This window comes from Sminthopsis crassicaudata, chromosome 2, assembly GCF_048593235.1.
Source record: "Sminthopsis crassicaudata isolate SCR6 chromosome 2, ASM4859323v1, whole genome shotgun sequence".
Lineage (NCBI taxonomy): Eukaryota > Metazoa > Chordata > Mammalia > Dasyuromorphia > Dasyuridae > Sminthopsis > Sminthopsis crassicaudata.
The window spans coordinates 513,017,995-513,156,979 of record NC_133618.1 but is presented as its reverse complement, the minus strand read 5'-3'; the positions used below and the strand labels follow the sequence as shown (position 1 = coordinate 513,156,979).

The following is a 138,985-nucleotide window of genomic DNA, read 5'->3' as shown; positions in this document are numbered from 1 at the left end:
TGACTCTGCCTCAGAGAGAGTGGGCTTTGGGCTTCTGTGGGCTTGTGGGAGCTCCTTCTTAAATATGCTCTCTTAATGTGAATTCTAATAAATACTAAGTACATAATCGTTGTCTCTATCAATTCTAGTGACTTAGCACCTTGTTTCACATTCTGGCCCAAATCTCTCTCTCTCTCTCTCTCTCTCTCTCTCTCTCTCTCTCTCTCTCTCTCTCTCTTATAGAATCAATAAAGAGATAAACAATACATAATAAGAGACTTTTTTCAGGATTGAACACAATCAGTTTCTTCTGAATTCAGGATATCTCCCAACCACCAAGTTGGTTTGAATCCAGTTGTAGGTAAAATATAATTCAGCTTGTTTAATCTTCCACAATCAATATTTCTTAGAGCAAGAAAAAGAGTATGGGAAAGACATTACATTATTAATGGATGTTCAATTTATGCATCTAGTAGGGCCAATCACTAGAGCAAGGACTAAGCAAATTTGGATTTGAATCTTAACTCCTTACAGTATGGTATGCACTTGTACAGTATGAACTTGGGAGAAGCCAAAGACTCTGGGCCCAGTGCTTGTCTTTTAATATTTTATTGTTGGCAGGGAACACTGATTGCTTAGCTGAACTAACTAATACTGTGATAGTAGATTGCTGGAATATACATAAGAGTAAGCAAGACTTTGGGGGCAGCTAGGTGATACAGTGAATAGAGACTGGATCTAAAGTCAGGCAGTCTTCTTTTCCTGAGCTCAATTCTGGCTTTAAACATTTACTGCCTGTATAACCCTGCACAGGTCACTTAATCCTCTTTGCCTTAGTTTCCTCATCTGGAATGAGTTGGAGAAGGAAATGGCGAACCACCCCAGGATCACTGCCAAGAAAACCCCAAATGAGTTCACAGAGTTGGACATGACTGAATTGACTGAACAACAACAAAGTCAGTCATTGAGAGAAACTATCCATGTTGTTCCACTATCTTGCTTTCTCTATCTCTTTTATGTTTTTGACCATGAGAAATTCAATTCAAGTTATGATGGCTTGGAAGTATGTCACATATCATCTATCCCTTTGTTCTCTTTGTCTTTTTGGCTTTATGGTAAAGGCTGACCCAAGGCACTGTCCTATCACAGGTGAACACGGTTTTCAAGATTTTCCAAATTGAGGTCAGAATGCATTATAGAGTAAGTCATTGCATAGATTTAGTCAAGGAATCATCTGGAATCTTATGTTAATGGTAAGGTCACTTCACAACTATCCCTCATTTAACAGTAAACTGATAAATAGAATAGAGATTAAAATTTTGACAAAACTAGTTTATGTGATGACATCCTTCCTCCCTTCCCAAAACATTATTTTTGCCTTCTACCTCCCTCTGTTTCTTGGTGTGCTGGTATCTCATGACTAATGTACTTGAATACTGCCTGATGACAATGAACACTTTGACAAGCTTCACCAATACTATTACAAACTTATAACAGCTCCTACTGACTATTCCAGTTACCATGTATTATGGGCCAGAACTTGAAACAAGGTGCTAAGTGATTATGTACTTAGAGTACTTATTAGTGTTCACACCTTTAAGAGAACATATATAGGGAGGAGATTCACAAGTAGAGCAGAAATACAAGCAAGAAGCTCTCAGGGCCAGAGCCACAAGCCCACAGAACCCCACAAGTCCACTCTCTCTGGGAGGAGGAGTCAAGTGTCATTCCAACTTCCACCTTTGTGCTGGCTGGAGACATTTGAAGGGAGCTCTTGGAACCAAGGAGAGAAATAGACCTCTAAGAAAGCTAACAGGGCCCCAGGAAAAGATTCAAAACTTTGAAGGAGAAAGTAAAGGATTTGGACTTTAACTCCTGGCTGCATTTGGGATTATTACACTGAATTGAAACTAAGGCTAGCTCCAGAAGCTCCCCAATAAATCTGCTCCCAGAGAACATTATATCTTTAGAGAATGTCACAACCATGTTTTTTTTTAATCTATTAGCCTCTAACTAAAACATCAAAAATGTATATAATATACTCCATAATGAAAGGTGAATTACTTCAGAAAAGAAATATATTTAAATGCTTTTCTTTTATGAAAAATAGTCTTTTCATCCTTCATTCTAAAAAGGTTTCTAGTCTCTCATGTCTCAAATCTGAGCAAAATATTCTTCTGGAATATTTCTCTGTAAAAAACTATTTTACTTTTAAATTTACATGAATGAGAAGAGGTCAGAAATTTGCATGATAAAAAGGGTAAAGCTGAGAATTCCTGTCTCTATATATACTTAGCTGGCATTGACAGATTTATATTCTCTAGTTGGCTTACAGTTTATAAGCTATTCAGAATATAGCATCGCTCCTAGTCTAACCCCCTGTGTATAACAGCTCTGACATAGCTTTGACATAGGCTACTCCCATCTTCCTGTAAGCCATTTTTTTTTTTGCTAAGTACTATCACAGATAAAGACTAAATCATATCTGGAACAAATTGAAAAGTTTAATTCTAACTTGTAGTAAGAGCCAAAGGGCTTTTGGAATAGTTAAGGTCTTCTTATCAGTTTTATGACTCCTGATAGAGTTCAGCTCTATCAGAACAGAGAGCTAGGGGAAACTGTGGCTCAATCTTAATAGTTCTATACTTCTTTATTTCTAAAAAATGAAATAGCAGCTAAAATACTGGGGAACTGGTATCTGTTCCAAAGCAAGGCAATTTTACTCCACAAATATATCATATATCTCTATAGGCATATTGTTGAAGACCATTTACCGATAGGCCCTTCGGGCTAATCAGAGGATGAGCAAAATGAACTTCTAGCAGCCAAAGTCATTGCATTGTCCAGGAGGGAAGGGAGGATGGTTTACTCCGGGAAATAAAATGCTCTTGGCCTCTGTGTCCATTTCATAGTATAAGAAAGGTCTGGAGTTGGAAAGAAATATCTAATCCAGGTTCATCATTTAACAGGATATAATTAAATGATTTGCTCACTCACAAAAATAATAAGTAACAGAATAAAGATTAGAATACAGGTTCTTAGATTCTATATTCATCATTCATTCACTTTCTTTTTTAAATATAAATCTTTTTATTTTCAAAACACATACATAAATAATTTTTAACATTCATCCTTCTAAAACCTTGTGTTCCAATTTTTTTTCTTCCTCCCTTTCCTCACCTCCTCCCCTAGACACTAAATAATCCAATATATGTTAAACATGTGTAATTCTTCTATATAATATATTAAACATGTACAATTCTTCCATATATATTTCCACAATTATCATGCTGTATAATAAAAATCAGATCAAAAAATTGAGAAAAATAACAAAATGTAAGTAAATTACAACAACAAAAAGTGAAAAAACTATGTTCTGATTTACACTCAATCCCCACAGTCCTCTTTGGATGCAGATGGCTCTCTCCATCACAAGACTACTGGAATTGGCCTGAATCACCTCACTGTTGAAAAGAGCCACGTCCATCAGAATTGTTCATCATTCTTTCTATTGAAAATTCTACCCTTTCAACATATATCCTAGCATAGCCAGGACATATTTTCCAGTTCATAGATAGGATTTGTATCAGAATATAATGCAATATAGAATTTAAGGGACAGGAAGATGCTCCAAGCTTAGTCAGCCCAATGACAGGAAGGTTTCTGTTTCTAAGCAGATCTGGGGTGTGTGTCAGTTGTAATTCATCAGAAAAGCTATATTATGGAAACAGGGTTGCTGAGAAATGTGAATGATTTAGTGATAGAAATCTACATGTGGTCCTTCATAAAAACAAAAAGGACACAATTTGACCTGCCCAGGAGTTGTAGATCACATCACATATTTAAAGAGCCAGATGTTTCCGGTAGCCCTGTGAATGGTATTTTCAATCTCATCCCAGAGAGCAATTGGGGATCTGCCCAGTAGGCAGTAGATAATTTGTACCTTATGTATTGTTGATGTGTATAAGAGTAGCAATGTAGTAGGTACTCTTGAAAGCTGCTTAATTGCTGAGCATCTTTTTTTTTGTTTTGTTTTTGTATCCATTCATTATAACTCTCCATACTCTACTCCTGTGTCTCATATTTCACATAATGGACACTCAAATGATGTTTGAGTAATAGACATCATGATGAACATTCATGTAGTGCTTACAGTTTACAAATTACTTTTAGACCTTTTTAATTCATTATTCTGTGAGTAAATTTTCATTCATTATCTTTTGAAAAAGATTGGGCAAATGTTAATATCTTCCATTTTACAGAAGAAGAAACTGAGATCAGTGAGGTTATGTGACTTTTGTCCAAAATGCCAGAGTGGAGAGCAGACTGTTTCCTTATTCTGCTCTCTCAGAGGGAATACAGGAGCCTTTGACTCTGGGCTAATCTCTTTTTAGAACAGCCAGAACAGTCTCCCCTTAGGACAGGAAATAAAGAATACTTGAAATTTGCAAAATTCCTTCAGCTACATATAAGAAATGATAAATAGCAAGAACATAAAGAAATATGGAAAAATTTATATGATGCCCTTTAGAATTGAGAAAATAAAATTCTTAATTCGAGACCAAGTAATTCAATCTTTTCATATTAAAAATGAAGTAACTAAGACCTAAAGAAGTTAGTTGACTGGCCCATGATCATAAAGATGATGAGTGTCAGAGCCAAGATTTTTAAACCTACTCTCTCCAAATCCAAATCTAGTGTTCTTTCCACTGTTGTTGCTGAATTATTTTCAATTGTCTGTGACCTCATTTGGAATTTTCTTGGCAAAGATACTAAAGTAACTTGCCAATTTCTTCTTCAGCTCATTTTATAGATGAGGAAACTGAGGCAAACAGGGTTAAGTCACTTGCTCAGGGTCACACAGCTAATAATTGTTTGAAACAGAATTTGAACTCAGGTCTTCTTGACACCAGGTTTAGCACTCTATCCACTCTTCTATCTAGTCTATTAGATGGGGAATTATTTAATATATGCCCATATGTTCATATGTGTGTGAGTGTGTATAGGTATATATGTATATGTATGTATGTCAAAGCCCATTTGTATGGGACTCTCTTGATTACTAGAGATTTTTTTACTCAATGCTTCATACCTACATGAGGGATAGTTAGTGAGAATTTGGAATAGAAAGATTCTGTTCTTTTGGCTTTCAGTTTTGAGAAAGAAGGCATCTGGCTCCAGATTCTCTTTAGGTCTCTGAAGGGAAAGAAAGACTCTGGGAAGAAGTTGCTATGTAAAAGAATTGGGACTTTGATCATGTTCATATCCCTAGTTTACCACACTAGAAACTTTTGGGAATTTCCCCTTGGGTGAGATCTGGGAGTTTTTCTTATGGTTGAGCTAAGATATAAAATGAAAGCTTAAGATATAAAATGAAAGATTGTATGTTATCTTGTTTATTCTCTTCTACCTGTTCTTATTTCTGTTTGCTATTATTTTGGATAAATAGGTTTATATTCAATTCATTATGAGTGATGTTTGTGCTTTTGGTGGAAAGGGAGGGAATTACCTTTGTATCACCAATGTCTTAAATAGTGCCTTCATAGAATGGAATAGAATAGATATTTAACAATTATTTGCTGAAGGAAGGGAGGAATCATTGAATGAGTGAATGAACAAATTGATGAACTATATACTTACATAGACATTACTGCTAAGAAGATTGATGTAGTTGTAACCTTTAAGCCTTGGGTAATAGAGTATGACAAGATTCAATAAAATGAATTGTTTCTCTGGAAGTCACTGACTCTGGTCCAGTTTTTGGTAAACAGGCACATTTATTCCAAGGGCTAGTATGGCATACAGATCTTTCAGATGTTGTTTTGGATTATAGGCAATGTAGATACGACTAATATTACATGTGGTCTCTGGGGATGTGTGTGGGATGTAGGGGTAAGAATGGAGGGAAGCATTCAGAGCCCCAGTTCCATCATATACAACCTAATACTGAGTTTATGAAAGAGTGGGAGGGAGATGGAAGAGAATTAGCAGCATTTTGTGGTGAATGTATTTATGTCATGCCTGTGATGATTTACTATGCTCATTTTGTAGATGTTAAAAATAAGGATCAGAAAAAATAAGTCCCTTGTCAAAATTTCTATGGAGGCCATATAGCAAAGTTATAATTTGAACTTTAAATTCTTAAATTTCTGTCTAATCTTTGAGCACATTAAAGATGTTTTCCTGCCAATCACCATGTACTAATCATTTATTTAACATTCAGGGTCCAGCATTATATATTCTGTAGTAGTCTGCTAAAAAAAAGTACAAGACATAATCCAAGTCTTCTAAGAGTTAAAAATAATTCCATATATGTATATATATATATATATATGTATATGTATATGTATATATACATATATATATATATATTTACAACCAAAATATATAAGATCACATTACAAAATAATTGGAAAATTAAACTTTCACTCATATCAGTGGAGAATGAGTAAAGAAGTCTTAATTAACCAAGAGAGAAAGGTCATCCTGAAAGTTTAAAACCACTTTCAACTATATAAGATTAAAAAGCTAATCCCCTTATTCTTTTTTCCTTTAAAAAAAGATTTTTTCAGTATCTAGTTGGTACAGTACTAAAGTCAAGAGGATCTGAGTTCAAATGTGACTTTAGACACTTAACACTTCCTACCTGTGTGATCCTGGGCAAGTCATTTAACCCCAATTGCCTCAGCAAAAAAACAAAAAACAAACAAACAAACAAACAAACAAACAAAACAGAAAAAAAAGAAAGAAAGAAAAAAGAAAAGCTTTCAAGTACCCAAAGAAACAGAAAGTTATACATGAAATTTTAAAAAATGTATATCAGTTTAACAAAAATATTTAATTTTAGCAAAATAATAAATAAATTTATCCTATTTGTTTATGCCTTCCCTTTTCTCTGCATTTGTTCTTCTTGTTCTGTCATGTCTGACTCTCTGTGACTCCATTTGGCATTTTCTTGGGAATGATATGGAATATTTTGTGATTTTTTTTACCTTACAGCTAAGGATATTGAGGCAAACAGGTTAAATGATGTCATACAGCTAGTAAAAATTTGAGGTCAGATTTGAACTTAGAATGTGAGTCTTCCTGACTCCAGGCCCAGACTCTCTATCTGTAATGCCACTAAGAGATATACATATATATTCTTTCTCTCTCTGAGAGAATATATATATGCATACACAACATACATACATACATATGATAATGTACAACAAATCATGATGAAGTTCATAAAGTCACAAAGTTGTCCGGAATGAATTTACAGACTCAACCCATCTCCAGGTCTAGGGACAAAGCTTTATTATAATACCATAAGGCAGGTGGAAGTTCCTAATGATTTCCATTTTATAAGGGGAGAGGTGGGACCTTGTATGAAAAAAGACCCCAAAGAAGATATGATAACTATGCTAATTGCATTAGTCAGTAAATCAACTGGTGTTTGTGGCCATCCTGTTTCTGTAAAATAGGTCTGTCTGTTAACATCTGTAGCTTAACCTCCAGAAAGTATACGGTGACAGTGGGCATTAGTACAGGATAGTTCTCTCTATAAAAGATAATTCAAGATAATTCCATGGAGTCAGCTTGCTCCTCAACTTGGTTTCACTCAGATACTTGTTTGTTGTCAGGAACATGGTGACATGGTCTATTCATCCATTGTGTGTGTGTGTGTGTGTGTGTGTGTGTGTGTGTGTGTGTGTTTATCTGTATGTATAAGCCTTGAAATGTATATGTGTATGTACTCATTATAGAGTACATTGTAGACGTACAAAGCATTGTAGCAAATGAGGTGGGAATACCAACATGCCTAAAATAGTTTTTGTATTTTACCTGCTTAAATAGCTTACAATCTTGTTTGGGAGCTAAGACATTTAAAAAGTAGGCTTAATACAAGAATAAATGGCAGAGACAACAAATTCTATGTTTCGAGGTAGTTTAATAAATTTATTTATTCAACTACATGTATATAGCCTTGAAAAGAAGCCCAATAAAAATTAAACATTTCTGGACCTCAAGGAGCTCACATTTTATTGTGTACAATTGGGAAGAGGAGGATTGATGCATAAATGCATGAATTAACTAAGAGCAAGAAGACACTGTGATCCTGGGCACATCGTTTTTACCTCTGTTGCCTCAATTTCCTCAGCTGTAAAATGGGGATAATAATAGCACTCATCTTTATAGGATTGTTTTGAGGATCAAATGACATAATAATTGTAAAGTACTTAGCACAGAGGCTGGCACATATTAAATGCTACATAAATGCTTGCTATTATTATTATTATCAATTGGGGAAATAGGATAAGTTTTATATAGGAGGTGTCACTTGAACTAAACCTTAAAAGATGACCTAAGTTTGATGAAGCCCTTGGAGGGCATTCCAGGCATGGAGGATTCTACATGGAGTGTAGAAGCTACAAGATGAGAAATGGAATGTTCTGTAATGGGAATAAGTCACCCATGTTGACTGGATTTTAGTGTATGGGAAGGAAAGTTATGTGCAGTAAGTTGGGACAGAAATCTGGAGCCAGTCTGTGATGTTTATTTATTTATTTTTATTATAGCTTTTTATTTACAAAATATATGCATGGATAATTTTTCAGCATTGACCTTTGCAAAACCCTCTTTTTCAACTTTTCCCCTTCTTCCCCCCAGCCCTTCCCCTAGATGGCAGGCAGACCCATACATGTTAAATATGTTAAAGTATATGTTAAATACAATATATGTATACATAGCCAGTTATTTTACTGCACAAGAAAAACCGAACTTAGACATAAGGTAAAAATAACATGAGAAGGAAATCAAAAATGCAAGAGGACAAAAACAGAGGGAGTGTTGTGGTTCATATTTATTTCCTTTTGCTTTTGCTGGGTGTAGCTGGTTCACTTCATTGTTGAACAAATGGAACTGATTTGGTTCATCTCATTGTTGAAGAGAGCCATGTCCATCACAATTGATCATGTGATGTTCTTTAAATACCAAGCAAATTAGTTTATATTTTTTCCTAGAAGCAATTGGGAGCCACTGGAGTGTCTCAAGGAAGGAAATGTCTGGTGAGAGCTGTTGATTAAGAGCAGAAATATTAATTAACTTGACAGGTATATGGAGAATGGATTGGAGAGGGGAGAGGTTGCAAATCAGGATACCAATTAGAAGACAATTTCAATAATTCAGAACTAAGATGGTTGTAGTATGAGAAGAGAGAAGATTATGGCTGCAAATCTCTTTAAGGCTTTAAGCTGAATAGGAAGAGATAGTGAAAAAATTTCTATGTATGCTAAATCAAATTCCATAGGGAGTAGACTTCAGCACACACACAAAAAGATTGATTAGTAATTCATCAGATACAAAATCCTAGAAGGCAATAAAAATAAACAAAACAAACAAAATCCCAGTGTCTCAAATATTTATTCATACAAATTCTGTGTAACCAACAGGGAGATTTACAGTCTTACTTGTTAAAGAAAAAAGTAGTATTAATATTATGTTTTGTGATTTAGCTTTGAGTCTAACAGAAGCAATATGATTTAATTTAATATTAATCTATAACTAAGTTGTTTCTAGTTCAAAGAAAAAATGTCCACACTTTCCATATTTTCCTATGCAATTTTAGGAATTTTGGACAATACATTTGGAAAATACATTCCAGAAAGTTTTTGTATAAACAAAAGCTATTCTCCAATTGATAAATGGTCAAAGGATATGAACAGACAATTCTCAGATGAAGAAATTGAAACTATTTCTAGCTATATGAAAAGATGCTCCAAGTCATTATTAATCAGAAAAATGCAAATTAAGACAACTCTGAGATACCACTACACACTTGTCAGTTTGGCTAGAATGACAGGGAAAGATAATGCAGAATGTTGGCGGGGATATGGGAAAATTGGGACACCATTGTTGGTGGAACTGTGAATACATCCAGCCATTCTGGAGAGCAATTTGGAACCATGCTCAAAAAGTTATCAAACTGTGCATGCCCTTTGATCCAAAAGTGTTACTACTGGGCTTATATCCCAAAGAGAATTTTAAAGAAGGACAAGGGACCTGTATTGCAAGAATGTTTGTGGCAGCCCTCTTTGTAGTGTCCAGAAACTGGAAACTGAGTGGATGCCCATCAATTGGAGAATGGCTGAATAAATTGTGGTATATGAATGTTACAGAATATTATTGTTCTGTAAGAAATGACTAGCAGGATGATTTCAGAAAGGATTCTGAGTGAAATGAGCAGGACCAAGAGATCATTATATACTTCAACAACAATACTATATGAAGATCAATTCTGATGGACATGGCCATCTTCAACAATGAGATGAACCAAATCAGTTCCAATAGAGCAGTAATGAACTGAATCAGTTACACTGAGCGAAAGAACTCTGGGAGTTGACTATGAACCACTACATAGAATTCCCAATCCCTCTATTTTTGTCTGCCTACATTTTTTATTTCCTTCACAGGCTAATTGTACACTATTTCAAAGTCTGATTCTTTTTATACAGCAAAATAACTGTTTGGACATGTATACATATATTGTATTTAACTTATACTTTAACATATTTAACAGGTATTGGTCCACCTGCCATCTGGGGGAAGGGGTGGGGGGAAAGAGGGGAAAAGTTGGAACAAAATTACCTATGCATAAAATTTTTGTAAAATTTTTTTAAAAAATTAACTAATTAAAAAACATCCCAGAATTAAGCATCCAAGTCATTATTCATTGCTAATCTCAATTCTTACTCTTTGAAAAAGGTAGGAAGAAATCCTTCCTGGGGATAAATTAGTAGGAGAACTTTTTACATGGAGTCAGTAACCTAATCTTCCAAGGCTGGGAAGTAAATAATAATAGAGTTAAATTTAGGATTGTCACCCTTATTTCATCACTCTGAGATACCACTACATACCTGTCAGATTGGCTAAGATGACAGGAAAAGATAATGATGAATGTTGGAGGGGATGTGGGAAAACTGGGACACTGATACATTGTTGGTGGAGTTGTGAAAGAATCCAGCCATTCTGGAGAGCAATTTGGAACTATGGCCAAAAAGTTATCAAACTGTGCATACCCTTTGATCCAGCAGTGCTACTACCGGGCTTATATCCCAAAGAAATACTAAAGATGGGAAAGGGGCCTGTATGTGCCAAAATATTTGTGGCAGCTCTTTTTGTAGTGGCTAGAAACTGGAAAATGAATGGATGCCCATCAATTGGAGAATGGTTGGGTAAATTATGGTATATGAATGTTATGGAATATTATTGCTCTGTAAGAAATGATCAGCAGGATGAATACAGAGAGGCTTGAAGAGACCTACATCAACTGATGCTGAGTGAAATGAGCAGAACCAGGAGATCACTATACACTTCAATAATGATACTGTATGAAGATATATTCTGATTGAAGTGGATATCTTCAACATAAAGAAGATCTAATTCAGTTCCAGCTGATCAGTGATGGACAGAAACAGCTATACCCAGAGAAGGAACACTGGGAAAGGTGTGTAAAATGTTTGCACTATTGTCTTTCTACCCAGGTTATTTATACCTTCGGAATCTAATTCTTACTGTGTAACAAGAAATTTGGTTTTACATACATATATTATATGTAACACATTTAATATATATGGGATTGCCTGTCATCTAGGGGAGGGAGGGGAAAATTTGGAAAAGTGAATACAAGGGATAATGTTGTAAAAAAATTACCCATGCATATGTATTGTCAAAAAAATTATAATTATAAAATTAATAAATTATAAAAAAAACAAATAAGATAAATAAAATAGAAAAGTTTGTCTCTATAGGAAGCCTTTCTGATCCCTCTTAATTCTATTGCCTTTTCTTGGTTGATTATTTCCAATTTATCTTGTAAATAACTTGTTTATATATGGTTCTTTTCATGCTGTCTTCCTCATTAGACTTTGAGCTTTTAAAGAAGAAAGTCTGGGCTAGGGCCTGGTACTTGATATGTTTCTTGATTGACTTTTGTTCTGTCTTTTCCAGGGTCTGGAAACCTCTAGAGCTTGGAGACTTCTAGAGAAAAATATTATTCCTAACTTTAATATTTTTAGAGAAATTAAAAAGGAGGGTTTTAATACATGGTGTGGAATAGACCCTGGTTTCTTGATGCTGGAGTTAATGGAGCATAAGCTCTGGAAAGTACCATCATACTTAAAAAAAAAAAGCCTCAAGCTTGGTCCCAACAGTATATTATATCTACTTTCTGAGGACCAACTATGAATATTCATCAGTAATGGGCTGATCACTTGGCAACAAATTTTTTGATCATAGTAATTAATGAAAAAAATGTTTCCATTTGACCACCTTCCACAACCTGAAGTAGGCTGGTTTATGGTATGAGAAGAGAGAATATTATGGCTGCAAATCTCATTTGGTTTTAAGGTGAAAAGGGAAGAACAGTGAGAAAACTTGTATATATGTTAAACCTATCAATGAGAGGAGCAGCTATAGCACAAATAGCAAGAAGAGCCAGGAATTCATTGGAGACCAAATCCTAGAAGCCAATAAAAAAGCAAAATAAATAAAACTTCAATATCTCTGACATTATGTAGCATTGGAGGAAGAGTAGCAGGAAAGGCGACAGAAGATATGGATCACAGTTTTAAACTGTCAACATTAGCTTTCATTAGTTTTCATTACAAAAAGTATAAGATCTTTATCTGTTGATCAATGAGTATACATGTTACAACAAGAAATGAATTGTGTCAATCTTGACATTTCTTGTTATAAAGAGACAAGACTGAAGGAATTTGTAACTAAATTGAAGTGTTGCTCACAAGTTTTCTTTAGAGAGGAAAAGAAAGAAATTTGCAGATTTGGTCTTGTCTTGTGCCCAAAGGTATCAGGAAGCATTATTTCATCCAAAACTTGGTCAACTTGTATTTCAGTACTTATGATGAGGATATGCAAAACCAAAACCAAACCCTGATGCAAGTAACAGGTTTGTTGTTTTGTTGATCAGTCATGTCCAACTCTTCATGACGCCGTTTGGGATTTTCTTGGCAAAGATATTGAAATGGTTTGCCATTTTCTTCTCCAGTTCATTTTACAGATGAGAAAACTGAGGCAAATAGGGATAAGTGATTTATCTAGAATCCAACAGCTAGTAAGCATTTGAGATCAAATTTGAATTCAGGAAGATGAACCTTATTGACTCTAGGCTTCATGTTCTATCCTGTGTGCCACATAGCTGCCCTCAATGAAAAAGGTAGAAAAATCCTTTGATAAGACTATCCATATTATATTAACATGTATACTGGTACTTGGTAACTTCAATATAAAGGTGAAAATAGATAAAGATGGTAAGAAATAGATTGGAAAATATAGTTCAGGAGTAAGGAATGGGAGAGATCAAAGACTTGTAGATTGCACAGAAGCCTCTTATCTAAGCATTATGAATACAAAAGAATCAAAAGGCATTAAACATGTTGAATAACACTTTTTTTAAAATGAAATTATATGTATTTAAAGGGACAGGAAGCAATTGAATATTGATCTGACAGTCATTCTGAATTAGCTATCTGTTTATATTCAGACGACTTACTTTTTAAAGCAAAGGCAAAAATTAATATAAAGCTATAAGAAATAATAATTTTTAAAATGCAGACATATTTTAAAAAGAAAGCAGATATATGACAGGAAAAGACAATAATAAATGTTGAAAGGAATAAGGGAAAACTGGGACACTAATGCATTGCTGCTGGAGTTTTGAAATAATCCAACCATTCTGGAAAGCAATTTGGAACTATGCCCTTTGGGCATATCCCTTGATCCAGCAGTATCACTACTGGGTCATAAAGAAGGAAATCATAAGGAGGGGAAAAGACCCACATGTGCAAAAATGTTTATAGCAGCTCTTATTGTGGTGGCAAAGAATTGAAAAATGAGTAGATGCCCATCAATTTGGGAATGGCTGAATAAGTTGTGGTATGTGAATGTAATAGAATATTATTGTTCAATAAAATTGTTCTATAAAAGCTGATATTAGAAGGCCTGGAGAGATTTACTCGAACTGATGCTGAGCGAAACAAGCAGAACCAGGAATACATTATACTCAGTAATAGCAAGATTGTCCAATGATCAACTTGAAAGACTTGGTTCTTCTTGGTGGTTCGGTGGTTCAGTGATCCAAAGCAATTCCAATAAACTTTGGATGGAAAATGCCATCCGCATCCAGAGAGAGAACTATGGAGAATGAGTGTAAACCAGCATGTACTATGTTCGCTCCTCCATGCCCCTTTCTTGTTTTTTCTTTTCTTATGTTTTTCCTTTTTGTTCTGATTTTTATCTCCCAACATGATTCATAAGGAAATGTTTTTTTAAAAAGAATGTACATGTAAAACCAGAAAAAAAAATAAATTAAAAAAAAGGAAAAGAAAAAAGAAAAAAGAAAGAAAGAAAGAAAGAAAGAAAGAAAGAAAGAAAGAAAGAAAGAAAGAAAGAAAGAAAGAAAGAAAGAAAGAAAGAAAGAAAGAAAGAAAGAAAGAAAGAAAGAAAGAAAGAAAGAAAGAAAGAAAGAAAGAAAGAAAGAAAGAAAGAAAGAAAGAAAGAAAGGAAGAAAGAAAGAAAGAAAGGAAGGAAGAAAGAAAGAAAAAAAGAAAGAAAGAAAGAAAGAAAGAAAGAAAGAAAGAAAGAAAGAAAGAAAGAAAGAAAGAAAGAAAGAAAGAAAGAAAGAAAGAAAGAAAGAAAGCTGAACATGGAATCAAGAAGGACTGAGTTAAAATCTATAGTTGCTTGTTATGTGACCTGGGCAAGTCACTTAACATTTGTCTGTTTCAGTTTACTTGTCTGTATAATAACAGCATCTACTTCCCAGAGTAGTTGTGAGAATAAAATGAGACAATATTTATGAATATCTTTGTAAATGTTAAAGATCTATATAAATGCTAACCATTTATTAAGTGCTTACCATGTGCCAGCAAGAATGCTATGTGTTGGGGATACAAAGCAAAGCAAAAACATAGTCCTCATTCTTAAGTGGCTAACATTCTAATGACAGAATTAATTTTACATAGGAGTTTATACAAATCAGTGACTATAATGAAGAAACCCAAAGAGTTTAGCAAAACCTCCTTGGCCAGTAAACATTTTACTTACTTCAAAAGTAAATATGGCAGTCACTGACAACACTGGTTTAGAATATATACTTATTTTTAAAATGTTGAGTTGAGAGGGAATATTATGAACAGAATCATCTCATCATCTCATAAAACAGAAAGAAGTAATAGAGGGACAAGGAAAAAAAGTTTGTTAAGAGGCTCAGCTAAGCAAAAATCACCCTGACAGTATCAAAAGATGAAAATGAAACAAAGACAACTAAAAAAAAAAAGATGGTAAAGTTCCTAAAATATTCTTTGAAAAAAATATTTTCATTATTACAAACTGTTGAACCACCACATTTAGGTTTTAATGTTATCTCAGATGTGTATATTGCTTTTTCCTTTTTTTCATCCGTATCAATTTTTATTTATTTTGGGTTTTTTTCCAGATATGTCTCTAAAGAAGGTACAAATAGTCCTGAAGAGAACAAAAATCAGCAAAGCAGGTAGAGAGGTCCAAGGGGAAACAGAGGAGATCCATGTTGGAGGTTCTGAATGTGTTTGATTTTCAAGGAGTAAAAATAGCAAAGGTGAAAAGAAAATAGCCCCAATTATTATCCCAAAAAAAGACAACTCAGGGAAGCTTAATAATTATAGAATCATATCTATTCTTTCATCTACCTAAAACTTTTATGAGGACAATCTGCACATGCATCAAGAGTATCCTTAGCAAGGTATTAGGTGGAAATAGAAGTGACATTCCACAGCAGGTTATATCTTTACCAAGAGACAATTAATGAAAAGATGTAGATAATATCTCATTATGCTTTGTGGACTATTTAAAAAGCATTTGATTCAATAGAACAAAATACCACTTAAAATGCTTTTCTTCAAGAAGGTTGAGGTATATATCAAAAATAGTAAAATTCCTTGAAAAATGTATAACAGAAATAACCTTGTTTCATGAACATCATGTTCATAATTGACTTCTTGCAGACTTGGTTTCCTCATCTATCAAATGGGGATGATAATAGCATCTACCTCACAAGTTGTTGTGAGTATTAAATAAGATAATATATGTAAAGCACTTTGCAAGCCTTTAAGTGCTATATGAATGATAGCAATTATCAATGATACTTATGGATGAGACCCTGATTATTAATATCTGTTTGCTGAGGTGTAAAATAGAAACAAAATTAAATGGTATAATATCTGTAAAGCGCAGTGCCTGGCACACAGTAGGCACTATGTAAACAATTATTTCCTTCCCTCCCAAATTATTTGCCATTGTCAACAAGGAGAATCTAACATAGACTCCAAGTTAAAGAAGAATTTCCTATAGATTACAATATCTTCCAGATGCTTCTTTTTTTGTAGATGAAATTGTGCTATTTGAGGAAAGGAATGGAAAGGAAGAAAAAAGAAGAGAAAGGCAGGGAATAAGCATTTATATAGCTCTCACTATGTGCCAAGCATTGATTAGTTCTTTATAGACACATTCTCATTTGAATCTACAGAAAATCCTAGAACATTCCTACCTGCCTAGATGTTATCTATAATAACCTAAAAGCTTGTTCTAATTATCCATGTAGAAAAAACCAAGAGGATGAAGAATTACTATTATGCAGAATATAAGGCAGAAAAGTAGGACCGTAGATTATGTGTATGTGTGTGTATCTTAGAAAAGAATTGTAAAAGGATGATTATTTGAATAAAGAGAAGTTAAGTAGGCTAGATTGCCTTTTGGAAAGTTCTTTTAGTGTCCTCAAGCTTCTTTTTAAAACAATGGCCTATCTTCTTAATGCCACTATAATGCCATTGTAATTGCATGTCTGTGAGATGAAACTACCCTACAATCTCTGAAAAATTAAAATTGAGGAATGGATGAATGAAAAAGCCTTTTTAAAAGAGTTTATAGGATAGAGCACTAGCCCTGAAGTCAGGAGAACCTGAGTTCAAATCTGGCCTCAGACCAGCACTTCCTAGCTGTGTGACCCCAGGTAAGTCACTTAACCCCAATTGCCTTAGCAAATAAATAAGTAAATATTTAGATAGATAGACAGATAAATAAAAGAGCTTATAATGTGCCACACACTGAAACTGAGGATCCCCAAAAGAGCAAAAGACAGGACTGTGGTGGATATGATCAGGCTGTGATAACAACAAGAAGTAAAAAGGAAGTAAAAAAATACAGGGGAAAAAAGATGGGTTGATCATTGCTAAGAAGCAAGGGACAACCACTGGACAATCTATGTGTGCCATTTATATTCCTGTAACATTAAGAGAAAGCAAAAAAGTCAAAGACCCCTAGCATGTTAGGTGAGGACTTTCTGGGTTCAAGTTATGTCAAAACATCAACGAAAATTGCACCAGATAGATGGGAAATATAAAATGTGATATTATCTAAAGATAGAACATTCCCACTTCAATGAGATCATAAGTTCATTTGAATCAATGGGATAAATGAGAAACTACAAAGCAAGAAAAAATATTTATCTCATAGGTGATATTGATATTATGGGATTCTCACTTTGAATGAGGGTAGAGAAGAATATATCCCAAAGGAAAAGAATAGTTGAAAGTGGGGAAAGAAAAAGGAGCTGTATCTAATTGTATATTAGGAACATATTCTTGTGTGAAGTCCCCACTGAAATTCTACTAGGATATCTTATCATGATACAGAAGTGATGCTATTCTCTCAAAGACAATACCCACAGAACACAGACTCTTGCAGGTTGCACCAAGATGGAATTGTTTCAAGTATGAGGTCAGTGACAGACTGTATCTATGTCTTTTGTCTAAGAACTAATTTTGCTACATAATCTCAAAGTATTGAAATATAAGTTCTTAAATACTAAAGAGGGGAAAGGGACCTGCATGTGCCAAAATGTTTGTGGCAGCTCTTTTTGTAGTGGCTAGAAACTGGAAAATGAATGGATGTCCATCAATTGGAGAATGGTTGGGTAAATTATGGTATATGAATGTTATGGAATATTATTGCTCTGTAAGAAATGACCAGCAGGATGAATACGGAGAGGTTTGGAGAGACTTACATGAACTGATACTGAGTGAAATGAGCAGAACCAGAAGATCGCTGTACACTTCAACAACAATACTGTATGAAGATGTATTCTGATGGAAGTAGATATCTTCAACATAAAGAAGATCCAACTCACTTCCAGTTGATCAATGATGGACAGAAACAACTACATCCAGAGAAGGAACACTGGGAAGCGAATGTAAACTGTTAGCACTACTGTCTTTCTACCCAGCTTACTTATACCTTTGGAATCCAATTCTTAATGTGCAGCAAGAAAATTGGATTTACACACATATATTGTATCTAGATTATACTGTAACACATGTAAAATGTATGGGATTGCCTGTCATCTAGGGGAGGGAGTAGAGGGAGGAAGGGGAAAATTTGGAAAAATGAATACAAGGGATGTTATAAAAAAATTACTCATGCATATGTACTGTCAAAAAAATTTCATAATTATAAATTAATAAAAAAATAAATAAAAGAAATATAAGTTCTTAGAAGAAAAAGCTCAGGACCTGCAGGAGACAAATATGATAGAAAATATTTAGATGAAGTTCAACTAAGAGTGCAGAAGCAGATAGATGCAGGAGTGTCTTGGAACCATCTTGTACTGCCTTACAAGAGCTAATAGTTAAATTTTCATTGCGAGCATTTGGAAATTGGCAGATGCTATAAATCAGGGCTTTATTTATTATTTTTTGATTGTCTCTAGACTTTGAAAAGTGATGTAAAATGTTAATAATGCATGTCAAATTTTAAAGTATGCTGGAAATATATTTTTCTTTTCCAGAGAACTGATTGTTGAACATTTATAAGTACAATAATAAGAAGTGATACTGTTATGCAAGTTCTGTTTTAGTGGTTCACTTTGATAGAAAGGGGAAAAGATGAATAATAAAGGAAACACAAGGTAATAAGAAAGTGATCTTGGTCTACATATTGTTTTCTCATTTATTTGAATTATTATTACTTTTCCTAGAACCATGGAGATGCTGATGATTAAAGAAAGATACAGGTAATATGTATCTAATATTTGACTTTCCCACAATTAATAGTAAGCATGAAATTGAAGTGGGCTGGAAGCTTTATGATCGGATAGAAGAGATGAACTAAACCAAGATTTGAACAAGAGGAGTAAGAAAGTATGCTATATTGAAGTTGTGCAACAATATTTTCATGGTGATGTTTTATGATAGGAGTTAAGTGTTCCTTCTGATTATGTCCTATTGATGATATATATAGCTTGTTTAAACATAGTTATTTTCCTGTAACAGGAAAACCTTCCCTTTGATTGTGAGTTCCTATAGAACAAGGACTATATTTTGCCAATTTGCTTTTTGTATCCCCAGTGCCTAGCATAGTGCCTGATATATAGCAGATGCTTAGTAAGTGCTTATTGCCTTACTTACTGACTGGGATGCTGGTATCCAATGTAAGGTGCCTATGTCTTTCTTCTCTTATCCTTTTTAGTAACCAAAGATCGATGACTTGGAGTTGTACTAGTTGATTGTCATATACCTCATTGGCAGATGACTTTGATATTCCAACCATGAAGGCCATGAAAGGCGAGAAGTCATAGCCAAAGGTCATCTAAAATTCTCTGAGGTGATGGGGTAGTCCTGATCCATTGCTCTTTTTGGAGACTTGTATTGCAAAGATGATCCAGATTGATCCTCAGTTTCAAGACTTGACTCCTTGTGGGAAATACAGCTTCGCTTGCAAATCTTTTTTGGTTTCCCTTGGTATGGGTTGTGATCTGGAGTTGAACTTCCAAACAAATGTCTCTACTTTATTTCTCTTTTATGATATGAAAGGGCATATTTTAGTAGTTTCTCAGCCACATGTGAAGAACTATGTAAGCAGGAGGAAACTTAGGAATTTGCTGAACATGTATGGCTCTGTGGAGGAGAATTTAATTTTTCTGTCCATCTTCCCTATGTTAAATAAATTATGAAACTTAGTAAGTAAAGTACCTAAGATCTGTGAATGTGTGCAAAAGTGACTCTGGAGTTGAAAGTATAGATTGGGAATGGGTTGCTAGGATAGTATATATTTTTCATGTTCCAAGTAATATTCTATTGCATTCTTTGAGATATGTTAGATATGGATTTTAGAAGAGAAGGAATTACTATGTTTCAAGCATAGGAGATGCTTTGAGTGAATACAAGGAGGAATCATTGGGAATTAGGACAGTTTGGGTAATAATTATCAATTTTTTTTTTGCTGAAGCAATTGGGGTTAAATGACTTGCCTAGGGTCACACAGATAGTATCAAGTGTCTGAGGCTGGATTTGAACTCAGGTCCTCCTGACTTTAGAGCCAGCACTCTATCCACTGCACCATCTAGCTGCCCTCTAATACTCTTTTTTTATACTAATCTTAAAAATAAATGAACCTTTCTATTGAAAAATTTTCTAACTATAACTGAGAGTATGAATCCAACCTAACTAAAGTTCTACCCCATGAAATATAGTTCCCTCTTGATCCTAATTTATCCGGATAAATTATTTATATAGAAAAGTTGTTCAATATTTGTTCATTTTTCCCATTTGACCTTTGCATGTTAACATAAGGTCAGTTTTGTATATCTTAAATCATAAACTCACAGAAGGCAAAAGCAATTTAATTTGCTTTAGATGAGACTTTTGAGACAAAAATAATAACAATGCTTTAGATAATGATATATGTCAGTTTCAAAAGTTTCAAATCCAGTTTTAATGAATCATGAAAAAAAGCATGTAATCAAGTTACAGGCATGTGTAAGGCCACCAGGAAAAACCAGACACAATAATAGTGTTGACTTTGTTGTGCTTACCTACATTAATGTAAGAATCACTAGGTTCCAAGAAGGTGAGAAGTACAGAAAACGTATGGGGTTTGGTATCTATGAGAAGTGTTGCAGGCATTGCTTTGAAAATAGTTCAGTATGGCAACTAGTGCTGATGAAGAGAAGAAAGCCAAAGTGTCTGGATGAAAAGCCAAGATGACTTCAAAAGTCATCATTTCAGGGAACTGCAAGAAGTTTTACCTCTTGTGAGGAATTTTCCCTGATGTTCAGCTCCAGTTCAGGCCTGAGAAATCCATTTACTCACTTTTTCCCTAATCACCAGTTTTACCTGTTTGTTCCTCAGAGTATAGATGAAAGGGTTGAACATGGGGGTCACCACAGTATTAAGAATGGCCACTACCTTGTTCAGGTTCTCTCCTTCACTGCCTTTACCTGCCCTGACATACATAAAGATGCAACTGCCATAAAAAAGGGATACCACAATGATGTGGGAGGAACAAGTGGAAAAGGCTTTCTGCCTCTCCTTGGCTGACGGGATACGTAGGATTGTGTAGAGGATATGTCCATAACAGGAGGCAGTGACAGATAAGGTACCCAGCAGACTTACATTGGCTATGACAAAGCCTATCAGTTCCACCAGGCTTGTATCTGCACAGACCAGTTCTAACAATGGGAAATTGTCACAGAAAAAGTGATTGATGATATTGGGGCCACAGAAAGGCTGCTGGAATGTGATACTGCTTGGGACAATGATGAGAAGGAAACCTCCCACCCATGAGGACAGCACCAGCTGCACACAGACCTTTCTGCTCATGATGGTAGCATAACGCAAGGGGTTACAGATTGCCACATACCGATCAAAGGACATCACAGCTAGGAGGAGGAATTCTGTGGTCCCTAGGAAGAAGTAGAAGAAAAACTGCAGGAAGCATCCCAGTAAAGAGATGGTCTTGTTCCCTGTTAGGATGTTGTTCAGCATCTTGGGAAAGATGACAGAAGTGAACCAGATCTCCAGAACAGCAAAGTTTCTGAGGAAGTAGTACATGGGGGTGTGAAGGCGATGATCCATCAGGGTGACAACAATGATGAGGAGGTTCCCTAGCAGTGTGGTAAGGTAGGTCAGGAGGAGTCCCATGAAGATCAGCATCTGGAATTCACAGGCATCTGTGAGTCCCAGAAGAATGATCTCAGTTATAGTGGTGCTGTTCCCCATGCTCCATGTTGGGGTCAGAGAGACATGGCATTAAGAGGATTGGCTATGAGGCTCTGGGTTTATATTTGATCTAGAACTGAAGGGAACAGGAGAAGAATGAAGCTTTTTAAGTTGAAGGATTTCATTATTTTTATATGTAGCAACACCCTCCATCTCAACTTTCACCTTACCCATCTTCTAGGCCTCTTGTTCAAGTTTGTGATTTATATGGACATTTTTCCTGGATTGTGGATCTTGTTAGAATTTCAACATTGGCTGGGATTGTTAAAAGGAGTAACATTAAGATTAATAACAATAATTTGACTGATGAATGAAATTTTTATAGAAAATCCCTGTCCTTACCAATCCCCTCATTTAGAAAATCTGACATTCCTAAGCAAAATGATTTTTTTCTTTTTTTTTGTTCCTTTTATAAGAAGTGTATTCTCACAAATTTTTTTTGCTTTTTATTTTTCTCAAGATGTTTGATGATCTTTACTTATAGTTTTCATTGTTCTAGGACTCCTCTTTTTATGCCAATAATACTATCTCTCTCCAAATCTGATATGTCATAGGACATTCATGAAAAACTTGGGAAGAGATGCCCTCTCTAGCTTATCTGTCTAATAATTATTGATACTTGTGACTCTTTAATATAATGATGATGATATAAAAATTTTAAATGTGAAAAACACAATTCTATGTAAATTACTATAAAACTGAAGGAAGATAAAATTTGGGCAAATAAGAATGATATTTTCTTTTCATTGATTTTCAAAGTTGTGCTGTATATTTGACATAAAGTTTATTGGGTTATCATCTCCAATACTAATAAGTATAAAAATAGCGTGTAAAAAAAGAACAGTAATTATACTAGGGGAAATAATAGTTAAATGATTAAAGTATTGAATAGTCCCGGGAAAACTACAATTTAAGTTAAGTTCAGATTGTTAATCATAAAGGATTTATTAAAGCAAAAATATTGGTTAATGACTTCATAAATGGTCCAGTTGGTAAAGTTTATGTCTAATCAAGTTAAGTTTCAGGTCAATCTGCTCAATAGAGCATTTAGTTTTTTTGATAAGAGTAAAATTCATTGTCAGTAGAGTATATTAGAGAAGTGGTCAGATTAATTAAGAAAAATAATATGCTACATAAGATATTTTAGAAGAGACAAAAGTACATATTTAAAATATTGAGAATCTAGGTTGTTTTGGTTATGGCTGGAAACAGACCTTAGGTTCATAGAGAAACATAAATTAAATGCTCCTCCTTATCCTACAGTAAGTGTTCAATTGATGCTTTTTCATTCTTCCAATCACAATAACAACGATCATAATGATGAGTAGTAAATGATGAGTAGTAAATGAGGAGGTGTAAATTGTGGTCTAAACAAAGATGGGTCAGTTCCTTTCTCTCTCTCCTTCCTTCCCCAAAGTAACCAATGGCGGGTTCGGCAGCAAAGGAATTTGCTACTTAATGCTGTATGGAAACATAGTCTTTATTGATTAGAATGGAAACACCGGAGAGCCGGTGGGCAAAATGGCTGCATGGTACAAGGCCATTTGCAAAGAGAAGATTCCCGTTCTCTCTTTTATGCAGTGATGTAAGGAGGTTCCTGAGAGTGATGTAAATTAAGATAAGGATTCTCTTGTTATCTTTTGAGTAGAGACAGAAGTCTCTTCCCAAAAAGGAATTTCCTGATGCCATTTGGTCTACCTGAGTAGATTTAGAATGGGAGCTGTAAAACCCTGGCCACCTCAGATAGCCCAAACTAGTTTGACCAGATCTTGTATCAAAGGTACAAGTCCCAAAGGAAGTTGGAGATCAAACAAAGAATACCAAAGGGCTACCGCCCTCAACAATAACATCTCAGCACTTTATATTTTTCTAGCATACATGCTGAATGCCAGTTTATAAACTGTTTAGTTCTTCCCACCTCATTCAGAAATCATGAATAAACAGCTTTGCAAGAGCTCATTTGATTGTGAAGAAGAGATTCACCATCCCTGGACACCTTAGTATTCTTCCCTTTTTCCAGGGCTCTGACTAATAGGAGTAGAGAAATTTCAGCAGGTGCAGGGTGGAGGGTGTTCTGGATGCTCAATCAGCTGTTAATAAGAGAGGGAACCCTTCTCTTCTCACAGTCTAAAAGTGAGATTTTGGCTCCATGTAAAGCTGAGTGAGAGTGGATTGTTCAGGCTGTGGAGGTCCTTTTGAGATGTCCTGCCTGGTGGCCTTGCCCTGTCATGCCTTAAGGAATATTTCATTCTGGTTTGTGTGGTTTAATTATTTCTAGAGGGGCTATGATTTTCCTTCTCTGTGTAAGAATATTCAAAGATTTTACTCAAATCTGCCGTCAGAATCTTTGGGTTATTTAATTATAACTATGAAATGGTGCACAGATGAGGTTGGAAACAACCTTAATATAGCATTCCATGAAGATTCCCTGGATAATCAATAAGTTTGCTAGAATATCCAGTATAATAATAATACCTAAAAATAACAGGTAAAGTTTATCTAGCACTTTAAGATTTTTAAGGTACTTTACAAATATTTCATTTTATTGTCATAATTACCCTGGGAGATAAGTAATTCTTGCAAATACTTGCAAGCAATGTACTCAAGAGAATTGGAGAGGACATCTCATTCTCATTGCCAATTCCAGGAACTAATATGTGATGTATACAATTTTAAAAAAAATCAACTTGTATCTTTTTTCCCTCCTTGCATCTAGTTTTTATATCTTTCAGTTGCTTTAATTTCTAACAACTCCATCCTCAGCTTCATATATGGCTAGTTAATTAAAATCATATGCTATAAATAACTTCATAGCAAAGAAAATACATTCTCTGACTCCCTCCTGCCAGCCAGGCCCATAATAGCATCATCCCCTGATCCCTTCCTCTAAATACCTTCTTGTGCTTCTAGAGAAGAAACTTGGTGTAGAAATGGGTAGGAAGAGCAAGCATTATTGGGAACAAATCCTTCTTTCCCTCTGGGTCACAAGGTGACTTTGGCTGTTGGAGACTCATTTAGTTTATCCCCAGATGGGCCCCTGGGGGCTTCTTGAAAAATGGCTCTTGTACATGTAGGGATGAGGTATGCACAAAAGGCAAGAGATGTGTGTGAGATATTTGTGGAATAGACAGTCTCTCTGTGGAACAAGTAACAACAGTTCTGTAGTATTTGGGATGCTATTTTGTTTCTATGGAAACATTGAAGTACATAAGCAAATGTTGACCTTGCCAGGGTTCTCTTCCCCATTCTTGATTAGTAGGGCTGGTCTCTCCTGAGATTCATTATAACTTGATGATAACAAGGACCCAATCTTATCCCAAACCTCTTGGCTGTTACTTTTTCTAACTTTGGGACTAAAAGTTTTTTCTCCTTGTTTTGATTAAGACGTACAATTAGTTTTGAGAAAGTTCAATTGTATAGTATTATAGCTGGTAATGAATTGAGAGATTTGAGAAGGAAGATGACAGGCAAGATTATGCCCAGAATCTGGGCAGTGTGGCCATCACAGAGGCTTGTTGTAATCAGAGGATGGGAGTACAGTGCATGAGAATAATAATCCCAAATAATTTCTACCAGTTATAGAAGGTGGAGAATTTTACCTTTCCCCTCTTTCTGTATTTTGTTCTGTATAGCTATTACAATGTGACTAGAATTTCCATAATTTATTTTCCCAGTTTGAAATCTGGCATATAGTAGACAAGTTGTCTCAAAAATCATGTAATTTTAAACTATTAAATCCTAAAAGTACACTTGGACCTTTGGAACAATTTGCCTAAGTTTTTGTTTTTCTTTTCTTTTCTTTGCTGAGACAATTGGGGTTAAGTGAAGTCACTAAGGACCTCGGGTCACACAGCTAGGAAGTGTTAAGTGTCTGAGTTTAGATTTGAACTCAATCCTTCTGACTTCAGGGCTGGTGTTCTATCCACTGCACCACCTAGCTGCCTCCCCCCTAAGTTTTTCTTAAAGCAGGATAAATTTGCATTCTTGCCCAGGCATATTCCTAGACTCCTAGACTCAGACAATGAAAAGTGAAAGTGATCTTGGTGAGCTAATAATTTAGTTGCTTGTCCTAATACATTGCTCCTGTTCCTGAAGGCATTTCTTTCTGTTCAAAGAGAAAGCACCTGGACTCTGAAAATTGGAGGAGATGGGAATGATCACTTGTCCTTCACCAATTTTAGCTTTTCTTCTTGGCCATATGACCCTGAGAAAGTAATTTCTAGTTCTGTGGGTCTTGTTCTTTTCACATATAAAATTATGGACTCTACGATTCATGATCACTGAGTCACAGAATTTTAAAGTAGGAAATAACTTCAATCCTCTTCCTTCCCCTCCCTCAATTTTCCCTATAATACACCCAGTATGTTGATCTACACATTCTGTTGGAAGACCTCCAGTGATGAGCAATCCTCTATTTCCCAGGCAGACTTTTCAATTGTAGGATAACTCTATTCATTAAGAATTTGTTCCTGAAATGAAGCCTTAATTTACCTTTTTTGACACTTTGCATTATTCCTGGTTTTACTTCTTGAGACTAAACAGAATCAATCTAATACCTTTTCCTCATGGCAGTCATTTGCTGTTTAATCATTTATGACTCTTTGTGATCCCTTTGGGGATTTTCTTGGCAAAGATATTGGAATAGTTTGCCATTTTGCAGATGAAGAAACAGAGGCAAACCAAGTTAAGTGTCTTGCCTAGCTAGTTAAGTGTCTGAGACCAGATTTGAGCTAAGGAAGATGAGCCTTCCTAATTTCAAGCCCAGTGCTCTATCCACTAGATGTCTTGCTACCTGGCTGGGGCATACTTGATGTATTAAGTCAGATGAAACATTCAATTATCAGATAGACCATCAAGATCACTGGGATATCTCTCCAGAGCTTCAGAGTTTATGCTCTGGTCTGGGTGTCAAAGTGTCTGAAAAGAAGTTGTGGAAGGTGGAAGTGAAGCATGGCTGGGATCTGACTAAAATAGTAGAAAAGTAGAAGCATTCACCAGTATCATCAAGAGATATTAACCCAGAGCTTTAGGGTTTTCCCTCTATTTGCATATCTCACTAGGTCCTCACAATTATCCAGTGAGCAAGTGTTTATCACTCTCTTTATTTTAGAGATGAGGAAATAAAAGCTTAGAGGAAGTTATGTGACTTATCTTGTGTAACAAACCTACTAAGCATCTCAGGTGGGATCTAACCTTAGATTGAAAAAAGTTTTACTTTTCAGTATTTTATTAATACTTTTTTTTACATTAGTAATTTTCTAATTATTTCACATCCATCCCTCCCCCAATAAAATCTCCTTTTGTAAGAAAAAAAAATAGTATAAAACCAAGTTAAAACAAATGAGCACATTATATGGCTCATTCTGTGCCTAGTCTACCATCTCTGTGCCAAGAAGCTGCTTTGGTGTTAATCCTCTGAAGACACCATTTATTACTGCATCAACTAGCTTGTTGTTTTCTTTTACATTATTATGGTTATCATGTAAATAGCTCTCCTGTAACTACTGGTTACTTCAAGCCCAGTGTTATATTCATCATGTGGTATCTCCTCCAACACTAATTCTTAGATCTAAATTTCTGGAAAAAGAGGGAGGAGTTCTTGATTCCAGCCTCTTGAAAGAGAGGAAGCAGAGTTTCTATCCCAAGACGTATCATCAATTTGTAGATAGTGTAAAGCTGGAAGAGATAATTAATGTACATTAGGATTAAGTCAAGATCAAAAAATAAAGCCTGACAGACTAGAACATTGGGTCAAATCTAAGAAGGTGAAATTTAATAGAATAGCTCTAAAATCCTAGGTATTGATGTAGTTTGAATGCTCTCAGTTCCCCTCCTTCAATATGAGCTCAAAATATCAACTTCAAATACTGCATAAATAGTAATTTATCTGAAAAAAATCTGAAGTCATTGGTGGACTACAATGTGGTCTTAGTCATTAATCAATGATTAATGTTATTCAATCAGTAAATTAGTATTTATTAAACTTCTAATATTTGCCAGGTACACTGTTCTAAGCAATAGAAATACAGTATTTTCTGTCTCTCTATTTCTATCTCTCTGCTTCTCTTTTTATTTCTCTTTCTCTCCACAAAATGTGAACATACAAACATACATACATACATAATACAGTATGTATATGTATTTAAGTATGCGGTAATATATATTCATGGAATTCTTTTGTGTGTATATATACATATATGTGTGAGAGTTTATTTGTGTTTGTATGTAAGGGGCTAGAAGAAATCCTGTGAAATTGTTGCATATATTAGAGTTTGCACTTTTTGAAGCTATATTTGTGAAAAATATGGTTATTACTTCTTGCTTAATACCAACATGAAGTTCCTTATCTGAACATTATCTAGCTGTATATGTCCCTCTCTGGTCACTCTGCCCTACCCCATACAACTCACACATACATAGATAAATATGCACATATTAGTGTTCTAATAAAATGTTTAACAACTCTGTATGTGAGACATACTTTTAAGTTTAATATGTGTTATTGACATTTTCTCCTTTACTTTCTTAAGTCTAAACAAACAATAAAACAATAAATCAAATCCTGATTTGTAGCATTTGCTGATTTCTGAAGGATAAATACTCACTCTGAAAATTTAACAACCAGCCCTTGAAAACCAGTACATCTTTCTTAAATATAAATATAATATAGTATATATATATATGTATGTGTATATCTATATATGTATATATATATATATATATATTTAAAACACATGAATGACATATCACTATGCTATAGGAAATGATGAATGATGAATGTAATAAGTACAGAGAAGTGTGGAAATATCTGCATGACTGATACAGAAGTAAGCATAGCCAAAAAAAAAATACATGATTATAATTTAAATGGAAAGAACAACCACAAAAATTCAAAAGTGAATTTTAAAAATTATAAACAATAAGCATACATTTAAAGAGATATGAGAAGATACCTCCTATGCAGAGGTGAGAGACTCAGTTTTTTACATTGCATGTATTTTCAGATTCTTTTAAATGTACTTATCAGTTATAATTTAAATATATATAATACATATATGTAACTATATATATATATCAGTTGTAACTGATACATATATTGATTTTTTTCCTTTTTTCTTTTTCTATTTCTCTGTGTATCTCTGTATCTCTCTGTTTCCCTCCCCTTGTCTTTATTTGTACTGTGGACTGACTCTCTAGAGGAGCAGGGGGAGAGATATTGTGGAAAATTGTGATTATATAAAAACAAAGCCATCAATAAAAACTTCTTTCAAAAAAGAAAATCATTGCAAACTTGTACAACATGATATCCAGATGCTACTAAATAATGAAAGTGACAAAAATAACACCATTATGAAAAGGAGATGTGTATTCTTAAAGTGACAAGTTCAAAAGACTTTTTAGATTTTGATGGATCAAATCCAACTATTAGGCTAATTGTGTCAGGATAAAATAATTTATGAAAGCTACTATCTTTATAAATGCCATGAATGACTACATTTTCCAAAATATTTAATAGATAATATAAAAATAATTCAGGATAATATAAAAATAATACTAGTATGTGCTATATCTACTAATGTGACAAAGCTCATAGGAAAAAAGGTGAGATACCTAGAAATCCTTCTAAAAACAGTTCTTAAAACCAGCATGGCAAAAGGAACTTGAGAAAACTATAGAATACCTATGGAAAACACTTGAAGATTATATCAGCACTTAGCACTGTGCAGAGCAGAAAATGTCAGTTAAAGAAGCATTCAGAATGGAAAACAAAAGAGAAAAATATATCAGAAATTCTTGATCCCCTTATTTAACAATTACAATGAAAGTCTAAAGGTTGGACAAGGACAAGCAGTGCAAATAACAAAATAATTCAATGTTAGTCAGAAACTACATCAAAGAGATTAGGAAGAAAAAAAAAGGAAGAGAAAATAAAAAAAATAGAGGAGCAAGAGATGCCCTAAAGAAGACAAATGTGGAAAATTTTTGCTTATCTATATGATCACAATGAAGACCAACACAATAAAAGGGCAAGTTGGATCAAACGTGAAACAGAAAAGTTTCATGTGGATGAATATAATAGATGACTCAGCATGTTTACAGCAAAAAAAGATGACTAAAATTCTAGCTTTTCTATAAAACTGGAAAGTGGCAATGGGTGGGAGGATAAGATCCATGATTATTGGCTTAAAGGAATCTCAGTGACATATGAATTACTAGGAAAGTGCTTTATCAGCTTCATCACCAAAAAAGGCATGATCCTATCTTAACAGAAAGCATAACCTATGTATTACCAAAATATGAGAATATCAGTAACTTCAAATATAGGCCTTTCTCACTTGCTTCTGTACTCATATAAGCATCCATGGCTTGTATTATTATTATTATTTTTTTAAATCTCTAAACACTTAACAATTAAACAATATATTGACCTCGAAGCCAAAAGGGTGGTCAAAAAGTCCCAGATGAATAAAGAACAATTTCACTGGTTATTAAACAAGCCACATGAAAGCATCTTTATATTTTGTTTTAGAATAGAAACTCTATGAAACTATGGACCATCTTGTTTGCTTATTGTATCCCCAGCAGAAAGAAATGATTCTTTCTCACTCATATTAATAACCAATCATTAAATTAAAATTAAGGTTTTTCCTTCCTATTTCCTAATTAACTAGTCTCTTAGGTTATTCACTATCTGACATTGCTTATAGATGAGATTATTGCTCAAGTTCTCAGGATATGTACTTTTCTATTTTGGGTGATAGATGAATGAAAAGAGAGTAGATAGATGGAAAGAGACAGACAAAACCAGAGATAGACAGAAAAAATACATTTATTAAACATTTAAATTCCAGGCACTGTGCTAAGTGCTGTGTAACAAATAAAAGTCCAAGAGACATAATTTCTGGGTAATTAATTATCAATTTATTAGGGCTACAAAATAATATATTGTAGTCAATGACCTTCTCATGTAAACCAAAACATCCCACATAGTACATTAAATGTTTAAAAAGCCTTTGGAAAATGGCCTGTAGCTGAGGGTAAAAATCAGCCATCTATCAACCCTATCCTCTCATTTATTATCTATCTCTATCTTTCTATCTATCTATCTATCTATCTATCTATCTATCTATCTATCTATCTATCTGTCTGTCTATATATCCTCCTTTCTCTAGAAGCCCATATTTTCTTATGTGGAGCTTCTCTGGAAGCCTCTCTTGCTTCATTTGCACACACTTCATAGATCTACATCATTATATAAAAGAACTACATGGTTTCTTTTGTAGTACCTCTGATTGAATGCAAGAAGGTGGCAAATATAATAATTAGAGGAGATCTCCACTTCTAGAAGAATTGGAACAGACTTTTTAGAAGAGATCTCCTCTAATCACTATATTTATTCCCCCCTTCTGTATTCTTAAGGTCACAAACTTTTAATAATTCCCTGATAATTTCCTGCTTGGGCACTGAAAAAGTGATTTTCTACTCCTATATAACCTAAGTTGGTTTCTTCAACTTCCCATGACCGTTCAGTGTTCATTTCTCAGTAATATAGTACAGTGGAAAAAATGCTCAATCTGAAGTCAGAGAATCTGAATTAGAATCCAGTAGTTTCTGAAAAACCTTGTATGATCTTGGGCAAATCATGTAACTTCTTTGAATCCCAAGTTCTTAATCTATAAAAAGAAATTGGACTTAATCATCAAAAGGGATGGTCTCAAAGGTCTCTTCATGGTTTGAATGTTCAACCCCATGATCCTTTGAGAATCTTATAAAAGAATATAAAAATCTATTGAACAACAACAACAAAAACTTCATTTCCCAATTTAAAAAAAGTTTAAAATAGTGAGTCTGCTTCAAAAATCTTGATTGAACATTTTCTGATGATTTCATTGTCATCTTGGTTTATTTCCCAGTTCATCATCTCCACCACATGACAAATATTCTCAAAGATGCTCCAGCTTGCAACTATGCTTAAGTCATCTCCTATGAGAAAGAAACTAGCAATCATATTCTTCAATTCAAAAGACACTTACTATTCCCTCTTACTTAGGGTACAAAATTAAAAAGAAAAATGACCTGATCTCAAGAAATTTGCTTAATGGGAATGATGTCACCTTTTCTTTGGTAAAACAGATAAAAGTTAATCTGAGGAGGAAAAAAGAACTAATATCTGGAGGAGGGGATAGATTTGTGTGATACAGGTAACACCTGAGTTGAGAGCTGAGACATTACCAATTTTAAACAGTGAATTTAAGGAGAAAAGGAATTACTGTATTCTAAGTATGGAGGAGATACCTTTGCAGGGAGGCAAAAGATGGAATTTTTGGGAGAACCATTACTAATAGCATTTATTTATATCACTCTTAAAAATCATTGAACCACTTCAAATGAGATTATTCTTAATGTAACTGAGAGTGATTCCAACTTAATTAACCTTCTACTCCATGAAATATACTTTCCTCCCTCTTGATTTTAATTTATGCAGATACATTATTTAAAGAGATAATTTGTTCAATGTATGTTTATTTTACCCAATTGATCATATCAATTTTGTACATTTTAAATAATAAACTCACAGAAGGTAAAAACAATTTGTATTACTTTAGATGAGATTTTTAAGACATATACAACAAAAGTACTTTTGATGATGATACAGTCAAAAGTTTCAAATGCAACAGTAATAACTGGATTTTTTTTAAAGAATTATAAGGAAGGAAATCATACTTAGGATGCAGGAATATAGGAAATGGACAACAACATGAAGAAAGCACAATTGTAGTGTTGACTTTACTGTGTTCTATGCCTCCTGACTTATATGGATCTAAAAAATCATCAGGGTGAGAAGGATAGGAGACTTTTGGGGTTTAGTATGTGTGAGAAAGGTTGAGGGCATTACATTCAGAATAGCTCAATCTGGCAGTTGGTCCAAGTGAAGAGAATAAAAAAAAATCTAGGTTAGGAGAGGAGGAGATACCTAGAACAGTGATTTTAAGGAAACACAAGAGTTTGTGGCACTTCTGGCAAATTTTCTTAGCTTGCAACTCCATCTCAGACCTGGGAAATCCACTTGCTCACCTTTTCCCTAATCACTAGTTTAACCTGTTTATTCCTCAGGGTGTAAATGAAAGGGTTGAGCATTGGAGTCACTACAGTGATGAGGAGGGCCACCACTTTATTCAGGTTTTCGCCTTCACTGCCCTTACCTGTCCTGACATACATAAAGATGCAACTGCCATAAAAAAGGGATACCACAATGATGTGGGAGGAACAAGTGGAAAAGGCTTTCTGCCTCTCCTTGGCTGATGGTATACGCAAGATTGTGTAGATGATATGGCCATAACAGGGGGCAGTGACAGATAAGGTACCCAGAAGACTGATATTGGCCACAACAAAGCCCATCAGTTCCACCAGGCTTGTATCTGCACAGACCAGTTCTAACAATGGGAAATTGTCACAGAAAAAGTGATTGATGACATTGGGACCACAGAAAGGCTGCTGGAATGTGATACTGCTTGGAATAATGATGAGAAGGAAACCTCCCACCCATGAGGACAGCACTAGCTGCACACAGACCCTTTTGCTCATGATGGTAGTATAACGCAAGGGGTTACAGATTGCCACATACCGATCAAAGGACATAACAGCTAGGAGGAGGAATTCTGTGGTTCCTAGGAAGAAGTAAAGGAAACCCTGCAGAAAGCATCCCGGTAAGGAGATGGTTTTGTTCCCTGTTAGGATGTTGTTCAGCATCTTGGGAAAGATGACAGAAGTGAACCAGATCTCCAGAACAGCAAAGTTTCTGAGGAAGTAGTACATGGGGGTATAAAGGCGATGATCCATCAGGGTGACAACAATGATGAGGAAGTTCCCTAGCAGTGTGGTAAGGTAGGTCAGGAGGAGTACTACGAAGATTGGCATCTGGAATTCACAGGCATCTGTGAGTCCCAGAAGAATGATCTCAGTTATAGTGGTGCTGTTCCCCATGCTCCATGTTGGGGTCAGAGAGACATGGCATTAAGAGGAGAGGCTATGAGGCTCTGGGATCATATTTGGTCTAGAATTGAAGAGAACAGAAGAATGAAGCTTTTTAAATTGAAGGATTCCATTATTTTTATATGTAGCAACATCCTCTATCTCACCTTTCACTTCACCCATCTTATAGACTTCTTGTTCAAGTTTGTGCTTTATGTGGGTATTTTCTTATATTGGTACCCACATGGACCTTATTGTCAGAGTATTGGTGTTGAATTGAGTAGTCAAGTGCAGTGATATTAAGCTTAGTAATAACAATTGGGCTGATGAGTGAAAAAATTTTAGATGAAACCCTTATCACTCCCCTTAGTTACAAGAGCCTAACTTTCTAATGAAAACACATTTTGGGGGGATATTTTGTTGTTATTCTTGTTATTTATTAAAAAAAGAGTATTCTTAACTTTTTCCTTCTTTCTTTTCTCTCAACTTGCTGGATCATTTTCCCCTTGTTCCCTCATGCTACAGGAATATTTTATTAATTCCAAGACATTCTCTCTCCAAATCTGATATGTCAAAGGACATTTATGAAAGACTTGGGAAGGAATGCCTCACTAACTTTTCTATTAATTGTTATTGCCTGCTATATCTGTTAACACAATAATGATGAAATTAAAATTTTAAATGTGAAATGCATAATGCTATACAAATTATAAATAAAACCAAAGGAAGAAAAAATTGGGCAAAAATCCATTAATGGGAGAGAAAGATGTGAAGAGGTTATAGGCAGGATAAATTTGAAATAATTAATAGAAGGAAAATACTAGAGTTAATGCAGATTGGGAAAGGTGTCCCGTAGAAAGCTAAATTTTTGCTGAGACTTGAAAGAATCCAGAAAAGTTAGTAGGTTGAGATGAGAAGGGAGACATTTTTAACATGGCTGACATGAAAATATTCAAAGTCAGGAGATAGAGTATCTTGTTTAAGGAAGAGCAAAAAGGTCAATGACAGTGGTCATAATATGTATGGTGGTATGTAGTATAAAACATGAGAAATCTGGGAAAGTGGAGAAGGAAGTTAGATATATAGGGTTTTGGATGTCAAATAGAGGATTTTATTCTTTATTCTTAAGGGAAATTTTGAGGTATATTCAGAAGGAAGGAGACATGATCAGAGAGACTTCAAAAATCACTGACAAACTAAATAGAGGTTGGTCAGAGTAGGAAAAGAAAGAACTGTGGTAGACAGACCAACTATCAGGCTACTGAAAAATATTTTGTTTGATGCATATTTGTTTGACATATGATACACTTAGAGATTATTTGATCTCTAATCTCTAAAAATCCAAGAGCATTATGTACATATTGAACAATAATTACTCACAGAAATAATAATAAAATTATTGAAGTATTAAATAGTTTCAGGGGAATAACAGTAAAATAATTTTTTCAATGTCTGTTTCAGAGAAAATATGGTTAAATGTCATTTCATTATTCTAGAAATGATATTTGTCAATGAATTTAAAAGTAATGGTAGATCAGATGGTAGATCTGACATCTTTAATCATCAAGTTTGAGATTGAGGTTAACCTAGTCAGAAGGATTTCTAGATTTCCAATAGGAGTAAAATTTAATGTCATTAGAATAAACTAGAGACGTAGTCAGATTAATTTTAAAAGATTGCATACTCTAGGAGACATTTCAGAGGAGACAAAAGTATACTTAGATGATGAGAATCTGGGTTGGATTTAATTATGGCTAGAAACAGACCTTAGATTCATAGAGAAACATAGACCAAATGCAAGTCTTCATCCTAGAGTTCTAGGAAAAGAGCACTTAAGAGAACGATCTGAAAGTACAATAAGTGTTCAATAGATGCTTTTTCATTCTTTCATTCACAATAACAACAATGATGATATGATGGCACAATGGTTCAGCAGATATGCTGAATGCGTTAATAAACTGATTAGTTCTTCCCATCTCACTGAGAAATCATGAATAAACAGTTTTTTGAGAGCTCACCTGACTGTGAGGGAGTCACCATTCCTGGAATCCTCTGTATTCTTCCCTTTTTCCAGGATTCTGACTGACAAGATGAGAGTGTCCAGCAGGTACAGTGGGTTCTAGATATCAATGGGCTGTTGATGAGAAAGAGAACCCTTCTCTTCTCTCAGTCTAAAAATGCAGCTTTGGCTCTATATAGAGCTGAGTGAAAGTGGATTATTCAATGGAGTACCTTCTGAGATATCCTTCCTGGGTGGTCTTGCCCTGTCATACCTCAAGGCACATTTCATTTTGGGTGTCTATGGGAGCGGCTATTGTTTTCCTTCTCTGTGTAAGGATACTCAAGGATTTTAATCTTTGGGTTAATTAATTGTGACTGTAACATGGTACGTAGAAAGGGCTGAACAATTTTGGCAGAGCAATTCATACAAATTCCCTTGATGATTAACAAATTTGCTAGAGTTTCCTCTGTAATAACAACAGATAGTTAACATTTAGGTACTGTTTTAAAGTTTGCAAAATTAAATTATGATTATTGTTATATTTTACCCTTACAACAATATTGAAGGGAATGCATAAATATCCTTATTTGACAGAGAGAGGTTAAGAAGCTTGCTCAGGGACACAGAGAGTAAGTATATGAGGAAGGATTTGAACACAAATTTTCTTGACTCATAGATTAGGTTGTATAGCTTGTTAGACTCCAAACTACAAGACAGATTTTCTAAGGTTACCAGGCAACCTCTGTGTTGTTCCCTATTCACCTTAAAATGGGCATTGAGTTTAAATTATCTGTCACTGGACAATGCTCATATCACTTTTGGGATCCTACTACTACTTCTGGTAGTAAGCACTGTACTCAGAGAGTTGGAGGTCGGGACATCCGATTCTCATCGCCAACTCCAGGAGCTAATATGTTTTACGTAGAATCTAAACAAAATCAGATCATGGATTTTCATATCTCTCAGACTTGTTTTCTAGCAACTCTATCCTCAGCTTCATATGTGACTAGTTAACTAAAATCACATCACATAAGTAACTTCATAGCAAAGAAAATACAGCCTCTGGATCTCTCCTGTCAGCCAGGCCCATCATAGCATCATTCCCTAGTTCCTTCTTCTAAATGCCTTCTTGTGCTTCCACAGAAGAAACTTGGTGTAGAAATGGACAGGAAGAGTAAACATATTCATTTTGACAACAAATCCTTCTTTCTTTCCTCTTGGGTTACAGGTTGACTTTGGCTGATGGAAGCTCATTTAGTTTATCCCCAGGTGCTTGGGATGCTTGTTGATAAATGACTCTTGTACATGTAGGGATGTATGGTGCACAAAGGGTGGGAAATGTGTATGAGACATTTATGAAATAGGCAGTCTCTCTGTGGAGCAAGTACCAGTTCTGTTGTATTTGGGATGCTACTTTGTTTCCATGGAAACATTGAAGTATACAAGTCAAATGTTGACCCTCCCGGAGTTCTTTTCCCCATTCTTGATTGGTAGGACTGGGCTCTCCTGAGATTCATTATAATTTAATCATAACAAGGACCCAATCTCACCCCAAACCTCTTGACTGTTACTTTTTCCAACATTGGGACTAAAAGTTTTCTTTCCTTATTTTGGCCAAAACATAACATTAATTTTGAGAAAGTTTAATTGTATAGGAGTTACATTCAATAATGATTTCAGAGATTTGGGGGAAGAAGATAGGCAAACAAGATTATGCAGAGTTTCTGGGCAGTGTGGCCATTGGAGCTCAGTGTATGAGGAAAGTTAGACCTGTACTCTTTCTAAACAAAATATAATATGAGAATTTTACCTTTTTTCCCTTTCCAGGTAACATATCTGTATAACTATCCTAATGTGACCAATAACTCCCAAATGGATTTATTTTATAAGTTTGCAATTTGATGTATTATATAGGATGTCCCAAAAGTCTTATGCAATTCTATTTTTTTTTTTACCAAAACTTACCTGTTTTTCTTAAAGTAGAATCACTTTGCATTTGATTCACAAGCAATTTCCTAGATTCCTACACTCAGACTATGAGAATTGAAAATGATCTTCATTATCCAATAATTTAGGTGTTTAATACATTGACCTTGTTCTTGTGGGCATTTCTTCCTTTTCAAAGAGAAGGTATCCAGACTCTAATAGTTGAGGGGAAATAGGAATGATCACCCTCCCTCCACCAATCCTGGCTCTTGTTGTTGTTGTTCATAAGATCTTGGGAAAGTGACTTCCATTTCTGTGAATCTGTTCTTTTCACCTGTAAAATTATGGACTCCATGATTTATGATTACCAAGTCACAGAATTTTAAAGTGGAAAGTGACTTCTAGTCTTATTCCCTTTTCCCTCTTAATTCCCTCTAAAATATCCCCAATATGTGGTCATACAATTTCTATTGGAAGACCTCCAGTGATGGGCAACCCCCTATCTCCCAGGCAGCTTGTTCAACTGTGGGATAGCTTTTTAGGAATTTGCTTCTGACATTGTCTCAATTTGTCTTTTTGACACTTCTCCCTACTGCTCCTGGTTCTATTTCCTGAGACCAGATAGAATAAATCTAATTTCTGTTTCTCATGGCAGCCTGTAAGATATCTTGCTCTTCTTAAGTCTTCAAGTTCTTTTAAGTGGTCCTAATGTGATTTAAATAAAATACTGTTTTATCATACTGATTGTCTTTTCCAGAATGTCCTCTGTTATCCCTTCCTAACCTGGGACATTCCAAACTGCACATAACCCTCCAGATGTAGTCTAACCAAGACGGGGCCCAGAGGTTATATCACCTAATTCCTGGACATTGCACTTCTCCCTAGCTTCCTTCAAGTTTCAGCCAATGTGCTTCTGCATGAACCCTTTCCTGGTCCTCTTAATCTTAGTGCCTTCCCTCTGACTATTCCCAATTTATATTGTCTTTGTCTTTGTGCATCGATGTTATTTCTCCAGTTAACATGAGTCCTTGAGAGTGGTACTTAGAGTACTTGGAACAAGTTGTTATTGTACAGACTCCTCCTTGTGGTCCCATTTCTTGACAAAGATACTGAAATGGCTTGACATTTTCTTTTTTAGCTCATTTTATAGATGAGGAAGCTGAGGGAAACAGGGTTAGGTGACTTGCCCAGGGTTACACAGCTAGGAAGTGTCTGAGACTGGATTTGAATTTTAGAAAGATGAGTCTTCCTAACTTTAGGCTTGGCATTTTGTCACCACACCACCTACCTGCCTAGGTACTACCAGACTCTTAATAAATGTTTACTGATCAACTGTTGATTAATCAATTTGTTGAGTAGGAATTGTTTGTTTTTTTTTTGCCTTTCTTTATATTCCAATTACTTAGCACAGAGCTTGAGAAATAGTAGGTACTTAATAAATGTTTGTTAGTTAACTGATTGATTAATGTAGCCCAAGACCATATTGTAGTCCACTCAGACCCTTAGATATTTTTCTAGAAGTAAAGCCAAGATGACTGAAGCATATTCAGTATATTAAGTCAGATGAGACCCTCTTTTATCACATAGACAGACCATCAAGATCACAGGGAGTTCCTTCCAGAACTATAGAACCTTGTATCTATTTAGGGTGGCAAAGTGACAAAAAGTTGGAGAAGGGGGAAAACGAAGCATGGCTGGGATCTGCCTGAAACAGTGGCGTATGAGAGGCATTTACCAGTGTTATCAACAGACATTCAAACAGAGCTTTAAAGTTTTCTCTATACTTACATATTTCATTGGATCCTCCTAGTTACTCTATTAGCTGGGTTATTACTATAACTTTTTTCTAGATGAACAAACAAGCTCAGAGGAATTAAATGACTTGCTCGGTGTTACAAACCTACTAAGCCTCAAAGGCAGAATCTAAACCCTAATCTTCTTTTATAAAAAAAAATTAATTTTATTGATGCTCCTTTTTATATTATAACTTCCTAATGGTTTTATACCACCAAATAAAATCCTCCTATGTAACAAAAATCATTATAATCAAGCAAAACAAATCAACATATTGTATGGCTCATTCTGTGTTTACACTCCACCACCTCTATGCAAAGAAGCAAGAGACCACTTCAGTGTTAATCTTCTGTAGTCACCATTTTACAATGCATTGATCAGAGTTCTGAAGTCATTCACTGTTGTTTTCTTTTTATATTAAAGTGGTCATCATATCCATAGCTCTCCTGTGAATTCAGGTTTCTCTGACTTTGTGTCCAGTGCTATATCCCCTATGCCATAATGTTCCTTAATATTAATGTTTTCAGATCTAGACTTCTGGAAGAAGCGGGGGGGGGGGGGGTTCTTGATTTAATCTGTGGGAACGAGAAAGTATAGTTCCTGTACTAAGGTGAAGCATAATCAATTTGTAGGTGATGTAAAATTAGGAGACATAACTAACACACTCTGTGACTGAATCTAGAACCATAAAAATCTTAACAGGCTAGATTATTGAGCTGAATCTAAAGAAAAGAAAAGAAAAATTTAATAGAATAACTGTCAAGTCTTACACTTGAATTCAAAATCTCAACTTTAGGTGTTGAAGAAGGAATGAGTATATTTAGTAGTTTTCCTAAAAAAGATCATGCTCTTTGAAATTATAATTATGTAAAAAATGGTTATTGCTTCCAATCCAATGAAAGGAGACATATAATGTGAATTTGGGTACATGTGACTACTTCATAGGAGTCATTATTTATACTAATTGGGATCTAGTACACACATACACACAAACACACATATATTATACATGTATACATATAATGTTGTATTGCTAGATTCTTAACAACTGGCTCTCTGAAAAATGCATTCATACATTGTTAAGTTTGATTTGCATTATTCATATTTTATATATTGCTTTCTTAAGTTTAGAAATAAACAAAATAAAATAATCTCTGATCCTTAATATTGGTTAAATTCTTTTAAAATTATTTCTACATTTTAGTTTATGTAATAAAAAAGTAATTTTTAATAAAAGATGATTGCACATGAAACTGCAAATCTGTTATGTGCAACTTGTTATTTCTTTTAAATAAAATATTCATCATGTAAGTTTTTCCTCTCCCCCATCCCCATCCTAAAGATGGCTACTATTACACACACACAAAATCATTCTATTAACACTTCAACTTTCAGTTCTTTCTCTGGATTCAAATAACTTGTTCCTTCATATGTCCTTTGCAGTTAATTTTGGTTAAATATTGCTTGATTTCTGAGCTATCAATGTTTTCATAAAAAAAAATTTAACAATTGATTTAAAATTTTTTGATTGATTTAAATTTTATTTCCTCAGTAGGAATAAAGTGTTCAAAATCCTAGTTAAAAATCATTTGATAACTATACATCCTATATAAAACTCTGCATAACCTTTGATCCAGCAATACCATTGCTAGACTCAAATTTTAGAGATCCAAGAAAAAGGAAAAGGATTTTTATGTACACACATTTATACACCAGCCCTGAAATCAAGAGGACTTGAATTCAAATGTGATTTCAGACACTTAACACTTCTTAACTTTGTGATCCTGGGCAAGTCACTTAAACCTAATTGTCTCAGGGGGAAAAACATTTATAGCAATTCTTTTTATTGTGGCAAAGAATTGGAAATTGAAGAGATGCCTTTCAATTGGGGAATGACTGAACAAGTTGTGATATATGATTGTGATGGAGTACTGTTGTGCTATAAGAAATGATGAGGGGAATGGATTCAGAAAAACCTGGGAAGACATATGAACTGATGCAAAGGGAAGTTAACAGAGCCAGAATATTGTACACAGACACAGCAGCAATGCAATGATGATCAACTGTAAAAGACTTAGATATTCTGATTAGTATTATGATCCAAAACAATTCTGCAGATACCCTGATGAAAAATGCTTCCCCCCTCCAGAACCAATGAATTCTGATTGCAGATTGAAGCATTTTTTCACTGACTTTAATTTTCTTGCTTTTTTGTTTTGTAACATAATTAATGTGGAAATATGTTTTGCATGTATTCACATGTTAAACTGATACCATATTGTTGGCCTTCTCATCATGCATTTTTTGCTTGCCTTCTCAATGAGTAGGAGGAGAGAGAAAGAACTGAGAACTTAGTTTTTAAAAAGAAATGCTTAAAGTATAATTTTTAAAAATTAGACATCCTACTTAAATTTAGTAGTTGAGTGTGGTTGGATTGGATCATCCAAAGTAGGATGAACCAATCCAATCACATGACCTACTTATGGTTTCCTACATACAACAACCCATCTTTCTTCTTTATGCTTTTGTACTAGCTGTTCCCTACATCTGGAATACTTTCCCTCCTTACTTCTAATCTTTATTTTATTTAAGATTCATTTCAAGCATTAAGTCCTCCAGAAAACCTTTCCTGGTTTGCTCCTCCCCACCTTCCCTCAGCTGCTGGTTCTATCCCCTTTAAGTTTGCATTTCATCTACTCTGCATTTATCTTATTTGTTTTTTATTTCAAGATGTCATTTCCCTCATTGAAATGAAAGCTTCTTTCAGTCAGATAATGTTTTTGCATTCTTTATATCCTTAATACTCCATGTAGTTCATGGTACATATTAAGTGTTAAATGAATTTGTTGATGGATTATTCTTAAGAGGAAGAAAAGAATTTTGCTTAAAATAGGACTTTTTAACTTGAAATTTATGAAGTTGCTAAAATTTTTTTGATAACTTTATTTCATTATAGTTGGTTTCCTTAATAATCTAGTATAATTTTTGCATTTAAAATCATTATTCTGAAAAAGGGTGCAGATTACCAAGGAAGTCTATGTCACACACACAAAAGGTTAAGAGCCTGTACGGAATTATTTTATTATATTTCTTAGAAAACCTTATTTATAAATATTGCTGTACCTAATTTTATATGGCTAGAAAATTATGTAACCCAAAAGACTAGTGTAGATTGACCCCAGAGATACTCCAGGGAAGCCAGATAGTTAAAAGGAATGCTTAGGTCCCACCCAGTGTTTGTTTTTGTTACACTCAAAGCTTGTATTTTGTATTTCCCAAATTAGATCCATTTACCTGCTGATACATATTTTAATCTGTCCTCCTGGAGACTAACTATTGCCTATAAGAGGTCAATCAGGCAAATGTCCTTGTCTGGATTCTATATACTATAACCTCCAAAAACTTGTGGAAGGAATTATGCACACCTTCTTTCCATCTCTCTTCTTACTAAATAATCTAATAAAGTTATTTCAAAAGTATTTGAGATTTGGGGGTTTATTCTGATGACTAGCAAACCCCTTTTCTAAGGGTATCTATGTGAATACCCAGAAAATTTATTGATTAACTAAGAAATATTTTTAAAAGACTACTTATAGGGGCGGCTAGGTGGTGCAGTGAATAGAGCACCAGCCCTGAATTCAGGAGGACCCGAGTTCAAATCTGGTCTCAGATACTTAACACTTCCTAGCTGTGTGACCCTGGGCAAGTCACTTAACCCCAGCCTCAGGGGGGAAAAAAAGACTACTTATAGAAGATGGAAGCAAGAACAGATAACTGAAATGAAACACATATTTATATGTGTGTGTATGTAATTCAGTGCTCAAGCCCATTTGTATAAAACTCTTCTTGTGGGTAGAAAAGGTCTACTTTGCCTCCTGCTTTGTGTACAAGCTCTCAGGCCTATACTTGGCTTTTGCCCAGATCTCATTCCTACTGATAGACAAAAATAGGCCAGGCAAGTTCCCTTAGTGTTGACTCACTCAATCAGCAGCTTTTGTAAAGTAGTCAACATAAACCATTTTAAACTGTTTGAGTAGATGCCAAAAATTGATGGAATACTATCATACAGTATTTCCAGGAGTTACTAGGCCATTGTTGCTTTCCATGCTAACTCTCTGTTACACCCTCCAACCCCCAAAAGTACATAAGGTTCAGGTTATTGTATGGATCACTGAAAATTTTCTCTAAAGTAGCCCCATTCTTGTTGCTTCTCAGAAAAATAGTAACAACAACAATAGTAATCTCTACTAAGCCCAATTCATTGTCCACATATTGGAGGAAGAATGGGACACAATGGCCAAGGAAGAGAATTCCAGTTTGGGTGGTATATATGACAAAGATACTGAGTGTCCTGTTATAAAGCCTATGAAAACCTGCTAGGGAGCCCAAAACACCAATCATTTGGTCTCTGGTAATATCACTCTTTGGATCAGCACCTTGGTCAGCGACACATAGTATCTCCTAGGAATCTAACAAACAAATGGGGTAGGATAGGGTTGTTTGACTGGTCCTACTAAACTCTTGTGATAATCAACTTTTCATATAGGACATTGGGATGAGTGGTATTCCTTTGTGCTACTGTAGGGCAAGAAGACAAGAGACATCAGAGCAAAAACAAAACAAAACAAAAACAATTAATGCTGTAATTGCTGAATATGCTTTGGTACAAAAGGTATTGAACATTAAATGTGTACACACAAATTACAGGGAAGATGTAAATGCTTTTGTTAGTCTATAAACAAAACTTGAATCAGACTTTACCAGTTATACGAAGAGACTTCATATCATTTTTTATCAATGGCATTCTTAGCTTCAAATTATATGATAACACATTGCAAATCAATGCAGTGCAAACATAAAAACAAAACCAAAGAACACTGCTAAACTCAAAGTAGATGAAACAAGAATGAAAACTGAAAAGTTAATTAAATATGAAGAGGAGAAAGGCTGAAGGAAATCTTTTTAAATCACTGAAAATCCTGAAGAGGTCACTGATAAGAAGAAAATCCCCATATACACAGCAGCACTTTTTATGATAGGAAAGAATTGGAAACAAAGTAGGTGACCACAAATTGAGGAATGGTTAAACAAACTGTGATACAAGAATGCAATAGAGTATTACTGTGTTAGTAATCTCAGGGTAGACTGAGTCTACAAACGAGTGTTTTCCTAGACCAAGAGTATATAATGAATGCTTTCTAGACTCAGCATCTAGAAGAGAATGCTCTCTAGACTGAGATTCTAGAGAAGAGTGCTTTCTAGACTGAAAGTACAGAAAAGAGTATCTAGAGAAGAGTGCTTTCTAAACTGAGAGTCTCTAGAAAAAAGTGCTTCCAGACTATGTGTCTAGGAAAAAGTGCTTGGTAAATTGAGCAAAGAGTGCTTTCTAGATTTAGTCTAGAAAAGAATGCTTTCTAGTTTGAGAGTCTGGAAAATACTGCACTCTTTTCTAGACTTTCATATACATATCCATGTATTTTATACTGTCTTATATGTGTGAATGAATAGATACACATTCATAATATATAATCATATATACATATTCCAGAAAACACTATTTTCTACACATTTTTTCTAGACTTTTAGTATAGAAAGCTCTTTTTTCTAGACAATGTTTTCTAGATTGTAAGTTTAGAAAGCACTCTTCTGTAGACTCTCAGTCTAGACAGCATTTTTTCCTAAACTCTCAATCTATAAAACATTCTTTTCTAAAAACTCTCAATTTAGAAAGAATTTTTCTAGGCTTTCAGTCTAGAAAGTACTCCTTTTTTAGACTCTAAATCTGGAAAGCACTTTTTTCCAGACTCTGAATCTAAAAAGCACTTTTCTAGATATTCACTCTAAGAAATACTCTTTTCTAAGGACTCTCAATCTGGAAAGCACTTCTTTCTAGACATTCTTTTTTAGCCTGTCAGTCTAGAAAGCATTCTTTTCTAGAGACTCTACATCTAGAAAGCACTCTTTCCTAGACTCTAGGAAGCACTTTTTTCTAGACTCTCAGTCTAAAAGAATATTCATTCCTATACTCTCCATCTAGGAAGCATTATTTTCTAAACAGTCTTTTCTGGACCTTCAATTTAGAAAGCATCCTTTTCTAGACTCTCAATCTAGAACGCACTTTTCCCCCTATTCTTTTCACCTAAAAAGCACTTTTTTCTAGAGACTTTCAGTCTAGAAGGCACTCTTTTCTAGACTCTCAATCTCAAAAACACTCTTTCCTAGACACTCTTTTTTTTAGACTCTCAATTGAGATAGCTCTCTTTTAGACTCTGAATCTAGTAAGCACTTTTCTATATGCTTAGTCTGGCAAATGCTTTTTTTTCTAGAGGCTCTTAATCTAGAAAGCATTTCTTTCTAGACACTCTTTTCTAGATTCTCAATTTAGAAGCACTCTAGAAAAGAGCCTAGGAAAGAGTGCTTTCTAGAGTGAGAGCCTAGAAAAGAGTGTTTTCTAGAATTATATACGTATGCTTACATATATGATAGTATAAAATACATATATATGTATATGTTTGTATATATAACCAGAACTGAGTTAAAGATTTTGTGCTAATCATTAAAAATAATATAACATATATGTTACATGTAATGGCACATATATGCTAATGCTATGTATGCTATATCATATATATGTTATGTTACGTAGCACATAGTTCACACACACATATATATCATTTATACCACTTTTAAGGATTATCATATATAGCCTTTGATTCAGTTCTGCACTCATGGCTTAAAAACCAACTTAAATACAGGGAGAATGTTAAGATTTGGTACTTACATAACAGTTAAACTGTTCTCTTCTTTATTCTACAAACCCAATGATATTCATTTCATTCATTCAATGACATTTAATATTATTTAATGGTAATTGATATAAAATGTGTCATTTTCCAAAGACAGAATTTAAACTCGCTAGTGTCCTGTTCAGTCATTCAGTTGTGTCTGTCTCTCTTCGTGACTCCAAGTACCATAGCTCACTACCATTGTCCATGGGGTTTCCTTGGCAAAGACACTGAAGGGATTTGCCTTTTCCTTCTTAAATGACTTACGTGGCATCATATAGTTAGTAAGTAAATGAAGCCAGATTTTAGATTTTCCTGTTACCAGGCCTAGTGTTCTATCTGTTGAGTCAAATCAGGTTGCCTCAGGTCAGTCATTGCCATTAGAAATGAGAGAAAAGTTATCCTTAAGAAAACTAGACTTATCAATCAATTCAGATTATGCACTGAAGTGATAAGAAAAAGGAAACATATAATTTTAGGCTGCAAAAATTTAGCATCTATTAGATATATAAAAAGATCCAGTCAAGTTGCTGGAATCATCCATCAAAATCTCTGTTCTTTTAAAAACAAATAGATGATAAATCTCAGTATCATAAATGTGAAATATCTTTGAGAATTCAGAAAATAATTGGACCATTATTAAAAATGGAACTATTGCTTTCAATTGTTTAGATAAAATCTAGATCCATAAAAGTTAAAGACAATATTTTAATAGCTGTTGCTATATTGATCCCTCCTAATTTCTACGCTAAATGAAATAAAAGCCTTCAACATATAGAGAACTAACTAAAGAGATTAAAATTGTGGCAATGGGATAAGAAGCATATCAACTCATGTTTTATCTGCTACTGAAGTATCCAAAAAATGTTTTTAGTGAGTTCATGGAAGATGAGCTTTTATCCCAATATTCTTATTTAATTATAAAGATCAATCATTATATCTACCTGTTCAATAGTACATGGGCAGCTAAGTGGGGTAGTGGTCCAAGTGCTGGGCCTTTTCATGAGTTCAAATTTAGTCTCAGATATTTATTAGCTGTGTGATTCTGGGCAAGTCACTTAATCCCATTTATTTCAGTTGCTTCATCTGTAAAATAAGCTGAAGGAAACAAAAAAACCACCCCAGTATCTTTGCCAAGAAAACCTCAAATGAAATCACAAAGATGTACATGACTTAAAAACAATCAAACAACAATGGTATGCAGAATATTAAAAATCCAAGAATGGTAGCAGGAACTTGACATGTCCTTGGACCATCTATGGCAATAATAAGATAATTATGATAATAAATAATAAATACATAACTCACAATAATAACTTTTATATAAATATATTAACATAATATCATGATAAAATAATATGCAAAATAAAACAATCAAAATAAAAATGATAAATAATAAAAATCAAGTCATTGCTACTTACAGTTATAAAAAGTTTATCCTTAAGGTACTCAGATCAATGAAGATTATACAATGAAAGAGTGAAGTACTATAGGTGACACATTTTGTCAACTAGCAATTATTTAGAAAGATCAGATTTGGCACCTAAGGGTTCACTTTATAAATTAAAGCATGATAAATTTCCATATTTAAAAATGAATCTCAAAGATATTTCTAAGAACTCAGTAAGCTGTACTTTAAAACTGGAGCATTATTAAAGATGAAATCTATTATACAACTTCCTAGATATGATACTAACCACAAAAAATTAACAACAAATATTTTAATGAGTCACCTTACTAAATATTCATAATCAGCAAATGGCATGGAATGAAAAAAATTTAAAATATAAGATCTAATAGAATAAACATATCATCCTCTTATCTTGTCTGTTCCTGAAGTTATTACCCCCAAGATGGTCTTCAGAGAGAAGGCAGGCCTGATTTTTTTATTCATTATAAAAAAGCAGTCACTTTATCCACCTGGACAATGTCCCATAGAACATTAAATATAACATGTAAATAGCAGGATAATGACTTGTCCTATGATTATTCCTATTTGAATTTCATAAAAATGATGAGATCAAGATAATGATAACCACAATGATGATAAAAGTTATCATTTTTGAGAAATAAATCAGAGTGTAATCAACCCGGAACATTATCAGAGCCTGAGGTTATTCATAGTGGCCCAGATATGGCAAAAAATGTCACATGTCATCAGATTTGTTTTTTTTTTAATTTATAATACAAGAGAGACACAAAGAGACATCTTTAAGTAAGAACTCAATTTTCCAAAGAAGGTTCTTTTTAAATAGAAAAGCAACATAAATAAAAGGAAAAGCTTACTCTGAACTGTCTACATGGGCAAGATATGGATATACATCAGAATACAGAAAATCAAAGTCAGGTAAGAAACATTTGATTTTAAAAGGTAGAAATACTATGTAATAGGGATAATTAGCTGTAGCTAACAAAGTAACTGCATCAACAGGTGATATGTGCCACAGATTATTAACTAGAGCAAAGAAATACCTATTAGAAAAATAATTAAAGATACAAGATGTATCTTCAGGTACACATTGTTATATTAGCATATATTTGTCAGACTATAGTATTCTTCTTAAAACCAAGTTAGAGCTACTTAGGCTCAAAGTGAGTTCAATTCCACTTGACATTAATCTGTAAAAACTTTCATATGATATTTTAAACATAGCACCATACCAAATACTTGTAATCTCAAAGGTTTAAAATATGTAGACCTAGCAAAAGACATGAAAATCATGTGGGAATTGAATAAGGTAGAAATCATTCTTGTCAGTCTTATCTTGTCTGCAACTTGACACTGAAGTGTCAAGGATGCTTTCTGCAAATCTGTCGGGAATGAATGTGCCTCCTAATACTTACATTACATGAAGATATTTTATTTATCTGTGTAATGGTCCACAAAACTTTCAAAAGAAAAGAGCAATAGTAAGGTAGCAACTTTTCCTGAGACAGTTTACATCTGAACTTCATTCTCTTTTCTCATTTCTAATCCTTAGCCACCACAAAAAAGAATTTGGTCCTTTTCTCTTTTGGGGGAGAATGTTTTGGGGATATAGACCTAGCAGTGGTATTCAATGGTCCAGCTCTCTTAATAAAGTTCCTGTATGCCCTCCACTGACCCATATATGCTCACTACACTTTTAGATCAATACAGAGATTATATCTGAATCATTTCTGTTATCTTTATAATAAGTTGGGGATCATCCGAATGTTTGGCCCTGTTCTAGGATCCCAGCTTTAGTTTAGCCAGGATTCAGACCAGCTGCCTTTGGGCTCTACTGAGTAATGGAGGGAACTTCTTGGTACAAATGGGTCATGGCAAACAAGATGTACTTAGTACAAATCATCCTCTTTTTAAGTGTTGTTTGTTGAATAGAGATTAATTTGGTTCATTCCAATAGTACCTGAAAGGATATTGGCTAATAGACTCCTGTGGACAATATGATGTAAACAACTTTGAGATAAACTCCGGAATACTCTTGTGCCAGGACTACAGCATTTGAGGTGCTGTTTTATTTTCATAGAATTGTAAAGACACACAGCCCCCAAATACTGAGACATCTGGGGACATGTTTCCTATATGTATTGATAGAGCTGGGCATCCCTAGAGATTCGTTATTTCAAGGCAGCAAACTCTGCTCCAGTCCCTCGACTGTTAGTTCCTCTAACTTTGTTCCTAAAAAGTTTCCTTTGTAACAGCAAAGAAACACAGTTACTTTTGATTAAAGTTTAAACAACTTGGCTCTGTCAACTGGGAAAATCTGAGTTACTGTGAGGCACCTGCTACATGCAGATGCCCCCCTAAGAGCAAGCCTTTCAGATCTCTTCAGGGAGCCTGGGGACCCAGGAATAGGCAATTGCTCTAAAGTAATAAAGAGCCTTTGTTATCCTTCCCCCTCCATAGTTCAAAAAAAAGTGAAAATGAGAGAATTGGGATTTGTTTACTTTTTGTGTTTCTCATAATTTCAAAGGTCAGCAAAGCATCAAGCAACTTTTGTGCTCTGAAGAAAAAAGGAACAAGTGGAGAGAAATGGAGAAAGAATAGAGAACAGATCACTGTATTCTTCATTAAGTCTTCTCTCAATTCTCAAGACTGCATAGAATATGACTGAATTCTAAGAGAGAGTATTTTAAAGGTATTCTCCTGAGTGGGCACTTATTAACATTTCTTCTTGATTTAGAAATATGAAAGAGATTATCAGTTGTATGCTGAATAACTCCCGAATATTTTAATTTAATATAAATTTTTCCTTGGATTATGAGATATATTATTCATTTTATCAGTCTGTCAAGCAACTTAAAGCTAAAGGGGACTTTAGAAATTACATTTTTACAGGTACAGAAAATGAAGCCCAGGGACATTTGTTCAGAGGGTCACAGATATAGAGAATTAAGCCATTTATTTCAAGGATACATATATATAGTGTTTAGAACCCTCTGAACCCAGGCCCTTTGCTTCCAAATCTAATGTTCTCTCTCTCTCTCTCTCTCTCTCTCTCTCTCTCTCTCTCTCTCTCTCTCTCTCTCTCTCTCTCTCTCTGTACAATTCTGATACAAAATATTGATGCTTTTTTTTTCCCCTTAATTTTTGTTCCAATTCTGATCACTGCCAAGGGAACATTGTTGAGCCTCCTTGATAAGATCCGTAAACATTCAAAAGGCTTTAATTTAATTATCAACACAGGAAAAATGTTGATAAAGAAATGTTTATTATTCAGATTATGATATTCAGTTATACATACTTATATATACATGCACACACATGTATATCTCAGACAAACATTGCAAATAGGCAATGAATTAGGCCTAGTTTTGAAAATAAGTAATTGGTGATCTTAATTTCTCCTTAAAACAAAAGCCAATCTCTGGAAAAAAAATTTTGATATCTTTTGGTTTTGTATCACTTTTATTTCCATTATCTCTCCCATACTTCCTAAGATAACCATCTTTTATAATAAAGAATTAAGTAAAACAATAAAATGTTCATTAAAACTAACAAATATATCAGGAAAATCTGATATTATATGCAGTATTTCAACTCCATGATCCCCTACCTCTGCCAAGAAGGGAGGGAGATATCTTTTCATATCTTTTCTTTGAGACTAAATTTGCTCATTTTTAGTTCACAGCTTTCAGTTTTGATTCTTGTTTTGGTTGCTATAATTCTTTCCCTTTACATTGTTGCAGTCATTATATGTCTAAGTTTTCCTGCTTCTGCTTACTGCTATTTCATATAAATATTTTTCTACCTCTTTATATTTATCATATTAATTGTTTTTACAGCATGGTTATAGGCCTGTACCATAATTTGTTTAGTCATTTCTCCAATCAATGACATTCATGTTTTAAATTCTAATATTTTGTCAATATTGTTGTGTGGCTACAAATGAAATACTAAAGTCTCCTAATAAATGAAAATAAGAATCATTCTCAGAGAAATATAGAGGCACATGGTGGGTCTAACTAGGCTACAACATATTACAAACAAGGAATTATGAATGAATAAAAACTTATTAAAATACTATATTCTGTATGCTATATTTATTATCATTTTTTCCTAAGCACAGTGCTAACATCCCTGAAATGTAAAAGATGTCATAAAAGAGGTATATGAATGATCACATGGTGAAGATGAGGGCTAACTGAAGTACTACTGGTATCATTGAGATACCATTTGATACTTTTGGTTGTTGGAGAAGGATAAAGAAGATTGGATCTATAATTTCAGTGCTATAATGAAATCCCAGATGAATAAACTCCCTTTATTAATTCAGGCTAAAACTTTCTCTTTATCTTAAATCCTAGAGAGTTGTTAGTGTCAAGAACAAGTGAGGGGAAACGCTTACATATTGGATGGATGTCATATGGTGAATTAATAAGCAAACATAGAGAAATATTTTCTAGGATAGACAATGCCAACTTTGGTTTGTATTACTGGAGACAATCATCACACTGACAAGATCACAGATGCATCTGAGTAATTTATGAGAAATGAATTTTTGTATCTTTGAAAGTTAAGAAAGGTGCCTGGGTAGCTAGAAGTGGGAAGATGGGCAAGTAAGGCTGTGCCAATGGAGTGAGCTGATATGAATATGGTCACAAACTTGATTTGATCTCCATTAAATCTGATGGGAGAATAACCTTTAAAAACTCAATTGGTCATAAGTATTGCAACCTAATTTTTGAAAGCATTTCCCTAAGATTAAGGAAAAAATATACAACAACAAGATCTTTTAACCCAGGACCCTGAAGGGAATGAAAATCTGACACTAAATCACTATCTACCTTTGACTCATTGTCAATCAATCAGGAACCCTGTAGGTTTCTTCTAATAAATTTCCAAATTTTTCTGCACTGAGTAAAGAGTAGCTAGATTCCTTTTTGGTTAATTTTTTTTCCTTTTTATTATTATGACTAGATAAGCAGGAACATTTTCCTATACAAAGAACAGCAAAAAAGAAGACTTCAAATGAAACCATGAATTTTTATTTTATATATATATATATGTGTGTGTGTGTGTGTGTGTGTGTGTGTGTGTGTGTGTATATATGTATATATCTCTTGATTTGTTTCTTTAATTCCTTCTCCCCACTTCATTCCTCTTTCCTGATTCTTATATATTTCCAACTTTGTTGATTGTTCAGTTAAGTCAAAAGTTAGGGTGGTATTTGTCTGACTCTCTGTGACCCCACTTTGGGTTTTTTTTTTTTGGCAAAGGTATTGGAGTAGTTTGCCATTCTCTACTCCATTTTACAGGTGAGGAAATTGAGACAAACAGAATTGAGTGACTTGCCTAGGGTCACACAGGTAAGTGTCTGAAGCCACATTTGAACTCAGGAAGATGAGTTCATGCCCTGACTACACATCCTATGCTCTATTCACTGGTTACCCTTTCAAACTCAATACAGTAGATCTAACACTGCCCTACTTTTCTGTGCACTTCTTTAAATTCCCTGATGTTCTCCTTTGTATTTTTAAGCAATTCATTGACACTCTTTTCCTTCCTTTTTTCCTGTAGGATAAGTGCTACTCTATGCTCTTTCCACTTCTGTCTTCACTCACTGACTCTTCTGACTTACTTTACAAGTTCTAAGTTCTAAGAGTTCTAAGGGTTACTCTTTGGGATACACTTCTACTACTGTGGCTCCTAAGTTCAAGTGGTATGTTTCCCATGAATAAATCAACCAGCTAAATCAATTCTTCATAAAAATATTTATTCAAAAGCCAAAGCAAGACTAATGATCACATAGTATTCTTCCTATAAACCTTAGGTTCATCCTTTCATCAAGGCTCACAATGTCTATAGAGTGGGCAAAATCTTGAAGTACCATAGTATGAGACATACTTGTAGGGAGCAACATAACAGCTAGGAAACAAAGCACTGAGGTTTGTCTTTGTCTTGTTCTTGTGAGCTGCATTCTCAAGATTGTCTTTTTGTTATTTGTTTTTTTGGCACTGCATTTCTTACATGTGTCTGTGTCTTTCCCTCTTTCAGGTGATAAAATTGCCTAAGTCTAAAAGGGTCATAGTCTGTACTTCCTTTTAAAAAAAATTAGTATTGCTATCACTAGCTCTTCCACTTCTCAGATTCACAGTTGGCTTGTCTCAAAATATATCTATGTCTCATTCTACAACTCTATTCCATCACCTCTCTGCCAAGAGATGGGAAATCAGTGTTCTGGAATCATTAGTTAATGCATTGATCTTAGATTTTAAGTTTTCTACAGTTGTTTTTCCACTACAATCTTTTAGTCCCAAAATTCTTTTGATCTCTTGAGAGAGGCATAGGAGCCAGAAGATAAAGCTGACTGTAGATCAAAGATATGAGGCTTAACTTAAAACAAAAAGATTTCTAGCAAGCTGAGGAAGAGTGATATCTTGCTGATAGCAGCTTCAACTATCTAAGTTTTGTAACTTCTCAGAACTTCACAGAACATATAATCAGCAGCATTCTGTGACAATTTAGCACAAAAAAGTAAAACATTTCATAAAAAAAAGGAAGGGTAGAGAAAATGGGGTTCATCCAAGGGAGAAAAAAGGGTATATTTTGGTTGGAATGCAACTGGCAGCATTTATTACACAAGTGCAGGAGACAAAGGTCATGAAACCAAATACATTTACAATTGTGAAAGAAATTCTTTTTAGGCAAAATTCCAAGGTGTCTTATCCAAAAAACAAGTAGTTATAGCAATAGTTATTGAGAATATCTACTTTCCCATGACTTTGCATAAGGATTAGGGATTTTGTGATTTTAGGTGACCAGATGGTTAGGGGAATTTTCTACATTGTTAATTTATTAAGATGATGTAAAGTAACTGTGGTTCTTTTTTGCTCTCCATATTGTAAAACATATAAATTGTTTTTCATTGTCTTGCTCTCTTTACTCTGCAAAAAATTTATACAAATATTCCCATGTTTTCTCTGAACCACCCCTTTTGTTATTTTCCGATAGTAAAATATTTCACTTTGTTCCTCCATCATAATTTATTTAGCCACTCAACTGTTTGATTGATTGATATTCACTTTGTTTCTATTTCTTTTTACCACACAAAAAGTGCTGTTAATTAATGTTTTTTGTACAAGAGTTCCTTGGAACTCTTTGGTGTATAAAAATTAGTGATGTTATCATAAGTCAAAGGATATGCACAGTTTAGTGATTTCTTGGATGTAGTTCCCAAACTGCTTTGCAGAATGGTTATACTACTTCACTGCCCTGTCAATATTGCATGGTTCTATCTTTCTTCCCATAGTTTCCTCCAATGGCTAGAGTCCCATTGCCATTATCTTCAGAATAATTCACTTTCCTAGGTCACTCTTCTTTCTTTTTCAAGAAGTAAAATATCTGATTCACCATCATCCTCTCCATCCTAACTCCTGTGAGCATATTTGGAGAATTCAATGTTTATGTTGATATTTTTCTCAAAACACTACACGCATACCCTTCCAGATTTTATATCATGTTGGAGAGTAATGCTATTTTTTATACAGGGATGTCAAAGAAAAGATGTTGATACCATTAGTATATTATACATTTTTAAGCTTTGGTCTATAAAAACCAATTTTATTTAGTTTTATAACATTAATCTATCCAAAACGATTTTTAGCTTGGGGAGAGAGAGAGAGAGACAGAAAAACAGAGACAGAGATAGAGAAACAGAGACAGAGATAGAAACAGACAGACAATCAGAAACAGAGACAGAGAGATGCAAAAAGTCAGAGACTGAGACAGAGATAGAGAGAAGAGAAACAGACACACAAACACACATCCAAATATGGTAGTCTTCCCTATCCTCTGACACAATTCTTTGTTTTAAGACGTTTTCATGAAACGTTTATAGGAATCTTGAACAAGGAAACATATATCTTAAAATACAATCAGAGTTAACATTTTAGAAAAGAACAATAAAGTCACTATTTCATTCCTCTTGGACCACTCCTCTTAGTTCTCCACTATGTTACTCCTTTCTTGGTGGAGAAGGGAGGTGCTACTAATGACTTCAGGTAGGCAAGGAAGCTTTGTCATTAATAGTTGTTATACAGTCATTTTCAGTTTTATCTGATGCTTTATGATTCCATTGGAATTTTTCTGGCAAAAACACAAACATAGTTTACCATTTCCTTCATTTTTACAAATGAGGAACTGAGACAAACAGGATTAAGTATCTTGGCCAGGGTCATACAGTTAGTGTCTAAAGGAGAACTTGAACTCATGAAGATGACCTTTCCTGAATCCAAGTCCAGTGTTCGATCTACTTTGCCACTTAGTTTGCTCTTGTAAATAGTAAAAAAAATCTAAGTTTGTTTACTTAAATTTATCTTAATCTGTTCACTTAAAGAAGATGCTTTCTTTCCCTTTTGTCCTGAATAAATTTTTCTAAAGGAGTTTTTCTAGGAGTATCAAAAAGTTTAGAGAAAAATATTCCCAATATTTCTAAAGAAACTAAAAAGGAGGTTTTAAAAAATATGCTTCCTTGATGACTAGGTTCTAAAGTTAGCTCATAAAACAAAAATCGTTATCTTTCCCAATAAACTCTCTTCTCTTCCCATTTCTTTTTCAAATACTACCATCCTTCCATTCAGGTTCACAATCTTGGGGTCAATCTCAACTCATCATTTTCCCTCACATTCAGTAAACTGCCAAGTCTTGTATATCCTAGATGCACAATCTCTCTTCTCTGTCTCTCTGTCTCTGTCTCTGTCTCTGTCTCTCTGTCTCTCTCTGTCTCTGTCTCTCTCTCTGTCTCTGTCTCTCTCTCTGTCTCTCTGTCTCTGTCTCTGTCTCTTTCTCTGTCTCTCTGTCTCTCTCTCTTCTCATCTCTCTGTTTTTCTGTCTCTCTTCTTCTTTCTCTGTCTGCCTCTATATAACTTGCTACTCTTTCTTTTGCTGAAATAATAACTTTTTATTTTTCAAAACACATACAAAGATAGTTTTCAACATTCATCCTTGCAAAACCTTGTGTTCCAAATTTTCTCCTTCTTTCTTCTCTCCCCTTCCCACCTAGACAGCAGGTAATGCAAGATAAGTTAAACATGTGCAATTCTTCTAAACATATTTCCTTTATCATGCTGAGCAAGAAAAATCAGATCAAAAGGGAAAAATAAGAAAGAAAACAAGCAAGCAAACAACAACAAAAGATGAAAATATTATGTTGTGATCCACATTCGGTCCCCATAGTGCTCTCTCTGAATTCGGATGGCCCTATCACAAGACTACTGGAATTGTCTTAAATCACAGCATCCACAATATATCTCAAATCTACTCCCTTCTCTAAAGTTACTCAGCCAACACCTTAGTTCAGGCCCTAATCACTTAACACCTAAACTAATGCAACAACCTCATTGGTTTATCTTGGGTCTCTCTCCCCTTTTTTCCAGTCCATCCTACACATAGCTTCCAAATTGATATTTCTAAAAAGTAGATCCATTTATGCTGAAAAAACACTAATGTCTTTCTCTTGACTCTAGGACAAAGATATAAATTCCTCTGTAATGACTTTTAAAGCTGTTTACAATCTGTCTCCAATTAACCTTTACACGTTTATAACATTGTTCTTCAAGTTCTCATAAGTTCCAGCTAAATTATGTTACTTGCTCTTTTTTGTTCAGGCTTCATGACTGTACAGGCTGTCCCTCAGCCTGGAATGTTTGCTCCCTCCTCACCTCTGCTTCATAGACTCCTTAGATTCTGTAATAGCTCAACTTGTAAACAAATTGCAATACATTAGTGTGATGGAATATTAGTGTGCTATATGTGATTAATACAGAGAAGCATGTAAAGAGCAACATGAATTGATGCAAAATTAAATAGGCAGAGCCAAGGAAACAGTACCCATAACTACAACAGTGTAGGTGGAATGTTCACAAACTCATACACACAAAGTCAATATGGCCAAACTTTATAAAGGTCAAAAATTTCCCTAAAGAAGAGATATGAGAGAACTCTCCTAACCTACACCTTTATGGAAGTGGCAAGTCCACTGACATTGCATGTTGTATATATTTTTGGACTTTTTCAACATATCAATTGTGGTAATTTTTTTAAACCTTTTTTCATTGGAATGGCTCTTTGGGAAGGGAAAAAACACAGGTTTGGGGGGAAATGTGATGTAAAAAACCAAAAATTATCAATAAATTTATTTTTTAATAACAAATCTAATGTCTACTTACAGAAACAGTCATTGAGAGTCTGTCCCCTCAAATTTTGGGCAAAGAGTGTTAGAACAGTTCACGCCTAACTGGATGACAGACTCCTTGAGGGTAGGAATTATATTTTTTATTTAAATGTTTTTTTTAAACCCCTCCTCTGGGGGCAGCTAGATGGCACAGTGGATAGAATACTGGCCCTGAAGACAGGAGACCTGAGTTCAAATCCAGCTGCAAACACTTAATACTTCTTAGCTGTGTGACCCTGGGCAAGTCACTTACTACCAATTGCCTCAAAAAAAAAAAAAAAAACTAAACTAAAAAAACCCCTCCTCTGGTCCTTATCAGCTTGTCATATCATTATCAGCACAGCTTGTCTATTAAAAAAACCTATCATAATACCACCCATACCTCAATTATTTTGTATATACTTTTGTTTTTGTATTTATTTTATTAATGTGCATTTTGTTTCCCCTAAATTACTCAAAGGCAGGAATAGTTTTCATTTTGTGTGTGTGTGTGCCAGCTCCTGGAATAGTGCCTGGCACATAGTATGTATTTAATGCAGGTAGGTGGTACAGTGCTGGATCTGAAATTAGGAAGATTCCTTTTCCTGAGTTCAAATCTGGCCTCAGACACTTAACTGGTTGTGTGACCCTGGGCAAGTCACTTAACCCTGTTTGCCTCAATTTCATCATTTGTAAAATGAGCTGGAGAAAGAAATGGCAAATCACTACTGTATCTTGGCAAGAAAACTCCAAATGGGGGGGGGGGAGGAGCTAGGTGGCGCAGTGGATAGAGCACCAGCCTTGAATTCAGGAGGACCCGAGTTCAAATCTGGTCTCAAACACTTAACACTTCCTAGCTGTGTGACCCTGGGCAAGTCACTTAACCCCAGCCTCAGAAAAAAGAAAAAAAAAAAAAAAGAAAAGAAAAGAAAACCCCAAATGGGATAAGGAAGAATGGCATAGTGCTGAAAAATAACTAAACAACAACAAAACAAACAACAAAAATGAATATTGCTAAGCTTAGAGAACTATAGTGAGATAGGACAGCTTAGAAGTTAAGTGCTTCATAGTTTGATAATGAGTACATTTTTTGTTTCTTTTTCTAATGATTTTGTTAAAATTATTATTTCTGTATTCCTTTGTATTCTTCCTCTTCTGTAAATAAAGTGAATTAGGAGAGTCCCTGACCAAATTGGAAAGGGATAAGACCTCTGGGCATCTAAAACATTAAATGAAGAAGAACCAAGGAAGTTTAAAAAGTTCTGAGTCTTTCTGTCAGAGTAAATCCTTTCCCTTTTGCCCTTAACCCAATTAATCAATACCAGTCCCCTATCTAGGCTACAAACTCCTTTCCCACAGTTCCTGGCCTTGCTAGATCTAGCTAAGAACCCTACAGAAACTAGCCAGACTTTACTGTTTTGGGAGAGGGTAACCCTGAATCTCCTAGGTTCTCTCAGTGCTCCCAATACCACTTGAGGGTTCAGAGGATCTCTCCTACCTTCAGCATTTTCCCTAATTACTTGTCATTTTACAAGGATCTCCCCTAAATAAATTGGCTTATTTTACTGTTGTGAGCTTGCTTTTTCCTTGCAAGGAAATTTGGTATTCCAAATCTCCCTTAATCTAAATAAAAATAAGAGCTTTCCTAAGTCACTTAGTTATAGAATATTTTTAAAAAAGATTTTTAAAAATTCTCAAAAGGAGAATTTCCCAAGGAATCTGTTAACATAAAAGAGTATGACATGCCTTATGGCTTGTAAAAGGCAATCTGGTCTCACTCATATCCACCCAAAAGTATGCTGGTAAATGTTTAACAACTGGTTTTCTGGGGGGTAGGGGAGAATCAAAGGTAAGACACAATTTTAGGTCTGCTTTATTATTGTTTTCTCCATATTGAAGCTTAGACAATTAACAAAACAATTAATGAAGTGCTGATTTATAACCTTTGGTAATTTCTGAGATGTAAATGCTCAGAAGCACCACTAGAGGCACAATGGATAGAGTGCCAGCCCCAGAGTCAGGAAGACTTGAATTCAAAAATGACCCCAGATACTAGCTGGGTAATCTTGGGCAAGACACTTAACTCTGTTTGCCTCAGTTTCCTCTTTTGTAAAATGAGCTGGAGAAGGAAATGGCAAATCACTTCAGAATCTTTACTACAAAAACTCCAAATGGGGTCCCAAATTCAGATAAAAATTGAAAAGATTAAACAACAACAAAAATGATCACACTGAAAATTAACAATCTCTCTAGATATTGGCTTCATCATTTTCTTATAACTTCCTTTCCACAATTGGGAAGAGGTTCTAAGAAAAAGGTAGAATGAGTCCTCAGGTCCTGAGATTGCTCAGCCAGGTTAGTCATGCAATGAGAGGAAGGAATAACCAAAGGCAGTTTTTGCTCTTCATCACCATTCATGCAATATCAAGAAATCTATAGGAAGATCCTTAGAATATTGAATAGACACTATAAGGAAGATTTTTGGGAGTCCATAGACAAGAATCACTTAAAATGAAAGGATATATACAATATGTTCTACACCCTTGCAGGGAACCTCACATCAGTGAGATTACAGAATTACTGCTGTTGAACTATTAAAGTAAGAAGCCACTAATACTGATTATTTTTAGACATGTGGAATATATTGGCTAATATTATATTTATTTTTCTACTCTTGCTTATTAATTCTAGCAGCTATAGTTCCCTTTATTGGTTTTTTTTGCCCAGATTGGCGGAAGAATTATATTTGTCTAGAAGAAATAATTATTTAGAATGTTGACCCTCTATTGTTGAAAACAATTTATCTAATAATAGTCTTGGAAAGTTTTTTCTCATTAAAATATTTTACATTTATTGTCATCCTTTCCACTTTGGATTTTAGTCATTTGCGTTTTCTCTCTCCTCTTTTTTATTAAATTTGCTCATTTTAAAAATAAAATTTGTTGTATTTAAAAACATTTTTATTTTATCAATTCACTTGTTCTTTCTCTTTAATCTGTTCATTTCTCTTTAATTATAATGTTTTTTTGCTTGTTTCTGATATAGTTATCAGTTTTCTAAAATTTTCACTAAAATGTAATTTTTTCTTTTTTCTTTTTTCTCTTGTGTTAGTATAAGTTTTCAGAGTGTTATTTTGACTGCATTTGAAAAGTATTACTTTGTTGTATATTTATTATAATCTGTTACTATTTCTGTAATTTGCTTTTCAAATTAGAGAGAAATGACTTTGAGAGTCTTTTTTTTTTTTTTTTTAAGAATCACTTATTCATGGATACAAGAGACCTTGGAGGCCTTCTAGTTCAAGTTCAAAATTTTCTAGGAAACAAAGGCCCTAGAAGTGGTGGTCATAGGAACAGCAAGATGCAGAACAGGATTTTACTCAGATTCTCTTATTCCAATTTTACGGCTCTTTTCCTATAGACTTATTATTTTTTTATCTATTTTCCTTGCTTATTATCATTCTTGTATTATATTCCATAAATGTGCCTAGAATTCTGAAGTTATCTATATCTTAGAAATAATTTATCTTTATACTTTAGAATATTTTCATTTTTGTAAATATTCCATCTAATAAATTTAAGTTCTCTACTTTTTTCAGTCATTTTTCCTCCTCTGGCTATCAAATTCAGTTTCCTTCATGATATATTGAAATTCATAACTCTTCTTGTTTATTTTGTTAAAAATGTATACTATTCCATTACTAAGGTAATGGAATCTCCTCTTACCAATTACCCATCTAATCTTTTCTGTAGCTCAGTTTACCTTAGGATCAGGTAGATCAATCTTCATTCCCTTTTTTATTCTGCTTCTGACATTCTGGACTTTCCTATTGTACCTCAGCTGCAGCTTCACCCAGGAACATCCTTCCATCATTCCTTTTCTTTCTCCCATTTGGTTACTTTCCTCCTTACTTCCTTGCTTTTCAGCTACTTTTTCTGTATTATCTTCTTCGACTAGAATATAAACTTTCTGAGGTCAAAGACTGTTTTTCTTTTGCTTGTGTTTATGTAGCACAGTCCCTGATACATAGAGATTTATTTTTTCTAGTTAATTTATTTATTTTTAATACACATTGCTTAATAAATCATGTTGGGAAGCAAAAGGAAAAAGCCATGGGAGAAATTAAAAAAAAAAACAGAAAAAAGAAGTGAACATAGAATGTGTTGATGTACATTCAGTCTCCTTAGTTCTTTTTATGGACACAGATGGCATTCTCTGTCCAGTCTATTGGGATTGCTTTGAATTACTGAATCATTGAAAAGAGCCAACTCTTTCATGGTTGATCATTACACATTCTTGCTGTCATGTACAAAGTATTCCTGATTCTGCTTATTTCACTCAGCATCAGTTCATGTAAATCTTTCCAGACCTTTCTAAAATCATCTTGTTCATCTTTTTTTTATAGAACAATAATATTCCGTTACCTTTATATACCACAACTTGTTTAGCCATTCATTCCCCAATTGATGGCCATCTACACAATTTTCTAATTTTTTGCCACCACAAAAATAGCTGCTACAAACAGTTTTCACATGTGGTTCTTTTCTCTCCTTTATGATTTCTTTGGGATACAGAACAGTAATGGCAATGGCAAGGTCAATTTTTATGTAGGTGCCATGTACTGTACCTATTCAATTTTCTCCAGAGGTCTTTCATATTTAAGTTTTCTAGGATCCTACTTTTTTCTTGTTTATTTTGTGGTTAGATTTGTCTGACTCTGAGAGGAAAAGCTTGTGATCCTTCACTATAATAATTTTGTTGTCTATTTCTTCCTGTAAATGGCTTAAAATCTTCTCTAAGAATTTGCCTACTTTAGCATTTGGTTCATACACATTTAGTATCCTTATTACTTCATTAGTTATGATACCCTTTATCAAGATGTATTTTTCTTCCTTATCTTTTTTAATAATATCTCTTTTTACTTTTACTTTATCTGAGATTAGAATTGCTACTCCTGCTTTTTTTGTTTTTTTACTTCAGCTGAAGCATAATAAATTCTGTTTCAGCCTTTTACCTTTACTCTATATGTGTCTCTGTGACAAATGTGGTTCTTGTAAACAACATATTGTAGGACTTTGTTTTTTAATCCACTCTATTTATTTCCATTTTATGGGAAAATTCATCCTATTCACATTCACAGTTATGATTACCAGCTCTGTATTTCCCTCCATACATTTTCTCCCCTGTATATATTTTTGTTCTCTCATTTCACCCTGTTCTTTGTTGTGTTTTACCCACCCCAGCCACTACCTTATCTCCCATCACCCCTCTTCTTTCTTTTAGTAGCGGTTTTTTAAATTCACTCCACCCCTATTTTATTTTCTATCACTCCTTACCCCCTTTCTCTTACTTTTTCCCCTAGTATTTCTGTACTTCCTTCTATCCTGTCCCTCTCTTTTCTTTTCATCTTTCTCCTCCTACTTCTTTATAAGATTAGATAAATTTCCATGCCTAACTGAATAATTAAGTTATTTCCTCTTTGAGCCAAAATTGATGAGATCAAGCTTCAGACAATGTTCACTCCATAATAGAAAATTCTTAATAAATGTCTGTTGTCCATCTTTCCTTTATTAATTTAGTTGCTATACCACCAGTCACATATATTTTATGGTCAATGATACCATTAAGCATGACATAATTTTATTTTGTTTAAATTTTTAAATTTTGAATTTAATAATCATTCAAGAAAGTATATTTCCATATACAAATTAAAACATAATAAAAGATTATATGTGAAATCACATATCTCTATTCTTTACAGCATGCATTTGTAAGTACATAATAAATGTAGCATATTGCTTTTATAAGAAGACTTAAGTAGGAAAAGATTAGGTTATGAAAAGCTTTAAAAGCCAAATAGAATTTTAAATTTGATTCTGGAGGTAATAGAGCACCACTGGAATTTATTGAACAGGAGAATGAAATGGAGAGACCTGCTGTGATAGACTCAGGTGTCCCTCTACCTTGTTTTCCATGATAAGAATTACTTTTCCCTAAAAGGCAACAAAGATGTCCCCAGGATCCAGTTGAATACTGCCTCCCTTGACATAGCTTCCTGCTCACATAAGGGCATTAGTCCCACTTGTATGTAACAGAGCGGGGGCTCAGTCAATTTGGTAGACATCTGAGGACCATAAGACTCGCCATATTATTCAGGTCAGTTCCAATGGTCTTGTGATGAAGAGAGCCATCTGCACCCAGAGTGGGAACTGAGTATGGATCACAACATAGTATTTTCACTTTTTTGTGGTTGCTTGCTTGCTTTTTTTTCTTTCTCATTTTTTCCCCTTTTTGGTCTGATTTTTCTTTTGCAGCATGATAAGTGTGGAATTATATATAGAAGATGGGATGAGTGAGAAAGAGAAGTGTAAGATAACATCAAGAATGGGAGGCCAGAGTGACTGGGAGTATTCTTGACCGGAATCGGGAAGTTTGGAAGAGGGAATGGTTTGGGGGTGAGGGGGAAGAGATATGCTGACCTTGTGATCTGTACCAATCATTCAGTTTAAGATGTTCAGTATGTAGTTAGGAATGTGAGACAGGAGAGCAGGAGAGAGGTTCGAACTGGATAAATAGTTCTAACAATTATCTACATAAAGATGATACAAGTCTTTTCAGGTTTCTCTGAAACTGGCCCTTTTGTCTTTTCTTAATCTTCATCCATTTAGTGGTCATGCTCTAGTTTCCTTAGCTAAAACACTACTGGATTAAATAAAACAATTGCCATGTACTAGCACTTTCAGGTGTGCAAAGCTCAACAATCTTGGAAGACAGGTGCTATTATTATCCTCAGTTTATAAGTGGGGAAACAGGTGCAAACATAAATTAAAATATAGTTAATGAGTGCTTGAGACTAGATTTGAACTCAGGTTTTCTTTATTCTCAGTCCAATACTCTATCCATTACACCACTTTATCATTTTTTTGTTTTTGGTGAAGGAGATTAATCTGAAGTTTTCAACCTTGTGAGTTTGGAAGGTCTAGAGAATAAAATCCTGGGATTCTGAGAGTCTTTAAATCCAGGAGTCTGACTGTCAGGCCAGGTTTTCCAGCCAGCTCAGCATCAAAGTTATGGGGCACAAGGAATGACCTGTGGGAGTGACCTATGGCAGAAACCAGTCCAATGGTAACTCAGACAAGGATTTAACTTACAATGATGTCCAATTTAGACCTTAAACTAGTGGGACTAATTCTATTTTAAAAATTACACTACACTGAACCCACTTTCCCAAGAGACCAAGATAGTATAAGACAGAATGAATCTACAGGAATCTATAACAGGGAGAAATGTTGATACTTTTGCACCATTTGTAAAAGCTATATGATGTTAATTGTCCCTGGGATGCTAGTTACTTTTTGACTACAGTAAGGGGAATACAATTGGTGGGGACCTTAACTGATAGCATTAGATAAAAGACAAATCCTCAAGGCACTGCTAGAACCTTGAGGGGAAGATATAGTAAGCCTCCCATTGAGATGGGGGGACCAGACCATATTTGTTACTTAGTGATCCACATCCTTTTCAGTTGAAAAAGAGGAGTCTCCTGGGAGTCCTTTTAGGGCTATGATAACAAGGCCCCAGGCATTTCACACATACCCCCTGGCTCTTACTCCAGTTCTAGAACTGAAACTTTTCTCTATGATTAGATGTGACTAGGATTCTGCTTTTGATAAATTTTATCAAATTTGGTTACAGGAGGAATATGGCTTGGTAACCTTGTGTCCCAACTCATACTGTACTGTTATAGCCATGGACTAAGTATAGCAGGAGTAGCTGGTTTAACCTAGTTTAACCCAAATTTCTTGCAATGTTAGTTGTAGAAATGGGGAAAAAGAAGAGAGTCTCACTTTTCTAAGAGCCCATCCCATCTCTCTACTACCATTACTTAAGTAAAATAGCAAAGGAATGGCACAGTTTAACCTGAGAAGCATATGCCCAGAAGCATTCTGATCAATGGGTATTTTGTGGAACTTTATGGTATGAGATATAAGAACATTTGGGAGAATAAAGAGCAAGAAGAAAAAGCTAGTTTTGCCAAACGTAAACATTTTAATAAATTCATATTTTTTGGAGTAAGTGAACTTTCTGTTTGAATCCTATTCATTATGCTTATCTTTACTTTTCTGATCTGAAGCTTATAGCTTTTAAAAAACATCTTTAAAAAATTAAAAGTTTTTTTAAAAATGAGTGGTCTCATTAGGAGCCAATCATACCTCAAAACAGTAAGCCTTGATTAAACACAGAAGAAGCCCTAATGTCTATTAGGAAGTGACCAGTTGCTTTATACTATTAGAGTAGTATACACAATAAAGGATAAAAACTACTCCAATTAAAGGTAATGATTCATAACCTGAATTTGTGAATTTCTTGATTTTGTCATTTGGTTGAAGAAATTTCTGTTGAACTATAACTATATAGATAACTATATAAGCAACATGCTTCTTTATACCACATGCTTACTTTGCCTTTCTAGATATTCTGGCCTAAATATGACAATTCCTATTATCTTCATAATACTAGTCCTTGATGAATATATTATGATACCATATATTACCAAATATTATCTAATTTGATAGCTATCCTGAAAGTAAGTGATATTATTATCTCCATTTTACAGATGAGGAAACTTAGATGTACAGAGGTGAAATGACTAGAATCATACAACTAGTAAGTATCTAAGAAATGATTTGAACTTGGGTATTCCTAATTTGAAGTATAGAACTCTATCTATGGTACCATCTAACTGCTTCATTCATTTTCTTTAACTGAAAGTATGCTGACTTTCTGAGTTGGACCTTCAAATCACATAGATCCTAGAATATTACCATACAGGCACAATTTTGTCAATTGTTTTTAAGTGTTTGTGTTTTCAGGTAGAACTAAAAGTCTTTGCAAATACTAAGCATCCATTTAGGCCCAGAACTGTACTATATACAATGGAATTATAAAATAAAATCTAAACCCCAAGAACTTTACAATTTAGTTGAAACAATAAAACAAATATATTTAGTTCACAACTAAACACTCATTAAGTTGTATGATATTGAATATAAGTCTAAATAATTAAAAAAGGAAAAGAGAGAGAGACTGGTGTGGGTTAGAATAGAATCAGAACAATAGAATATAAGAGCAGAAGAGACTTCCTTCTAATGTGTCTGACATCTACCTCTGGGCATCCTTATTTTAGTAAGTAAGTCTACCAGGTCTAAATTTATTTTTCATTTAAAAAATACTGTTTTGATGCCTTTTTTTCTTGATCTCATAGTTTTTCCTGCCCTAGTCTCTTCAGACAAAGAAAAACAAGTAAAAACATCTAATAGACATAATGTTTGACAGTGTGTACAATATTCTGTCCTACTAGTTCCCTCCCTCCCTCCTATGAAGTAGGAGTTATTCTTTATTATTTCTTCTCTAGGCCATCATTGGGGGATTTTTCCCTCATTACTCAGAATTTAACTTCCTTTTTAGTGATTTTTTTCATCTTCATTGTTATACTCATTCTACACATTATTCTCTTAGTTCTACTTATTTCATTCTGAATCACTTCATAAAATTTCTCTCTTAATTGTTCACAGATCATTTCCTACCACACAATTACATTACATTAATTTACCATAGTGTCTCAATTATTTCCCAAAGGTCATCACATTGTTTGCAGTTCCTTGTTACCACAAAGACTGTTGTTATGAATATTTTGGCAGGTAATGGACCTTTGTTTCTGTATTTTACTTCCTTATATTATGTACCACGTAGTAAGGGATACAGACAGCTGAATCACTTTTTTCATATTGGAAACAAATCCAGACTGTTTGTACTACTTCACAGTTTCACTACCAGTAAGTGTATCATTGTGTCTATCTTTCTATGCCCTCTCTAAAATTGATTATTCCCATTTTTCCAACTTTCATGATGATATAAAACCTGTGTTGTTTTACTTGGTATTTCTTGTAATAGTAATAAGTTAGAGCATATATTTTCATGTGGCCATTTATTGTTTGTTATTCTCCTTTTAGAAACTGTTTGATCTTTTATCCACTTATCCATTGGGGAATGGCTCTTGCTGTTGGATATCTATATCTAGTTCCATGGCTCTAGGTTGGATTTTAAATGCATCTTTATCATTACTGGCTCCTACCATGTTGGTGAATATCATGCTACCCTCTGGAGCGGCATGGTACGCAACCCAGATCCAACAGAGATTCTCCCCTTTGATCATAATAAGGGGAAAGAGATTCAGATAGCTTAAATATTTGTCACTTAGTACCATTTTCCCTAGCCTCAATTAATCTTTCTGCCCACACATACATAGCTTATTTTGTGATAATAATAACTGACATTTACATAGGGATATGAGACTTTCACAATGCTTAATATACACTATTTTATCTGAACTTTCCAACAACCCTGTGAGCCAGATATTATCTTTATTTTACAGAAGAGGAACTTCAAGCTCAGAGACAATGTGACTTTCCCAGTCATATAGTTTCTTAAGTGTCAGAGGTGGAATTTGAAACTTTAGTGTTCTGATCACTATCACATACTCTATTCATAGACTTGCCTGATTCAATGTACACCAGCACTCTTCCAATTGTGTGACTTCCCTAAATATTGGCAGAAGTACTGGTACAATCAGCCACCAACCACACAGTTGATTCATCTGTCTAATGCAGCCCCAGAGTAGCAGACATAGGTCAGGGAAGTCTTTTGTCTGCTCTCTAATAGATCATCTCTCTGTCATTGACCTCCATACTCTGCAATGCTCCATCTTCCCCCCTACCCCCTTTTTTTCTGATCTTAGAGATTATCTAGTTCAACCCTTCATTTTACATGTGATAAAACTGAGGTCCAGGGCAGGGAATTGGTTAATCAGAAAGGGTCTCATTGAAGAGATAATATCTGAAGTGGGCTTTGAACTATGAGTAAGATTTTTATTCAGGAAGAAAGGATTTGTTGTTTGACCTTCATTTTTGAAGAGGAACCAATTACATTGTGGGTGATGGTTTGACATGTGTAATTTGGGTTTAAGTGAGGCAAAATTGTACAAAGTTATCAACCTTACTCTCTCTTCCAGAGTCATCGAAGTTCAATGGCAGGACAGTCATCCAAGTTGGCTCTTGATCTGGGATTCAGTGGATGACTGTGGCATCTTTGATGTCTGATGAAAGTCTAAGTGTTCCACAGCACTTGCTTTGGTCATCTTCATAGCTGTTGGAATAAATTGTCTCGTCTGCCCATTCTGCTGGGGAATATGCTTGGGATAGACATCCCCCTACTCTCCCATAGGTTTGAGGCCCATTATTTACAGCTTTAGTCCATTGGTATCTGTCAAGGCACTTTTACTGGGCTGTGGCCACAGGGCATGCAATGAATGAAGAGTTTCCAGGGGAAGAATGGGAGTGAGCAAAAATATGGCAGCATAAAGGCACAAGGAAGATTCGAAAGACAATAAACAGACCAATTTGACTGGAATGAAGTTAAGAAATAACATAGCATAATGAAAAGATCCCTAATTTTGGATGTAGAGGACCTCTGCTACTTACTCCTTGTATGGCCTTGTTACTGTTTTATCTTGGATCTGTTTCCTCATCTGTAAAATGAGGTGATTGAACTAGATTAATGTCTAGATCTAAATCAATGGTCCTATGACATCCTGAAAATTCTGACTCTGACATTACCCATAGAATTTTGGTAAGTTACTTAAGCCCTTGGCCTCAGTTATTTGATCTGTAAAATGAGGGGGATAGACTAAAGGATCTCCAAAATTCTTGTGACCTTTAAGACCTTTGTGACAAAGAAAACAAGGCTAGATTAAGATTGTAGAGAGCATTGAATCATAGACTAATAAATGTGGATTTTATTTTACTAATAATGACTAGTTCTTACAGGTTTGGTTTTGTTTTAACAGGGGTATACACACGCACACATATAGATAGATATGTATATATTTAAACTGAGATTTTAGGAAGATTAGTCTTGTAAAGGAAGTACAAAATAGATTGAAGAAGGAAGAGCCTGAAGGTAGGAAGATTTTATCTGTAACCTAGACATTCGTGACAAGAGAAAAAATGGAAATAAAATGACAGATTTTTAAAAAATAATAATAAAATGACAGATTATTTTAAGAGTTCTTTACATTTTCTGTATGTTATGGACCACTTTGGTGATCTGAAAAATCCTTACAGACCCCTTCTCAGAATAATGTTTATTATTTACATTTGTGATTGAAGGAAATACTAATTTTAATTGGAGGTTAATAAAAATAAAATTATAAATTTTGTTTCATCACCCAAATTTATGAATCACCTGGAATCTATTTATGGAACCTAGATCATTAATGATGGGCATATGAAACTGTGTTCCCTTTTGATCTGTAAAATTAACACTCTAAAATTCTGTCCCCTTTGATTCCCGACCCCCACCCCCCTCCAGATTCCAGAGAGTCTATGAGAGCATATCCTCCTGGCTGGGCCTTTTCTAAGGCAAATCACCCCATTGATGCAGACCCTTTTCAGAAAATTCCAAATTCTAGAAGCCTTCAAAAGGTAATTTCTATTCAATTGGAGATCTAGGCCTGGGGACTTTGGCTTTCTTTTCAACCTGAAACCTTATCCTCAGATTTTCCTATTAAGGGATATTTCTAAACTCCTGATTCTTAACAAAAGTCTGGAGTAAGGGCATAGCTGCCTGCCAGCACTTCTGTCCATTGAGAATACATCTTCTTCTCAATGCTAGTCTCCATTTCCCTAATAGGACTTTGCCACTGAAAAAATCAGTTTTTCTAGCAAAGCTGACTTCTCATCGAACAATAAACTTCCATTTTTGCCACTTGAAACTCATCAGGTTGGTGAATTCTTTCACTAAGGATCTGCACTGACCAAAAGGGGATTTCCACAACTCTCTGACTGCCAGTAGAACCCCATCAATTAACCTTTAGATTAAATAAATTTTGCAAAGAAAGAAAGAAAGCTTATTGTTTATCTTGGCTGGTAATCTGGTCCTGTTCCTTGTAGTAAAGAAGTGTTTTGGCCCACTCTTCTAAGTAATCCTCAGGGGCATTGAAGTAAGAGTTTGTGTTCAGGGACATGTTTGTAAATTGTGCCCTTTGAGAAATCCATACTGATTGGGTCCTAGAGGTGCCTTGACTGAATTACAGTAGTTTACATGTCTAGAGTACCCTGATGATGATACTGCCATTTCCCATAAGCCAATTCAAGCTCATAGCTGCTTTGTGACTTGTCTTTGATTGTCTTCTTAGGTCTGAGCAGGGGAAGTTTCAATATAGAAGCTTCCTGAAGTACTGGATGCCCCAGAACTCTGAGATCTCAAAGTGCAAAGAAAGTAGCAGCAGCTCTAGCCAATTGCTCCAAGAGGTACATTATCCCAGGTGGTGACATTTCCTTTCTCAGGGTAATATAAGTATTTGCTGCTTCAAATTTGGTTTTTCTAGAGGGGAATGTGGAGAGCTTTCAATCCTGTGACTAATAGGCACTTATTAACTTCGGTCCCAAGGAAGTTTCTCAATAATAGGATCTAAAGTTTCAGATAAATTTGTTTGTAATCACATTGAGTCTCTGATAGAATGCTGCTGGTGGGGAACAAGCTTAATCACAGTAAAGAAAAAGAAAGGCTTCCTAAGATTTAGTAGGAAAGATGGTTTATGCTTATTGATATAATTGGAAAGTGTGAATGGAATTCATTTACTATATTTTAGGAGTATGCTTGGTGCTATGGCTTGTCAGACTGAAACAGTCTGGTAAATGGGATGCTATGGTTAGAGGAAGAGGTAAGGGGGAAGTAGAAGGGTGGTATTGAGTCATTTCAGTCACATCCAATTTCCTTCTCCAGATCATTTTACAGATGAGAAAAGTGAGACAAGCAGGATCAAATGACTTGCTCAGGGTCACACAGCTAGTAAGTAGCTGAGAGCGAATCTGAACTCAGGAATAGTTTTCCTGACTGCAAGTAGGGTATTATTCTATCACCTAGATGCCCCAATCAGTCAATCAACACGCAAGTTTAAAGTACTCATGATGTGCTTATTATGAACTTGGATAGCCCCGTCAGTACTGCATCAGCCTTCAAATCAGAGTCTAGGTTCAAGTCTTTTTTATAGATCATTTATAGGGGAAATATAGCTTTGGCTTTTTTTCCAGAAGAGAATTTAGAGGTATATCAAAGAGCCAGATGGAAAGTACCTGGCAGATTAGGTCCCAGACCTGTTTAAAGATATGCTAATCAATATTTCAAAGGTTGTTTAAAGGCTGAGGGCTATATAGACAAAGGAGATTGATTAAGAGATCCTTACAATCACTATATAAGCAGGATAGTCTGGGAATTGATTAGGTCTAATTATAGTTATTTGGGCTTCTTCCTGAGGGGGAAGAGATTGTCACATCACTATGACCTAATGAGGATCAAGAGCTGACTTCAGAGCAAAGAAAGCCGGGGTTCATGCCCTCTAAACAAATATTGTTAAATGACCTTAGGCAAGTCATTTAACCACTCTACACTCTTGGCAACTCTCTTTTGCCTTAAGTTGCTGAGGAGGTGTCAGTCTGCATTAGTAGAAAGAGTTTCCTCCTTCAGGAATCCTCTATAGCAATGAAATCTTAGGTCTAGTTCTCTTCCCTATTCCTATGTGCCAAGTACATAATGTGAACTTCATGACTGTTAAGTAACTTCTTTTTTCTCTTTTGAATCGTATGATTATAGGTTTTAGTATTGGATACAATTTTAAAAATAATCTAGCTTAGTAGTTCTTAAATTCTTTGATCTCAAGGCCTCTTATATTCTTGAAAATTCTTGAGGATTCCAAAGCACTTTTATTTCAATGGGTTATTTCGTTCAATATTTACTGTAAAGGGCTGAAACTCTGAGCAGATGCACTTGGACAACCTAAGCACTTAAGGATAATTACCAATTGGACCAATACTTTATTAACATATGCTTGGAGGATGACCCTACTCAACAACTCTGTGCTGGCTCGATCTGTGGGTGTGCACAGAGAAGGAGGAGAGAGATCAAAGGGTAGAGTAGGACCAGCAGGATCATTCTTTTGGCGGTGGAGAGAAAGGAGGTGCATAGATTCCTATCTCTAATCCCCTGATGGGCACTCCAAAAGACCAAAAAGACTTTTGCTTATCCTGACTCAGGCTGATTCTAAGATATCCAGAACACTAACACAGTCACAACAATTTAATCATATTGATGAGAACTAAATAAAGGGTACCTAATTGAAATTAAATTTAATTGAGGTTTAGTGGCAGATTTGGGGTACAGAGATTCAAATAGAGTTCCCCTGCAACCCCTTTGGATTTGGCGCAAAGATACAGAGTTAAATAAGCCATAAGGGTGCCATGTTTGGGACCTCTGCAAAGAGTGGACTCCAGTTTGGCTCTTTTTATAATAGGGGTCTTTGAACAATCTGAAGGGGCTCGTGGGTGGAGTTCCAGGTTGGCTTTAGGCTTGAGTTTCAGCCAGGGTTAGAATTTGAATAGAATTCAATGGATTTTGGGGTGGAGTCCCTTCCCTGAGGCAGAGTCCAAGGAGGTTTTAAGAGTTTTGGGGTTTCCTCATCAATATTAGATATTGAAACTGACAGTTTTTTTTTTTCCCTGAGGCTGGGGTTAAGTGACTTGCCCAGGGTCACACAGCTAGGAAGTGTTAAATGTCTGAGACCAGATTTGAACTTGGATTCTCCTGAATTTTAGGCTGGTGCTCTATCCACTGCGCCACCTAGCTGCCCCAGAAACTGACAAATTTTTTAAATGTTTATTATTTCATTTTAAAATAGCAACAATAACATGTCATGACATGTTAACACAAATATTTCACAAAAAACCCAATATTTTAAAAAACAAAAATAGTAAGAATGCCAATTTTTTTACAATTTTTTGTGAATTTTTGAAAATACATAGTTCAATAGAATAAAATTCTCATAATTGCTTTTGCATTCCATCTTTTGTTATTTTGTTTGAATTATGTGAAAAAAATTCAGCCTCACAGATAGCCAATTGAAAAGGAGGAGGATTTTAATAGGCAAATAGCATCTTATTTTGCAAATAGTTTTTATCCTGAGAAGCCCCAGGAATCTTTGGACCACATTCTGAGAATTGCTGATCCAGCCCAAATTTTTCATTTTACAGCTCAAAGAATTCAAATGAATTGTCCAAAGTTGTTTTATTTTTGTTTGTTTTTTAAAGGAGTATGTAACAGAAACAGAATTTGTAGGTACGTCTTCAGACTCTAAATTCAGAGTAAATGACAACAACCGTTCTAAATCTCAAGATTTAGATTTAGATTTTGGGATTTTATACTAGAAGAATAAAAAAATAGGCTAGAAAATTGAGTAATCCTAATAATTTATAACGTTAGCTTACTACTTTCTGTCTCCATCACATAGTCTAGAGATAAAAAGACATCATCTTCTTGGAAGAAATACGCACACGTTTTAAAAGAAAGAATTCACAGCAAGAGCCAAACAATAAAGTTCCACAGAATGAATCCAATGGTGGGAATTGATCTAGGAAGAGAGTTTATGTTTCTCAAGTATCATCCCTATAAATGTGTAAATCGCTCTTTTTTGAGATGTGGTTTAAAGTGATAATGATGAGGTGAGAGAATGGAGGTTAAGAGATCCCCTAACAGCAATGGAATCCCCTTGGCAGGTGGCAGGCTTTGCGAACAAACCCCAATGAATACAGGCAAGAGGTTTGTGGCAAAGAAAGGGATTTTTTTACACTGAGAAGACAGCTTGCTAGGAAGACAGCCTTCTTAGTGGGGAAGATTCTGTTAGGAATATAGCAAAGGTGGGTTACACGGAGAAGAAAATATCTTCTGCAGTGGGCAAGGTCCTGTTAGGACTTCTGCAAAAAATTGGGGTTCAGAGTCACCTTTTATTAGCTTTCTGAGGCTTGGGACTTCAATTCAATTCAAAATTGAATGAGATTACTTAACTGGGAGTTTGAGCCACTCAATGTTGACTATGCTCCAAGCCAAGATTTCCAATTGAAAAGAGATTACTTATTTTGGGAGGGGTGTGGCCCTCTAGAGGAGAGTTTAACATCCTGAATCACCCTTCCCCCACAGATTAAAGGGAGCACAATTTCAGGGCTTCCCAAAAGTTAAAGGGGATACAATTTACATAATTTTCTGTAAAAGATTAGTTGTGATGGCAAATTTCTATAATTTTTGTAGAGCTTCTAGGAAGTAACCAAGGTTAAAGAGTTTGGGAGGGTAATCCAAGGGGACAATTAGTCATTAATCTGATAGTCACAGTGTTAGCAGTTTTCCAGAAGTAGTAATGTTGAGGACACTTCAGAGTTAAGTATCATTTATGAACATATTTAAACTTTGATACTTTTTTTGTTTTTAGCTTATATAATTCCAGAGCCGTGAGTTCCCTCAATTTACTATCATAAAATAGTCATTCTTTTAAAAAAATCTACAACTTTTTTTTTAAGCAATAAACAGTGCTCTGATGAGATTAGGGTTCTTGGTGGTCAGGGAGTTAAATGATGAGGTTAGTGGCAGTTTCGGGGTTCAGGGAACCAAAGGAAGAGGTTTGGTTCCCCTAGATTCCCCTAGGATTTAGCACAGGGTAGGGAGTTGTGGGAACCCCTTCTGGCAGTGCAGAGGTCATTTGTAAAGGAATTTCTGAACCCGAAAAGCTAGACTGATAAAAGAAATTTATTACAGGCGTTGGGAAGTCATCCTTTACTAGAAAAACTTAATTCCTTGGTGGCAAGGTCCCAACAGAGAAGTAAAGTTTCTAGCAGAGAAATAAATCCCAACAGAGAGGTATAAAATTTTGTTAGGGAAATAGATGAGAAAGATAAAGAGAGGATAATGCTGAAAGAGAATATCATTTCAATGGTCAGAGAGTTGCTGCTATGCCAGGAAGAGAGAGGTTCCTTGGCATAGCGTGGCATGTTAGGTCCTCTGCAAGGACTAAGCCCGAAATTGGCTCATTTTATAATAGAAGCTTAGGCTAGCAGCTCTTGATGGGGGCTGGGTGCAGCCTGGGCTAAAATCAGAATAGAAAATCTTGGAATTGAATGAGTGTTTCTGGACTAATCTCCAATTCAATAGGATTGAAATCTCCAGTTCGAATCAACTAGCCCCACCTAGATAACAGAATGAAGCTGTTTGTCCTATTTTACTTGGGCTGGATCTTTTATAGAGGACAGGATTCAAGGAGACTTTCTCCTTGAAGGAGTTTTCAGAGAGAGAGTTTTGGGGTCCCCCCCTCATAACTTCCAAATTCTAACATTCCAGAATTTGGTATAAATTCATTTTTACTCTGTTGAAGCAATTCATCTGTTAGAGACTGTTTTCATTCTATCTCAGGCTTTCTTTTTTTTAAACCCTGTAACAAATAACCCCATGCTACTCAACAATTTTAATTAAAAAATATATGAAAAAAGTTTTCCATTAAGTTTTCAGTATTCAGTTTTCATACTTAAAATGATAATTGGGCAAGCTTATTGTTTAACCTTATCTTGTAATTTCATAGAAATAAAGAATTTCAGAGGTGAATAGTGAATTTTAGAACTAGTTATACCCCCATCTTTTTGAGGCAAATGAGGCAGGCATGGAACTTAAACCTAGGTCATCTAAGACCAGTGTTCTTTTCATTGCAGCAGGATTCCTCTATCATATTCAGATTTCCTAATTACAAAGTAGGAGATACCAGAATATTTTTAAAAATAGTTGTTGGAGTATATTTGTCAAAAGCTAGTAAAGAAGATCTAAAGCTTCTATTTTTCAACATTTTTCTTCTACCTGGTCATATACCATGATCATATCTCTAGCTTAAATCCTAAACCAGGAAAATAGGAAGATGAAAAAAGTTTAAAGGAGAATAAAAGCACCTTTCTTGAACATTTCTCATCTACATGCCAACAAAGTTTAGACTAGGGATAATCTAGGAGAAAAAAAGCAAAATAGTTTGGGACTTGGCAGCAGATTTGATCAAGAAACAAAGATTGGTGAATTTTAAAAAAAAAATATATATATATATTAATCTTCCTATTTTCCCTTGCTCTAAAAGCTTTTTTTCCCCCATTCCTTTTTTCCACTCCACCCCATCTATACTTGAAAACCTTGTTGTGCACATTTTAATTGGACTCCTTCCACCTAGACAAGGGCTACTTTATAATATCAGGAAAGAGTTTAAAGATCCATCATCCTTTTGTTCCCTGTGAATATTGAGGATCCATATGGAACACTCTCCAACTGCAGGAAAATTTAATGATCCTGACAAGGAGATCCCGAAACACACACACACACACACACACACACTCTCTCTCTCTCTCTCTCTCTCTCTCTCTCTCTCTCTCTCTCTCTCTCTCTCTCTCTCTCTCTCTCTCTCTCTCTCTTTCTCTCTGTCTGTCTCTCAGACTTTGGGGGGAATGCTTGAGAAACTCCCTCAGAGAAGCTCTCCCCTGAGAAACCCGCCCCAGGGAATCAAGATAAAGTGGTTTCATTCTGTTATCTAGGTGGGACTAGTTGAGTGCAGGACCACTCCTACTTAGCCGAGCTGGAGATCTAAATATCGATCTCTGTTGAGTTGGAGATCAGTCCGGGGACACATATTCAATTGGAAGATTCTCTATTCTGATTTCAACTCAAACTGCTCCCAGCCCCCACCAAGAGCTACCCAAGTAACAAGCTTCCTTCAGCTCAATTCCTTGTAGAGAGAGCAAAAGCAGGCACCTCCCTTGGCATAGCTGCCAGCTAAGACTCTCTGCCTGCTGAAAAGACATTCTCTTTGTCTCTCTCACACATTTCCCTAACAGGACCTTACCCCTCTTTACCTCTCTATCAGAATCTTTCTCTTTCTCTGCTAGAGGATTTCTCTACTAGACCTTTACTTCTCTGTTGGGACCTTGTCACTAAGGAAGTCAGCCTACAAAAGCTGACTTCCCAGTGCCAATAAAAAACTTATTTTGCTAGGCCTAACTTTATGGTTTCATAAATTCATTTATGGAGGACCTGCACCAACCAGAAGGGAGTTCCCACAACTCTCTGCCCTGCGCCAAACCTCATCAATCCCAATTCTGGCACTTATCTCACTTTCCATGCTTTTGGATCCCAGGCAGTGAGTCAGGAAGACCAATGGTTTGGGTACAGAAAGTCCCATTTGACAAAATCAACTCCTAGTACAAGTTCTCTAAGATGCTAGGGAGAATAAAAGACATAAATCATTAAACAATTGCCTCTCTAATATATATGTAGCCCATACAATAAGAAAAGTAGATACCAGTAATAAAGCCATTTCAAGAAAAAGAGAGGAAATATTTAGCTTGCTTAAGAAGTTTAGTTTAAGCAAATTTTCTACATTTTATCTATGAGGTCTAGGTTTATGCATAATAACCAGAGCTGGAAAAAAAGACAAAGATCTAAATGTTCCTGCAAAATATGAGGAAGTTACCTAAGATCAAGGAAATGATCTGTTTTCCATTAAGTTTTCAGTATTCAGTTTTCATACTTAAAATGATAATTAGACAAGCTCATTGTTTAATCTTATCTTGTAATTTCATAGAAATAAAGAATTTCAGAAGTGAATAGTGAATTTTAGAACTAGTTATACCCCCATCTTTTTGAGGCAAATGAGGCCCAAAGAGACTTATACAAGATTACACAACTAATTAGTGGCAGGCATGGAACTTAAACCTAGGTCATCTAAGACCAGTGTTCTTTTCATTGCAGCAGGATTCCTCTATCATATTCAGATTTCCTAATTACAAAGTAGGAGATACCAGAATATTTTTAAAAATAGTTGTTGGAGTATATTTGTCAAAAGTTAGTAAAGAAGATCTAAAGCTTCTATTTTTCAACATTTTTCTTCTACCTGGTCATATACCATGATCATATCTCTAGCTTAAATCCTAAAAAATTCTAGTATAATTTCTTAGGTTGTTATGTCCTAGAGCTGAGATGACCAAAATATTAACCCCTTCCTATAAGTTTCCTTTTCTTTCCTAGTTACATAGTGACCAGTTGTCAACTTCACCCATTCTGATCCATCTCATCGAATTCTTTTCTATTGTTTCCCCAGGAGGAAGAGATCCACGATGACCTTGCCCATGAAGAATCAGACCACCACAGTGACTGAGTTCATTCTGCTGGGTTTTCCCATCAGCAGAGATGTGGAACTACTGTTCTTTGTGCTCCTTTTGCCCACTTACCTGATGACACTTTTGGGGAACATCCTCATCATCTTTATTGTTGTGTCTTACTCACGCCTCTATACACCCATGTATTTCTTCCTCTGTAATCTCTCCATTTTAGACATTCTCTTTACTTCGGTCATTTCCCCAAGGGTTCTCGCCAATTTGGCCACGGGGAATAAGACTATTTCCTTTGCAGGATGTATCACCCAGTGCTATTTCTACTTCTTCCTGGGGACAGTGGAGTTTCTTCTATTGACATGCATGTCCTATGACCGGTATGCTGCCATCTGTAACCCACTGAGGTATAGCATCATCATGAGTCCTTCTGTGTGCATTGGCCTGGTTCTTTTCTCATGGGTGGGTGGTTTCTTGTCTGTTCTTTTCCCCACCATACTCATCTCCAGGCTACCCTTCTGTGGCTCCAATACCATTAACCACTTTTTCTGTGACAGTGGGCCTCTATTGGCCTTGGCCTGTACAGACACGACACCCATTGAGCTGATGGATTTTCTGTTGTCATCCACAGTCATTCTCATCTCCTTAATTCTCATTGGATACTCCTATAGTTACATCATTATGACCATTTTACGCATCCCATCAGCCAGTGGAAGGAAGAAAGCCTTTAACACTTGTGCTTCTCATTTGACAGTTGTTGTGATAGCTGGTGGAATTACAGTCTTTATCTATGTGACTCCCTCCCAGAAAGAAACTCTGGAGATCAACAAGATACCCTCAGTGTTGAGCAGTGTGGTGGCCCCTTTCCTCAACCCTTTCATCTATACCCTGCGCAATGATACTGTGTGTGGGATACTCAGGGAAGTCTGGGTTGGTATCAGAGCTTCATTAGTCAAGAGAAGGAGGTCACTCCTAAAACTGCTGTCCCACAAAGGTCACTGACAAAGAGATTGGTGGTCTCTTTCTTTTTACCTTAATAATGAACATTTTCTAATCCCTGAAAATGAATCTAAGGCACCTCGAAGTCTAGGACTGGGAGACACTGCTTTTGAGAAGAGTCCATGCTAAGTTTGTGCCCTTAGATGGCCCCTATGGAGACACTTGGAGGGTTGTGTCATCTGTGTCACACTGTGATCTGCTCCTCTCTCAGACTAATGTTTAAGCTGGCCCTCCAGTCAAGGAACAACATTTTTTAAAAAGTGTACCATCCTTCCTATATGTGTGTGTGTGTGTGTGTGTGCGTGTGTATTTTTTAAAACATTTTAAAAGTGTTTTAAAAATGTCTGTCATAGGAATTGTGTCTCTAGAATTGGAAGGTACTACAGCAGCCAACTGACCTGAACTCTTTGCTTTTTAAGCCAAGGAAACTAAGACTTGACAAAGGTCACACAGAAAGTTAAATGTCAAAGGTAGAATTTGAATCCAGATCCTTTTTCTTCAGATTTAGTCTTCTTTTTCTGTAACATAACCTCCCATTAACTTCCCAATAGCTCCTCTCCTCTTATCCAGCCTTTTAAAACAAAGAAAAATAAACAAAAACATACATGCAGACCTTATTTGCAAGTAACAGCTTTATTATCTGAGCTTCTCATACATCTGACTGAGTTGGTATATTTGTTGAATGTAGCACAATAGAATTATGGTTTCAGTGACAGAAGTCCCAAGGGTAAGTTCAAGCTCTGAAACTTAGAAACATCTCTTTGAGGCTTAGATTTCTTATTTCTTAAAGTGGGGATGATGACACAATAACGATCTCATTGGGTTGTTTTGAAGGCAGCACTTTCCAAGACACAAAACATCCCATCAATAAGTGAGCATTTATTAAGCTCTTAATATGTTTCAGGCACTGTAGTAGACGTGGGAATATGAATAAAATGAATGGGAAAAAAAATCCCTATTGCAAGGCACTTACAAGTTTCCTAAACATGAGCTATTTATTATTGCCTCTAGCTATTATTAGAACCCAACAGCTTAACCCACGCAGGATACATTGTTTACCTTAATACACTTTTGTATAGATGGTAAACAGACATTCAAAAAAATTTAATGTTCCTTTCTCATACTTCCCCTAACTAAATTGCAAGTTTCTCAAGAACTGGTAACATGTTTTAAAGTTGATCCACTCCGTTCCATACTATGGAATCCTCTTCTGTTATTTCTTCAAGGGGGGAGATTCTGGATTTTTAGATCTAAAGAATTTTGCTCACTGAAAATGTACCCCAGAGCTTTAAACAAAATTCTTAATAAGTAACTCTCTGTAGATGTTTCCATCTCTACAGGTACTGTTAAATCCCCACATTTCCCAGGAACATAGTTGGAACAATCTGCTTATATGGCAGAATTCCCAGCCTTGGCCAAGCTCATTCTTATTGTTTCTTGGCTCTGTTTGTTTCACTTTGGACTCAGCTATTCTTCATTCCTTCTTTGTCTCTGTTTCTGTCTCTGTCTCTCTGTCTCCTTCTCCATCATTTTCTCCTCCTTCTCCTTTTCCTCCTCCTCCTCCTCCTCCTCCTTCGTCTTCTTCATCTTCTTCTTTGTCTTCTTATTGTTGTCTTCTCTCTGTGTTTGTGTCTGTGTGTTTGTTTGTGTTTCTCTTTCTCTGTATGTCTGTGTCTGTCTATCTCTGTCTCTCAATCTCTCTTTGTTTCTCTCTGTCTCTCTTTCTCTGACTCTCTGTCTCTGTGTCTGTCTCTGTCTCTGTCTCTCTGTGTGTATCTCTCTGTCTCATTCTACCCAATCCAAAGGATACTCTTTTTGGAAGAATCATAGAATCAATGAGAAAATGAGAGTAAAATAAAAGTTAAATATTCACCCTTTTCACTTTCACTGTTAAGATCATCCCTATGATCCTATGATCCTATCCCTTCTTTGAACTTCTTTTTATATCCACCTTAGATGTGTTTGTTTTTGCCTTTAGCATTCATCAACAGTATTAGTTCATTCTGGGATTTAGGGTTCCTGACTTTCTTATAAGAAAGTATTATGTGCTCCATCTTCCATCCTAATTTTTTTAATGTACATATCAAATATCCCATTGTCCAAATGCTGTTGGAAGCAATTTGCTCACATTGCAGAATACCTGCAATTGCACAGTCCTATCCTACTCTTTACTTGCTGTCTGATCTTTTCAGCTATGGACTGCACATTTGTCTGTTCCCTCACTCAATAACTCTCCCTGTTTTTGATCTGTACTGTCTTGGATCGTATCCTTGGTAACACCTCTTTGCATTTTGACTTTTTAGTATATGTCTTTCTGCTTAGTCTGGATACAGGATGCTCTTAGCCAGGAAGACTGTTTCCCTTCATCAGGTTACAAATAGATGTCACTATACCTAAGCTCTGGTCCAAAGGCCACGGAGAGACCTTGCAACCAGAAATGTATTGGAACTTCTTAATATCACTTATTTTTGGCTCATGTCAGGTAGTTTCTTCATTGCTGCAATTTGCAAACCCATTTGGTGAATTTCTACAAGAGGAGACAGAGACGCTACCAGGACAAGTTTGATGACCAAGGAAAGCTGGTGCTCTCTCCTAAATTGAATGAGTCAAGAAGCCCTTAGAGATGCTATCAGCTTTCTGACTCAAGTTACACAAAAGTGGCCTTCCCATCTATTTACTTAGTCCAGCTAATTTACTTGGCCAGTCCATCCCCTATGTATTTGAGAGTAAGTATTGTGGAATGGCTACTCAGTTGCTGTGAAAATTTCATCACTGAACTCCAAATGGTGTTTAAGAACTTACGAGTTTTCCTGAGTATGGACCACAACATAGCATTTTCACTCTTTCTGTTGTTGTTTACTTGTATTTTTGTTTCTTTCACAGGTTTTTTTTTTCCTTCTTGGTCCAATTTTTCTTGTGCAGCAAGATAATTGTATAAATATGTCTACATATATTGGATTACTTGCCATCTGGGGGGGAAAGGAGGGGAAAATTTGAAACAGAAGGTTTTGCAAGGGTCAATGTTGAAAATTTTCCCATGCATATGTTTTGTAAATAAAAAGCTATACTAAAATTTTAAAAACTTATGAGTTCTCAAATAAAAAGTTATAAATGGCCTTTTGAGTTCTACAAGTTGTGGATAATAACTAACCCAAGATGAAGATTGGCATTCCTGTTCTAGGAATCCCTATTGATCCCATATAGAATGACCTTTTGAAGAGATTTCTTTCATCTTGCCTATCTTAATCTAATAAAACATCTAATTTAAAGGATTATTGAATTTTGTAAAAACATTTTAAAAATAGATTTTTATTGATGTCTTCACCTTTCTCCATTTCCCACTTTCCCATAGGGGAAGCTTAAATTAATCCCTATATCCTATCAACCATAGACCTGCCATAGCTTAATTTTGCCCAGGTGAATTGATTTGGAACATAGCTGTGAGTCTTTTGGATGAGGAGAATTTATAAAAAGTTTTAGAATTTTGGGTAGAAGAGCTGATATCCCAGGGAACTTCTTTGCTGATTGTTTTTAATTTCTTGCCTCTGGCTTTTATTTTCCTGCATTGTTTTTTACTGTCTTGTGGATTGCCTTTTACCTAGGGGTTGTTGGATGTTTTTATTAAAGAGATTGTTTTTCTGAACCCTGAGGATCTGAGAGATTTATTGTACCAAATGTGTAACCATGCCAAGAATATCCCCCTACTCCCTCCCAGACAGCAATGCTTTATAACAGATTTTTTTAATAAAGAGGAAGAGGAAAAAAATCAGCAAAATCATTCAACAACAACAAAAAAATCTAATGGACAATGTTCTACTCCTTTGGACCTTCAGCTTCTGCAAAGGAGAAGAGGAAAGGAAAAGTGTCATCTCATATCTCTTCTTTGGAACCAAGCTTACTCTTTCTTCAGCTTTGATTATTTTATGGCTACAGTTATTTCCATTTTCACTATTATAGTCATTGTGTTTATTGTTTTCCTGGCTCTGCTTAATATATCTTGTATCAATTCACATGTCTTTACATGCTTCTCTGTATTCATCCAAGCCTTACTTTTATAATAGTAATATTCTGTTATATTCATGTGCCACAATTGCTAAGCTGTTCCTTTTTCAATGAGAATCCATTTTGTTTAAAGTTCTATTGTAAATTTTAAAGAGTAGAGGTGGAGTCAAGATGGCAGAGAAAAGGCACCCAACCTCTCTCCCAAACCATTCCAAATCCCTTTAAAGAATGACTTTAAACAAATTTTAGAGCATAATAACACCCAAAAGATGGAGTAGGACACTTTCCAGCCAAAGGCAACTTAGAAGGTCAGCAGCAAAAGTCTGTGACACTAGGGTGGGGAGTCCAGCCTGCAGTCCTTGCACAGGTGTCACCAGTGCAATCTCAGCCCAACCCTGGTACTGAACATCAGCAAAGCAGAACTCTGTTGATTTAGCACACTAGATCTTGTACTACAGGGGGTAGGGACATTCCTAACAGCTCCAGAGCAGAAAAGAGGGTTTGTGGTCAGGTTCCTAGAAGGATCTCTGGAAACAGTTGCACAAAACCCCTGAAGTTTGGGATTGCACCCTTCACCCTAGAAATAGAGCCCTAGTTTAACAAAGAGTTAAAAGCCAAATGATAGACTAGGGAAATGAGCAGAAAACAAAAAAAAAAGTTTTTGACCATTGAAAGTTATTATGGTGACAAGGAAGATCAAAACACACACTTAAAAGATAATGCCAAAATCAAAATTCCTTACATCCAAAACCTTCAAGAAAAATAATAATTAGGCCCAGGCCATGGAAAGACTCAAAAGGGATTTTGAAACTCATGTAAGAGAGAGAAAAAATTAGGGAAAGAACTGAGAGTGGTACAAAGGAAATGCAAAAAGCTAATGAGGAGAATGCCTTAAAAAGCAAAATTGATCAGGGAAAATAGGTACAAAAGCTCACTGAGGAAAATAATGTCTTAAAAAATAGAATTGACCAAATGGAAGCTAATAACTTTATGAAAAATCAAGATACAATAAAGCAAAACCAAAAAACCCCCACAAAAATGGGAAAAAAAGTGAAATATCTCATTGGGAAAATAACTGATCTGGAAAATAGATCCAGGTGAGAGAATTTTTAAATTATTGGTTTACCTGAAAGACATAATCAAAAAAAGAACCTGATCATCATCTTTCAAGAAATTGTCAAGGAAAACTGTCCTGATATTCTAGAACTAGAGGGCAAAATAAAAATTTAAAGAATCCACCTATCACCTCCTGAAAGAGATACCAAAATGGAACTTCCTAACCTCCAAGGTCAAAGAGAAAAGATTACAAGCATCCAAAAAGAAACAATTCAAGTAGTGGCAGCCATAATAACACAAGATTTAGCAGCTTCTACATTAAAGGACTGAAGGGTTTGGAATATGGTTGTTCTGGACAGCAATAGAGCTGGGATTACAACCAAGAATCACCTACCAGCAAAACTGAGTATAATTCTCCAGAGGAAAAGGTTTCGAGTATTCGTGATGAAAATACCAGAACTCAATGAAAAATCTGATTTTCAAATATAAGACTCTGGACAAATATAAGGAAGTAATCAGGAAAGTAATTCAAAAGGAACTTAATAAGGTTTATCTATTTATATTCCTACATGGGAGGATGATCTTGTAACACATTAGAATGTTCTCATTATTATGGTATTCAAAAGGAGTATATATAGACAGAGGGCACAGGTGTGAGTTAAATATGAAGGGATAATATCTTTTTTAAAATGATAAAATTAAGGGGTGAGAGAGGAATGTACTGGGAGAAAGTGAAATGGTATAAATTATCTTCCATAAAAGAGAGGCAAGAAAAAGCTTTTACAGTAGAGGAGAAGAGGGGAATTAAGAGGGTGAATGAGTGAACCTTACTCTCAAAAGAATTGGCTCAAAGAGGAAATAGCACACATACTTAATAAGATAAATATCTATCTTACTCTGCAGGAAAATAGGAGGGGAATGGAATATGGAAAGGGGGGAGAGGGTGATAAAAGAGAGGGCATATTGGGAGAGGGAGTGGTCAGTACCAAAACATTTTTGAGGGGGCACTGGGTGAAAAGAGAAAGAGAATAAATGGGGGGAAATATTGTAAAAAGAATTTCAAAGCAATTTTCTCTGATAAGGCCTCATTTCTCAAACACAGAGGGAACTGAATCAAATTAATAAAAAATAAGAACTATGCTCCAACTGATAAATGATCAAAAGATATGATCTGTGCCCAAAGAACTACAATTCATGCATATCCTTTGACCTATAGCACCACTACTTGGCATGAATACCAAGAGATCCAGAAAAAGGGAAAATGACCCATATAGACAAAAAATATTCATAGAAACTTTCTTCTCAGGGTAAAAAAAATTGGAAATTGAAGGGATGCCCATCAATTGGGGAATGGTTCAGTAAACTATGGTGTGAGTTTGTGATGGAATATTATTGGAAAATCCTCCATGAACTCAAGCAAAGTGAAATATACTGTATACAAAATATAGCAATGTTCTGGGATGATCAGCTGTGAATGACTTTGCTATTTTCTGTAGTATAACCATCCACAACTACTCTAAAGGACTTATGATGAAAAATCCTATCCATACTCAGGGAAGGAACTGATTGTGTTTGATTACAGACTGAAACATTCTCTGTCTCCATCTTTGTTTCTGTCTTATCTCTCCAAACTTAATTTTTCTTGAGGATTTTTATTTTCATTAGCATGTAAGATCTATGGTTTTTGTTTCACAAGTTGACTTTTATGGAAATATTTTATATAACTTCATAAGTGGTTTCTTAATTGTGGGTGAGGATAAGAGAGAGAACCTAGAACTCAAAAATTTTAAAAACAAATGCAAAAAAATTTTGTTTTAAATGTAACTAGGGAAAATATTAAATAAATAAAATAGAGACTTTCTTTTGTCATTGACATTCTTGGGATATATATAAGAGTGTTCTGATAAATGTTTAACAAGCAATTGTTCAGGGAAGGAAAGCATACATAGCACTTTAAAGTTTAATCTGCATTATTAACATTTTCTCCTTCATTTTCTTAAGTCTAAATCATCAATAAAATAATAAATCAAAACTTTATTAGTAGCATTTATAAATTTCTAAGAGGTAAATGCTTACAAGCTGGTGTGAGCAAGCTTTAGAACACCCATGATATATGCTTAGCATACATATAGGGAATAGCTATTTTAAAGGGAAAGATATTTTCAAAAGAAATAGATATTTTAATATCTATTTTCATTATTCCAAATCACTTTTCAGTGTGGTTTACCAATTCACATTTTTTGCCAACAATGCATTAATATGCTTGTCTTCTCATAATACTTCCAATGTTGACTATTCCTATCCTTGACAATTTCTGAGTATAAGAAAAAACTATAGGTTTTAATATGCATTTGTATTATTAACAATATGGAACATTCTTTCACATAGTTGTTAATAGTTTGCAGTTCTTTTGATAACTATCCTTTGACAACTTCTTAACCACAGAGACAGAGAAAAAGAGAGAGAAACAGAAAAAAAAAAAAAGACAGAGAAGACAGATAAAGACAAAGAAGGACAAAAGACAGAGAAGGAATGGCTTTTGGTTTATATATATATATATAAACCATATATATATATACATATATATATGTGATCTGTTGGTTGTCTGTATATCTTGGACATCAATACCTTTTTAAAATTATTATTAAAAAGACAAAAAAACAGAAGTTCCCTATCCTTTGAGGTGCCTGCATTTTTAATAAATATTTATTGAATTGTAGAGAATGGTAGATTCAATCAATTTGGGAAATAATAGATCAAGATTTTATTCATCTTTCATTTGCCATTTACTATTCATTCTCCTCTGGATTGAAGGGCCATCATAATGTGATGACATATAGCCTTGATGATGTGATGATAATATAGACCTTCTAAGGTCTATATCTTTTCACCTTCATCCCAGTATTTGGTAGGGTGAATTTATTTTTTCTGGAATTAGGGGAAAAGGCCATTTGGGAGTTTCTGAAAACTAATTCTCTTTTGGGATTAATCTGTCTGTTTACTTCTATCAGAGTTCAGATATTCTCCAAAAAGAAGTAGATTATGCATTATCACAGTTGTAATGATTATAGGGCTCTTGAACCAGTTACCATTTGTGTTTAGTATATGTTCCCATTGATCTCCAATTGATTTAGATTGGATTTGATGTTACCACAATTTACAGAAAACTAGATCAATTTAGTTCTTATTCAATTAATTGTATGAAAAACTATACTTGAGCTGGTTTGAATGTTAATAGAGTACCAAGATGCTGATTGGATTCTATGAACCCATAGTCTTCTAGTAGGTTATGAATACCATATTTAGGGATCTGTTAGACCAAAGGATGACATTCTCATATATTCTCCGTACCTATTTTCCCACACCAGTTACATCTGGATAGACCTGGTATGCCTACAATAAGACTATTTTTCCTTATATACAAGAGAGAGATGAGTATGATTGTTAGAAGGCCAAGTTTTGGGGTCACATTCCTCTTTGAAGAGAATTTGGATTGAGTTCCTAAAAACTGACAAAATTCTGAAATAACAAGGGCCTAAAAACTCTAAAAACAAACAAACAAACAAACAAACTCATCTCCCAATAGTTTGTGAGGATTTGCATATTACTGTTGTATAGTATATAGGAAACATTTCACTTGGAGTCAAAAGATACGATTTCAAATTCAGGATCTGAAACTTCCAGCTTCTATGACTTTGAATGGATTAACTTCTGTGAATCTCAATTTTCTCCATCTGTAAAATGAAGATTATAGCTCTTCCTTGGGATTGATTTGAAGAAAATGCTATATAAAATTTAAAGTGTTATCCAATTGATCAATGATGGACAGAATCATCTACACCCAAAAAAGGAACACTGGGAAATGAAAGTAAATTGTTTGCACTTTTGTTTTTCTTCCCAGGTTATTTTTACCTTCTGAATCCAATACTTCCTGTGCAACAAAAAATTTGGTTCTGCACACATATATTGCATCTAGGATATACTATAACATATTTAATATGTATGGGAATGCCTGCCATCTAGAGGAGGGGATGGAGGGAAGGAGGAAAATTCGGAACAGAAGTGAGTGCAAGGGATAATGTTGTAAAAAATTACCCATGCATATATACTGTCAAAAAAAAAAAGTTATAATTATAAAATTAATTTTAAAAATTTAAAGTGCTATTATAATACTAATTTTGTCGTACTTTCCCTTGCCCCAGAGATACCCAGTTTAGCAAAATGCATACAGGCTGAGGTTTGCAGTCAAAAAGACTTGAATTTAGACATATCCCAGCTGTGTGGCCATGGGCAAATCACAACCTCTACTTTTTAAGATTAAGTTACAGATAAGTGGCATGAGTACATGAGTGAAAAGGGTTCCTTATACCAGTTAGATTAAGGATCTGGACCAAAAAACTTTCATAGCTCTTTATTTCCCATTTCTTCATCTTGATTTTCCTCCTGTCCCAATTTATTTTTTTTTCTTTTTAAAAAAATTATTTATTTGTTTTTGCTGAGGCAATGGGGTTAAGTGACTTGTCCAAGGTCACACAGCTAGGAAGTGTTAAGTGTCTAAGGCCAGATTCAAAGCCAGGTCCTCCTGACTTCAGGGCTGGTGCTCTATCCACTGCGCCATTTAGCTGCACCTAAAGCTTTTTATTTTTAAAATATATATGTAGAGGGCCACAGATCGTGGGGGAACTCTGGGTGAGGTATAAGACCCTTCAGTCCAAGGGAACCTGCTAACAATGTTTGGTTTGGCTCCCATCTCTCAGCCTTCCTGAGAAGTCAGGGGGTGGTAACAACCTATGTTGGGATTGAAGCAGAGTGATACCAGGTGGCAAACTACATACAATAGCAAGTTTATGTGGTCCCAGGTGTGCAGTATATACTTAGCACGTGCATAGCATAGTATTGCTTATATAAGGGTATGAGGGTATATAAAGGGAAAAGAACTTGAAACAAATGGACTCCATATTTTAACCATCGTCGGGAGTCTCACCACATCACTTCTCCAATAATAGGATATGTTTTTTCCTACCCCTTTATGGGGGCTCTAGAAAGCAGGACACAACATATATACATGAGACAAGATTAGGAGAGAAGCAACATTGTACCCAGCAACTAGACTATATGATCAATTCTGATAGATGTGGCTCTCTTCAACAATGAGTTGATTCAAACCAGTTCCATTTGTTCAGTGATGAAGAGAGCCATCTACACCCAGGGAGAGGACATCAGGAACTGAATGTGGTTCACAACATAGTATTCTCACTCTTTTGTTGTTGTTTGCTTGCATTTTGTTTTGCTTTTCTTTTTCTTTTTTTTTACTGGTTTGATTTGATTTTTCTTGTGCTGCACAATAATTGTATAAATATGTATGCAAATATTAGATTTAACATATATTTCTACCATGTTTAACATATATTGGACTACATGCTACCTAGGGGAAAGCATGGGAGAAGGGAAAATTGGAACACAAGGTTTTTGCAAGAACTAATGTTGAAGAATTGTCCATGTATATGTTTTGAAAAATAAAAAGCTTTAATAAATTAAAAACAAATGCATGGATAATTTTTCAACATTGACCCTGCAAAACCTTGTGTTCCAAATTTTCTCCTCCTTCTCCCCACCTCCTCCCCTACATGGCAAATAAACCAATATATGTTAAACATGTTAAATCCAATATATGTATACATATTTATACAATTATGTTTCTGCACAAGAAAAATCAGATTGAAAAGAAAAAAAAAAGAAAACAAAATGCAAGCAAACAACAACAAAAAGAGTGAAAATGCTATATTGTGATCCCCACTCAGTTGCCACAGTCCACTCTCTAGTTGTAGATGGCTCTCTTCATCATAAGATCATTGCTGTCCCAATTTCTTGACTTCCCATTGCCTCTTTGAAGTACTTCTTGTCAGTTTCTATCCTAAAGCACCCCAATTTATACCAGAGATTCACAATGGACAAAGATGCTCCTGGTACCAAAGGTGGAGGAATATGAGATAAGTAATCTCTCAGCCTGGTTGGAATTTTATGCCGCCACACCTTTGTGCATTCTTAATTTACCTTTATTTAGAATAGTAGGATTGGCATTTCAGGGTTTTTAAATTTTGTGTCTTTTTATTTTACATTTCAATAGTATTTTACTTTTCCAATTACATATAAAGAGAGTTGTCAACATTCATTTTTGTAAGATTTTGAATTCCATATTTTTTTTTCTTCCCTCCCTTACTTCTCTCCTCTCCGAGACATCAAGCAATCTGATATAGGTTATACACACACAATTATTTTAAACATATTTCCATAGCCATGCTGTTAAAGAAAAATAAAACAAAAGAAAAAAAAACACAACAAAGTAAAAGCAAATGACAATAAAAAGGTGAAAAATCAAGGTATTTTTTCGATCCACATTCAACCTCCATAGTTTTCTTTCTGGATGTGGATGGCATTTTCCATCCCAAGTCTACTGGAATTAATTAGCACTAAGTGATAGGCAAGAGGCAAAGTGACTAACTACTCAATTCAGCTTCACTCTTGTAGAGTCAGAACTATTGTATTTGATGTATCTGTGGAACTCTTCTTCCTCAACCTCTTCAGGCCCAGCTTCTCAGCAAGCCAATTTGAATTACCTGTCAAAAACTTTCAGTAATTTTTTAAAGAAATTGTAACTAGACAATATTCCATGAGCAAAAAGTGCTAAAGACTTAGCAGAGGTAAACAGAGTTTATTTAGTGGTTTAGGGGAGGAGGAAGTTAAGCTGATAGTTCTGGGTAGCTGCTAATATTTATACTCCTTGGCTAGTTGCTCCCACAAAAAGCAAGGCTGAGTTTGGAGATAACTTTATTGTCAAGTAGCCACAGACAGCCAATCCAAGGAAAATAAATGAATAAGTCAAATATTTCTACACTAAGCTGAAGAAAGAAGGAAGGGAAGAGGTAAAACACAGAACAAATTGGCTTGAAGTCTCAAAAAAATCTCCTCCCAATTCTTGATGGCATACTATTTTGTTATAAGAAATGATGAGCAGAATGCTCTCAGAAAAACCTCAGAAAAAGATTTTTGTGCTCATGAAAAAATTTGTGCTCATGAAAAGTGAAATGTACTGTGTACAAATTAACAGCAATATTGTAAAATGATCAGCTGTGAATGACTTTGCTATTCTTAGCAATACAGTAATTCAAGACAACTCTGAAGGACTTATGGAAAATGTTATCCATACCCAGAGAAAGAATTGATTGTCTGAATACAGATTGAAGTATACTTTTAAAATTTTATTTTTCTTGTGTTTTTTTGAGGGGGATCTAAGTTTTCTTTCACAACATGACTTATGGAAATGTTTTGCATGACTTCACAATGAGGTGGGGTAAGGAAGGAGAGAGAGAAAGAATCTGGAATTCAAAGTTTTCAAAACAAATGCTAAGTTATTTCATATATAACTGAGGAAAATAAAATATTAAAGAAAAAGAAAAACAAGAAAAAAACCCCATCAATTCTGATAACCCAGTGAAACAAATAATAATGTTCTATCTGTCCCATAAAACTCCAGGAGTGTCTCATTGCTAATGAAACGTCTCAGTGCTTTCTAAAATAGCAATTAGGATTCCTTTGAATTAATAAATTCCTTCTTTCAAACAACTTGGAAAGACTTGACAACTATGAGCAGCTTGACAACTAATCATGATTTCAAAGAATCAATGATTCATTAATATCCTCTTCCAGACCATTATTTTAATGGTATTAAAATAAGACATATATATTTTGGACATGACCATTGTGAGAATTTATTTTGCTGACCTATGCATATCCTTATGCATATCTGTTACAAGTTTTTTTTTTTTTTTTCTTTTTAACAAATGGTTGGGGCATAAGAGAAAAAATAAGTATTCATAATTTTAGAAAATTTTAAAAACCATCCTTTCTTTTCTGAGGCAATTGGGGTTAAGTGACTTGCCCAGGGTCACACAGCTAAGAAGTGTTAAGTGCCTGAAGCTAGATTTGAACTCATTTTAGGGATGGTACTCTATCCACTGTACCACCTAGTTGTCCCACTATCCTTTCAAAGTACAGAAAACTCTGACAAAGTTGTTGTTATTGGTGACAGTGGGGATGAGGAGGTAGTCATTCTTTAATAAATTTAGTTTATTGAGGGATTTAGAATCTTCATGGGGAAGAAGGAGCAGTAGTTTGGGAACTTGGAAAAGGCAAGAATGAAGGAAATGGTGATATAGGCTTTTGGGTATCATGGAGGGAGCCACTAGAAAGGATGAGGGCTCTTGGCACCTAAGTATGGAGTTAAGAGGAGTGGGGATATCAAGAAGTAAGAGAGGGGCAGCTAGGTGGCACAGTGGATAGAGCAATTTTGTAACCCCAGACACTTAACACTTCCTAGCTGTGTGACCCTGGACAAGTCACTTAATCCCAATTGCCTCAGGCAAAAAAAAAGAAGGAGGAAGAAGAAGAAGAAGAAAAAGAAGAAGAAGAAGAAGAAGAAGAAGAAGAAGAAGAAGAAGAAGAAGAAGAAGAAGAAGAAGAAGAAGAAGAAGAAGAAGAAGAAGAAGAAGAAGAAGAAGAAGAAGAGAGGGATACAAATGGGGACATGGAAGAATATTAAAAATAATTTTTTTCCACTTTAAAATTTTGTCTTGGGGGCAGCTAGGTGGCGAAGTGGATAGAGCACCAGCCCTGAATTCAGGAGGACCCGAGTTCAAATCTGGTCTCAGACACTTAACACTTCCTAGCTGTGTGACCCTGGGCAAGTCACTTAACCCCAGCCTCAAAAAAAAAAAAAAAAATACTGAACAAGATGATTTTAGAAAGATCTGGAAAGATTTACATAAACTGATGCTGATCAAAACAAAAAGAACCAGGAATAAGGTGTATACAATAACAGCAAGATTGTGTGGTGATCAACTATGAAAGACTTGGTTCTTTCCAGTAGCTCATAATCCAAAGTAATCCCAATATACTTTGGACAGAGAATGCCATTTGTATCCATAAAAAAGAACTAAGGATATTGAATATAAATCAACCCATGCTATGTTCACTTCTTTTTTCTGTTTTTTTTTAATCTCTCCCATGGTTTTTCCCTTTTTCTCTGATTTTTCTCTCCCAACATGATTCATAAAGCAATGGGTATTAAAAATAAATAAATTGAAACAAGAGAGCTGCTCTTTTCCCATCTTTATCTGTTGAAATCTTTTTTTTTTCTTTTATATTTTATTTGATGCCTTTTAAAAAAATATCACAATCATTTTCTATTCTGTATCTCCCTTCCTAGCATTTCCCTGCCTCCAACAACTTTGTAACATCTTTCATAACAAAGAAAAATATTCAGGCAAAACTGAATGATACAGTGACTACTTCTGAGAATATATGATATATTCCAGTTCTCCAATACTTTACTGAGGAGACAAAAGTATGTTTTATCATCTGTTTTTTAGAACCAAGATTGGTCATCTGAATTCAGTTGCTATTTAGTCGTTTTATTTATATTATATGGTCACTATATATATTATTTTTATTTGCTTTCTTTGTTCTATATCAATTCACACAAGTCTTTCCATATTTCTATGAATTTCTCTTATTTGACATTTTTTATAGAACAATAATATTTATATGTGCATTGTGAATATATATGCATGTTTACTTATACATATATACCTGGGAGTTTCCTATACTAATAAAATCACAGTTGTAGTCCCTATTTGCATATCATGTTTTGCTCAGCAGTTTTCCAATCTATGGTTATCTATTGTTTCCACTTTTTTGCTACCACAAAAAATCCTGCTACCAGTATTTTGTATGGAATGTATGGGATCTATCTTTAACAACTTTGGGGTACATGGATCCAAGGGAATGAAGAGTTTTGTGGTTCTTCATACAAGATTGAATCTTGTGTTCCAGAACATTTGAATGAATTCATAATTTCATCAATACTGTACCAGTCTGCTTCCTATAGCTCCTTTAGTATGGATTTATTTCTGTCATTTACCATTTTACCAGTTTCAGATGTGATGTTAAACCTGAGAGTTTTTTTAGTTACATTACTCTTGTTACTAATGAATTGGAAATTTTTTCATATGGTTGTTTATAATTTACATTTCTTCTTTTGAAAAATATGTGTTCATATCTTTTAACCAAGTATTTAATTATTGTTGAATGGCTCTTGATCATATTTATTTTTTGAATTATCTTTATTATCAAGTTTCTATACGATATTAAATATAGAGATTTTGACTTCATTGATTTTGCCTATGTCAAAACTTTTTAAGTTTCATGTAATCAAAATTGTTTGGTTTATGATGACCTCAATCTCTTTATTTTTACTTTTTGTCATAATAGCTTTTTTGTTTTTCAAAGTACATGCAAAGATAGTTTTCAATATCCACCTCTGCAAATAGTTTTGATCATTATTGCTTTTAAAAATATAGATCTATTATTGCTGGCCACCTTCATTCCTACATTTAACTTTCATTATTTTCTCTTGAGATTCTTGATCTGTGTTCCTTTAAATGAATTTTGTTACTATCTTACTAGTTTACAAAGTCACTTGGTGACAATTTGTTATAGTACTATATTGATAAATTAGTTTTTATTACATTAGTGTAGCCCAACCATGAACAAGGAATGCGTCTTTAATGATTTGTCTTCTATTTCTTTAGAGGCAGTTTTGTAATTCTATTTATATATATCTGTGGTTTCAAAATGGGTTAACACATGAATATTTTATGCATGTTAAAGTTATTTTGGCTGAAATTCTTCTGTCTTTCCTTTTGGATTATTTTAGCAATATATAAAAAAATACTAATAATTTATGTGGGTTTATTTTATATCTTGCTACTTTACTGATTCATTTAATGGTTTCATTTAATTATTTTGTTGAACTTTCAGTTTTAAAATTAAATCATATCCTTTTCAAATAAAAATTGTTTATTTGCTTGTTTTCTATTTTATTTTCTTATTTTATTGCTATAGCTAGTTTTTCTAGAACTTTATCAATTAATAGTGGAAATATTATCTCATGCTTTATTCTAATCATACTGGGAAACTTTTATTACAAATAATACTAGCTATAGGTTTTAGATAGATATATGTGATCATATTAAGGGCAGGTCTCTTTATTCTCATGCTTTGTAGTGTTATAAACAAAAATTATTATTGTATTATACCATATATTTTGTCATACTGTGTCTATTGAATAACAACTTAAAATTATTTTTGTTAATAATGTGGTTTATTGAGAGGACAAGAAGGGGGCAGCATCAAGATGATGGAGTAAGAGGCAATCCAGCTGAACTCTCTCAACATTCCCTTCCAAACAGCTTTAAAATAATGCTTCAAATAAAATTTTGAGGCAGCAGAGCAAAAAAAGGTGAGGGTAAAATATTTTTTTGGCCTAAGAAAACTTAGGAAGTCAGCAATTGTAGTTTGTGACATTGCAGTAGAAACCTGTCCTCCCCTTCCCCCCCAACCCTGCACACAGAGGCAGTAACAGTGACAGCATGTAGCAGCAGCTAACCCTGACTGAGTACAGCTCATACTGATTGGAAATTATTGTACATACAGTTTTCTGCTTTGCAGTTTCAGGGCAGAGGTGAATACTGGGAATTGTTCTTAAGGGAACAGGAGTCTGATCTCACTCCCAGGCCAAGAGGAGTGCTAGCTCTTGAAGTTACAGAAAAGCAAGTGCCCTTTACTGGGTAAAAATCAGAGCATAAACCAAAAGAACACTGACCATACCTCCTCATAGCATACCACCTTGAAAGCACCCAAAACCTGCAGACTTTTAGAACTACCTCCAAAAACAACAGCACAAAAAAGCATGAACCTTGAAACAGTGCTCTCCAGTCCCCTGGTAAGCAGAGCCCAACATTAACATAAAATTCAAAGTCAGTGGCAGCCAGGTGGCACAGTGGATAGAGCACCAGCCTTGAATTCAGAAGGACCAGAGTTCAAATCTGGTCTCAGACACTTAACACTTCCTAGCTGTGTGACCCTGGGCAAGTCACTTAACCCCAGCCTCAGGGAAAAAAAAAAAGAGGAAAAAAAATTCAAAGTCAAAAAATGATCAAATAACAAAGAAAAGACAGTGACAGGAAAGACCAAAACATACTCAGAAAACAACAACATGAAAATAGCTACAAACAAAGCCTGAAGGAAAAATGTTCATTGGATCCTAGTCCAACAAGAATTCTTGAAAGAGTTAAAAAGATAAAAGTGGTAGAGAAAAAAAATTGAAAAAAGAAATGAGAGTGAAGAAAATTATGAAAAGAGAATTAATGTCTTGGGAAAAGACACAAAAAAATATTAAAGAAAATAACACCTTTTAAAAAAAAACCCAGAATGGGCCAAATGACAAATTCACTGAAGGTCTCCTTGATGAGGGGAGCCCTGAAACTCTCTCTTGGACTTTGTGGGGAAAGCTTGGGAACTCCCTCAGAGAAGCTCTACCCTGAGAGACCTGCCCCAGGGAATCAAGATAAAGTGGTTTCATTCTATTATCTTGGTGAGACTAGTTGATTCCAGGACCACTCCCTACTTAGCTCAAATTTAAGTAATCTAGAAGAGGGGGACCCCAAAACTCTGAAAATCCTTAAAGGAGAAAATCTCCTTCAACTCTGCCTCAGCAGGGACACCTTCCCCCCCACTCCATCCAAGGACAAACAGCTTCATCTTTGTTATCTGAATGGGGTTGATTCAGTCCTAAAACTCAATGAATTCAATTCAAATTCCAGCTAGAAGCTGAAACCCAGCTAGGAGCCAACTTGGGACTCCATCTAGGAGCCAAATTGGGACTCCACCCATGAGCCCCCTTCAGCTTATAGCCAAAGCTCCTATTATAAAAAAACTAAAACCCTCTCTTTGCAGAGATTCCAAACTTGCCAGCCCTATGAACCTTTCTCTCCCCTTGGCATAAGCTACAACCTCTGCCTGCTGAAATGGTATTCTCTTTCAGCATTACTTCTTTATCTCTCCTATTTCTTTAATAAAACCTTATTCACTTTCTCTGCTAGATCTTTAATAATAAACTTCTTTTGCCAGTTTAACTTTTCGGGTTCATAAATTCATTTATGAAGGATCTGCACCGCCAGGAGTTCCCACAATGCCCTGCCCTGCGCCAAACCTCATCATTTGGCCCCCTGACCAGAAATTGAGGGGAGCCGAACCTCATCATCCTTAAAAAAAGCAAAATTGGTCAAATGGGAAAAGAGGTACAAAAACTCACTGAAGAGTTGGTGGGATTTTCTCTCTGTTTCAGGAAATAAATTTGAGGCCATTATTTAGCTCTTTAAAAGTTTTCCAAATTTGTTTGCCTTTCTTAAATTTCTTTTGTCCTGTCATTTTCTTTCAAAGACATCACACACTTCTGATTTTCTCAGAAGGAATGTTTAGAAGTACAGTTATCCCTTCCACATTGAGACTTTCTTTATCACAATTGCAATATATTGGGGTCAACATAAGAAATTAAAAGAGACATTTGAAGGGATTTTGCAGAAGTCACAGACAACACAGAGCCTATGACCAAATACTTAACCCAAATTTTACAATAAGGTAGTGTCAACACTCCATATAAGAAAAAGGAAAACATTCAGACTTCTCTGGTACAAAGGAGGACAAAAAAATTTTATACAGATTTTCCAGATCATCAGCCATACCCCTAATCACCATGATTTGGAAGAGTCTATTAAGAGAGTCTATTACAAATCCACTTTCCTCTTATATTCCAGCTTCTTAAACTATGGTTCATGAGTTCATGGTGGAGGGGGGGAGTTTTCTTATAATTGACATTATTGTGAAATTATGATTTATCAATAAATGTTTAATTTATATATCTATTTTATATATTTATATACCCTGAACCATGTAAAAATTTCTCCAGAGAAAAAAGTCACAAGTGGAAAAAGTTTAAGAAGTCTTGCCCTATGTGATTATACTCAAAACTTTCAGGATAAATTGAGTTCAAGCCCTTATCCTTTTCCTTTTGAGACATAATATAGCAGACATCTGCCATGCTCCTGATATCTGCCCAACTAGGCATCCAACTAGGTGTGCATCAAGACAAAACCCCATCCCCTGTCTCTAGTGTTGTAGAGATCTCAGCTCCAAACTGTAGAAATCTGCAGAGGCCTTGATTAGTCAGTGCCATAGCATCATTCTGTGTTGTAACAAAGCTCTTCAGGAGAGTGAAGGACAGGACAGTGTATATATGGGTTTGTTATAGAGCTCACATACTCCCCTTGACTTTCCCCCACCTTTCAGACCTCCCAGTGTCTTGGAGAGCCACATTCCAAGTCATAAGAAATCTCTCCAGGCACAGCTGTGCTGGCAATGTTAAGTGCTCTGTATTACTGGACAGAGAGCTAGCTAATGAATAGAGGGAGCAGGACAGGACACTTTGTATATGGGGCCATATGGCACCTCACTGAGCCTGAGGGAGAGTCCAGCTTCCACCTGGGACTGTTTATCCCCCAAAAAAGTTGCGGCAGAGACATATGCTGGTGAACTGTGAATTATTCAGCATGAGAGAAAGTTGAGATGTATTGAAATCTAGTACCCAGAGGACTAGCAAAAATCTAAAAACAAGCAATGAGAAAAAAAAATAAGGGGAATTTTTAAAAATAACCTAAGGTCTCAGAAAAAAGAGAACTCAAAAATTTTAAGCATAAGCAGGTAAAACAAAAGAGAAAAGATCATTAACATCAGAAGGAAATAATAGGTCTAATAAACTTGATCAGAATTTCTTTGAAAATTACTGCAAAACAAAGGAAAATGATTCAATAATCAATTAAGACAAAGGACCTTGTGGACTTTAAGAAAATGAAACTGATGTGGTTGAGGTAATAATACTAGTTCAAAGTAAACATGTGACAAATTCACAATAGTTCTTCCTTTTGGCAAAAAGCAGGTTTATTTAGGGGAATAGGTACAGACAAAATGAAAGGATAAAATAAGTATCAGAAGTGGCAATTAGGAAATAAAGTTGGGAGAGCATATATCAGCAAGGAAAATGACAAATTCCTCAGGGAAACTCACAATTAACCAGGAGAAAGGAAATACTCCATGAGGTGGGAGTAAGCCATTGACTGGCAGGTTTGTTATCTAGAATAAAGAGAAAAGTACCATTACAGAAAAGGCACTATGAGGGAGAGAAAGACTTCCTCATAGTGGGCTTAGTTCTGAAAGGAACTTGGCAAAGATTTTCTTCCTCAATAGATCTTTTAATGAGGGAAAGGAAAGGGGGAAGCCCATTTCTCGGGGCATAGATAATCCCATGAGACGCAGTGTCCCCTGTAAAATGAATTTACAGGCCCAAAAACCTGGATTGATAAATAAAAGGTTTATTGTAGAAATTTGGAAGTAAAGCTCAGTTAGAAAGATGCCAGGGCCAAAGGTGGCCGCTGGGCAGACAGGAACCCCTACATGGCTGGAAGGATACCATGTGTTGGTGGGAGGGCTCCTGCAATGAGGGCATTCCAGCTCACCTCTTTTATACCCAAAAGATGATGGGCGGTACCCCTAAGTTCTTGGCAGGCTTTTCAGTTAGCTCAGATCAGGTGAGGGCTGGGGGAAGCTGAGCTGAGGGTGGGGGGCTGGGCCCAGATATTCTTAAAGGGACTATCACTTTTATAGGGGAAACATGGCCTTGGGGTTTCTCAGGCCTGAAAACAGACTCAAAATGGAGGGTCAGAGAGCTAGATGGAATGCACCTGACTTCAGAGGTCTAAAACCTGTCTAAAGTTATGCTAATCTATCTCAAAGATTATTGTGAATCTCTTTAAAGATGCTAATTAGATTGGAGACAGGATGGATGAATTAATAAATTCTGACTTCACATTATTTAAAACAAACAGGATTTGGACTTCTTCCCGACAGGGGAAGATAATTCACATCAAAACCACAACATGCTGTTTCTTAGTGATTTAGAAGAGAACTGAGAATTGTGAGGACAGAATTTATGGTTTGCATTACAGAAATAGCTGCAGAAGAGAACATGAATCTGTGGAGACCAGTGTCATCAAGAAACAAGAGAAGTAAAAATCAATTATTAAAAGATAATGTTGAAATTTTTTCTCTTTCCTATATTTAATGAATAATGCTATGCAATTATGACTAAAGCTCCATGGTATATACTCTGTCTCTTCTTAGCTAATTGCAATATTTTTTTTCTATAACCTATTAGCTCTAGATTTGGAAATCATATTTCTGGATTATTCTATGTAGAGTTTCTGGTAAAAAAAAAAAAACTATAGGTTTTTATCAGTCTTTGTTTTGATATTTCTGGGAAATTTTAAGATCTCTTGAAATAAAAAAATAAAAAAAAAAAAAAGCTCAGGCAGCCAGATAATGCTTGCTTGGTCTTTTATGCCCAGGATTTTTTTTTTTTTTATTAATAGCTATTTCATCTTTTTTTCCAATTTGTCTTTTTGACTTTAATATGTTGATGAAGTTGTGAATGGTGTATGCAGAGAGAAACTAAAGAATTGATCCCTGAGGCAAGCAAGGAGAAGGCACTTCATCAACAGTTTAGCACCATGGTCCCACCCTTGAGGAGGTCATCTAGTCTAAAATCCAAGTTGTGTCAAACCCCAGACCCACCCTTTGTAGAGGTCCCAAGCAGTCTCACCTAGCCATTCGATGTCAGAAATCCCGGTCATGTCCCTAAGGTTAAGTTTTTTCTTACTCCCATTGGGCAACCTTTAATATTATATATATATATATATATATATATATATATATATATATATAATTTGTTTACTTTAAATCTATCACTTGTTTAACTTGAGGTAGGTAGCATCAATGAGTCTTATGGAATTATAGTTGGTCATCCCTAAATTCTTCAAGTTGTTTGTCTTCACAATATAATTATTTTATTAAAAAAAAAAAAAAATGCTGCACTAGGTAAAACTCATTAGATCTGAGTTCTGAATCCAGCTTCCTGCTAACTATTGCATGGGACCTTAGAGGGTATTACTCCTATGGGCTTCCTTTCTCTTTTTTGTGAAACAAAGGCCAGACTCAGCCATTTCTATAATCCTTCATTACTCTAAAATTCTGTGATTCCTGTTGTCCTTTCTGTGACCATATGAATCTGGGGTCTATTTTTTTTCTTCAGAAAAGGAGAGGACTGCCAGAAAAAGGCATAGGCCAGCTTTGCCCCCCAAAGCAAGGCCATTTATTCCTCAGGCTGAATAATTCCATGATGTCAAGTTAATAAGTAGATTTTTCTATAATGGACCAGGACAATGTTACTACTTTGTTCTTCAATAGGAGGTCAAGTATATGATATTGGTCAGCATTGAAGGATGGAGAGAGGAAGGATTAGTGGTTTTTTTTTTTTTTTTTTTTTTTTTTTTTAATGAAAAAAGCAACAAGATAAATGGTTCTGGGGGAGGAATATTGATAACTGAATTTTCATTTTTTTCTATTGTGGACTAGTATGGGAGAATGAGCCGTATAGAGGTGGCTACATGGTCTATAAAATGGTGTCTGTTATCTCTACAGCTAAAGATGATGGTATTTCCCTGTTATAAATAGAATAGCATTATCTTGTTGCTATTTTCTGCAAAATTTCCTTCAGAAAAGATATTTAACTCTGAAGTTTTATTTGTCTTTCTCTCTTTTGCCCAAAGGCAATTGGGATTAAATGACTTGCTCAGTCACATAACTAGGAAGGAGTAAGTATCTGAGGTCGAATTTGAATTCAGGTGCTCCTAATTTCAGGACTGGTGCTCTATCTATTACATCATCTGGCTGTCTCTGAAGCTTGATTTGAAAAGCCTGGTTAACCTTAGAAGGCAAAAGGGATGGAAGGAGGAATAGAAATGATAGACGAAGAAAACTTTTTTAAGGACAAGATTATATTCATAGTGATATTAAGGCACATTTATAAATTTAGGGGCATAGGATGCCAATTGAATGCTTTTCTTTGTCTTAAAATAAGCAAAATAATTCCATGGCTAAATAGGATTCAATGCTGTGGTTTTTATTGTCCTTTAACTCCTAAAAATCAATTTTTCAAAGTCTTATTTACTCTTAAGCACAATAATACCCTTTCATCCAGTATCACCAGGATTAAGACATTTCTCATAGGTGAATTGTCTCAGATAATTGAAACTTGCTCTCTAAATACTAGTACATTTTTTTTTAACAGTTGCACCAGTTTGGAAAAGAACTTTCTGTGTGTTACAATCTTTAGCTCACATAACATGTTAAACATAATTCAATAATCTTATGAATGACTAGAAGTCATAATAATTACATTACAGTTCTTTAATTGTGTAACATGCTCATGAACTACTGAGATGCCTTGCAGGGCTATTTTCTCTTATATTAAATGATCATAGACTGGAATGCTTTTTGAGTTCTTGAGGCTTCTATTACCTCTTTTGATGTCATCCTGAGTGCTTTACCTTTTTGCTGGTGATGTAGCAAGTTTGTCCCAGTGGTCATCTTTATGATTTATTGTTGATGGTATTCTGTTGAGAATTGGGAAATCAGTTTTTAAATGTATCAGAATTCTTTGCAAACTAAGAGTCAATGGGAGCAGTTCTATGAATAAATTATAAGAACTTCTGACAATGGACTTAGATTATCTAGAAGAAACCTGTTCTCTTTTTTTTTTTTTTTTTTTTTTTAACATTTTCATTATTTGACATTGCTGAATAAATGGTTGGTATCCTTTATGTAAAGTGTTACTATACTTAGGAAATAGGTTTATTTCATTATTTGGTTGACGGTGCTCATTATCACAAGTCCAAATATCTTCACATTGGCATCACAAATTACCTTACTTCAAATTATGTTGATATTTCACCTGAAGATGAAAGGTTTTTAATTAGGATTCTAATGGATAAATCTCATTTTTTTTCTTATAAAATAGTGACTCAAGGACAAAATTTTAACACCTTTTAAGTTTGTTTTTCTTTTAATTCTCTTCTCTCTTCTCTTCATTCTTGTTACCTTATCTATTTCCAATGATTGTTCTGAAGTAGACAAGGTGTTAGATAATTAAAACTTACCCTTCCCAGAACTATGTATTTATATATATATATTACCCATACATATGTGTGTATATATATATATATACACACACACACATACATACACACACATACATCTTAAAAGAATCTCTTAGGACCAAAAAGCTTGAAAGAACAGAAAATTAAAATTTAATGGTGGAACTTTGACCAATCAGTGGGGGAAGAGATCTTTTTTTTCTTTTCTGGATGGAAAATTGTGGGGGCTCTCTGGTGTTGTTTTATTAAGATGGGAGCAGTGAATAGTGCATGCAAAAGGGAAGTTCTTTTTTAGTTTAGTGATATGGTGCTCAAACAATTTTCAACTCTGGGATTCTGTTCTAGTCACAGCCAAATGAGAAGTGCCAGTCCCTTTATTCCATCTTCTCTGGTTCCTGCCTTTCATGTGACTAGGAAAGGCTGAGTATATTAAGGAATCAGTCTCTGACAGCTAGAAATGCCCTATATTCACATGGTGGTCAAAGTTCCTCAATACCCAAGAAGTCCAGGGTGGAGTATCTGCTACTCTGGGAGCAGTTCAGATTCCATCAGTATCAAGGACACCAGAGTATTCCTTATCTGGTGGTACCTGTGATTCTCTTCCTTCTCACCCCCATCTCCAGCTTCCCAGAGTTTGGAGTATGGGGGTATAGGTATTATAATTCCCATAGCTGGCTGACTCTGCCAGGCCCTGCTCTCATTCCTGGATGATGATGTGTCAGTGAACAAAGTCTCCATGGTTGGATCCAAATTCTCCTGAGAGGTTAGGGAATCTTTTTTTTCCTGGAAGAGAACATAAAGAGCCAATTATTAAGGGCAACTGGCTGCAGAGGAGTAGGAGTGCTTTAGCCCAAGGTATTAAACTCAAGTAGAAACATGGACCACTAATCCAGACATAAGGATCTTTGTAGATCACTAGGTTTTAAAATGTAATATTATCTATGTTTTATTAATAATTTTAGTGTATTTATTTTATATATTAGGTTATAATTTATTTTATTTTAAATAAATTTATTTTATAATTCATTAATTTTAACATTTTAAAATAATTTATATTATATTATTTTATTTTGTTAAAAATTTCCTGTGTTTTAATCTAGTTCAGCAAGACAAGGAAGAATACATTATGTCCTATCAGATACAGAAATAGGTTAGAAGCTGTAGAAAAATAAATGAGATATTAGGAGATATCTAAGCCTATTTTTTCCTGCTTATTTCCCTACAGAAAAAAAAAAAAAAATTATCATGGAGATGTGTATGTTTGTACATTTGTGTTAATGCGAAATCAAGTCTCCATACTCTGGGTAGGGTTTGTATTTATGTGACCTAATTTGAGAGATTAGGGGAGGGAAAGCATTTTTCACTTTTGAGACTATAATCCTAATGAGTTCTTTGTTGTTAATTTTAGCAATTTGGACCTTATCAGTATTCTACAAAAAACTTACATTGGATCGTGTAATTGTTATGAAGACCTGGTGTAGGTAGGGAGAATATTATCACTCCCACTTTGCAAATAATGAATTTGAAATTCTGGATGTTAAATGACTTTAAAGTCAGCAGGAGAGCTGGTATTTGAAACCAGGTCCTCTGGCTCCAAATTCAGTGTTTTCTTTCACTACAGCAGGCTGTTTCTTGCCTTAGCTTTATTTAGTTTTTTGGATTCAAAAATTTTAAATTGACTTTTGAGAGTCAGAATGGTATAATGAATTCCTTGGCCTGAAGATGTATATTCAAGACACTCAAAACGCATAAGAACTGTGTGATGATGGACAAATCACTTAACCTCCTAATTAAATTTTTTCAGCAACTTTAAGAATCTAAGATATAGATAAGTTAGGACGTAACCCCCACCTTCTCCAAAAAAAAAAAAAAATGTTAAGAAATATATATATTGGGGCAGCTAGGTGGTACAGTAGATAGAACACCAGCCTTGAATTCAGGAGGACCTGAGTTCAAATCTGGTCTCAGACACTTAACACTTCCTAGCTGTGTGACCCTGGGCAAGTCACTTAACCCCAGCCTCAAAAAAAAAAAAAAAAAAAAAAAAAGGAAGAAATATATATATTTTCTGAATACAATTCTTCCTTTGCAACAACAACAACAACAACAAAAATTTGGTTCTGCACATATATATTGTACCTAGGATATACTATAAGATATTTAATATGTATGGGAATGCCTGCCATCCAGGGGAGGGGGTGGAGGGAAGGAGGGGAAAAACTCGGAGCAGAGGGGAGTACTAGGGATAATGTTGTAAAAAAAAAAAAAAAATTACCTATGCATATGTACTGTCAAAAAATGTTATAATTATAAAAATTAATTTAAAAAAAAAAGAAATATATATATTTTAGGGAACAGGTAGGTGGTACAGTAAACAGAGCACCAACCCTGAAGTCAGGAGAGCTTCATGTGACCTCAGACACTTAACACTTCCTAGCTGTGTGACCCTGGGCAAGTCACTTAACCCCAATTCCCTCAGTGAAAAAGAAATATATTTTTTAGAGTCTTAGAGCCTCTAGATTTCTTTAGTGAGATTTTCTGGGGGCTCTAGTCTTCTGATGGGGTTCTAAAGAAAGAGAAGAAGGATCAGAAAAAAATATATAGTAAAGTGATGCTTTACAAATTTGCCCAGGGCTAACTCTAATACTGTATGTGTTTGTAGTGTGAAAGACATGTAAGCTGTGGTACTGTGCCATGTATGATCCATATCTCCCTATTGGATAATGTGGTGGGATGATGGACCTGAGTGTTGGCAGGTGCATCCCAAGGCTGTGCTACTTGACCCTTTCCCCTAAGTCCCCTCCCTCAACACTTACAGCCCCATTTCTGCTTTTTGCCTCTTCCAAGCCTGGGACTTGTCCCCTGGCCCTTTGCTTTGACTTTTGGTTTCTGGAGTAGAGATTTCCCATCCTGTGCCCAGGTAACCCCTTCTGATCCCACTTTGGTTAAAGGAGGCTAAGATGTCTCAGGAAAAAATAGCTGGAAAGGAGTCAGAAGAAGGAACTATTTGTGACCTCATTTGTAGCTACGGATACAGGAGGCAATTGAACCTCCTGCCTGGCCCTGATTGGAAGGTAGAACAGTTCTTGAAGAAGCAAGAGATGTGTAGTTTCAGGGAAGTGGGAAAGTAATTTTTCAGATGCTTCTTGTCTGGGATGTCTTGTTGAAATGATTAGATAAGAGCTAAAAGATGCCTGTCCTTAGCCTGCTCCCTATCCCAATTATATATTTATACTACCTTCCATGCCTAAAACCCACTTTTATGTTTAATCTGTCATTCAAATGTATCCACATCACAGAACTGGAAGATCTTAAAGTTGAAAGGAGAGGACTTCTGAACTGAATGAGGCAGGCAGATCAACTCTGTACCTACTGCAGCAAAAACCTAAAAATTGAACTAGACTGAATAGTGATCAGGAAATCCAATGAGCAACTACAGTAAGTGACTTTTGCTATCCTAAAACTGTACAAAAAGTCAGCCAGAAGTCCATGGGCAGTAGGAAAGGGGGGCTCCAGTAAAGTCAGGGCAAAGAGGTAAACAAACCTGTAACCTCAGCTCAGCCAGAAACACATGTAGTCTGAAGGACTGTATTGGAGGAAACAAAAATGGAAGGCTCCAGTCGAAAGCCCCAGCGTGGTCAGGACCCAGGAGCTGGGACCTTGAAAACCATAAAGAGCATCAGAGAGGTATGTGGTGATGAATGTTTCACCACCAATGCTCTGGGGCTCATGACACACTTTTAAGATAAATTTGCATCATGAACATTTTCTCCATCACTTTTAAGTTCTGACAACACAAATCAAGCCTTGATTTATAGATGCTGATTTCTTGGAAATAAAGGTTCATATTAAAGATTTAGTAGTCAGCATTTTGGGAGCCCCTATGAGTTGTCCCTGTGGAAACCCCCTGATAGACACCAATGTTTGGCAGGTTTGGACAAAGCCAGTCCAGGCCTCTACTAATCTGTCCTGAGATTTATCCTGAGAAGGCCTTAAGACCCAGAAATCTGAACTTCAAAGGTCTAGGGTAGGGGGAGAATAACTATACAAGATGGAGGGAAAATTAGAAGACTTAGGTCAACAATAAGCAGAGACAATCTCTCTACCTAACAGTGCAGGAGAAGGAAGAACCAATCCCTAGTATAAAATCTTAGTTCAGGCACTAAGGCTAGAGTGATAAGTAAATCAGAAATATACCAATCATTATAAAAATTTATTGTAGATCCAGAAATGTTCCAATACAAGTTAGTAGAGGAATAAATACCATAAAGAGAGATGCTTTTCTGTCACTTCTGCTCCAGGATCAGGCATCTAATTAGCTTATCAGAGTGGACTGTGAGTAAAAAGGGCCCAAGACAATAGAACATAGTCAATAAACATTTTTGTATTTATTATGTGCTAAGTGCTGAGGACAAAAAGAGGCAAAAGACAGTCTCTGGCCTCAAGGAGACTCCAGTCTGATAGGGAAGAAAGAAATGTCCAACTTTGCATTTTGGAGTTCTTTTGAAAAAGATGCTGGAGAGGTTTGTCATTTCCTTTTAAAAATCATTTTACAAATGAGGAAACTGAGGCAAATACCATTAAATAACTTGCCCAAAGTCATGTAGATAGTAAATATCTAAGGCCACATTTGAATTCAGATAGAGTCTTCTTTCAGGCCTAGTGCTCTGACCACTGTGTCACTTTACTGCCCTCTTACAATGTTGTTATTTTATAAGTTGTCCCCCTAAATCTGCTTACTTTGCATCAGTTCATATAACTCTTCCCAATTTCTTTTTTGATGATCAAACATTTTTTCTATTCATCCTCACCCCTAAGTAAAAAATTTATAAAAAAACCTCTTATAATAAACATAGTCAAGTAAAAAAAAAAAGTCTACATTGGCCATGTCACAAAATGTATATTTCATTGTGCATTTTAGTCTGTGACATTTTTTATTAATTTTATAATTATACATTTTTGACAGTATATATGCATGAGTAATTTTTTTATAACATTATCCCTTGTATTCATTTTTCCAAATTTTCCCTTCCCTCCCTCCCTTTACTCCCTCCCCTAGATGACAGGCAATCCCATACATTTTACATGTGTTACAGTATAATCTAGATACAATATATGTGTGTAAATCCAATTTTCTTGTTGCATGTTAAGTACTGGATTCCGAAGGTATAAGTAATCTGGGTAGATAGACAGTAGTGCTAACAATTTACATTCACTTCCCAGTGTTCCTTCTCTGGGTGTAGTTATTTCTGTCCATCATTGATCAGCTGGAAGTGAGTTGGATCTTCTTTATGTTGAAGATTTCCACTTCCATCAGAATACATCTTCATACAGTATTGTTACTGAAGTGTACAGCGATCTTCTGTTTCTGTTTATTTCACTCAGCATCAGTTCATGCAAGTCTCTCCAAACCTTTCTGTATTCCTCCTGCTGGTCATTTCTTACAGAGCAATAATATTCCATAGCCTTCATATACCATAATTTACCCAACCATTCTCCAACTGATGGACATCCATTCATCTTCCAGTTTCTAGCCACTATAAAAAGGGCTGCCACAAACATTTTGGCACATACAGGTCCCTTTCCCTTCTTTAGTATTTCTTTGGGATATAAGCCCAGTAGTAGCACTGCTGGGTCAAAGGGTATGCACAGTTTGATAACTTTTTGGGCATAATTCCAGATTGCTCTCCAGAATGGCTGGATTCTTTCACAACTCCACCAACAATGCATCAGTGTCCCAGTTTTCCTACATCCCCTCCAACATTCATCATTATTTGTTCCTGTCATCTTAGCCAATCTGACAGGTGTGTAGTGGTATCTCAGAGTTGTCTTAATTTGCATTTCTCTGATCAGTAGTGATTTGGAACACTCTTTCATATGAGTGGATATAGTTTCAATTTCATTATCTGAGAATTTTCTGTTCATATCCTTTGATCATTTATCAATTGGAGAATGGTTTGATTTCTTATAAATTAGGATCAATTCTCTATATATTTTGGACCTTTGAGACCTTTATCAGAACCTTTAACTATAAAAATATTTTCCCAATTTGTTACTTCCCTTCTAATCTTGTTTGCATTAGTATTGTTTGTACAGAAACTTTTTAGTTTGATGTAATCAAAATCTTCTATTTTGTGATCGATAATGATCTCTAGTTCTTCTCTAGTCATAAATTCCTTCCTCCTCCACAGGTCTGAGAGGTAGACTATCCTCTGTTCCTCTAATCTATTTATGATCTCCCTCTTTATGCCTAAATCATGGACCCATTTTGATCTTATCTTGGTATATGGTGTTAAGTGTGGGTCAGTCTGTGACATTTTTGTCATGAGGTGGGCAACATTTTTTGTCAGCCCTCTGGAATAATGTTTGATCATTGCATTGATCAAAATTAATCCTTAAAGGACTGTCTGCCTTGACACAATATTAATGTCATAAATTATTCTGCTGGTTTTTCTGATTTTACTTTGCATCAGTTAATATCAATCTTCCCAAGTTTCTCTGAAATTGTCTCTTCATTTCTAACAGCACAATAATATTCTAATGTATATATGCATACATATATCTCCTTAGGTTCCATTTATTTTCCACTACAAAAAGGAATGCTATAAGAGCTACATGAAACCTTTTTATATAATCAAAATTATTTGTTTTATTCTTGTGATCTTCTATCCTTTGTTTGGTCATGAATTATCATCCTGCTTAAGGACCAGAAAGATGATTTCTTCTTTGTTCTTCTAATTTGTTTATGATATGACCTTTTATATCAAGGTCATATACTAATTTGGAATTTACCTTGATATATATATTTATATATATATATAATGAGTCTAAACCACATTTCTTGATTGCTATTCAGTTTTCATGGAAGGTTTTATCAGAGTGAGTACTTACTTAAGTAGCTTATGTCTTTGGTTCTAGCAAATACTAGATTATAAATTTTTTGTCTTCTTTTTTGTTGTATACTTAATCTGTTCCACTGATTAAATAGCTAGTACCAAATTGCTTTGATGATTTCTCTTTTGTAATATTGTATGAGATCTAATACTGCTAGGATCTTTTGTGTGGAACAGTGATCACTAACCCAAAATAATTCAAACAGATGTTTCTCAGATCCAGAGTAGAAAGCAGTTTATTCAGTTTCTGCAGAAAAAGGGCATTGCCTCCTTTAGTATAGTTTAATGGAGTGAGGCAAAGGACAGGCAACAGAATAGATTTTTTTATACCCTAAAATTTTATCACATCTTAGGTCCCAGCTGTCCCTGACTTACTCCACCCTCAGGGTTCAAGGACAGGGGGACTATAGATTGATTATAAAGCTATTTTGTACTAAATTAAGCAAGGGTACAGGCAAGATGGGGTTTTCCTGGGATTGCAGCCCCAAACTTTAGTAAGGGTCAGTTCTCTGAGAAGGCCTCACATTGATCCCACATAATGCCTCCTCTTTTTGACCATTTGAGGACTTCTCACACTAATCCAGACACAATTTTTCAGCTCCTGTATCTATCTCATCTTCAGGACTTTCCCTATCTTCCTGATTTATGGGCTCCCACCCTTTAATACTCATTAATTGGCTATTACAGAAGTTATAGGACATTAATCTCCATTTTTCATTATATAGCCAGTTCCTGCTCCAAGGAGCTTACATTCTTTTTCAAGAAGGTAAATTCCACCCCTCGTTATTCCTCGATGTCCTTGTGAGCTTCAACCTTCCAATTCAAGTTTTATCTCTCTAATTCAATTTTCACAGCTGTGGAAAAAAACAGACAAACAAAACAAAAAAACCAATACCCATCTATTCTTCACAATTCCACTTTTTTCTTTTTAGTAATTTGGTTTACTGTAACATATTTTACATGTATGGGATTGCCTATCATCTAGGGGAGGGAGTAGAGGGAAGGAGGGGAAAATTTGGAAAAGTGAAAATACAAGGGATAATGTTGTAAAAAAAAAAAAATTACCCATGCATATGTACTGTCAAAAAAAATTATAATTATAAAATTAATTTTAAAAAAAAGAGAAAAAAAATTGATTTCCACATCCTTTTCTAATCCCTCACATTTGGCTAATAATTTTTTACATCCCACTTCATAAAAGACTATTAACCTCTGCACAACTCTCCTTACACAGGATGGATAGTTAATCCCTGAATTTTTAGCTAATTCTTCTAATAAGCCTGTACTAGGAGAGAAATTTCCAATTGTAATACATGTTCCTCCTCTTCCTCCCATTAACCTTTCTAGAGTCATTCTATTTTCCCCTGCCATTCTGCTAATGGCATTTAACCTGCTATTCTATTCACTGCTTCTCTGGTGTAACTTATCCAATAATATTTACTCACCAGAGTAGAAATGACCCAAATCCAGAACTAGATTTCTAGCCCTGAATTCATCAGGGCTATCTCTGACTTAATTCTTCCTGATTTAGTCTTTCTTATTTCATCTAATGCCCACATAAAAGGAATAGCTGATTGGATCGGTGCACAAGTGCCACTCAATTCCCCAGGCAAAACAAGTTTGAGAGTGTTACCTCCACCCAAGATTTGCTTGGGGAGGGAATGCTCATCCAATAAATTGCCAGAGCTACCCTTTGTTACATTCCAGACTTGGGTACATGTTTCTACAGTCTCTAGATTTTGGAATCTTTCACCCTGCCACAAGAAGCAAGCTGATTATTTTCTAGAGATAAAGGACTGGTATAAAGTATTGCAATTTCCCCCAGGAATGTTATTTTGGGAACAGGAAGAATTCACTCTCATGGTTTTCTATATCCAAAGGGAATGGTATTATCTGGACATGGGGTAACCTGTAGCACAGACATAGAAATTGCTTTTTGTTCAGGCTCTTTTTTTTAAACTAATTTTTACTTTACCAATTGTAAAGTTATTGGTATCTATATTATATCCTTAACTTGATTCTAAATCTTCCTAAGATATGTATACCTATTACAAATAACCAACTTACTCTTTGATCTGAATTTTTTAAATGTCTAGCCCTAGTAGCAAATCAAACTTCATTACAAATTGGACAGGCAATTCCATAAAGACCTATCAGGCCACAATTGTACCTACTTGTCAAGGCTGGTCAAGCCTCTACAATTCTACAATTTGACAAGCATCAAACTGAATTGTTTATATGATATCCTTTCCTAGTAATATTAACCCAAATCTTAACCTGATGTCCCCATCTTAAGCAGCAGAGGATAGCATTAACCTCCCCCCTTCACAGGATTGATGGACTCTTTACAGGAAACCCACTCAGATACTGGGTAGCTTGGGGTCTACTCACCAACCAGTTCCAGTTCCTTCTCAAACAAATGGGACCCAAAGTTTTTAGAGTAGGGGGTGATGATCTCAACTTCTGAAACTACTTCGTACTGAGAATGGACTTTGAACTGAGTTATCTTACAGGGTCCCATTTGAAGGGGTTAAAGCTGATTGAAGAGTCGGTGGATTGAGTCAAACCCCTGAAACTGGTCAATACAGCTGTCTTGTGCTGGTCATTTGAAGGTGAATTGCTCAAAGCCTAGAGGAAAACAAACCTAAGAGAACTAGAGAGAGAGCAAGTACAAAGAGCAAATTCATATATTTTTCCCTGAAGATTCTGTAAAAAGTTAGGTATCACTAATGAGGGAAAGGAAAGGGGAAACCCCATTTCTCTGCACATAGATAGTAAGATAATCCCATGAGGCGCAGTGTCCCAAAAACCTAGATTGTAGAAATTGGAAATAAAGCTCAGTTAAAAGCTCAGTTAGAAAGATGCCAGGGCCAGAGGTGGCTGCTGGGCGGGCAGGAACCCTTACATGGTTGGTAGGATACCATATGTTGGCTGGGAGGGCTCCTACAAAGAGGGCTCCAGCTCACCTCTTTTATACCCAAAAGATGATGGGCGGTACCCCTAAGTTCTCGGCAGGCTTTTCAGTTAACTCAGATCAGGTGAGGGATGAGCTGATAGTGGGGCTGGGCCCCAATATTCAAAGGGTGCCTTTGACCAGGATTTGTGAATCAAGGTCAGCCATGAGTTGGGCAATTAGAAAGGAATCTTAAAGGGACCTCAACCCCCATCACCTCCTTTTTACATTTACATTACACCCTAAAAGCAATTTTCAGAAAGGGGGGATTCCATCAGAATAACAGAGGTATTCACAGAATCCTTCATAAATAGGTTTCATTTATCTATCAAAAGCAGGATAGTGATAAAGATTAACCCAAATTTCTGCATGAGGCATATGTGTAAAGCCTCTGCCAGTATATATATATAATTTTTTTTTTAGGCAAGTATCTCTACAACTCTGAACAAGTTTCAAGAGAAGGGAGTTCAATGGCACTTTGAGGAGTCACTTGGGCTCCTACTCTGATACCAATGAAAAAGATTTCACAAGAAACTATAGCCTGTTGTAGGCTTTGAAGGGATTAAAAACTGGCCTGAAGGCATTTAAAAACTACTCAGATTTCTATAAATTTTCCCATTGATTTAACAAAACATTCCATAAGTTACATCCCTCTAAGAAAACCTGAGTACACTAAAACCCTCTTCTCTAAACCATATGAAAAATATTTTAGCTTCAGTTTCAATAATAAAATAATAGGTCCCACAGACAGTTGTATTAATTGTTTTTATATTTACATAAGGTTCTTAAAGGACCTTGTTTCATACAGACACATGCATTTAACAACAGATAGGTGAGCAGGCCAAATATTTATTTAATTATAAGATATAGTGACTACATATTTTCAGATCAAACCCAGCAAAATATAACACGCTTAATCTGTGCTCATGGCTTCTATTAACTACTTACTCTGATTATAGAAATTTGCTAAAAGAGGAAAAAGGAGGATTATTATTATAATAGCATCAAAACTCATCTTTCAAGGCCTCAGTCTTAAGGTATAGTTGGATAACCAATTATGTAGTAATAATCCCACTTTAGCCAATTCAATTTTTGGATGGTGAGTTACTAACTTAATGATTCATATAAATAATCATTCAAATAATAGCAAAACAATAACAGTTATAATCTAATCTCAATAACAAGTTTCATTAACCAGGTCTTAAATCCTAAACTATCTATCCCATGTGCCAAGAGGAAGAAAGCTCTAGATCATATTCATTTTTAAAAAGTGACCACAATGCACTTAATAAATATTAGATGATTTGCTGAATGGATTTTAAAATAACCACTTTCAGAGAATTTGCAGTTAACCAGAAATTTAACAAACTTCTTTTAGAAGTTCCTTGCATTGCTAAGTGGTAGAACCTTTGAAATAGCATCACAAATGATTTTGCCTTAAAACAACCCCAGACTTGAAAAATAAAAACAATTATTCAGTTAACACCATATTGATGCAGGACTAGTGGTAGAGAATTGAGGTAGGAATCTCCTCTGGTCAGGGCAGGTCCAACATGAAAGAATTCGTGAACCTGAAAAGTCTAAATGGCAAAAGGGATTTTTATTGGCACTGAGAAGCCAGCTTTGCTAGGAAGACAGACTCTTCAGTGGCTAGAGTCCTGTTAGGGAAATAAAAGTTACCACTGAGAAGAGGGTATCTTCACAGAGGTCAGGAGTCCTGGCAGGCAGCTGTGCCAAGAACAGAGGTCCCTCGGCAAAGCATAATCCCCTAATTTGGATTTCTGCAAAAATCTGGAGTTCAGAATTGTCCTATTTTATAGCAGTCAGAGGCTAGAGCTTTCATTCAAAATTGAATGAGAATCCCTCTTTGTTGTCGATGCCCCCAGGCCTAGACTTTCAGTTGAAAAGAGAATACTTGAAGTTTTAAGCCACTCGCTAAGAACATCAGCCCCAGATTTCCACCTGAATGAGATCACTTAAATTTGGGCTACTGGGAGTGGTCTCTTTCAGGATTTATCCTGGTTGACTTAGGGCACACCCCAATTTCATGGGGTGTTTCCTTTCTCCTGGATCTCCTTTCCATCATTAATTATTAAAAACCCCTTTCTATGCTCTCTCACTCTATTTCATATTTACCATTCCTGGTGCTTGCTCCATTTTTGGTCCTGGAAGCACATCTTCTGGTGCCACCCAAAACATCCTACTCCTCTCTGCAACACCCTATCACATCAGTAATGCTTAACAATTTTAGCTTTCAATATTACTGCAAATAACTTAATTAGCAATTTCACAATTGTCATAACAGCCAAATAGAGAGATAACATAGCTTGTCATAAAAATGGATAGGAATCTCATGTGATTTACAGTTACATTTCCAATTTCAACATACACATCAATTGAAGAAAAAATTATTTTAAAAATCAATACTTTAACTTGTGAAATTCTAACTGAATGTTTCATTCAAGCTTATCAATTGCGTTTGCAAATTAATTTCTTGTTCCTTGTTTTTAAACCACTTTTAAAAAATTTCTAAATAACTTTGGACCAAATGTCATAAAATTTATACATATGCCCAGCCGAGCTGACTAAATTTTAAAGCATATTTCAGAATTTTTACAAAATTACCCAACATACAATTTAGAAAGCAACATATTTCATCTATTTAGGAGATACTAATATGTGATCTCTTTAGGTAAGTTACCAGAGAACCAATTTTTAAATGTAAAATCAAGTCAAATACAAATTTAAACTTCTAGTAGCAATACCACAATATTAATACACATATATTTCTAAAATCTTATTCCCAAATGCATCACTTGAAAGTAATACTATCATATGCTATTTAAACACACAGTAATTTAGGTCACATTTTTTGGAGAAAACTTTTCCTCAAAAACTCCATTTTCCTAGACTGCCCAAAATCTTTGAAATGGCAATAAAAGTATTTTAGTCCTGAGATAGAGACACAAGCTCCTGGGAGCTAAATAGCAATGGTTCCTATCCCCTCCCTAAATTTTGTACTCTTCCTTGTGACCTGGTGTCCCCAAGCCACATGGAGATGGATCACACCCTTTTACAGAATCCAAAGTCCCCTGAGAAGTTGGGACTCTGGGGATTAGGGGACATAGAGAGAAACCAAGACTGACTCCAGAGCATGGGGTATTGGGGAAGGCTACCATTTTTTGGAGAAGCTGGACTGGACCTAAGCCCACATTCAGCAGCCCTGGTCATTCCCAGTCCCCTCTAGAGAGAGAAGCTTGAAAGTTTAAAAGAAATTCAGGTTATTTTGCATCAGGATGCACAAAATAAGCTCTTCTAAATCCCAAAATGGCCATTTCTTTTACTTTGTAATTCAGTTGACTGAGAAAACATTGAAGATAAAACACAGATTCATACCCACATGTTGCTTTTAAATTCCTTTCACATGAATTTAACTTTTGACATATTTAATCTTCAGAGGATTCATACTTGTACTAAATAGTATGTCCTCCAACTTACACTTGGGGGACTCACCCCAATTTTCAATTTGTATCTAAGGTTCACGCTTTGATTTATTACTGAGTACCAATTACGAGGGGTCACCTCCTTCCCTCATCATCTGAGGGACTTACTGGGCACTTCCCCTTTCACTGGATCACTATCTTTAACCATCCCAGGGCCCCAGTTCAGCTCAGCTTACTAGACATTGCCCTTTTCAGGGGCTCCTTTCAGCTTTTACACCAGGGTATATGTTGTATACCTTGTGTAACTATTTCTCTCACCACTGCCCAGGTTTTTCCTCTTTTTATTCTGTTGGAGCTTCTTCTGGTTTCTGCTCTGGCGAGTTTGACTCTTTGGGCTCCTGCTTTTCCAACAGTGGGCTCTCCCCTGTCAAGTCCAAAGGATATTTGGGCTGTTCCTCTGACAGATGCCTACTTTTGGGAGAGACAAGAGTTGCCACTGAGAGAGTACAATCCTGGATGAGCCCCCAGAAAACAGCATGTGACAGCAACCACTAACCCAAAATAATTCAAAGAGATGTATCTCAGAACCAGAGCAGAAAGCAGTTTATTCAATTTATGCAGAAAAAGAATGTTGTCTCCATTATCATAATCTAATGAAGTGAGACAAAGGATGGCAACAGAATTGGGTTTTTTAATATCCTAAAACTTTATCACATCTTGGGCTCCAACTGTCCCTGACTTATTTCACTTTCAGGGTACAAGAACAGGGGGACTAGAGATTACAAAGTAGTTTGTGTGAGATTAAGCAAGGGTACAGGCAAGGGGTTTTTCCTGGAACTGTAGCTCCAAACTATGGCAGGAATCAGTTCTCCAGAAAGGCCTCACATTGATCCCACATACTTTCCTTTCCATTTTTCTCCCATTATCTTCCCTAAGATTCTTGACTTTTTGTTCATACTGATACATTTCTAGGTTTTTTTTTTTCTAGTTCTATAAAGTAATCCTTTGAAACTACAATAGAAGCATCACTGGATCCAGAACCAAGAAGTCCTGAGTTACTATTTGTCTTCACACATTCATTAATTGTGTGACCCTGGGCAAGCCACTTAACCTTGGTTTGTTTCACTTCCTTCAAATGTAAAATGGAGATAATAGCATCTCTTCCCTAGGCTTGTGAAGATCATACAAGATGTTGTAAGAAGTCCTTAACATAGTGCTTAATGCGTAATAGATGCTACATAAATATTTATTCCCTTCCCTGCCTTTGCTGAATACATAAATTAATTTAGGGTCATAATTTTTATTTTATTGGTTTGCCTGTCTGGGAGCAATTGTTACTTCACTTATTTTGGTCTGTATTTTTATAAGCAGTATTTTATGATTGTATTCATATAGCTCCTATAAATTTGGGGGAAGCAGATTTTCAAGTGTATTATACTTTTTATAGTTATTTTAAAGAGAAATTCTTCCTTTTCTTCCTTGTGAGCTTTGTTAGCAATATACAGAAGTACTGATGATCTATGTGGATTTACTTTATATTATGCAACTTTGTTGAAGCTATTTTTTAAATTAATTTTTAGTTGCCTCTCTAGAGTTAAATCATTATCTTATCCTCAGAAAAAAGGGGATTTTGTTTCTTCTTCACTTATGCTTTTTTCTTTCATTTCTTTTTCTTTTCTGATTTCTATAAAAAGCATTTTTTAGGACTCTGTTAAATGTAAATAATAACAGTGGACCTTTGCTTTACCCCTGATCTTATTGGAAAGGACTCTTGGTTTATCCCCATTACATATATTGGTGGTTCTTGGATTTAGTTATATACTATTTACTTTGTTAAAAGAGTTCTTTTATTCCTACTTTTTGGTGTGTGTGTTAAACAGAAATGTGTTTTTTCTTTTGTCAAAAAAGTTTTTTCTTTGTTTAATGACAAGATTTCTCGGGTTCTAGGTCTTTCATCTTCAGGATCAAGAGCAGATAGACTGAAGACCTCTTCTTTATATCAAAGTCTATCCTTGATATTCTCTCCTTTGGAGATCAGTATTAGAAGTCCTGTTCCTCAAACTGATCCTGAAGTTCCCCCCTTTCTAAGGAACAAGATTAGAGTGACAATTATGCCTTTGTGACTAGAGGATGTGTCACATTAGAGTCAGGGAATGAATTGTGTATTAGCAGGGGAGTTAGGCTGTATTTCTTCTTCCTACTCCAACATCTTGACAAGTTTCTTCCACATGTTTCTTTGGCTCTGATCTTCTTTTGTTTCTCACCTGAACTACTTGTGATTATATTTCATTTCTTAGAGCTTCCTGTACTTTTTGAGTTTCTTTCTTTTTGCAGTGCCTAGTCATAGGACTGTGTTTTTTTCCCCATAAATCATTTTAAATATGCTTTCCTCAAGTCTAGCATATATGTCTGACTATCCCAGATTTCTTTCCTTCAGTTTTGTAAACTCTCTGATGCTCTGGTCACTTTCTCCCAATGTAGTTGGTTGTTATGTCAACATCACCATCAGTTGTTTCTGTAGGACAAAATTGAATCTAAAGTAATAATGCCTTTTACTGCTTCCTCAAATTTATGGGAAATGAAATAGAAAGGCATGCTTTTAAGAGATGATTTATTACAAGTAAATTGGGACTTTTGCAGATGTCTGGATGGTTGAAGGGTCCCTCATAATTATATTACCCTTTGATAATCTTATAATCAATATTCTGAAAGTATCATTTATAGCTTCCACCTTATTTGATAATGTTATGCTATGGTATATATCTACAATTTTATCACTTCAGTTTTTTTTCTTTTTACCATACTTCAATGATCAGGTGATTCTAATAACAATAGCTAGTGTTTATAGTACTCCTGGATTGCAAAGCACTTTGCATGTATTATTCAATTCTTACAAAACACCCTGAGAGAAGGGATACTATTATTATCATTGCCATTTCATAGACGAGAAAATTGAGACACAGAAGACTAAATGACTTTCTCAGTATAATGCTGTTAGTGATTGATTTGAAAATCAATTTGAAATTGATTTGAAATAAGATCTTCCTGACTCCAAGTAATGTTCTATGCACTGTTGCTTTTGTTTGTCCTTCATTCTCAAAGAGAATCATGACCTCAGGAAGCCGATGCTATAACATGAAAGTGAGTTGGATTTAAGTAAGGGAGGGCTGTGCAAGGTCACCTGCTTTACCTTCTCCCCCAGAGCCATCTGGGTCCAGTGGTCCTGGATGCCGTGGAAGAGATGTGCTACCTCTACAGATGTGACAGAATGGTAATCCTCAATTCCTTCCATTATATTTGTTTCCTTTAAACTTCTTCCTTTGACTATATTGCAGTCAGTCTTTCTATCAAGTCTTAGTGATACCTATGGGATTATATTGACATCTTTATTTTAGAAAATGTTTTCCCTTTATTACCCATACTCTATACATTGATATAGTGACATCTTCAGTCAAATGTATTTTTCCCCTGATCTTTTTCTCTTCTGAGTATCTCTTTTTCTTGTGTTAAGTTGTACTTGTCATCCTCCAAGTTATATAGTTTTGTATAGTTTATTTGGGGAAGCTAGATAGCACAGCCTGAAGTTAGAAAGACTCATCTTCCACAGTTCAAATCCACCTGCAGACACTTACTAGCTGTATGATCCTAGGTAAATCATTTAGCTCTGTTTGCCTCAGTTTCCTCATCTGTAAAATGAATTGGAGAAAGCAATAGCAAATCACTCCAATATCTCTACCAAAAAAACAACCAACCACCAAGTTATTCAAACCCCCCCCCCCCCCCCAAACGAACAAAATTCAAGTAGGGTCATGAGGAGTCAGATGGTGACTGAAAACAACTGAACAGCTTTTTATCTGGGCATTTTTAATCCTTCCCTAAAATAGTTTTGATCAAGTTAGTGACACTGCTGCCAAACATATTCTTCTCAATGTCTTTGGCTTTGTTATATTCCTTTGTTAAGAGTTATAATTCAAGACAATGTAAGGATTGTTCTCCAGCACCTATTAACCTATTATAGAGCCTAGTGGATATTTAATGAATGCTTATTATTTTTGTCAATAATATAATAAACCATAGGCCAGAAAGCCAAACCTTGGTTTTGCCTTTTTTTGGGGGGGGGGGGCTACTAATTTAATCTCTTCGTCTTATTATTTTTTTTTTAAAGGAAATTGGGGTTAAGTGACTTGTACACAACTAAAAAGTATAAAGTGTCTGAGGCCACATTTGAACTCAGGTCCTCCTGACTCCACGGCCAGTGCTGTACCTGCTGTGCCATCTAGCTGCCCCTGGCTACTAACTCTATAACCAGTTTTCTACTTTCCTTCTCCTTTCTATTCCAAAGTCATGATCTTCAAATAGAAAATAAGATAGACATCCTTGTCTTAAAGTCCTTCATTTTGCTACTTAAGATTTAGAAGAAGGTAAATCTCATAAGTATTGGTCAGCTCTCTTATCATGTGTCCATTCTACACTCCAAAAAGAGAGCACAATGATAGATTAAACAAGTTGGGAATATTTATGTATCCCCCATCAGTATGTCTGCCTCTTGCTGTAAATAACAGAAAAGCATCTCCTTTGGTGGCATCTTTAATTTCCTTTACTGTTTTCTGGCACATAGAATATGAAGCCTTTAGAAATCTGGACCATCTTTCGTGAACTCAGACTTACAGCTACACTGCTATAGAAAACTCTCCTTGTCCTTTGGCATATTTTTCACCTCTCCAACACTGAGTCTGATTATTCTTGGGCTCCTTAGAATACTTCTTTCTGGTTTCCTTCTAGGATTATTTCTTCTGTCTTTTTCATGGACCTCTTCATTGAAGAATTAGAAGGTATTCTTCAAATCTTTTGCTTTTTTCCCTTTAGTTGGGAATAAAGCTTACAACTATAGTATACAATTGGTGACCACCTCAGGCAGGAATATTATGGTAGATACCCCTGCAAATCATTGGAAACTCAGTTTCTATCTATACCTTTAAAGATGTCAAGTTCAATTACTAAACTCTGTGACTAGCCCTGGGAACTCCTTCAGAGTAGCTATTTTGGCCATTAATCTTTCAACAAGTCATTCATCCTTGTTGTTCCATTGTTATAGTTGTGTTTGACTCTTTATAACCCCATTTGGGGTTTTCTTGGCAAAGATACAGAGCTGGTTTGCCATTTCCTTCTTCAGCTCATTTTACAGAGACAGGATCACACAGCTAGTCAGTTGTCCAAGGCTAGATTTGAATTCAGGAAGACGAGTCGTCCTGACTCCAGGTCAGGCACTCTATCCACTGCACCACCTAGCTGCCCCTATGAGCAGGCTTTTAATTCAGAAAGATGAACTCTGTTGAGGATCAAACATTTGGGTATCGGTACAAAGTAAATGACTCTTCTGGGAGCTGTCCCCAGGTAGTACCTGTGGCAAGTAACTCCCACGGGAAGGCAGTAGCAAGAGCCAAAACGGCATATAACTCTGGAGACAACGGGACGCATTTCTCCCCATGAACTCCTTTAGCATAACTTGAAGTTACCCTCAATCCTAGATCCTGTTTCCTTAAGAGGAGGAAATTAAACATTTCCCTCTTCTCTGTAGGATCCTATTGGGAGGCCTCAAAATCTTTCTGGTTCCACAAAGTGGTCTTTAGAAGAGTAGAACTTACATCACAAGACTACATAACCAGGGAATGTGCCATGAGAGTTGGCAGAGAACAGTGTTTCAGTTTGCAATCAGGGTCTATAAGAACAGGATAATCACCTAGTGCAGTCTTTTTTTGAACTCATGGCATAGCTCATTTCCTCTTTCTCTGTAAAATCATAGCACAAAGTTCCATCCAGCTCTTCAATTCCATTATTTTATTTGATTGTTTTTTGTTTAATGAGCTAAGTGGGTCAGTGGATAGAATGCTGGACCTGGAGTCAGGAAGTCCTGAGTTCAAATTTGATCCCAGTCACTAGCTGCGTTACCCTGGGCAAGTCACTTATCCTGTTTGCCTTAATCCACTGAAGGAGGAGATGGCAAATCACTTCAGTGTCTTTGCCAAGACAATTTCATGGACAGTGTTGGTGTTCTATGGTCCACGGGGTAAAAAAAGGTTAGATGTCACTGAACGACAACAATCTGTGTTTGATACTATCCCCAGAGCCCTGGACAAAATACTGATTACCAACAATTTTAAGCATTTTCTTCATTTCTTTATTAATATAGAAAAGGGTCCCATGGTGAATGGGCTGGTACAAATACTGTTGAAGTAACTGATTTAAAAAAATAAGTAAAGAAGGGTAGATGGAAGATGCTCTGCACTAGGTTGCTAGTTTCATTGACATTATCTAGCAGTGCCCCACTGAGGCACAGGAAGTTGATAGACCAGTAGCACGACAAATCTGGCAACACTGACAAAGGGCTGAGATCGAGAGCAATCTCTGCACTGAGGACAAGTTGGCGTGAGGTTCCCTAATAGGGCCAGTGGCTTTGGGTTGGGGCTGATAGCTGGTGGCAAGATTTTGTTAATACTAGGGATTCCAGCAAAGGAGGAGGGGGTAAGGTCATTGCCTTCATTTCCCCACCAGGGATCACTTAATCCACGAGGGGCTTCAATGCCCAAGGCACAGAGGGAGACTCAGAGGCCTTCCAGTGAATAGTCAGGAGGGGGCAGTGTAACACTAGCCTTAGTCTATGGTTTAATGCCAGCCCAAGCTGAGCTGGAACCAGGAGGGGGGACGGCCACCCATCATAGGTGGGAACGGAACATTGAGACACCAATGGGCCAACACCTCCGGACTTAATAACCAGATACATATGTGGCAGCTGGGCCAGCTTCATTCTCCAAGAATACAAAATGTGGAGATGCACTGTCATATAGAGGAGACCTGAAATGTAGTCCTAGCTTACTAACCTTAAACCCTTAGATAAATCACTTATTTAGGCCTCCATGCTGTGTAAGAGAAAGAGAGTGAAACAGATGATCTCTAAGGTCTCTCCAAGCTCTAAGAAACCCAAAGGAATAAGGATTTCAGGTCTCAGGATAGGTTCAATGCAATGAAAAAGGGCCTGAGCTATCTGGGTCTAAGCTAAAGGGTCTGCCCAGAGCAAAAAAGTTGGAAAATATAAGGAGGGCCTATTCCCAGGAATAGGAAATTCCTAGTCATGGGAAATCCCCAATCTTCCTAGGAAAACCTAGGAAAGGTCTGATAGTCATAGTTTTTCTACATGAGGAGAGGTGACCCCCTACCCTTTGGCACATTATGGATAGGAAGAGTAAAATACATGAAGAAATCTATGGGTTTATACAATACTTAAAATCAACTCATTGTTTAACACTTTGGCATGAGAAAATGGGATGGGATCTATGATCCTTTATGGAAATCCCTAGGGGGGAAGCTCCAGGCCACTACTGCCTCTCATCTCCAGGATGTGGACAGGAGGGGCTGTTCCATCACTATTGTCCTGCCCCACCCCTATGAAGAATATGACTCTGCCTAGACAAGGTATTAGTTGGTGAAGGGAAGGAGAGAGGGAAGCAGAGAGGGAGATGAGGGCTGGGTTTCTATGCTCTTCCTTCCTGAGGATGGAGGTTCAGTCCACAGATTCACAGATCTCTTCCACCACAGAATTGAAGATGTGTGGTTGGTCTGCATAGACATGGTGTGAGGCACCCTCGATCTCCTACAGGAGGAAGGAAAAATACTCAGGAGTAGGATGATAGGGGAAATCTTCCCAGAGATTAAAAAGTTCTTCTAAAATTCTTTCTACTTTCAATTCACCATTCCTCAAATTACATTGCTTGCAAGAACTGAGTGCTCGAGTGGGAGCTGCTGGAACCTCAGCCATCATATATAGCCCAAATTCCATTATCAAACCCATATTAATCCCACCTTTGCCCTCACCCTCTAACCTTAGAGCTGGCACTCTTGAGCCCAAGTGAGTATTATCCCATTAAAGGAGAGGGGAAAAAAAAGGTAGAATTTCAGTGGCCAGCCACCAACATCTCCCTACCACTATCATCACCTTTGATAAAAACTACAGTATGAAACATTGGGGAAGTATTTAAATGCCTTGGGCAGATGGTATAAATATGGTGGTGATTGAAAATTATTCAGGTACTGTTCTGGCCACATCTATGTATTTAGCAGTTCAAAAGTCTGGACCCTTTGGGTCCCTCACTTTGCTCATGTTTCCTGCCCTAACTTCTACCCCAAACCTTTGCTAACCTCCCTTAATGCCAATGCACTCCCCCCTGTTACATATACCCCGTATAGATCTTGTTTGTACATAGTTGCTGTATTTTGTCTCCTCCAGCATTTAATAGCCGGCATTCAATAAAAGCTTGTTGACTGACTAAATTCTTTACTCTGGGGCCAAGAAATGTTGTCAGGCCAACCCCCTTATCCTCTTGTCTTTCCCCAGCTAAGTCATTTTACTCTTTTACTTCACATGTTCTCCACTTAGTCATAGAAGTGCTGAGTTTTAGCCTAAATTATTTTTTCACCTTTCATTGTCATTCCCCATTTCCCCTAACTTACCACATCTTCAGCCAAAAGTATTTTTTCACCTCTCATGTCATTCCCCATTCCCCCCTAACTTACCACATCTCGGACATAGGAGCCTGGCCTCCTAAGTTTTACTTTCTCTCCAGTACTGGTGTCTATCCAGGTATTAGCTCCATAAATCATGGTGATAGGCACATCTTTCCGAATTAGATGGATTCGCTCTAGCATGGGGCGCCGGGCCCAGCCAAAGGACTCCATCATAGCCTTGAATGCTGTTTCACCACTGGCAATAGAAAGACAGGTTTAAAATAGTTTAGAGACCCCGATCTTCATCTGCCAAGCACAAAAAATTATGGACTAATTATGGATTATCAGTCATTAGAGGCCAAGAACTAGAGAAGTCTGCCTAGAACATCTTTGTATCCTTTATGATATCTGGCATGGTTCCTTCCCCATAATGAGCACTCAAATATGTGGAAATAATTAAATTATTAAGGTTCTTTGTTATGAGAGATTATTTTGGACACAATAATGGACTTCCTGGCAGTAAAATATTGGGAGAGCTTACTGAGAGGTGAAATCTTAATATTAAAAAAAAAGCCACTTACCCAATTTGAGTAGTAATTGGTACTAAGTAAAAAGTATCAAATTTATTTTGCCACCTGAATGTCTTCTCAAAAGGGCTAACTGGTAAATCATCTCATGTAACTGAGGTTGGATTTCTGGAAGCTAACTTGAATCTGTGTTGCCAAGACATAGGATCCTAGGCCATCAAAGTGTCAAGAAAGCTTAGTGGTTGTCCAGTTGCTAACAACCCCCCCCCAGCCTCTATATATGTGGGTTTTATCCCTAGTCCCCCTTATAGGACTTTATCATCCCTTTAATGGAGGAGAAGCAATAAATATTCTGATATCCTCGGGAACTGGTTATTACATGGAGTTACTTACTATCTTTGTCATATAAGCAAGAGCTCTCTCAGCAGTCTATCTGATACTTTCAAGAACTAGTTATTACATGGAGTGAGTTACTATTCTTGTCTTAATCACATGTTCTCCTGGGAACAGGGAAAGTATTTGTAACCTTGATAAGGGACTTAGTATAGTAGAATAATAACAATTTGGGAGACAGAGGAGGATTTTTATAGTGCTGGAGTAGTTTTTCATGACAGTTCCTCATCCAAAACAAAACATCTTTTCCTTTCTCCATTGGGATTTGGGAGGGTAGCTAGCTGGGCATGGTCAGAGAAAGGGTTGATAGGAGTGGGGTCTGATGAGTGAAATCCAAAGCAGGATTTTGGGGAAAGCTGGGTGTATGAAGCCCTATTTTTTTCCTGTGGAATAGTCTCTTGCTCTTCTATTGATTGAGCTATTCCAATTCAGTTGAGTCTATGTTGTATGTGTGAGAGAGTCGACAAGATGTCAACTTTAAGCCCTAAGATTCCATGGTTTATATCAACCCCCTTGGAATCTTCCAGGATTCTCCTGTAAGGCTCATCAAATTTTCCACAAGGTTATGAAAGGCCCTTCTCATTCTAGTTTCAGTATAAGGTACTGATTGCATGTTATAAATCAAACATACTACCAAATTCTGGCTTGCTGAGGAAAGAGCCAGCTCTTTCTTCTGTATAGGCAAGCGACCTAGTAGAGTTATTTTATAAAATATGTCCCAAAATAAATAAGCTCTGTCACTTTGTAACATCTTTTCTTCTCAGTCCATTACTTGGGAATCTTTTAAAGAATGCTGTCATTGGTCTTCATGATATCTTTCTTGAGGAGAGAGGAAAAGGAAAAGGGAAATGTAAAAAATTGATAGGGAAAAAATAAGGAAGCAGGTAGCACTTCACAAATCATATGACAGAGCTGGGGCTTGGGCCTTCTAATTTAACACTCTTTGCATTCCCCCCTTCATTGTTCTCAAGGTTGACTCACCTAGGATTCTGGGCATTACAGTGGTAGATATACTCTGATATTGTGTCATCATCAAAGAAATCAGCAAATTTCCGTTTAAAATCAGGACGGAATCGTTGTATTAGGCCAGGCCCTAGGAAAAAGGAGATGGGGCAAAGAGTCTGATCAGTGCCAAATAAAGAAATGGAATACACATAACTAGATCACCAGAGCAGACACAGTGTATTCTGCAAAAAATGCAAGGTTACCAGGAGATTTTTCTTTTCAAAATTTTCAAGTCTCTAAACATTCCATGCTTGAAAATAAAGTATTTCTCAATATTACATGACACATTACTCTTCTTTTCCCATGTATAACTCTTGCCTGTTTTCCATATACTTGGCTTAATATTTTATTTATCTGAAGCAAGGCATGAGACTAGGTGACTTCACTATCCACTGAGTCTTGGGATCTCTGAAATTGCTTTCAAAATAAGAGTCCCAGGAATGATTATCTAGACCAATTCCCTCCTTTGTACAAAGAACTGAAAACCAAGTATCTGGTACATCCAAATCACACAGTAAGAAGATACTCTACTTCCCAGCAGCTCTTCCCACTCCTGGTATCTTTTCACTTAGAAGAAATAAAAAAGTAATTATCTTTCTTGATAATAGATAAAGGAAGCAGCAGTGTCTCTCTGATTTCCCTAGGGATAAAAACATGGATCCCTAATTTCAGAAATAGAGGGAAATCCTAGATGGGGAAAATCCCTCTACAAATGCTTTATTCTGCAACTTAGAGTTTTAGAGAGTGACCTGGAAAAACAATAATTCTTGAACATTTGGTCTCAGGATACATTATAAAGTACTCTAAAAAACATCTTGATAATGTTACTGAAAGGGCCTCTGGGATCCCCAGGAGTCCTGAACCACATTTTGAGAACTATTGGCCTAGAGTCCTGATGTCTTATTTAGTAAGGTCATGCAGGTGGGAGGTTTGAACCCAGGTCCTATGACACCACCAAATTCAGAACTCTTTACAATCCACCATAAGGATAAAAGTTAAGCCAGGAATTTCCTCTCAGGTCCACTGACCTATTTTTACCAGATTTTGCTGCTTTTATTTTTTATACTGAGGATAAAAATGACTGGATTGCCCAAATTGCACAAATTAGACCCAACAGTCAACTTCTTATCAGTTTCTCCTCTTTCCCTGTTTAATTCTCATTCTCTCTTTTTCCCCTCCTATGACTCTGTAATCCTATTGCTTTTTCTCCCCTCTTCAAATGAAAATTGGTGATCAAAAGCAGCTCAAGGACCTTTCACTTGTCATCTTCCAAATCAGTCACCTATCATCTTCAATAGAATATCCCTCATGCTTAATTTTATCCTTGGCTAAACACTGAAGAGTTAAAAAGTGTGGGAAGCTAAGAAAGGAAGAAAAGGAGCTTGCTTCTGTGGGAATTTAACAAATTACACTGATTCCATCTTATGACTCAATTCCTGATCTAGCAGAGTTCTCTTTTTATTCAATTATGGATCTAGTCCCAACTTCTGCTTGTGAGAAGATGGTACTGAATTATGGAAATTTTAAGAAAACTTGATTGTCCTGTTTGAACCTGACTGCATGGAGAAGAGGCTGGATTACCTCTTGCCGGTTGTTCAAAGACCCTTAACTAAGGATCTAAGTTATGTTGATCAGAAACCCAGCCACTTCGAGGGAATGGGACACTCTTTTTCTGACTTTAGGGAACTACACCTATTAGCTCTATCCCTTCCAATTTGAAAATCTCTAGCCTTTCTTCCATTTAGAAATCAGATGTCCTAATTTTGTATTCTCTCTTGTATGTTTTATTTAGTCTTATTTGATTAATTGCTTTTAATACACAACAATCTATCTTACTCTGTATTCAAGGTCTTTGGATTGACTGGGGAATCCACTGACCCATTTATTATGCTTGTTTTGCTAATATACAATTTAGTAGAGATTTCCTCAGTTATACACTTCAGACATACTAAGGACCACCAGAATGATTCAAGTCTCTATCTACCCATTCAAATTTTCCATCTGTCTTTTGCAATTCTTACCTCAGTTTTCTTTGAGTTCTCTGAGCTACCTTTTAATGGGATCCAGAACTATTTTGTTCTTCTTGGAGGTAGTTAAGCTTAGCAAATAGAGAGCTAGCCTCTCGGTCTGTATTCAAGTCCTGCCTGTGTGACCCTGAGTCAGTGTTGTCAAATTTAAATAGAAACAGAGACCACTAATTCATACATAAGAATCCCTACAGGCTACATATTGACTTAGTTTTTAAAATGTAATACCATCTATATTACTGTGTGTAAAGGGCTACAACTGCGCATTTGGCAAGGTAACCTAGCACTTGAGGTTAATTACCAATTGGACAATTCTCTATTAACATGTTTGGAGGATGACCCTACTTAACTATTCTGTGCTGGCTTGATTGGTGGGTGTGGACAAAGAAGGGGAAGTGAGATCAGTGGGTGGAGTAGGAGGAGGAGATTCATTCTTTGGCGGTAGAGAGAGAGGAAGGAGGTATAGAGATTCCTATATCTAATCCCCTGAGAGCAACCCCAAAGGATCAAAAATAAAGACTTTTGCTTATTCTGACTCCGGCTGATTCTAAGAACTGTGTTTTTGTTTATTTTGCTACATTATTCCCAATTATATTTTGGATTGATTCAAACTACACTTGGAGCTCCATGTAACCCATGGTTAGCAATTAAAATTTGTGTTCTAGGTAACACTTAAAAAGAACTCTACATTGCTGAGAAGCTGCACTTGTGGAGGAAGTTTCCTCATCTGGATTTTCCCATATCCATGAAATAATGGGTTTACTTAGTCTCTAGCTCTGGAGAAATCTGGGAGACACAATTTATTTGTTTATCCATTAACACAGAGGATAATTTACTTTTTATTTGTTGAAAGTGGATACCCAGCAAAAGAGTTGTTGGAAGGTGAATGGCAACTTGCTTAAGAATGCAGAAAATATTCATTGTTTTCTTTTGTAGGGTTAAATGCCAGCCCTGTTGTGACCCTTGTGTGAGCTGGGGCAAGTTATTTAATTTCTCTAGATTTTTATTTCCTCATTTGTGAAACAAGAGGGTTGGACTAGATGGCCTATGAGGTTACTTCCTTGGGAAGTGATCCTATTAGAAATTCAGTGTTCTCCTTAGCTGCACAGCTCATTCTGCTTTCTCTATTTCTTGCAGGTGAAGATAGAGGCCCCAGAACTCAGACCTCAGATAAGAGATAGCAGATTTAGCTCAACAATAAAAGAAGATGATGCTATTGAATGTTCAGGTTTACTCCTTTACTTTTTGATAATAAACTCCTGAGGAGGCACAGGGCTTCCAAAATGGGATGGGATGCATTTAGAAAGATAGAGATCTTTTATTTTTAGAGGGACTCACCCCAGGGTCCAGCCACTCTCAAGACAGCTAAAGGATTGGAACGCCCCAGGACAGAGACAAGGGCCTTAACCCAGGTTGGAGGCGCCCGGATTTCACTGGGGTCGGTAGGTCGGAGGGGGAAACCCCAGGGGTCCACCAAGATGAGATGCTTGACTCTGTGTTAAAATAGAGAAAAATCAAAGATTAATAGCTTAGACAATTAACAACTCATGACAATCCTTAAATCTTCTCAGAAGTAAGAAAGGACTAATGGCCCAAGATAGGGAATATGACTGGGAAGCAAATTCATTCCACAGACCCCCTACACCACCTGCTATCTTCCATTTCTAGGCTCTGCCTTTGTACATGCTGAGCCTTATCTATGAACCCCACTCCCTTAATGGCCACCTCTCAATTCCTGGATTCTTCTACAGCTCAATTCAAATCCCACCTCTTACAAAAGAATTTCCCTCTTCCCTGCCAAAACTAAAACCAAAACAGCTTTATGTTTACTTTGTATGCATGTTATATCTATATATATGACAGAAGTTTTTTGAGGGTAAAACCTTTTTTGTCTTTGTACCCCTGACACCTAATAGGCATTTAATAAATCCTCGTTGAGTTACTAGTCAATGAAGTGGGCTTTGTTGAGGCAAAAGAGAGAGACTCATCCCTTACCTTTCAGGATATTTGATAGAGTAAGATGTGGCGAGGAATCCTCCTAAGCTGTGTCCTAGGAGAATCATGTTGGGGATACCCATGGTCTCCCGCCAGGTCTCTATAGAGGTCACAAACTCATCCTCAGCACCTTGGGCATCACGGGGAAATATTGGCCTTGAACTTCTCCCAAAGCCCAGCAGGTCGAAGGTGTGCACTGTACGTCGGGTACTCAGTGAATCCATGTTTAAGATCCAGAGACCCACGCCACCCCCAAAACCATGCACCATCACCAAGGGCGTGCGATCCTCCAACTCTGGGCTCACTGTAACGGTCCAGATCTTGTTATGATTTGGGAGGGACACATAGCGGGCCAAGAACTTATTCTGGAGACCTAAGGAGAGTAGGAGTCCATGGAAAATGAATAGTCTTTCAATTGATGATGTTATAGCATTGGCTATATTTTCAACACAGACTCTTAAGTATTTTCAATACCAAACCTATGACATCAGTGACTTCCTGATACTTTTCTATGCTTCCCTGTGTCCCTACACAGAAAAATCCAACTTCTTATACATAATTTAAACTAACACATTCCCCTGTCCCAAACATGATTTTTTAGTTTGCCCTAGTAACCAGAAAGCATAAAAGAAGCTCTTTATTTCAATTTTTTCCTTGAAACTGACTGCTGGATTTTTTGGGGGCTGACACTTTGGCCAGTGCTAATTTACATGGCTTGCTTAGAATGTAATCTAAGATCAGGGTAGCTCCTCCACTTATGAGATACAATTCTTGACTTCTGGGCCCATGTTTGCTTGGATCCTGGTGGCTGAGAGTCCTGCCTATTTAACAACTATGGGGGTTTTGTTTACTAATTCTGGAACACAGCATAGCCACATAGGAGTAGATTTTTGCCTTGTGTTTATTTTGAAAAAACGCATATTTAGAAAGAGAATTTGGGTTTTACCACATTAAGTTGAGCAGAAGATGGGCAGGAATAGTGGAGTTGGTGAGTGTGAATAGCCTGACCTTCTGGCTGAAGTCAGAGGATTATAACATGGTACTGTGATCTTGAGATCAGGGTCTACTTTTTGACTCTTTTTGTATTCCCAAACTTATATTATAGTGGGTACTTAATACATGCTTATTGACTGATTTGACAGTTATATGACTTTCTTAGAGTAATAAAGGACATACCTTGGGAGATGATATCTGGCAAATGTGGAATTGTGATTCAGAAGCACAGGAAAGAGACAAAAGTTGTTCTATGTGATTATGTGTAGCCAATGGGGTCAACTCTTTCCATGTGATACTGGCTTTGGCTTTGGGACCAAGTTCTTGGTAGGCCAAAACAGCTGTGATGACCAGATAAGTGCTGGTGCATGATAGTGTAGAGTGTTTAAAAAAATGAGATGATAAATAGTCATGTGTGTGCCAGCGAATGTGTTGGAAGAGTTAAGATGGAATGTGTGTACGTCTGGAAAATGAACTTTAGCTCTGGTATTAAAAAAAAAAAATCAAAGATGTTTATGATCAGAAAAAGAAAATAGGCCATTAATGTAGTAAGAAAGGAATGAATTGGTATCTGTCTAACATTAAAGGAATTGAAGAAAACATCCAGTCTGTTAGATGGATATTTTATGATGACAATCTTAGGGAAAGACAAAAAAAAAAAAAAAAAAAGAATTGATTAAAATGAGAAGTCATGAAGGAGTGCTCCTTGAGGCTAATCATAAGCCCATATGTTTATTGAAAGGTTAAAATGAGGGGGAAAGTTGAAGAACCAAGATCCCTTAGGATCGATCCCTTCCTCAGCTTCTTTCCTCTATCCTCTGGCTTGCTCAATGAATTTAGACTTTAGGTCTGCCCCTTACGCTTCTTGGGAAAAGCCCTAAGAAAGGAGAAAATGATCTTGCCTACTTACACTGTAGGATCCTGGCTTCCACATTCTTCAGCTGAGACATCGAAGTTGGACACCAGGTAGGCAGCCAGCTACTCAGCCAGCCCTGAGGCCTGGGATTGGGGAGAGACATAGACATATGTGATCACATTAGAAGAGGAACACGGATTCCCTTAGCTTTGTTGACAGCCACACAACATTTATCAGGCAACTAATGTCATCTCCCGGCTTGTTTGTGTCAAATCCTTGCAAGCAGCACTCTTTCCTATTTAACTGTTAAAACTGTTTTTCTTCTTGGGTTAGTGGCTACTTGCAACAACACACACACACTAATATAACCTATTTACATGCAGAGAATGTCACTCACCTATATTCAAAGAGATCAAGAACCGACCAGACACTTTTTTCCCCGTGATCCTTGAAGATGACCTTCACTAAGCAGGCTAAATTACCATAAGGTCTGCCAGCTTTTCCAGAGTAGCAGGCCTGGCTTTCTCTCTCCCTTTCTGCTCCTAAAAATATGACCTCCCAGATTACTAGTGATGTTCAATTTCCTTCTGGGGGTAGTTCAACCCTGAATAAAGCAGGGGGAAATGGAGAGGAGCAGAAGGTAGGAGTTAGGAAACTTGGGTCCAATTTTTGGTTCTGGCTCACTGGATGTAAGTCATGTCACTACTCTGTGGGCCTCAGTTTCCAAATTATAAAACTGAGAAGAATAAGCTTCTACTTCTCATGCAATGGAGACAAGTGAAATAATCAACCATATTTTCATTTAATGTGCAGGAAAGTAATTTCTTTTTCCTCCTGTGTTATCTTATACTTATCTAAAACTCTGACCCAGAGGGAAAATTTTCAGGTAGGTAGAGATTTCCTTTTTCTCAATATAAGCTACTGGAAGGGATCTCCCTTATATTGGGACTATCCTAGATGGGAACATCTTTCACAAAATCCACCATCAAAAAGGATAGCAAAAGGTCATTTGGTCTAACCTCTATCTGTTAGGGCAATATAGCATTCAGGATAGTAACACTAAGATAATCCTCTGATGCTTGCTGTAACATAGAAATGACCCTGTGTTGTCTGAAGTTTGAGAAACAGCCTAGCAAAATATAGAAAAATTCAATCACTAGAAATCATCAAATGAAGATCTTCCTTTTTTCACAAATTATTAAGGCATTATAGAGTGGTTGCAGTATGTAACAGTGGAGTGGGCATCCAACTGATAAAATTATAGATCTTCTAAAGCTATTAAGTGTGGGAGAAAAAGCATGGACTAACAGCCCCGAGTCTGGGATTCTAGTCCTAGTGCTTCTCCTAATTTGTTGTGTAGTGTAGGACATATCATTTTAAGTCTATAGGCCTAGTTTTCTTATTTATGAATGACAGCATTGAAATAGATGACCTTGAAGGTGCCTCTAACATCCTGAGATTCTGGGAGAAGGAAGGATATTTGAACTAAGAGCAGACCTTTTGGGAAAATAGAAGGAGGAACATGCTACTATGTGACACTATATAGGACACTCAAACCACTCAATGCTCTGGGAAACTCTCTAAGATTATAGGGTTGCAGAGAAGGTGCCTACTTGTATTTGGAAAGAAAGGGGTTTTTTCACAGAGAATCTCTTGAATCAAAGAAACAATAACTCTATTCCCTCTCCCTTCATTTCCAGAAAGTATAGGTTTGATAGAAGTCTGTTGTAAAGAGGTTGTTGGATTTGCTCAATACGTTAGAAGACCCTTTGAATCATGTGAATTCTTCAAAAATGTAATAAGTTTATGTGAAAGCTATCACTTAGGGTCTTCAAGTAGAATTTAGATGATTAATTGTCTGGGATGTTAATGTTCAGATACAAGTTATCCACTTCTTGAGATTTAAGCACCGTGAGAGATAATACCTTAAAGAGGACTGTGCTTTGACACAGCTGATTTTGGTGTGTCTGGTGGTTACAACATACTGTAGCATTCTCCTGATACTCAAAACAACCTTGTGAAGGCCATAATGCAAATATCATCTTCATTTTACAGATGAAAAAAGGCTCAGGGAGATTAAATTGCCTAAAGTCACATTTCAGTGAAGCCAGGATTGCATCCAATCAGAACTTTAGAACTACTAGTTCTTGCTTTTTTTGGCTCCCTGAGACTGACCTGAGACTTGAACATGGTTTGTTTTTTAATTATACCCTTGACATCTCTTCTATACAACCCTAGCCTGTTAGCCAAAGAGCAAATGTCTTTAAAATACTTTGTGCCCATGCCCTCTGTGGCTCCTTATTTATAGAACTGAGTTCATGATCTTGCCCCAACAGCTTTGCCCTCTATCACTAGGACCCTCTGTATAGCCAGCCCATGCTACAACCAAATTAGACTACTAGTTTTATCTTGTATGTTAAATTTCGTCTGTTACTCATGGAGTTTTCCTCAACTTTCCCTCTCGTGTGTTCTTCATTTATCCTTCACGGATGATCCTAGAATCTTAGATATAGGAATGGATCTATGCAAAAAGAGATGACCTATTCCTCCTTTTACAGATAAGGAAACAGTCAGGACTTGCTCAGGGTTACACGGGTAATAAACACTGGAAATAGGATTTGAAGCTAGGACTGTGCTACTTTTACTTAGCTCCTGTCCACAACAATCTTTTTCTCCTAAGGCACTCACTGTCTGTACCACTTACTGGCTATGCTGTATTGTTTATGTATGCCATGTCTCTTAGACTGCCAGTATTGTTTTATTTTTGCTACTGAAGACTGATCTGTGATTGGAACACAGGTTGATTTTTAATGGCACCCTGGAAATCCTTGAGACCAGAGTATAGCTTATATTCTCTGATCCTTAAAGCCTTGAACACAATATTCAGTATTCAATAAATCTGTTTAAATTTAAAACTGTTTAGAAAGTCATCAAATAACTATGAATTAAAATTTCTCTAGAAAGGGGAACATTTTATTAAGCAGCTACTATGTGCCATGAAGTATATGCTAAGCATTTTACAGATATTATCTCATTTGATCCTCAAAATAACTCTGAAATGTAAGTGCTATTACTCATTTTAAAGTAGAGGAACTTGAAACAAACAGATTTAGTCACTCACTGAGTACTACACAGTAGTGTCTAGGTCACATTTGAATTCAGGTCTTCCTAATTCCAGGCCCAGTACTTTTTCTACTTTGCTAACTACTTGTATCTACTTCTAACAATGAGATTATCCCTCCTCCCGAAAAGGAAATGGAAGACCTGATGAGACTGCCGAAGAGGCAAATATTTCCACATCATTAGAAGTGGCCAAAGCCACTTAGTGATTTTTATAAAGGAGATTCCTGAATGGGATGGGATAGAATATATTTTGTATGTTGCTTAACCTATCTGAGATTTCACCTGTAAAATTAGGGAATTAGATGAAATAATTTTATAAATACAACTGAACCAGTTGACATTTGTATAAAGCTACAGAACATTTTACATGGACTGTATCACAACCACCTCATGCAATAAGGACTACAGTTATTATTACCCCAATTTTACAGATGTGGAAAGTGAGATTCAAGCAAGCTAAGCTAATAAGTGACAGAGCTGCGTCTCAAACTGGGCATGTCAGCCTGCAGCCTGTTGTACGACAGGCTTTCTACTTAGAAAACTATGCTCTTTGAGATTCTCAGGAGCTGAAGGAACGCAATTCTTTCCCCCTCTCTTTTTTGAAGGCCACTTTTCTTTAGGAAATGCCAGTTCAGAACATCTGACAAGGAGGCAACAATACACGTGCACCAGAAAAAGGGTAGGTTCTGTTCCCAAGTAAGGTAGACAAGGCTAGCTGCTGAGTCATTCTTCATAAAGCATTTGTTACTTTGCCTTAGGGGAGAAGGTTCAGGCAAAAAAATAAGGACCCCCAAACTTGATTGTAGATGAAATGAAACTACTGAAACTAAATCCAAGATGCCATCTTGTGAGGATAATCATTACCCATTTATATGAGGTAGCCAAGATTTGCTTTTGGGAAAGAACCAAATAAATGGATTCCCTTACTCTGCTTCTGACTCCTTCAAGCACAGAAAAATACTCCATTCCTTCCCAAGCTTTTTCTAATCTATACAAGTGAAAAAAAAATGTTTCTTCCCCGGACTCTTCACTACAGGCCTGTAGAGGCATGTTGGAGCGCATTCCTGGGGCAAATGAAAGAAAAGCTTCCCAGCTCTTCCTCCCCACTCCAGCCCAATCAGTATCCCACAGCCATCCATTCTCCAGAAAACTACAGGCGCTACAGTTAAGGATTCCAAGATTTTCCAAACCCCTCAGCAGCAGGGGATCTTAATAACAATAGGATGGGAAGCAGGAAGAGAAAGAATATACAGGCAGTTACAGCTTTCAGCCAAGCCTCTGGCTTGTTACAGCCTTTCTAGCCCTCCATCCGCCTTCTCTTAGCTGAGTTTTGTAAAAGCCCTCATCCCTCCCCTTGGAGCAAGACTGAAAAAAGGTAGGGGATGTCTAAAACCAGGCCTCTGCATCAGAGGGTCCTAAATTGATGACCACAGAGAGAGAGAGAAAGAGAGACAGACAGGGAAATTAACTCACTGCTGCTCCAGATCGTCAGCCATAGTAAACAAGCCAGGCTGGGTAGAAGTGAGCCAGCCAGTCCCTCTTCCTGACGGCAGCACCAGCTGACATCGAAAGCATTGGCTAACCAACTGGGGGCGTGGCCGGGAGGGCTTGGGAGAATGATGGGATAAGCAGAAAGGTGGGTGGGACAAAGGGGATTATGAATGGAGTGGGAGGGGTTCAGGTGGGAACTGGGAAGTGGATTAGTGGGGAGCTGAGTTAAACTGGCATCTTCTGGGTCTCCAGATGAGCTCTCCCCCTCCTAGGGTAAATGCTATAAGAGTCCCCTCCAAAGAGTCCCCAGCTGTGCATTTTGAGTGGCCCTGAGGTCGAGGCTCTGGAAAACTGCTGGGAGGTAGTGGTGGAAGGCAAAAGTGATATGCTAAAGGAGGTCTAAATTGTCTATGCTGATACTATTATTCCCATTATATCTCCATTGATTAAGATCTTAATCTTCTCTAGT

The 138,985-nt window shown here is 35.9% G+C and overlaps 4 protein-coding genes and 2 long non-coding RNA genes across 10 annotated transcripts; 2 read left to right on the top strand and 4 right to left on the bottom strand.

Moving 5' to 3' along the window:
• Positions 1 to 21,134: 21,134 nt before the first annotated feature.
• LOC141557880 (olfactory receptor 6E1-like) lies at positions 21,135 to 22,203 on the bottom strand. Its single transcript, XM_074294223.1, has one exon. It carries the CDS (start codon positions 22,068 to 22,070, stop codon positions 21,135 to 21,137), a length of 936 nt encoding a protein of 311 aa, XP_074150324.1. The 5' UTR covers positions 22,071 to 22,203.
• Positions 21,672 to 83,528, top strand: LOC141557879 (olfactory receptor 6J1-like). Of its 4 annotated transcripts, XM_074294219.1 has the most exons (6): positions 21,672 to 21,971; positions 58,205 to 58,292; positions 66,804 to 66,853; positions 70,616 to 70,728; positions 71,442 to 71,556; positions 79,248 to 83,528. In XM_074294219.1, the coding sequence occupies exon 6, from the start codon at positions 79,264 to 79,266 to the stop codon at positions 80,257 to 80,259; it is 996 nt and encodes a 331-aa protein (XP_074150320.1). In that variant the 5' UTR covers positions 21,672 to 21,971; positions 58,205 to 58,292; positions 66,804 to 66,853; positions 70,616 to 70,728; positions 71,442 to 71,556; positions 79,248 to 79,263; the 3' UTR covers positions 80,260 to 83,528. The 4 variants fall into 4 exon arrangements, with proteins under 4 accessions (XP_074150320.1, XP_074150321.1, XP_074150323.1 ...); XM_074294220.1 differs by lacking the exon at positions 58,205 to 58,292; XM_074294222.1 differs by lacking the exons at positions 21,672 to 21,971; positions 58,205 to 58,292; positions 66,804 to 66,853; positions 70,616 to 70,728 and adding an exon at positions 33,875 to 33,956.
• Positions 33,120 to 34,055, bottom strand: LOC141557881 (olfactory receptor 6E1-like). Its single transcript, XM_074294224.1, has one exon. It carries the CDS (start codon positions 34,053 to 34,055, stop codon positions 33,120 to 33,122), a length of 936 nt encoding a protein of 311 aa, XP_074150325.1.
• Positions 83,529 to 104,448: 20,920 nt separating the features above from the next.
• Positions 104,449 to 107,333, bottom strand: LOC141557878 (uncharacterized). Its single transcript, XR_012486916.1, has 2 exons — positions 107,135 to 107,333; positions 104,449 to 105,101 (listed from the first exon to the last, which is right to left on the bottom strand). It is a non-coding gene; the product is annotated as an uncharacterized LOC141557878 (long non-coding RNA).
• A 58-nt stretch (positions 107,334 to 107,391) lies between these two features.
• On the top strand, positions 107,392 to 131,274 carry LOC141557877 (uncharacterized). Its single transcript, XR_012486915.1, has 2 exons — positions 107,392 to 107,756; positions 131,196 to 131,274. It is a non-coding gene; the product is annotated as an uncharacterized LOC141557877 (long non-coding RNA).
• On the bottom strand, positions 123,763 to 138,627 carry ABHD4 (abhydrolase domain containing 4, N-acyl phospholipase B). Of its 2 annotated transcripts, XM_074294218.1 has the most exons (8): positions 138,499 to 138,523; positions 134,300 to 134,444; positions 133,957 to 134,045; positions 132,054 to 132,426; positions 131,397 to 131,551; positions 128,008 to 128,119; positions 126,176 to 126,362; positions 123,763 to 125,255 (listed from the first exon to the last, which is right to left on the bottom strand). In XM_074294218.1, the coding sequence occupies exons 3-8, from the start codon at positions 133,994 to 133,996 to the stop codon at positions 125,166 to 125,168; spliced, it is 957 nt and encodes a 318-aa protein (XP_074150319.1). In that variant the 5' UTR covers positions 133,997 to 134,045; positions 134,300 to 134,444; positions 138,499 to 138,523; the 3' UTR covers positions 123,763 to 125,165. The 2 variants fall into 2 exon arrangements, with proteins under 2 accessions (XP_074150319.1, XP_074150317.1); XM_074294216.1 differs by lacking the exon at positions 134,300 to 134,444 and having other exon boundaries at positions 138,499 to 138,627.
• Positions 138,628 to 138,985: the final 358 nt, after the last annotated feature.

Excerpts from the sequence above, each read along its gene's own strand:
- LOC141557880 (XM_074294223.1), bottom strand. The coding sequence starts at position 22,070 with ATGGGGAACAGCACCACTATAACTGAGATCATTCTTCTGGGACTCACA.
- LOC141557881 (XM_074294224.1), bottom strand. The coding sequence starts at position 34,055 with ATGGGGAACAGCACCACTATAACTGAGATCATTCTTCTGGGACTCACA.
- LOC141557879 (XM_074294220.1), top strand. The coding sequence starts at position 79,264 with ATGACCTTGCCCATGAAGAATCAGACCACCACAGTGACTGAGTTCATT.
- ABHD4 (XM_074294216.1), bottom strand. The coding sequence starts at position 138,521 with ATGGCTGACGATCTGGAGCAGCA. Across the intron at positions 132,427-133,956 it reads GGAAGCCAGGATCCTACAGT|GTCTCCAGAATAAGTTCTTG; the intron begins GTAAGTAGGCAA and ends TACTCTCCTTAG. Across the intron at positions 131,552-132,053 it reads TCTATCAAATATCCTGAAAG|AGTCAAGCATCTCATCTTGG; the intron begins GTAAGGGATGAG and ends ATTTTAACACAG.